This window comes from Patagioenas fasciata, chromosome 7 (assembly GCF_037038585.1).
Source record: "Patagioenas fasciata isolate bPatFas1 chromosome 7, bPatFas1.hap1, whole genome shotgun sequence".
Taxonomy (NCBI): Eukaryota; Metazoa; Chordata; class Aves; order Columbiformes; family Columbidae; genus Patagioenas; species Patagioenas fasciata.
The window spans coordinates 642,002-759,867 of record NC_092526.1 but is presented as its reverse complement, the minus strand read 5'-3'; the positions used below and the strand labels follow the sequence as shown (position 1 = coordinate 759,867).

Genomic DNA, 117,866 nt, shown 5'->3' with positions numbered 1-117,866 from the left:
GACGGGCGGTAGGGGCAGGCGGGTTGGGTCAGCGCAGACGGGCGGCCGGGGCAGGCGGGTCGGGTCAGCGCAGACGGGCGGCCGGGGCAGGCGGGTCGGGTCAGCGCAGACGGGCGGTAGGGGCAGGCGGGTTGGGTCAGCGCAGACGGGCGGCCGGGGCAGGCGGGTCGGGTCAGCGCAGACGGGCGGCCGGGGCAGGCGGGTTGGGTCAGCACGGACGGGTGGTAGGGGCAGGCGGGTCGGGTCAGCACGGACGGGTGGTAGGGGCAGGCGGGTTGGGTCAGCACGGACCGGTGGTAGGGGCAGGCGGGTTGGGTCAGCACGGACCGGTGGTAGGAGCAGGCGGGTTGGGTCAGCAGGGACAGGCAGAGCGCTGGGTGCTGCTCTCGCCCCGAGCACACGGCGCACAGCGCAGGGCTCTGGGCAGGGTGCTGTTGAACTGCAGAGGTAGGAAGGTTCTTGCTCATTCTTGAAGGCGTAGGTGAGTTCATTTTTCTTGAGTAGGACGAGTCTGGGATGAGTTATCCACCTGTCCATCAGCACAAAGGAATCGCACACTATGATCTCCGTTAGGACTAAATACAAAGGACCACCAGCCTATTACAAAAGTCTTATAATCAAGTCACTGCATAGTCACACAGTTCATTTGACTGTGTCCTAGAATTATCCAAATAGTTGAGTGAATCCAGAATCTGCCAGTGCACCAGAATGTCCGGAGAGATACGGGAAACTGAGATCATCACATCACATGAAATGCTGAATTACTGCTGTTGACAACCTCCCCTCTGCCCAGAAATCAATCCTTGTCTATGAGTGCTTAATAAGGGAACAAAATATATATCCCTTCAGTTTGGCTGCAAATTCCCCAGCACTCCTATTGATCCAGAGCCTGTCTAAAGCCATCACTCATCCAGAGAGGTCACTATGCTCATTTGGATGAAGATGTATCTAATTTCAAATACTGCACACAATTATAATCACATACAATGAAACAGGGATAATGTTCTTCATCAGCTGTCCAGAAGGTATTTAGTTTGTATAGCTTGCTAATATTATTAAACATTCAAACACTGGAAACAACAGCAACAACAGAAATGTTAAATCATATAGGTCTGTTACCCCTGCTCGTGCCTGGCACACTAAGGCCTGCAGAGGAAATTGTTATAACCCTGCTCCTTCCACGTGCCCTGTAACATCCATCCTGTTTGTTCACCGGTTATACATGTGACACTGAGGCCTGTAAAAAGACTATGCAAAATGACTCTCGGCTGGGTTTTTTAAATTTTTCCCATATAACACAAACAAACTTCCAAGTCCATTTGTTTGAAGGTTGAAAATGACCCATATTTGAAACTAAACCTGCAACTTGCCAAGTTTGGCCGATGTAGGAGCCGCTGTGCAGGTAGCGCTGTCCTGTGGGCTGCAGGGCCAGGCTGGCTGTGACCTCTAGGGCTGTGGGCACACAGTCCCCGTAGGCTGGAGCTGCTGTCCCGCTCCGGGGACAAACACCCTGCGGCGGGGATTTCCCGCAGGACAGCGGGAAGCGCCCCAGCCCGCACGGGGCTGCGCGGTCTGCAGAGATGTGTGAAGGGACGCGGAGAGCTGGGGGCGCTCACCGCAGCCTTCCAGCTCCGTCCGTCCTGCCGATGCTAAATCCCCTGCTTCGTGCCGCCATCCAGTGGCACTCACCTTACACTTGCCTTTGTAAGAGCATAAAAAGTTCTGTTTCCCTGTCAACGCAGCACAGACAAATCAGCCCCTGCGCTTTCCAGGCAGCACACAAACAAGGTCACGAGGACAATGTTTCCACGGTCTGTCACACGTATTATTAACCCAGCATCATATGTATTACTCCCCCATACATGCTGATCCTGTTCCGCAGCCCGAGGGGCACAGAGAGGACTCCCCGTGTCTGTGTGTCCTGCTCGCTCTCTGGGCAGGGCTCGGCCCCTCGGTGCGGCAGGACTGACCCGTCCAGTGCCACCCCGGGGACACCTGCGGCCTGCGTGTCCTCCGGGTCCTGCAGGTGAGGAAAGGCTGTAATCCGGTTCACAGCATGAGTCTTCCCATAACCATCCTGACAACACAGACAGAAGAAAAATGGGTGTACTGAAACTCATTCTGAACATTCAGCTTCAGCGTCTTTGTATATTTTTTGTGACATTCTGCAAAGACTATCAATTATGACATTTTCCTTTCATTAAACTTTCATTTTCAGTCCTCTGTGTACATACAGCAACTACATTTTAGCTCTGTGCTGCTGCAGTGTCATCCCAGCCCTCTAAATGCCAAGCAGGCAAACACGAGCAGGGCAGCTCCCGGTTCCTGGTCTCGCCGCTCGTTGGTGGGCGTCCCGTGACCGGGGCTGTTTCGGAAAGCTGCTGTTCCAACGGCAGTCACTGGAGAACTTGAATCCATTTCTACCCACCACAAAAAGGCACATTTCTCATTTACAACTGGGTCCAGCAGGAACTTAGGCATGGGAAGGAATTAATTACCATGCAATTACTGCCACATGCCCTCTGGTGGCCACTCACGCTATTACAGACAGTTGCTTTCGTGTATTTGTTCAGAAACATGGGAACGATAACAAGTAATTTGCAGCTGGCTGGTTGCAAGGAGTTCAATATCACACGTTGTGTAAAACCTCCAAGATACTAATAAATATTTTGCTTTCTTCTGCTTCCACCGTGAAGCTCTTCCCTGTGGTGAAGGTCCAAGGCCACCATGAACAGCAACAAATTCTCACGGTCAACCTTTGAGGAAACAAGTGTTGCTGTTATGATATCACAGAAATAGTGAAGCTTCTGCAGGGGCTTCCATACAGCTCAGTGTGCTGCAGTTTAATTCTTTACAATTGATTCACTTATTCCACTACTCAGGAACAGGACACTCGGATGGATAAATGTGGTGACAAAGGTGTATCTTTCTAGGCAGTCTCTCAAGAAAGGTTGGTTCCATGGCCCAGAATGAGCCAGGGAGGTTCACCTTCTCCTTGACGGCACCGCCCTTCCTCCCAGCGCCACCGCGCCGTGCCTGGAGCGTCCGCTCCTCTCGCGGGCTGCGGAGCAGCTGGGATCCAGACCAGAGCTGGGGCCCGAGCTCCGCAGCCTCCCCGGGAGAAGCGGTTCGGCCTCTCCGATGTGAAACCAGACCTCCTACAGCTGTTGTCCGATGCATAACATATGCACTAGTCAACAATTACGTCAATGTAAAAATCACCGAACTTGTGGCTGCCTTCACTAACTGATCTTCTCCATGCTTTAGGTACTTAATAATGTTCTTTGCAACATTATTAACTTTATACTGAACTACTATAAAGAGACAATAAAAACCAAGGACAGATTAACAAAATGAAAAAGCATGTGCTAATAAATAAAAGTCGTGTACCTGCACCAAAAAAAAATCTAAATAAATTGAAGCATTAAATGAATCAGACCTTAGAATTTCCTTCTTTCAATCAGTTTTATAGAGGTTGCAGAAGATTTTACAGGAAGCATGGGTGAGAACTGCTATGGCTTTTGTGTTTGAGTGGGAATACAGTTTTGTTTTTAACTAAAAAGCCAGGAGGGACTGGGTTTGGATACTGAAGCAGGCTCGTAGGCAATGGTACAGGCGGTTACCTCACTGCCAAAGGCAGCCTTCTGAGCAGAACCACGAGGCCAATGTCTCTCATTGTTAGTGTCACGGTGTCAGAGGAATCCCAACAGTTCAACTGCCGAACTCCAGGTTTGAGCCGAGGGCACCGAGGGGACGGCGATGGAGACGAGTTGGGGACAGCGATGGAGAAGAGTTGGGCACTGAGGGGATGGCGATGGAGATGAGTTGGGCACCAAAGGGACAGTGATGGAGAAGAGTTGGGCACCGAGGGGACGGCGATGGAGGCGAGTTGGGGATGGCGATGGAGGCGAGTTGGGGACAGTGATGGAGAAGAGTTGGGCACTGAGGGGATGGCAATGGAGATGAGTTGGGCACCGAGGGGACAGTGATGGAGAAGAGTTGGGCACCGAGGGGATGGCGATGGAGACGAGTTGGGGACAGCGATGGAGAAGAGTTGGGCACCAAGGGGACAGTGATGGAGATGAGTTGGGCACCAAGGGGATGGTGATGGAGATGAGTTGGGCACCGAGGGGACAGTGGTGGAGAAGAGAGCTGGAGGCCGAATGCACGCAGGAGGTGGGAGCTGCAGCAGGGTAACCAGCTCGCACGGCTTTCTGGGTTCTTCTGCTCTCCCTGCTTTATTTATTTTGATTTTCTCACTCTTGCTTTTCTTCACAGCTATTTCTTCCTTATCCTACCAGCAGATTCAGCAGCACCTCCAAGATAACATAAAGTAGGCTGTGTCATTAAAATAGCAGCTGTTTACAAAAAGTATCCACTGGAAAGGGCTATGTCTGCTCTGGGCTCTAAGGGGGCCTTACATCTGAAATCAGAGCAGCATGCATGGGAGCCGCCACCACAACTTGCCGAAGTGCAGCGATCGTTACACACTGGCGTTCACGGCTCCTGGACAGTGTCTGCCCCAGAACTGCTCCGCTGTCGGGAGCAGGGGCCACCAGGTGTCACGGGGTGGCTGTCGCGTGCCGCAGCTGTGGACAACATCCAACGGTGACTTCCGTGCGAGTACAGGAACCCTCTGATACCTGAGCAGTGCAAAGAGACGCTGACTTTGGTTCACTTGTCATTGTTATCGGCAGATGCAGAGAAAGCAAATGCTTTATTAGCTCCCGAATCATTCAGCTCTGATATGAGGAAGGTACCATACACAAGTTCATTTAAATAAACTGAAAAATCAATGTTTCTCTGCTGAGGCAGAGTAGCATTAATACAAAAAATCCTTACTACTGAACAAATACTTCAGAAATAGTTTCTTTTGTTATCTCTCCTTCAGGCTGATTTATCTGCGTTTCTTTCCCCGATCAATATCGTTATCATCCATTTCAAGCAAAATCCTTGTTGGCAGAGACATGTAGTACTACTGACTTTCATATTGGCAAAGTAAGTTGTTTTTCTGGGAAGGAAATTGCAGCATTTCAAAGTTATTTCCTGCCTCATATGCACAGAACTAAAATATCAAATAGACTTGGCTTGGTTTGAATGTCCTTTAACTTCTTCTGCTCTGGAAGTCCAAGCCAACAGTAGCCACCCATCAGGCAGCTGTTGTGCTGTAAGTCCTTACTGGTTTTTATTCCATGTTCTCTTCCACTTTTTCTGCTTTATTTCCCCATTCTGATTGTGCCTAATCACATCTTATTTTCGCATTCTCTCTCTGCTTTTAGTTGTTGAGATGCAAGAACAAGAGAATCTCAAAGAAATCCTGACACTAATGATTTTTCTTCTTCCATGTTTTGCTTTGGGAATCTCTAGAAGCAGGGAAGCTGGAACAAGTGGACAGGAGCGACGGCAACATAGCAAAAGCAACGATAAAAACCAAATACACACACAGCGGCAACGATAAAAACCAAATACACAGCGGCAACGATAAAAACCAAACACGCACACAGCGGCGCCGCCTCGCGTCCGGCTCTGCCAAAAACCGGCTGACAAATGACTGGGCACACAGGAAAGAGCCATAAGTGGACCTTTTCTCTTGGTGCTGGAAAAAAGGTGAAGTGGGAAAGCATTTCAGAGGCCAGGTTTGATTCCCAAGCACTTTAATTTCTGTATTTGTTTATTTATCATACCGTATTTAAATGAGAGGGAGAAAAAAGCCAAAGTTCTGGTTTTTAGGTGTGCGGAAAGTGATAAAAGAGATGACAAAATCAGGAACTGCAGAACGCAAAACATGACGCAGAATTATTGAACCGAAGAGATGCATCAGAGTAACAGATGAGGCATCGTTCAGTCCAAACCGTATGAACACAGAGCTTTGCTAGATGGGAAAAGGTGCCCAAAACAGAGAAACATCACATTCTAGTACAAACCAGATGTGGGACTTGGTGGAGACATGAGCAATTTGGGGATGAAGAGAAGTTCTTTTTGAAATAAGAAATAGAAAACATATATGAAATTTATATAGGGTCACATGTGTAATGTATGCAATATACCACCACCGCTTCTCTCGCTCGGCTTTGGGTTGAACCTTCGGTTCAGCGCTGTACCCAAACGCGCGCGCCGGCCCGCCCCGCGCCGCCCGGGACCGACGCACAGGGGCGCTGCGCGGGGCCGGTGCGCGCCCGCCGCTCCCGCCGCGCCCGCCGCTCCCGCCGCGCCCGCCGCTCCCGCCGCGCCCGCCGCGCCCGCCGCGCCCGCCGCGCCCGCCGCGCCCGCCGCGCCCGCCGCGCCCGCCGCCATGGCGCGGGGAACGCGCCGCTCGCCGCTCCCGCCGCGGGGCCGGCGCCGCCCGGCAGGTAGGGAACGGGGCCGGGGCCGGCCCGGGGTCCTTGCGCGGAGGCGGCCGCACAGGCGCTCTCGCTCCGCGGCGGCGGGCGGCCGCTGCACCCGTGCCCGGGGAGCGCCGTGCGGGCGGCCCCGCGGTGCGTGGCGGGTGTCCGAGGGGCCGCCGCGATCCACCGACGCCGCGGCTGCGGGCAGCGCCTGGCTCCCGCCGGACCTGCCGCACCTGCGGGCTCGGGCGCGCCCGGCCGGGCATGAGGGGGCACGGGGAGCGGCCCGGGCCGGGCCGGCCCGTCTGCAGGGCAGCACCGGCGGGTCCGTGCAGCCCGAGCGCGGAGCGGCCCGGCCCGCTGCTCCCTGCGCCCAGCACCGTCACCGGACTCGGCCCCGCGCTGCCCCCGCCTGTTACACCGGGTCGGAGCCGGGTGACACGGGCCGTGGAGCGGGGCCGGCGGGCTGCGCGCTCTGCCACGGGTCACTACGAGCGGTTATTGCCTGGAGAGCACAAGGCAGAACTTATCTGTCCCATCGTACCATAAAAGTTGGTTTAGTTCGTTAAAGTTTATTTTTTTAAGCGTGCTTTTACATGAATTTGTGATTTAAGTAGTGTTGGCTTCTTTTTCCGCTTTACTTGTCTCTGCCCGTCCCTGGGTTCTTGTGTCTGTGGCAGGGACAGTCGCGTTGGCCCTGGAAGGGCCTTTGAACCACCACAGGTTTTAAACCATCCCATCTGGACACCTTCCTGTGGAACCTCAGCTGGGTGTTCCTGCTCGGGCGGGGGGATTGCACTGGGTGAGCTTCCCAGGGCCCTTCAACCCCTCCCATTCTGGGATTCAGCCGGTGGCCTGGGCTGGGAGCTGGTTTTTCTGGATGTGTGTGGAAGGGGCCGTGGCCGGTGAGGCTGATCTGTGCCCGCGGGGCCACTGGCGCTGGCACAGGGCAGAGGTGGTGGGAATAAAGCGTTTCAGCTCTTCACTTAATGAACAAGGCAGGTTGGAGGTGGACACCCTTGTTCTGACCGTGGTGTCCATAAGTAACCCCAGGATTCAACAGAGCTCAGTGCCATTGTTTTCAGTTTGGATTAGTTGTTTTTTTGGGGACTGTGTTTGTGTGTGTGAGGGGTTTGTTTGTTTGTTTTGGTGGGGAAGAAGAAGGATATTCCTCCTTTCTTTCTTTAAAAATAGGTAATGTTTTCAATATAGAAATCAGTAAATATTTTGGCACTTAGTTCTTTGCTATTAACTGTTAGATTATGTGGCTTCCAAGGTGTTTACAATAATCCAAAAACTGAACTCCGTGTTAAAGCTTTGATAAATCTCGTGGTTGCTTTGGCTGAAGGAACGCACACCGGTTTTCTGTTGCGTTGCGAGAAACGTCCGTGTTCCCCTTGCACTGCCCCAGGTGTGTCTGAGCAGGTTTGACTGCGCCGGGGCAGCTGTTCTCAGCTCAGGGAAGAGACTGGGATGAGTCCTGCACTATTCCTAATTATTATGAACTTTATTCTGTGGGCTTGTTGGTAGTAGACACGATTCCCAGTGGGCCCGTTAGTGTTTAAATATGTCTTCCCATTTGTGTCTCTCTCCTTCCACCCCCAACACCCCAGCTCCTGCTTTTTATAACGCTTTGTAGGTTTAAGATGTCTTTGCCTCGTTCTGGGTCTGGATCTCTGCACCCTGTTAAATTCAAACTGTAAAAAATGCTTCCATTTAGAAGTCGACAACCCTGTGTGTGTGCTTAGTGCAGGTCCCAACCCCAAAGTCATGGATCTATGGTCAGTTAAGGTTTTTTGTCCACTTCCAAAACTTTAGTTGTGTTCCTGTTTGTGGTTTGAGTCATTCCTAAAATACTTGGGGTAACCAGTGTGGAGTTCTGGATGAGCGTGTTCAAAAGAGAACAGAATGTCAGAAGACACCAGCCTAAGGATCTTGGAATACTCCAGGATATTTTGTCTCCGTGGCATATGGTGGGTTTTGTTCTGTTGTGGTTTTGGTTGGATTTTGGTTTTGTTTGGTTTTAACCCTTTGTCGTTCATGTTTAAGGACACCTGCCAGGTTATCTCCCGCTTCCAGAGATAGGGAGCGGAGGGTGTTTAGAATCTTGTTTCTGTCCACTGGCAGATAATTGGAAATGGTTGATGCTCCCATTTCAGGGGAGCAGTGAGACCCACAGAGTTCTGCTCGGCCTGGCTCTCTGGTGCATGCACACACAAGATTGCGGGGGACCCGGTGCTGCCCCTGCCGCGGGGTCGTTGCCCTGTGCATGCACGTGGCGAGCAAAGCCGGTGCAGATGCTGCAGACCTGCGGCGCTCTGAGGCTGCTCCAGACTGACCGAAGAGTTCCCGTTCCTCAAACCAAACCCGCAACCAGGAGTGAAAGGTCAGATTTGATAGCAATGGGTGTTAGGTACAGATGGACACATCTGCTCCCCCTAAAATGCCCAAATACATTTTGCATGCTATTTGGCTGAGTAATTCTTGAAACTTTTCTCCTGTACCCAAGTATCTGAGTTTGAAAACTCCAGTCTTGGTTATTCATCGTAAGAATAGGAACCTCACTGTAAGATGAAGCAATTTCTTCAAAATAATTAGGAATGCATACAAAATGTGTTCTAACTTTCAGAGATTTAAAACTTAAAACCCCCTTTGCAACCGGGAAGGAAGTATTGCTTTCAACAAGATGGTTTGGATAACTTTACATGTTCTGTGTTCAGATTTGAATTTTCTGACGTGCCTTAGAACTTAAATTGTTATTGTTAGGTCACCTGTAGCTTAATTAGTGCTAATTGGTTTTGTGATTGGCAGATATCTTAATAGAATATAATTAAACTCGTTAGAACACAAGTACAAGATAAGTTTGCAGCTGGTTGTTATCTGCATTATTGGGTTTATTCTAGAATACGTGAGCAGCTGATGAAATGTTTATTGCTATCAGTGGCATTGTTCAACAACCTGAAAGTGATTAGAGGTTGGTTGGTTTGCTTTTTAAATTCAGAATGGAAACTATGACACCTGAGGTTTGTGGGGGAAGAATGAGTGTGGACATACGGTGTTAGGGGTGCCTGCAGCCGCCGGGATCACAGCCCCTCTGCCTCGGGTGCGCAGGGGCTCTGAGCCCGCGGGAGCTCGGTGCTGGGGACTTGTGTGCGTGTGCTCAGAGTGACGCATAGACCTACAGATTGAGAGATGATTTCTGGTTAACAATTGTCTGTATTTTTCTTCACTAAGGATACATAATGTAGTATGTAATTCTGTCGGTATTTCTACATAAATTGTGTTTTCTTCTTGCAGTCAGAGCTGGAGGTATGAGAGTGTCTAAAAAGCAAGAAAACGGACCTGTGGAGAAAACCACTAAAGCTCCAGGCAAAGAAAAGGCGAGGTATCGCACCGCAGGGCTTGTTCCCTGCGCGCTGGGAAGTTCACGGGGAGCTGGGTGATGGGATGACAGAGTGTGATGCCTCGTGACACGGTCTGACAATACATTACATTTGCTGGTAGTTTGGTGTGTTCTTGAGTTTTATAGTTTTTTTAATAACTTGGGAGGTTTTGTTTGTGCTGGTGCGTCAGAAGGTGCTGTTCTCGCGGACTGCTGGCTGTCCGGGCGCAGTGTCACTGCTGTCTCTGTGCCCGGTGGCACAGGCAGGTCTGGAATGACTTGTGTTTGCCAGTGTGGCAACCTGGATCCATTGCCAAAGTGAAATTCCAGTAGGAAGTGCGTCTTGCCCGATCCACAGAATCATTAACTCAACTAAAGCAGTGTTTGCTTTTCCAAGAGTCACATTTAAGGTTCCTGATTCTGTATAAGGATCATAATGACTTTTCTTGGCTCCATTTTAAGCTATAGAAGTATCAGCGCAAATAACGGTATCATCAGAAGAATGTGCGTTCCACAGCTCTTCCTCTTGCTGAACTTAATTATTTCACATCCACAGATCATTATTTGTGCAATACTGGTAACATAGCTGTTCTTCATTGGAATATAAAGAAGTTACTGGGATAATATTCTTGCTTGACAAATTGCGACTGTCAAAGGAAATGCTCTCCAAAAGCAAAGGGTGAATTTCTTTCATGGGTCTAGACCAGAATCAAGAAAATTACAAAGCCCGATCTTGCACTTCTGGATATCAGTGCTCAGATTCTGTGACCTGCTCCACAGTGGACAAAAAAATCCCTTTTGAGATATTTAGGGACGTTTTAGATATAGAATTTTTGTATAAAACCATATCTAAATAAAGCAGCCTGCAGCACACATTTTGCACTGTTCTATTCTGAGACAGCGTATCTTCTTAAATGTCATATAGTCTTTAATGTGATTAAAGGATTTAGCTCCAAAACCCAAGTTTCTGTTACAAAATGTTTTGTATTGGGTGTGGAAATGAAGGAGACAAGTGTTTCTGTGAGCCGGAAGTGCTCAACACCTTTCTCGTTTGCTTTGCAGTGCCATTGCCAGTTTTGCAAAAACTCAGCCCGTGGGTGTGTTGCTGTTGGAAGTGCTGAGCAAAGTAAGTACAGCTGGAGGGACAGGATACGTGCCTAGTGGGACATCTGCATACAGCTCAACGAAACCAAAAATATATCAAAACCTGAACTGTCCTTAAACCGCTGTTATCTGACATTTCCGTGTTTGTCATCTACCACTAACTGTTCTTGAGAGTCTCTATTTCTTCAGCAGTTGTGTGGCTAAAACGCTGCCCTGTTTCCCTGAAAATAAGACCTACCCTGAAGATAAGCCCCAGTGTGATTTTTCAGCATTTTTGAGGGTGCTCGAAGTATAAGCCCTACTCCAAAAATAAGCCCTAGTTACAGTTCACAAAAAAGTCAATTTAAATAGTGTCCAGGCAACTATACACGTAAAAAAGTAATACATTGTGAAGCAAAAATTAATATAAGACCCTGTGTTATTTTTGGGGAAACAGGGTAGATGGTTAAAATGTACCTCACCTTCCCTCCCTGTTCTGCCGCGTCTGGTCCCGTTCCTGTTGAACACTAAGTAGCCCAGGGTGGTCGTGTGTCCCTGTTACAGAAAAGTACAGCAGGCTATAAGGTGTGTCCTTTCTTAAAGTGATACGTTGGCTTAGATCTATTGGGAGGTGGGGAGGAATTACCAGTGTCACAGTGTGTATGTGTCAGAGCTGGGATTACAACCCAGAACAACACCCAGTCCCGAGTTCTGTATCCCGCGGTGGCAGTAGCTGTAGCTCATGCATGGGTCTGACGCAGGAAGCGGGAGCTGCAGCGGTGGTGGGCACGGGGCAGCGGCACAGCGCGTTCCGTGGGAGCTGCAGGGGCGGGTGGGCACGGGGCAGGTCAGACTGCGGTGATCCCGAGGCAGCGGCACAGCGCGTTCTGTGGGAGCTGCAGCAGCGATGAGGGCAGGTCAGACTGCGGTGATCCCGAGGCAGCGGCACAGCGCGTTCCGTGGGAGCTGCAGCAGCGATGAGGGCAGGTCAGACTGCGGTGATCCCGAGGCAGCAGCACAGCGCGTTCTGTGGGAGCTGCAGCAGCGATGAGGGCAGGTCAGACTGCGGTGATCCCGAGGCAGCGGCACAGCGCGTTCCGTGGGAGCTGCAGCAGCGGTGGGTGCAGGGCAGGTCAGACTGCGGTGATCCCGAGGCAGCGGCACAGCGCGTTCCGTGGGAGCTGCAGCAGCGATGAGGGCAGGTCAGACTGCGGTGATCCCGAGGCAGCGGCACAGCGCGTTCCGTGGGAGCTGCAGCAGCGGTGGGCGCAGGGCAGGTCAGACTGCGGTGATCCCAAGGCAGCGGCACAGTGCGTTCCGTGGGAGCTGCAGCAGCGGTGGGCGCAGGGCAGGTCAGACTGCGGTGATCCCAAGGCAGCGGCACAGTGCGTTCCGTGGGAGCTGCAGCAGCGATGAGGGCAGGTCAGACTGCGGTGATCCCGAGGCAGCAGCACAGCGCGTTCTGTGGGAGCTGCAGCAGCGATGAGGGCAGGTCAGACTGCGGTGATCCCGAGGCAGCGGCACAGCGCGTTCCGTGGGAGCTGCAGCAGCGATGAGGGCAGGTCAGACTGCGGTGATCCCGAGGCAGCGGCACAGCGCGTTCCGTGGGAGCTGCAGCAGCGGTGGGCGCAGGGCAGGTCAGACTGCGGTGATCCCAAGGCAGCGGCACAGTGCGTTCCGTGGGAGCTGCAGCAGCGGTGGGCGCAGGGCAGGTCAGACTGCGGTGATCCCGAGGCAGCGGCACAGCGCGTTCCGTGGGAGCTGCAGCAGCGGTGGGCACGGGGCAGGTCAGACTGCGGTGATCCCGAGGCAGCGGCACAGCGCGTTCCGTGGGAGCTGCAGCAGCGGTGGGCACGGGGCAGGTCAGACTGCGGTGATCCCAAGGCAGCGGCACAGTGCGTTCTGCAGCTGCTGCACCTCAGGCCTCACGATACAGAGTCAGGCGTCTTCGTGACTTCTCCATTGGAAATCCTATGAGATCATTTACAATTTTATGTTGCGAAGCTGTTGATGGGCCCTTCTGGTCATCATTCTAACAGCTACCGTGCAGTGTCTTGCTAGGCTGTGGATGCAGGCTCATACACCTCTGCTTTGCAAGAGCTGATTGAATGAGCAGCTTTTTAATTTGTGTGCTGATCTGAAGGTCTGACAGTTATTATCTGTTGTTCATACACACGCAGTCTTTAGATTCTGAAGCACACAAGAGTTCCTCATCCATAGAGCTTGGTAAAACGTCAGTTGCATCACTTCAACGTAAACCTTTCATCAGCAGATGGGTTATAGCTTTAGTGTGTAGGCCCTGAAGTTTTGCTTAGACTTGTTTGTCCAGGAGAACAGAGACAGCTCGTCCATTTCTCTTGCCCTTGTCCCATCTCTGCTCTGACCCACCACTCACTTCTGCTTTCCGGGATCTCATACGCGAAGCTTCCACGGTACTTTAGAAAGTGATAATTAGATACTGTAATGATGAAGGTTTGAATCTGGGAAAGTAAGAATTTGAAGCAATTTATTGTTAACTCTGACATACTTTTTATTCTGCTCTCCTTACCTTGACAGCTCATTCTGTGAACTACTAAAAAAAGGGAGGGGAGAAAAATCAGTAGTTCATTGAACGTAGTGAGGCCAATGGCGCTTTGGAAACAGAAGTTACAGTCGCATGTACGAGTCACCATGAGTTTTATGTATTGATCATTTGGACTTTTTGTAGTCAGGTCTTACTGCCATTTTTAAACTGCTTGTGGGTGATGGAGCTGAGGAAGAGGACAGCAGAGAAGCTGTATTCTGTCCCAGCTTCCCCCACCTTTAATGTTACAGGTGAGCCACAGGATTCATGCAGCAGCATTACAAGCAGCTCACCGGAAGCCGCGGCCTGCCCTGGAGAAGTTCATACTGCCTAGAAGAATTCGCATTATTCAACAGCCACGGAAATGTTAAGATACTTATTAAAATACTCATGTTTACTTAAAATTGACTTTATATTCTAACTAGCACTGAGCACACTGGGGTAAAATGATTAAAAGCCGTGCCTTGTATCGTACTATATTTCTGTTACTGACAATAAAATACTTAATAAGAAGAGTTACTAAATGTGCTTGGGATTTATTAAACTATCACGGCTTCTAACCTGGTCATACAAGTGTACAGTAATTACTCAACGCTAAGGAGTCCAACAGCTTCACTTACTGTGTGAATTTTGACTGAAGTACTGGAATCTGTCAGCCCTCTTTATATATTTTTGATATATTTATTTATTTAAATTTAGTGATAGCAGAGCTGAAGCGAACGTGACCCTAAGAGAGCGGGTCACAACCGACAGGCATGGTTTGTGTTTTAATTGAGGCTGTGTTCCTTGCTGTCTGAATGACAGGCTTGCTGCGGAGTGACAAACCTCAGGAAGCCCTGGGAGAGATTTCCCTGCAGTGGAGAACATTTTTTGTCTCGCATTCTGTAAGGAAGTGCAGCGGATCCCTCTGCTGGGCTGCAGAGGGCAGGAAGAGCCGGGCGGGCGCAGCCGGTGTGCGCTGGGGCGGGGAGGGCGAGCGGGGACGCTGCTGCGCGGGAGTGGAACTGCGGGGGGCACCTGGGGAGCCGGGCTGCACAGACGCAGCCACTGGAATACGGGGTTCCGGGCTGCACAGACACAGCGGGTGGAACGCGGGGTTCCGGGCTGCACAGACACAGCGGGTGGAACGCGGGGTTCCGGGCTGCACAGACACAGCGGGTGGAACGCGGGGTTCCGGGCTGCACAGACACAGCGGGTGGAACGCGGGGTTCCGGGCTGCACAGACACAGCGGGTGGAACGCGGGGTTCTGGGATGCACAGACACAGCGGGTGGAACGCGGGGTTCCGGGATGCACAGACACAGCGGGTGGAACGCGGGGTTCCGGGATGCACAGACACAGCGGGTGGAACGCGGGGTTCCGGGCTGCACAGACACAGCGGGTGGAACGCGGGGTTCCGGGCTGCACAGACACAGCGGGTGGAACGCGGGGTTCCGGGCTGCACAGACACAGCGGGTGGAACGCGGGGTTCCGGGCTGCACAGACACAGCGGGTGGAACGCGGGGTTCCGGGCTGCACAGACACAGCGGGTGGAACGCGGGGTTCCGGGCTGCACAGACACAGCGGGTGGAACGCGGGGTTCCGGGCTGCACAGACACAGCGGGTGGAACGCGGGGTTCTGGGATGCACAGACACAGCGGGTGGAACGCGGGGTTCCGGGCTGCACAGACACAGCGGGTGGAACGCGGGGTTCCGGGCTGCACAGACACAGCGGGTGGAACGCGGGGTTCCGGGCTGCACAGACACAGCGGGTGGAACGCGGGGTTCCGGGCTGCACAGACACAGCGGGTGGAACGCGGGGTTCCGGGATGCACAGACACAGCGGGTGGAACGCGGGGTTCCGGGATGCACAGACACAGCGGGTGGAACGCGGGGTTCCGGGATGCACAGACACAGCGGGTGGAACGCGGGGTTCCGGGATGCACAGACACAGCGGGTGGAACGCGGGGTTCCGGGATGCACAGACACAGCGGGTGGAACGCGGGGTTCCGGGATGCACAGACACAGCGGGTGGAACGCGGGGTTCCGGGATGCACAGACACAGCGGGTGGAACGCGGGGTTCCGGGATGCACAGACACAGCGGGTGGAACGCGGGGTTCCGGGCTGCACAGACACAGCGGGTGGAACGCGGGGTTCCGGGCTGCACAGACACAGCGGGTGGAACGCGGGGTTCCGGGCTGCACAGACACAGCGGGTGGAACGCGGGGTTCCGGGCTGCACAGACACAGCGGGTGGAACGCGGGGTTCCGGGCTGCACAGACACAGCGGGTGGAACGCGGGGTTCCGGGCTGCACAGACACAGCGGGTGGAACGCGGGGTTCCGGGATGCACAGACACAGCGGGTGGAACGCGGGGTTCCGGGATGCACAGACACAGCGGGTGGAACGCGGGGTTCCGGGATGCACAGACACAGCGGGTGGAACGCGGGGTTCCGGGATGCACAGACACAGCGGGTGGAACGCGGGGTTCCGGGATGCACAGACACAGCGGGTGGAACGCGGGGTTCCGGGATGCACAGACACAGCGGGTGGAACGCGGGGTTCCGGGATGCACAGACACAGCGGGTGGAACGCGGGGTTCCGGGATGCACAGACACAGCGGGTGGAACGCGGGGTTCCGGGCTGCACAGACACAGTGGGTGGAACACGGGGTTCTGGGATGCACGGACACAGTGGGTGGAACGCGGAGTTCTGGGCTGCGCAGACACGGTTAACACGGGGTTCCGGGCTGCACAGACACAGCCACTGGAACGCGGGGTTGCGGGCTGCACGGACACAGCGGGTGGTGCTTGGCACAGCTGGCTGGAGCGGGGCAGGCACAGCTGGCTGGAGCTTGGCTGGCACAGCTGGCTGGAGCGGGCAGGCACAGCTGGCTGGAGCTCGGCAGGCACAGCTGGCTGGAGCTTGGCTGGCACAGCTGGCTGGAGCGGGCAGGCACAGCTGGCTGGAGCTCGGCAGGCACAGCTGGCTGGAGCTCGGCAGGCACAGCTGGCTGGAGCGGGCAGGCACAGCTGGCTGGAGCTCGGCGGGCACAGCTGGCTGGAGCGGGGCGGGCACAGCTGGCTGGAGCGGGGCGGGCACAGCTGGCTGGAGCGGGGCAGGCACAGCTGGCTGGAGCAGGGCAGGCACAACTGGCTGGAGCTTGGCCGGCACAGCTGGCTGGAGCGGGGCAGGCACTGCTGGCTGGAACGGGTCGGGCACAGCTGGCTGGAGCTGGGCAGGCACAGCTGGCTGGAGTGGGGCGGGCACAGCTGGCTGGAACGGGTCGGGCACAGCTGGCGGGAGCTGGGCAGGTGCAGCTCCGGGCGGCTCCGCAGTGAGGTACCGACTGAGGGCTGAACCCAGCGTGCCATTTCTGACTCGTGTCAAACCGCGGAGGTGAAATGGCAGAGATTACTCGTGGCAAATCTGGAAAGGTACCGTGAGAGAACTGTAACAGAATACGGTGTTGCTTAAAGCTTCTATCCCTTCCAAGCTGTACTCGTTTAGCCTGTTTTTCTCTAAGCAGCGTGCACAGGTTTGCAAGTCATTTCAAGTGCAGTGACCTCTCCCTGGTGTACAAAACCCAGAAACCCTGGTAACAGGTACACACATAACCCAGGTGTTTACTGAGCATATTGCTAGTTTCAGTGGTAGAGGAGTATATTTCTAGAATGTACCAAAACCAATTCCTTGGTTTAATCAGTGTCATTTGTGCTATTCGTATTGTGATGGCTCCTGTTGTAATCCTGCGGCAGGTTCGCACTGAAGCCCCTCCTGGCTTTGGAAGCCTGGCTGTCCCTGAGGCCGTGGTTTCAACGTGCTGCCGTTCCTCCTGGTCCCTCGCGCATCTTCCAGATCATCCTGTCCTGCTTCACACGAGCAGCTGATCAGTGTAGCGGGAGGAATGTGCACTTCGCGCTTTGGACCACTCGTGGGTCGAATCTTTTCCCGGGGTGCGTGTTGGGATTGTTTGCAGCTGCCAGAGCCCCGTTGGTGCTGCTCCCAGCCCGTTCCACGTCCCCCCAGGGCCAGCCCACGGGCGCTGCAGCTGTCCTCAGCCTGGCTCAGCTGCCGCCAGCGCTGAGGGCGCCTCGGCTTCCCTGCAGAAACCAGTCACGGTTTGCCCTTTATTCAGCAAAACCACACAGAGAACAATGATTCAGCATGACAGCATGTTTATTGTTCTTGCCAAACTTGGCCACAGACTCTACTCCTGGCTATTATTCCACTCTTGATTAATTTTAATGACAAATTTTAGATCACTTTAGTAACAGAAATTTCAGTCTGGCACTTCATTTATAGCAGGCTACCACTGTTAGCTCATTCTTCATTGAAGAGGACTTAAGATTTGGAAGTTTGAGTATGGCCAGCTCTCTAACTCTCCAGGTGTTTGCTAACACTGAAGATTTTATCGAGGTTTGTGGCTCGTATCAAGAGCAGCTTAAGAAACGTCAGTGGTTCTTTATTGCCCCGTTTAGCCACAAGAGGCTGCTGTGTGCCCGCAGCCCGCGCAGGCTCTGCCCGCCAGCTCTCGGCGCACACGGCTCTGTGCCCGCAGGGACCTGTATGGTGATCTGCTCAAACAGTTTCAAAGGAGGAATAATAACTCCTTTATGAAAGCATCATTTGGTGTTTTACAGAGGACATGACTCCCTAGAAGTTGTAAAGATACAAAGGGCATAACCCGATGGTAACAAAAAGTGGTTTCTCATTCCTTGTCCTTCCAGCGTCCTCTGCGTTCACAGCTGTAGGCGATGACCCGTGAGAGCAGCACAAGGAATGGGGTGAAATGCATACTGTATTGGTACCAGGTGAGTTTAATGAGCTAATTAAGATCGCCTGGTTTTGTAGATGTTTTCTCATGATGTTTCTGAATGTGGTCACTTCAGAACAAATGCATTGCTTCATGACCAGGGAGCACTGGAAGCTGGATACAGCATTTCCTACCCAACAGTTGGGTGGAAAGGGATGGAATTTCCCCAGCTGCCTTCAGCTATACACACCGCTTTTCCGCTTGGGTTTGCAGATGGTGATTAAGACAGAAGTTGTTTTTATATAAAGGAATGATTAAGACTTTTCCTAAGCTACTATTAAACATGTTTTATATCATAGCCATCATTTTAGTTTCACAATATGCATTTAGTGTATACTGAAATAGAACAGTCACTAAAATGAAGATTGACTTTAAAATTTAAATCCAAACTTCTCCTTTCATTGTTGATAACTCTCTTAAATTCCTTCTAGTTTAAATTTGCTGCATTTGGTGTGCGTTTTCAGAGTTAAAGAGCTGGAGCAAACCGAGCTATCAGTAAGCTACAGAAGCTTGTTTGTTCTCATGTTACTATCAAGAAACATCAAAAAGCAGTGAAATGCAAGATTTCTATTGAAAAAACCCAGCTGAAACTGAAAGCTTTTAACTTGGTTTATTCTGTGGATCTTAGCCTTAAAAAGTCAAAAAGCCCGGTGTAGAATGAGCTGGTTTTGTCGGAGCTGTCACAGATGGGCAGGCGTACAATTGCTGTCCGCAGCGGGTGTGCACCTGAGCTCTCTGGACCAAAGTGCGCTGGGGTTTCCAAGGACGGCACTTTAGAATGGGTCACGGAGAGCCCTCCAGTTACGTTGCAAACTCCAGCTGCCAGTCCTCTGGTGGCAGCGTAGAGCTGGCCTTGATACCTTGAATTGCAATGAATAAAGAGAAAAAGCTGTGTGGGGCGGGAGAGGAGCGGATAGCAGAGTGTGCCAAAGCTCTGCACCTCTGGGCTGTAAGGATTCAGGATGTGGCTGACAAAATTGCATATACTGCATGCATCTGCTGGTTTATATGCATACGCTATTCTAAACTAATAAGCTCACACTTCACAGATTGAAGAACCTTAAGGCTGAAGCTGGTAGGGATGATAGAAGGTTCATATTTTCAAATGTTTCATATCTTTAGTCCTAACTTAGCATCTACATACATTTGTGCACAGGCCAGGAGTGACTGCTCGCTCGTTTTCAGTCACTGCCTTTAGAGCCGCCTCAGTTAAGGGGGCTACGCGAGGAACTCTGAATTAACAAGAATTCTCTCAAGTGACTTCTCACTTGTCCTGTGGTTTCTCGGATTTCAAGCTGGAGGCTACATAAAGTGCACTCAAATTCCCACATTTTCACTAAAATGTGACAGTGCAGCACTGCCATAAATCCACGTTTGCAGAGCGTCTGCTGGGTTCTGCTGCTCGCGCTGCGGGCGCGGCGCTGTGCGTGTTCTGAGCAGGGCCTGCGTGCGCGGACCAGCACACCTGCGGGACGGAATAACCAAGTCTACCACCCAGCTCTTGCTGGTTTTCTGATTCACTGGAGCAACAGAAAAGGCCTAATCTCCCACACAGCCTCCAAAAACCATGCAGAAGCTAAATAAGGAATTAATGCTTATCTGCAGATGAGATAGGAAACTCGTTGGGTAACTTGGATCTACTCTTGCAATGCTTTAGTCTTCTGTGTGTGCTGTCAGGCCAGCCCCGGCAGTGAGGCAGCAGATGTACTACCTACCTTTTCCTTTTTCCTCTAAGCAACATCTGGTTCAGTGTAGTGAAGCTATGTGGATTTCTCTAAAAAGTAATCCTTAACCAGAAAATTTACACCTTCTCGGACATCTGCAAATCCAACAATCACAAAGCTATTGAACATAGGTTGTGTTGATTCTAGTTCTAGAACAAGTTGTTTTCTTAAAATCAGTAAATCAAGGAATTCCTATGAAATTATTATTTTGCGTAAGAATGAATCTGACAGGATAAAAGCAGCTGCATTGAAAAGAAGCTCCTAAAATTTACAAAATTATCTTATTTGCAGAAACACTCCAAAACCAGAATTGAAACGTTAGGGTAAGATGAGAAGTCCAAACTAACATAAACAGCACTGGAGCTGAGCAGAAAAAGTGAGAGGTCTGATTTGTTATTTCCCTAGTCCCCAGCATTACAGCAAACATTGCTGCCATGGTCTAGGATTCCTGATTTCCCCAAAAAGTAAATAAATAAAAAGAAGCTTTAAAACTATGAGAAGCTTGCATGATAAGTGTGAGACTGTGAGAGAAGGAAAAGGAATAGCTGAAGAATTTGAGCGTCTGGGAATGGACAAACCATGTGAACAAATGAGTGGAAGGAGCAGAGGGCAGAACAGTTAAAGTAGAAAAGCAGCTGTGGGCTGAATTCTTCCCCAAAGGAAAGCACTGGTGAGAGCACAGATCTTGGTGTTGCTACTATCAAGAGCCTTGCTCTACTGAGACAAATAGGGAACCATGCCCTAGTTAAAAATACTTTGATTCTGAGCTTTCCTGTGGAACAGCAGGACCCAGATCCAACTGGCTGTAAATAGTGTTTCAGAACTGTGGGTTCATATCCAGAGGGAGGGAGCACTGGGCCTGATGAGGAATAGGTCCCAGAACGCTGAAGTCATAGCTCTGGTTTTTGTCTCGGATTTTGGAGACAAAGACAAAATCATAAAATGCTGCCAAAACTAAGACGTTTCCTCCATGAGAGACAGAATTCCTTTCTCTGCAGACATCCGCCTTGTCACACGGGCAAAGCGGGGGGAAGAGAATGTGATGAAGAGGATTGTCCCCTGGCAGAAAGCAAGCTCTGGCTGAGTCGCACCCAGCGTCCTGCCCTTGTTTCAGGACAAGTCTTCTGCTCCGGAGCCAGAGCCAGGAGCGTGAGGTGAGAACTGCTCCGGGTGCACCGGGAGCCTGGGCTCCTCCAGCGCCGTGCGAGGCGGCGGTGGCGGAGGTTCTGGGGGGCTCTCCGTGTGAGCCTCTCGCTTCTTCCTGAGCACTGAGGCGGATTGTCTGTCCTACCCTCACAGACACGTCGAGAGATGCTCTGGGAAATGCCTGCATAGCATAGAAAATGGGCTGGAATACTCTGGCACTGTAATCATTATTTTGCACTTAAATTCATTTTTAGTTTTCCATGACGAATTATATATGAACACAAATGATAGCTTGCCCAGCAAACTTTATAAATGTATTTTGGATTGTCCCTACATTTTCCTTTTTTGGTGTGAGGAGGATTCATTTTTTTAAAATGAATTACGTGAAACTGTATTGCAGAAGTTACATGTAGGGAAGCTAAGCGCTTGGGCATCTACGCAGGGAGTAACTGGAGTGTTGGACATTGGGGGCAAGCAGTATGAGGCTGGAAAGAGAAAAACACATCAGAGGGGTATTTCTGCTAACATTATCAACTGTTGTGCTCATAATGATGGCGTTCAAACCATCACTGCTAAACTTAGTCTTCATCCTCACCCCCTCACTTTATCACTAAACCCATTAATGTGAGATGGTTATTGACATGTAAAAAGCCAGAGAGATGCTCCGAGTGGCTGCTTTGATACAGCTCACTGGGATTACACAGGTGGTGGTGATCTCAAGCGCACCAAAGCGAAAATATAATTTTCTTTCTCACAAGCCATCTTTCTGAGGAAATAAATGTTTCAAGACAGTTACTGCGAGGCATCATCTTGAGCCTTCAGATCACTTTTGCAGTTCTCTTCTGTACCCTTTGTAATTTTTCAGTATCTTGGAAAATATGAATAGAGAGGCTGCAAATAGTTTTACCAAAGCTGTCCTCAGAGGTAATGCCACCTCTCTGCACCCCCTTGCTAAGCCCTTGTTCAAAGAATGCGCTCGCTTTTTTCTGCAGCAGCATTCACATTGCCTGGCTTTACAGGCCCAAATCCTGCCCAAGGTGCTGCTCTCTGCGCTGCCAGGGGCTGCGTCCCTCTGCACAGAGCCGTGTCCTCCTGCGCGGAGCCGTGTCCTTCTGCGCGGAGCCGTGTCCTCCTGCACAGAGCCGTGTCCTCCTGCACGGAGCCGTGTCCTTCTGCACGGAGCCGTGTTCCTCCTGCACGGAGCCGTGTCCTCCTGCACGGAGCCATGTTCCTTCTGCACGGAGCCGTGTTCCTCCTGCACGGAGCCGTGTCCTCCTGCACGGAGCCATGTTCCTTCTGCACAGAGCCGTTTCCTCCTGCGCAGAGCCGTGTCCTCCTGCACGGAGCCGTGTCCTCCTGCACGGAGCCGTGTCCTTCACAGAGCCATGTTCCTTCTGCACAGAGCCTTGTGCTCCTGCACAGAGCCGTGTCCTTTACAAAGCCGTGTCCTTCTGCACAGAGCCATGTCCTTCACAGGGCCATGATCCTTCTGCACAGAGCCATGTTCCTTCTCCCTGAAGGTGCCATTTCCAACCTGTCTCCTAAGCGCCTTGCATGGCCCAGTTCAGCAAGTGATGTGGCTGCTCCGAGAGACCTGTTGTCATTTTTATTTGTAATTCACCCATCTTTTTGTCCTTTGAAGACCTTGTAAGCCAGGACGTAGCTATTTTCAGGTTACCGATAAGGAAAGCTGCACTGCTTGAAGTGGGATCACGGCACCTGTGCTGCGTGTGCAGCCGCGGGGCCGCCCGTCCCCGGCGGGGCCCACAGACCCCGGCCGGGCTTGGGGCGTTCACAGCCGGGCTGGGGTCACCGCAGCCCCGCACACCGCAGCGCAGGCGAGCAGGAGCCGCGGGGACGAGCAGGAGCCGCGGGGACGAGCAGGAGCCGCGGGGACGAGCAGGAGCCGCGGGGACGAGCAGGAGCCGCGGGGACGAGCAGATGCCCAGGTGTTCTCGGCAGCCTCGTGGCCCGGGCGGGCTGGCGGGCGCGGCCCCCGCGGTGTTTCTGAGGTGGCGGAACATTCTGCTCCGCGAAGGCGGCGTCCGCCGGGCCGGGGCCGCCCGCTCCTCCGCCCGCCGTGCTGCGGGCCGGGAGCCGCGGGGCCGCGCCGAGGGAGCGGCGGGAGCCGCCCCGCCCCACCGAGCCGGGCTGTGCAGCGCGGGGCGGGGACTGCAGCCGCTCCTGAGCTCATCCCTGGGCTGCCCGCGGCGGAGCGGAGCGGAACGCAGCGCCGCCTGGGCCGCCCTGCCTGGGCCGCGCCGCCGGAGCCGCCGTGCGGGGCCGGGCCCCCGGGCCGAGGTGAGTGCTCCTCATTCCCCCTGCTCCTCTCTCCGCCGGGCCGGGCGCGGCCTCTCCGGACGCTCTGCGGGGTCGGCGGCAGCGGAGGCGCGAGTGAAACTTTCCGGCCGAGGAGCGTGTGCGGGCATGTCGGGCTGGGGCCGCGGGGCGGGGGCCGAGGGGCGGCGGGCCGGGGCGCTGCCTGTCCCCGGGCCGGTGCCGGTCCCCGGGCCGGCGGGGCCTGGGACGGGGAACGCGGGGAGGCCGGAGGGCCCGGAGCGGGCGGAGGCTCCCGCAGGCCCGGCCCGGGGCCGCCTGCGCCGCGGGATCGCCGCCCCGGCACATACCGTGCGTGTCTGTGACTGGTGCCGTTTCGTGCCTTTATCAGCAGAGATTGGGGGGAACCCAAACAAACACAAAACTTCCCTTCAGGAAAACTTGATTTGTTTGTGGTTCCTGGTTCTTGATAGGAAAATGCGAGAAGACCCCGCTAGAGCAGGGAGCAGCCGCGGTGGTCTCGTCAGCCGTGCGCAGCTGAGGTTGATGGACGCGGCCGCACGGGCTGCGCTGTGCGGCGGGGCTGACCCGCAGCTGTTCCGGGCCGCAGCGGGGGCGTGGGCCTGTCCGCTGGTCGTGACCTTGTTCTGGTTCACAGGACAGGGGGTCCTGCCCTTGTGCTCATCGCCGTTGCCTGCTATGATCTCAATAATACAACGATAATTTATTTTGTCTTTTAATATGTGAGTTACTAATAATGTATGGTAACTGTGCGTTTTGTAACGTGCTACCTAAAGTTCTCTGATTTTGCCAGAGTGTTATTTTAATGATTTGTTTGTTGTAGCCCCATAATGCATATTTATTGAACAGAGAGTAAACTGAGTCATAAGTGATTGTTTTCAAAACCAGAACGTAACTGAAGACATCTTTCCGTGAGGATGAGCCTTGGGGGGAAGGGGGGTTTGTATGTTATGTGAGATGCACTGGCACAGCGGGGCTGGGCTGGGAGCGAGCGCTGCTCGGTGTGGGAGGTTGGCGCTGGGTGTGAGCAGTCTGCAGGAGCTGTGCTGGGGTACCATATGTTAGATGTTGGGCTCATCCAGGCTGCTGCAGAGTTTTGCAGGATTATTCAGAGCATGTTGGTTGTTTGCGAGTCCTGTGTTAGCTCATGTTTGGTAGCTGTTGCTTAAAAATAACCTGATGCTTATAAAACTAAAAATACCAGGAAATAAGGGAAATGAGTGTGATACCTTGGATCCTGCAGAATTTCCTTCCACTGTAGTTTGATATGCAGCTGCCCAGAATGAACCTTCCCCATTTGTTCTGATCTGACAGTCAAGTGCTGGAAAAATAGCATTATTTCATTAAACAATGCTGGTAAACGAGGTAAGCACAAAGACAATAGCTTTTTGCTGTTGCTGGGGCAGTGTATCTACAGCCGGGTGTACGTGGATGCTGTAAGTGCTGGTTGTCTCTCTTTCTCAGTGTAGCTAACCATTGGAATGTCCAAACGGTGAGGAATTATGTCTGCTTTGGAGCCAAAACATATTTGGTTCATGGCCAAAGTTGCTCAGCTTCCCATAACAGTCTGTAGGAAGAAGACATTTGGTGTGTAACCACAGTCCTGAGGTGGATGCCATAGCAACTGGGTGATGTGAGCGGGCGCTGCTGAACGCAGCTGAGCTCTGTGGGCAGACCTGGGATGTCCTCCTTCGGCTGGACTGCCGTTGTCCGGTTTAAGCCTGTCTTTGAGGAGCAGAGATTAATCAGCAAGCCTTGACTGTCGTGTGTGTGAGAACATCAGCCCGATCTGCTGGTTGTTTGTAATGATACCCATGAAAACATCTGTCAGTTAAAGTTTACATTCATGGTTTTAAAATTGAGATTTTTCTGTAGAGATGCTGTTTTGACTACAAGTTGGTATTTCAGGCTCTGTTGGGAGGTAGATATTTGTGTTTTGCAGGGAAACAAAAGAAGGTCAGCTTTGGGTTTTGTGGGTGGCTCAGGTTTGAGAAAACTGGGTTAGTTTATGTCTTTTGGTTGCTGAAGGCTCCCAAGACTTAACATGGAGATTGGAGAGTTTATTTATCACAAAGCTGTGGCAATGGAAAGAAAAAAGTATATGGCCTAACAAGTGTCTGAGCTCCTATTTTTCTGAAATACGTTTGCGTGTAGGAGGCACTGCTGCTAGAAAAGGGACTTCTGGATAAATAGGACAGTGTAACACCAACCTGAAAAACACACACACCCCAAAGGCAAGCACTGAAACAGTCTGATGCTCACTGCGTTTGGGTTCGTGTTGAACTTCAGTCTCAAAAACTTATTTACATTTTTAAAAAAAGTTTGTTGGAGCCTTGAACTGTCTGATCTTGTCCTGAAGGGCAGTGAATAAAAAGATCAGTTGCTCATTAATGCAAAATATCTATTGTGTGGCCTGATATTAATGCATCTACTTCCTATGCAATCTCTTACAACCTCCTCCTTTTAAAATTCGTTGTTTAGCATGGCTGATTAAATCCTTTAGCATTCATTGTATGTAGGAAATGGTGTAAGGATATTTCAGCACGCTCACCTGATGAGGTTGTTTCCCGAAGTGTAAAATGCGCTCTGCAGACGCCGAGCTGCTCTCCGCTCTGCTCAGCCTCGCCACGCACCCGCAGGGCTCCAGTGCAGCGTGCCTGGCCTGCCTGCTGCGGACAGGGACCATTTTGAGTAGTCTGAACCAGAACCTGGTGTTTCGCCGTCCAGTTCTGTGCCTCAGCAAAGTCGGTGCCTTCGATCTCCTTATCGTAGCTGAAAAATGTCCCGTTGCTTCCCCCCTCTCCTTTCAGCTTCATAAAGAGAGTAATCCCCAAGAGCTTGCTTTGTAGTTATGTCAGGTTTCTGTGCTGTATCGGGGATACACCGCTGTATAGACTTCTTTTTTGTCCACTCCTGTGTCTTGAAGTACACGCGTTGTGGCTCATGTTAATGCCATGACTTGGACTTTTAAAGTGCTGTTTCTCTTGCCATGTTTTGGCAATTCTGCTGGTGTTTCCTCCTCTCACTGAGAGCAGTCCCGTTAAGCTATAGGCTGTAGGCTTGGTCTGTAAAGGCACTTGGTACTGAAATAGTAAACTTTGTAGTATCTTGAGTGTTTGGCTTCCCTGTATAATGTGTGGAGATGCTCCGGTGTGTAAGTAGTTCAAGAGTGTCAGGAAGCAGAAGGCCAGGTAACAGAAAGTGTCTATTAGAGTTATTTCTCTATTTTGTGACCAGCAGCCGTTGCTGGAATATATGCCTTATTTCCAATTTAGTATTTCACTTATTTTGTTTCCTCCTCTTGATCTGGAGCAATAATTTACTGAGGAGGGTTCCCGTTAGAAAGCAGAAGCTCCCCGTGTGTGGGTGCACACCTTGCAGAGCAGCCAGCCCGCTGGGTTTGCCGCGTCCCCCCGTTTGCCGCGTCCCCCCGTTTGCCGCATCCCCCCGTTTGCCGCGTCCCCCATTGGTGCCACGGGATGCCAGGCCCCACGTGTTGGCAGAGAGCACTTCGCTGCACGATGCTTCCAGCACTAGAATTTCGCTGGCTCTCAGACAGGGAACGGTTCCATGGTATCAGTCAATGAGCTCTTGGTGTAGTCATTAACAAATTTTGGATGTCTTTGAGGTCAAATCAAGAGCGGCTTTTAGGATCTCGATGTTGCTGAAGTTGGTGGCAATGCTTAACAAGTTATGGCGCGTTTCCCTTTCTCTGTACGTGCCGTGAGTCGAGGGGCGCGGGGGCTGCGGGTTCTGGTGTTGGCGGAGCGCTGCTCCGTGGAGCGCTGCTCGGGCACCCCTGCCGTCCAGACGACCAAAGCAGTTTTGTAAATAGGGCTGATTTTGAAGTCACCTACTTCTGCCTCATGTGCCTTGGTGAACTCGGCTGTCTCTAGATGCGTATGGAACTGGAAAACTAGATGGAGCATAGAGTTGCAGTGATCTTAAATATCGTAACAAAGCTGCAGATGTGTATTTTGAATCTCTCTGTGCATTTTTCTTATAAGCCACCTTAAATTCGTGGTGTTGCTTTAGAATTAGAACTTGTGAAGTATCAATAAATGCAGATTTTCATGTTGTAGATTTCCAAAATACAGAGTGGTGCTAAAAGAGAAGAAACTCCATAACCTACAGTAGAGTTGTTTGCAGTCTCATTTTAGCCTGCTGTAGAATTTCCCCTCTTCTCAGTGATCCAAGTATTACTAAAATTGAACTTTCGTATTTTTTTTGAAGAAGCGTCACTTTGCAGCATGGTAAGAAAGATCTGATCAAGGAGACGTGTGTGGCCGTGCCTGCAGGCGGGCACCCCAGCGCCGAGCCACCTTGGCTGCTACCCGCCCGTCCCCACACCTGGCGGTGGCAGATCTGCCCTCAAAGTATTCCAGCGTGTTTGTAACGAAGTCTGAAGGCTCTGTAAGGACCGCGCGGCTTAGTCCCTGCTGCTGCGGTCAGTCCTGCTGTTCAGACAGCAAAGCTGGCCCTGCTGGGAGCCCTGGCTGAGTCCTACCCTCCCCAGCAGTGTCACCGCTGTGCACCCATGGCTGAGCTGCCCTCCCCAGCAGTGTCACCGCTGTGCACCCATGGCTGAGCTGCCCTCCCCAGCAGTGTCACCGCTGTGCGCCCATGGCTGAGCTGCCCTCCCCCGCAGTGTCACCGCTGTGCGCCCATGGCTGAGCTGCCCTCCCCAGCAGTGTCACCGCTGTGCACCCATGGCTGAGCTGCCCTCCCCAGCAGTGTCACCGCTGTGCGCCCATGGCTGAGCTGCCCTCCCCAGCAGTGTCACCGCTGTGCGCCCATGGCTGAGCTGCCCTCCCCAGCAGTGTCACCGCTGTGCGCCCATGGCTGAGCTGCCCTCCCCAGCAGTGTCACCGCTGTGCGCCCATGGCTGAGCTGCCCTCCCCAGCAGTGTCACCGTTGTGCACCCATGTCTCGGCTGCCCTCCCCAGCAGTGTCACCGTTGTGCACCCATGTCTCGGCTGCCCTCCCCAGCAGTGTCACCGTTGTGCACCCATGTCTCGGCTGCCGTCCCCAGCAGTGTCACCGTTGTGCACCCATGTCTCGGCTGCCCTCCCCAGCAGTGTCACCGCTGTGCGCGCGGGGCCGAGCCCTGGCTGGTGTGCGCGGGCGCTGGCCGTGCCGTGGCACACGGTGCACACTCGGGAGCGTGCAGGGCTGAGGGGCTGCTGCTTTGCTGTGTATTTCCTATGTGCCTGTGAAGGGTTTGCTGGGCTGCATTCCAGTTCCATATATGGGGGGGTTGCGTTCTTTAGGGGTTGGGTTTGGGGGTTTTTTGGTTTGTTGGTGGGGGGGTTTTTTGGTTTGCTTTTTTTTTGTTTGACGTTTTGTTTTTTGAGACTCAGTCTCAGTCTTGGTTAAATTTAGATCAAGCAGGAGAGAAGCTGGAACTTGTTAGCAGCACAGGAAACGCCCTGCACGGGTGTTTGATGTGTGCTGGTGTGTGAGCGTGAACTCGCAGCTGCGCGCTGGGATTAGGCCGTGCGGAGCTCTGCTCGGGTGGGAAGAGCTTTGCACCTTTAGATGTTGTGTTAGGTTCTGGTGGAACTTTGCTGCTGTGCACTTAATGTAATTGAGTATTAAACATACATGACTTGCCAAAAGCCAGTAGTTTTAAGTCAGATTCAAAGCTATTGTACTTAAAATAGCTGAGGTGTTTATTTGCTGAAAAAGCCAGAGTCCACATTAAACTCCTTTGGTTTATCTGAAAAAATACTAGAATTTGAGTAGTCTAAAGACCGTGCTTTTCTTACTTCAGTCATTTGTGATGATGCTAGTCCATTTCTTTCTTAACAGATGTCCTTTCCTTAGAATCTGTATTTCTGACCATACTTTAGCAAGTTAGTGTTTGAACAATATACGAATAAGAACAAACAGAAGCAAAAGATAACCTTTGCTTTTTGAAACTTAAATGAGATGGAAGTTTCTGGAGAGTTTAATGTGCGGGGTTGGGTTTGGTTCGGCCTCGGTGTTTTGCCGTTTTTGTTGTGGTGGGGTTTTTGTTGTTGTTTTGATTTGTTTTTGAACAAAAATGAGAGAACTCAAAATCCTGTTAATGTGCGTTTTGGGGGGGCACTGCTTTGTGGGTTTCACTAGAAATGCCTTTGAGCTGAGTTGGTTGTTTAGCTAATGGGGTTCCAGGCCTGCTTTACCGGGGCTGAATTCCCACTGGTGTCACAGGGATCTTTGCGCCGCTGAGGACTGAGCTCCCGGACTTCTGTTCAATGTTTGCCACAAGCGGAAGGTTTGAAGACAAGCGTGGGGAGCGTGAGTGCCACGAAGTGTGGACGTGGTTTTGCTGTGACAAAGTGGAATTTTCAACACTGCCCAACCCCTGATCCCGAATCTCCGTGTGCACACAAGAGCTACTCTGAAAAGTTCAAAAGAAAACAATGAAGAGGTATCAGGGCAAACTTTGCTTTATCCTCAGATAAATTATACTTGGCAAAGGCGAATGGAGTGTGGGAGCACTGTGCCTTCCCGTGTGCTGTGCCAGACTAAGGTGCGGTTTGGGAATTCACTGGTGCGTGTAAAGCTCTGGGAATACGGAGCTGGTGCGCACGGGGGTTTGCTGTTCTCTGTCTGAGCGGTTGTTGGTGCCACTGTTGTGTTTTCTGTATTTTCTGTAAGTCAGTCGGTCAGCGAGTGACGGGCGCACTCTGCAAAGAGTTACACCCAGAGGAACTTGGCCTATTTTGAAAGTCTGGGGAAAAAGATCTAATTAATGGTGGCGTTTTTTGGTGGCCAGAAATTCTAAACCTCGTCTTTAAAAGGCAGCATGGAAAGGAGGGCAAAAGTGCCATTCAGTTATTCTGGAGCTCAGACTTCTGCAAAGTCTGCAGCAGAGGGAGGTAGCGGCAGGTTTGCTGGAGAGGACTCCCTCCCGTCGCCGTGCCCCGCCGAGGGCTGCGGTGTGTGCCGCCAGAGCCGTGTCCTGGTGCCGCTGGGGACGGGCTCCTGGGGACCCGGTGCCGCGAGGAAACGCTCCAGGCGTGCGGCGGCTGTCCCGCCGCTGTCCCTCGGCCTGCTGGAGACAAGGCCGCTTTCTTCTGTGTTCATCGTGTCTGCTGACAGGAAAACCAGGTGCTTTTCTCCTTTGAGCCTTGCTTGAACCTCCTTCCTTTCTTGGCTTTCTTCGGGAGAAAATCGGAGTTTTGTTTCTTTGCAGTTCTTCTTCTGCCTGATGGGTTTTGAGCCAAGTGAATTCTTGTTGGAGTGGTGTCTGTTCTCGTCACAAGTTAGTGGACTTGGCTCGTTTGATTTACATGGGACCTGCAAGCATCCCGTTAACAGGTTACGGTGAGGCAGTACGCGCTGTCTTGGCAAACTTGTGGAGATTTACACAGAATTAAGATTTTCATGAATTTTTTTTTTTTGAAGGATACAAGTTTGTGTTCCCCTGCGAGTTAAATTCTGGTTGTGAAGATTTAAATTTTGGGTTTTTTTCACATTTGCCTGTGGATGGAATGTTTTCTGGCATCTCAAGTAGAGGCTTTAGCGGTGCTTGGCTGTTTGGTTACTGAAAGCAATAGACCAACTGTAAAATTGTAATAAATACGGGCTTGCCAGATATTTCATATTTTTGGTAAGAGCATGTGGGATCTTGTCTACACCAGGGAGTTAGTGCAGAAGAGGCAGGGTGTGAATGTGAAGCGCTTCTCCCCTTGCATAGACGAGCCTTTAGTTCTTCTTCAAGAGCAAACCGGGATGTCCTTGTCCCTGGTCCGAGCTCCGCCGGGGATGGCGCTCGCGGGGGTCGTGCCCGCGGTGTGTGTCCAGCTCCTGTGGACACCTCTTTGCCTTCGGGGCTGCTGTGTGCAGAGGCACAGGCTGCTGGGCTGCGGCGCTCGCTGGTGAGCCTGTTGTGCTGGGTGCTGCTGTCATAGGTGTTCGACAGCTCATGGTGACACCGCCAGAGGTCTGTTGGTGCTCCTGCATTGTACATTAAAATGAAAAGTGCTTTAAGGGAAAAGCAATTGGAAGAATAGGGCTGTTAAGAGTGTTTACTTGTAGTTTACGCTATAGAAGAATGCCCAAGTCTTATCCATAAAATAGCATAATCAAGTAATTAAAAAGGGAAGGTTTACATTCACAAGAGACAGCAGAGGTGGCACAGCAGGGTGTGAGATGGTGGTGTTTCTGCCCGGCCACATTCCTCTGGGTGAGGGAGGTTTCGGGAGACAGCTGAGCCAACCTCACGGTGTGGGATCAGCCAAGGGAGCGGTTTCGGTCCCGCGCACCCGCCGGGAGACGCGACTTGTTCTCCTGTGTCACCTCTGCACCTCTGTGTGTGTCACCTGTGCTGGCCAGCACTGCACCTCTGTGTGTGTCACCTGTGCAGCTCTGTGTGTGTCACCTGTGCTGGCCAGCACTGCACCTCTGTGTGTGTCACCTGTGCAGCTCTGTGTGTGTCACCTGTGCTGGCCAGCACTGCACCTCTGTGTGTGTCACCTGTGCAGCTCTGTGTGTGTCACCTGTGCTGGCCAGCACTGCACCTCTGTGTGTGTCACCTGTGCAGCTCTGTGTGTGTCACCTGTGCTGGCCAGCACTGCACCTCTGTGTGTGTCACCTGTGCAGCTCTGTGTGTGTCACCTGTGCTGGCCAGCACTGCACCTCTGTGTGTGTCACCTGTGCTGGCCAGCACTGCACCTCTGTGTGTGTCACCTGTGCAGCTCTGTGTGTGTCACCTGTGCAGCTCTGTGTGTGTCACCTGTGCAGCTCCGTATGTGTCACCTGTGCTGGGCGGCGCTGCAGCTCTGTGTGTGTCACCTGTGCTGGGCGGCGCTGCAGGTCTGTGTGTGTCACCTGTGCAGGTCTGTGTGTGTCACCTGTGCAGCTCCGTGTGTGTCACCTGTGCTGGGCGGCGCTGCAGCTCCGTACACATGTGGTGTGTCTGAGTTTTGCGTTCCTGCTTGTTTGCACGTTTTAGGGTCACTTAGGCGTTGCATCTTGCTCCTCTCTTTTTTGGGGGGGTGGGTAGGGGGATGTGTTTGTCGACAGACCCATGTAGGCAGTTGCATTCTCCAAAGGAGATAACTGTCTGCATTGTGTTTTCAGTACAGGTTTCCAGCACTTTCTGGTATGACCTGCCCTACTGGGGCAGGGCCTGGACCAGGCAGCCTCCCGATGTGCCTCCCGGCCCCGCCGTCCTGTTGCTCTACCCTAACCACGGAAGCCCTAACGAGTGCGGTTACTTTGATTTCAGGCCTGCGAAGCAGGAAGTGTCCAGCGTGTCCTTTGTATGGAGTTTGGATGGAGCTCTGCATTCGATTTCTCGCAAAAGTGAGGGACTGAGATTCGCAACCATTTCAAGATCAGGTGTTTTATGGTTAGGGATTATAGAAAACACAGTGTTGTGGAATTTCTAGGGATAGCTGACATGGGAGGGGAGACACTAAGCGTGTATTTCATACTATGTCCTACCGTATTCTCGCTGAGTTGTATGCATCTGCTAATCAAATACCGCCATGTTTCACAGGTGCTGGCTTTGGCTTGGCATCAAGTGATTTCATTTAGCGTTTGGGGCAGATCTGTTTTCTGAAGGATGGTCAGTCGGTCTGTGGAAGGCTGTGGAGTTCAGAGGGGGGTGTTTCATGTGTGAGGTGGTGCCGCTGTCAGACCAGATGCAGTAGATGCAGGAGGTGGCGTGTTGGACGTACAAAAACGTCCCCTCTTTAAAACGGTGACCGTGGACAGTCAGGCTCTGCGTTGGTCGGTAGTCTGGGGCACAATCGTGTCATTTTGAGGTGCAGCAAAGTTTCTTAAAATCCGCAGCTGCTTAGTGGTTTTTTCCTTTGTTCTTGTTTTGTTTTCTGGTTTGTTATGAGTAGCTTTGTAGACAAAAGAAACAAATATGGACTTCAATGTGTTTGTTGGACCACGTGCTGTCCCAGTACGTCCGGCAGAGACCTGTGGTGTTGGATCACTGTGAAGTCTCTTGGTTTTGATATTGCCTAGAGTTGTGTTTTGAGAGCTGCCTTCGCTTCCCAGTGTGCTCCACTGAGATTCTCCAGACATGACTTGTTTTGGTCAGGTCTGGTTTGGGAAAAGAAAGTTCGTAATTCCTTTATTTATTTATTTATGTTTAAATATTGAGGCTGCTAAGAGCTTGGTTGTTGTTCTTTGGATTGAAAAAGAATGAAAGTCGCTGCTTTGCAAGAACTGAGTTACAAATACACATCTTAAATGTGAAAACAAGACTCAAGGTTCTGCTTCCCCTCTGCTCTGCCCTGGGGAGACCACACCTGGAATATTGTGTGCAGTTGTGGCCCCTCAGCTCCAGAAGGACAGGGAACTGCTGGAGAGAGTCCAGCGCAGCCACCAAGATGCTGAAGGGAGTGGAGCATCTCCCGTGTGAGGAAAGGCTGAGGGAGCTGGGGCTCTGGAGCTGGAGAAGAGGAGACTGAGGGGGGACTCATTCCTGGGGATCAATATGGAAAGGGGGAGTGTCAGGAGGATGGAGCCAGGCTCTGCTGGGTGACAACCAGTGACAGGACAAGGGGCAATGGGTGCAAACTGGAGCACAGGAGGTTCCACTTAAATTTGAGAAGAAACTTGTTCCCGGTGAGGCTGTCAGAGCCTGGCCCAGGCTGCCCAGGGAGGCTGTGGAGTCTCCTTCTCTGCAGCCATTCAAACCCGCCTGGACACCTTCCTGTGGAACCTCAGCTGGGTGTTCCTGCTCCATGGGGGGATTGCACTGGGTGAGCTTTCCAGGGCCCTTCAACCCCTCACATCCTGTGATTCTGTGATTCTATGCAGGCGTATGACTTGATAGGTTTATGTAGGATTTTTTTACATATAGGATTTCTCATCTGCAATATTTGGCGAGTTGAAAGTGAAACTTAATAACTTTATCCTTCTTGCTATTGGTTTAGCCTCATGTTTCCTTCTAATAAAGTCTTTTACGATATTAAATCCCTCTACATGGATAACTTCCTTCCCTTGAAATTTTAAGGTGGTTGAAATAAGTAGTGATTTATTTGTTTCTCTATGTGAGCTGTAGCTGAAAAGCCACAATGAACAGCAGATGGTGGTTCGCCTGTCTCAGCTGCAGTGGTTCGTTTGCTAAGCTTGTGGATTTTAGTGATGTTTAGTAAGTCCAGGAAGGTGAAGTCATTGGCGCTCAGCCTCACTGGGCAGACCTGGGAGTCCTCTCAGCAGTGGCGTGTGAGGGACATGTGGCACTTGGCTCCTCACCCGTCGTGGCACTGGGGAACGTGTTCATCCTCAGAGAGGACTCTGGTAGAAATGGGGTGACTGAAACAAAGCTGAGTTCTGGTTGAGACGATTCTGTCCAGGGTTATGATAGCAGACGGATCTTGTGTATGCTATCTGATGAGGAGGCGCCGATGATCTTCAAAGAATGTTCTGTAATAAAAACTGGTCATAATTCAACTGTCATTATGTCATTTTGCTGCCTGCCAGATGAAATTGGTCTTGTTCTCCTGCGGAGGAGTGTACCGAGATGGCATGTGCAGCTGGAGGAGGCACCCGTGAGCTCTAAGGCGCGATGGATCCCGCCTGCCAGGTGGTGCAGTGGCTCGGCTGGGGTGGCGTGGCCGTGGGCGCAGGAGCTGCCGCTGCGCCCGGGCCGCCGCGTGCTGGAGGCGCCGCTTCCGTGCCATAGCACAAACTCTGCTTTTGAGAAGATCCCTGGTCAGAGGAGGTGGTGTGGCCATTTGAAAATCCTGCCCAAAATATTTACAGATCTGGTGTGTGGCCCATCAGTTTGGTATGTGAAGATTTTAGTCTGTCCTGTAGTAATGTGCTTTTGTAAAGTAGGTATTATTTCTGGTTATTGCTTGTCTTTAACACTAAAAATATTTGTTACAGCTAGGTGGATTTCTTCCACTCCTTTCCCCACTGAACTTTCTAGACCATGGTGGTTCCTTAAGAGTGCCCGCAGTCCAACAGGAGCAGGAGCAGCTTGCATGAACACAGGGAGCGAGGACTGACACGGGCTGCCTGTTGAGCCTTTCCTGGGAGCAGGGAACCGCGGCCCTTGTAAAGGGTGCGCTGGACACCGCGTGGTGCCCCAGTCGCGCAGAGGTCCCATCCCGCCTGGGAAGTGTCGTGGTCACTTAGGACGGTGCTATCCTAACCCAACCGTACAACCGTGTGGTGAAGTACAAGTTGGTTACTATGGATTGGGGTGACATTTTGGTTAGCAGGATTTATCTTCACTTTCTGTACACTAGTAAAGCTGAAATGGCAGATTCTGATATAGTTTTCACCTAGTTTTAGGCTCTGGCTTTTCTGCCAACAGCGTGTGCAGGGCATTGCTTCTGCCAGCTGAGAAGTGCTGAGTTTTCTTGCCCAGTGTTTTGACCCTTTCATAATCCGTTTTAAAATAGGGGCTTTGTCACTTTTTCCATGTTTAACATGGGACGATGGACAGAGATGGGATGAAAACGGCCGTTACAACAAAGGCAAGAAAAAATACATCTACGGTTACATTAAATTTTCCTTTTGTCGCTCCTGCCTCAGTGCAATCACGTCTGTGACAGCGGAGTTTCCTGGGGCTTGCTGGCTGGGGTGTCATCATGGGGTTTCCTCAGGACTTTCTTTTAACCCTCGTGACCTTATTTCTTTCTAGAACGCCTCTCTAAATAGGGACCTTCCACTTAGAGGGCCAGCTTTTTTTAAACCTTTTATCGAGGTGCAGATTGTTGTTGCAGACAATAGCAAGGGGCTTCCTCTCAGCCGCCCGTTGTGTTTCTGCTCCCACCACACCTGCCCACCTCCTGCCCAGGAGCAAAACCTGACTTTGTGGCATAATCCACGTACACTGATCCCTGTCTTGCAGAGCTGGAGGAAAGATAATTCATTCAACTGAGAAATAAGAGGCAGTGGGGTGATAGAGGCTTTGCTGCTTGACACCTAAGGCCAGGGGTTATGTGCACGGGCATACCAGTAAACCAGGGTTTGCTTCTGTGGTACCTCAAGATAAAAACTGAGGGGGAGACACAGCCCTGGTGAGAGGCGAGATGAGACTAGGAAAGCACACGGCAGCTTCTGATGCTTTGAGGAACTGGGAGGTACCTTGTAAATGCCAAGAGCTGCAGGGGTGATGTTTAGAAAGAAGCCTAAATAGAAAGGATACGTTCAGCAGGGATGAAAAGCAGGGTGTTTTTTCTAGGCGGTTGTTGGTTGGTTTTTTGAGGGGTTGTTTGTTTTCAGTTTTTCTAAGTCATGAGTGAAGAAAGGGCAGATTCTGTAGAAAATGGTAGAAGGCTGAGGTCTTGGCATTTACTCTGGACTTAGCAGAGTAGGAAGAGAAGGTGAAAAATAGTCTTGTCCGCACCTCCTCTGTGGTCAGAGGTTTTTCTTACGAGAAGCAGGTGTGAATTTCAAGGTTTGTGGCTCCTCTTTTGACAGCTGCTGCTCTTTCCTCGGCGTGGGCAGGCGAATGACTCAGCCGATGATTCGTCATCCGCATCCCCGCTGCATCGCCAGGTTGGCTCACACGGGTGCTCATGACCTTTGCTGTTAAAACTGTGTGCGGCCAGCGCTCTGTGCAGGGGAGTCGGTGCAGCACTGCAGGGGAGTCGGTGCAGTGCTGCAGGGGTGTGTGCAGTGCGCTGCAGGGGAGTCGGTGCAGCACGGCGCAGGGGAGTCGGTGCAGTGCTGCAGGGGTGTGTGCAGTGCGGTGCAGGGGAGTCAGTGCAGCACGGCGCAGGGGAGTCAGTGCAGCACTGCAGGGGTGTGTGCAGCGCGGGAGGAGTCAGTGCAGCCGGGGGGGTTGTGCAGTGCTGCAGGGGTGTGTGCAGTGCAGGAGAGGTTAGTGCAGCGCTGCAGGGGTGTGTGCGGTGCAGGAGAGGTTAGTGCAGCGCTGCAGGGGTGTGTGCGGTGCGGGAGAGGTTAGTGCGGCGCTGCAGGGCTGTGTGCGGTGCGGGAGAGGTTAGTGCGGCGCTGCAGGGCTGTGTGCGGTGCGGGAGAGGTTAGTGCGGCGCTGCAGGGCTGTGTGCGGTGCGGGAGAGGTTAGTGCGGCGCTGCAGGGCTGTGTGCGGTGCGGGAGAGGTTAGTGCGGCGCGGCAGGGGTGTGTGCGGTGCGGGAGAGGTTAGTGCGGCGCTGCAGGGCTGTGTGCGGTGCGGGAGAGGTTAGTGCGGCGCTGCAGGGGTGTGTGCGGTGCGGGAGAGGTTAGTGCGGCGCTGCAGGGCTGTGTGCGGTGCGGGAGAGGTTAGTGCGGCGCTGCAGGGGTGTGTGCGGTGCGGGAGAGGTTAGTGCGGCGCTGCAGGGGTGTGTGCGGTGCGGGAGAGGTTAGTGCGGCGCGGCAGGGCTGTGTGCGGTGCGGGAGAGGTTAGTGCGGCGCGGCAGGGGTGTGTGCGGTGCGGGAGAGGTTAGTGCGGCGCGGCAGGGGTGTGTGCGGTGCGGGAGAGGTTAGTGCGGCGCGGCAGGGCTGTGTGCGGTGCGGGAGAGGTTAGTGCGGCGCGGCAGGGCTGTGTGCGGTGCGGGAGAGGTTAGTGCGGCGCGGCAGGGCTGTGTGCGGTGCAGGAGAGGTTAGTGCGGCGCTGCAGGGGTGTGTGCGGTGCGGGAGAGGTTAGTGCGGCGCTGCAGGGCTGTGTGCGGTGCGGGAGAGGTTAGTGCGGCGCTGCAGGGCTGTGTGCGGTGCGGGAGAGGTTAGTGCGGCGCGGCAGGGCTGTGTGCGGTGCGGGAGAGGTTAGTGCGGCGCTGCAGGGCTGTGTGCGCTGCGGGAGAGGTTAGTGCGGCGCGGCAGGGGTGTGTGCGGTGCGGGAGAGGTTAGTGCGGCGCTGCAGGGGTGTGTGCGGTGCGGGAGAGGTTAGTGCGGCGCGGCAGGGCTGTGTGCGGTGCGGGAGAGGTTAGTGCGGCGCGGCAGGGCTGTGTGCGGTGCGGGAGAGGTTAGTGCGGCGCGGCAGGGCTGTGTGCGGTGCGGGAGAGGTTAGTGCGGCGCGGCAGGGCTGTGTGCGGTGCGGGAGAGGTTAGTGCGGCGCTGCAGGGGTGTGTGCGGTGCGGGAGAGGTTAGTGCGGCGCGGCAGGGCTGTGTGCGGTGCGGGAGAGGTTAGTGCGGCGCGGCAGGGCTGTGTGCGGTGCGGGAGAGGTTAGTGCGGCGCTGCAGGGCTGTGTGCGGTGCGGGAGAGGTTAGTGCGGCGCTGCAGGGCTGTGTGCGGTGCGGGAGAGGTTAGTGCGGCGCGGCAGGGCTGTGTGCGGTGCGGGAGAGGTTAGTGCGGCGCGGCAGGGCTGTGTGCGGTGCGGGAGAGGTTAGTGCGGCGCGGCAGGGCTGTGTGCGGTGCGGGAGAGGTTAGTGCGGCGCGGCAGGGCTGTGTGCGGTGCGGGAGAGGTTAGTGCGGCGCGGCAGGGCTGTGTGCGGTGCGGGAGAGGTTAGTGCGGCGCGGCAGGGCTGTGTGCGGTGCGGGAGAGGTTAGTGCGGCGCGGCAGGGCTGTGTGCGGTGCGGGAGAGGTTAGTGCGGCGCGGCAGGGGTGTGTGCGGTGCGGGAGAGGTTAGTGCGGCGCTGCAGGGGTGTGTGCGGTGCGGGAGAGGTTAGTGCGGCGCTGCAGGGGTGTGTGCGGTGCGGGAGAGGTTAGTGCGGCGCGGCAGGGCTGTGTGCGGTGCGGGAGAGGTTAGTGCGGCGCTGCAGGGGTGTGTGCGGTGCGGGAGAGGTTAGTGCGGCGCGGCAGGGCTGTGTGCGGTGCGGGAGAGGTTAGTGCGGCGCGGCAGGGGTGTGTGCGGTGCGGGAGAGGTTAGTGCGGCGCTGCAGGGGTGTGTGCGGTGCGGGAGAGGTTAGTGCGGCGCGGCAGGGCTGTGTGCGGTGCGGGAGAGGTTAGTGCGGCGCGGCAGGGGTGTGTGCGGTGCGGGAGAGGTTAGTGCGGCGCTGCAGGGCTGTGTGCGGTGCGGGAGAGGTTAGTGCGGCGCTGCAGGGGTGTGTGCGGTGCGGGAGAGGTTAGTGCGGCGCGGCAGGGCTGTGTGCGGTGCGGGAGAGGTTAGTGCGGCGCTGCAGGGGTGTGTGCGGTGCGGGAGAGGTTAGTGCGGCGCTGCAGGGCTGTGTGCGGTGCGGGAGAGGTTAGTGCGGCGCGGCAGGGCTGTGTGCGGTGCGGGAGAGGTTAGTGCGGCGCGGCAGGGCTGTGTGCGGTGCGGGAGAGGTTAGTGCGGCGCGGCAGGGCTGTGTGCGGTGCGGGAGAGGTTAGTGCGGCGCTGCAGGGCTGTGTGCGGTGCGGGAGAGGTTAGTGCGGCGCTGCAGGGGTGTGTGCGGTGCGGGAGAGGTTAGTGCGGCGCGGCAGGGCTGTGTGCGGTGCGGGAGAGGTTAGTGCGGCGCGGCAGGGCTGTGTGCGGTGCGGGAGAGGTTAGTGCGGCGCGGCAGGGCTGTGTGCGGTGCGGGAGAGGTTAGTGCGGCGCGGCAGGGCTGTGTGCGGTGCGGGAGAGGTTAGTGCGGCGCGGCAGGGCTGTGTGCGGTGCGGGAGAGGTTAGTGCGGCGCTGCAGGGGTGTGTGCGGTGCGGGAGAGGTTAGTGCAGCGCGGCAGGGCTGTGTGCGGTGCGGGAGAGGTTAGTGCGGCGCTGCAGGGGTGTGTGCGGTGCGGGAGAGGTTAGTGCGGCGCTGCAGGGCTGTGTGCGGTGCGGGAGAGGTTAGTGCAGCGCGGCAGGGCTGTGTGCGGTGCGGGAGAGGTTAGTGCGGCGCGGCAGGGCTGTGTGCGGTGCGGGAGAGGTTAGTGCGGCGCTGCAGGGCTGTGTGCGGTGCGGGAGAGGTTAGTGCGGCGCTGCAGGGGTGTGTGCGGTGTGGGAGAGGTTAATGCAGCGCTGCAGAGGGTAGGGCAGCGCTGCAGAGGTTAGTGCAGCACTGCAGGGGTTAGTGCAGCACTGCAGGGGTTAGTGCAGCGCTGCAGGGGTTAGTGCAGCGCTGCAGGGGTTAGTGCAGCACTGCAGGGGTTAGTGGAGCACTGCAGAGGTTAGTGCAGCACTGCAGGGGTTAGTGCAGCACTGCAGGGGTTAGTGCAGCGCTGCAGGGGTGTGTGCAGCGCGGCAGGGCAGTGGGAGCAGCTGGGAGCAGTAACCCTGCAACTGATGAGCCCTCATGTCTGCAGCGTCTGGCGCCTGAGCCAGAATGGTTGGGCAGCAGGGAGATGAGGAGACCTTCCTTGCCCCGCGTTCGCAGACCTTAGAGACACGGGTGAAATGATCAGCAATGGGTAAAGGAGCAGGGTGGAGAACAAGGTGGTTGCAGGATAGACCTGGGGAGTCAGGCTTGGAACCAGACCGGTGGGAAAAAGCTCCTGCAGAAGCACATTCTAATAACTAACACGATAATGAGACGTTTCTCACGCTTCCTCATCTTTCACCTCTTTCATTCTATTTTAATAGTGCTTCAGGGCGTAATTCCGCTGCGTGGAAGCGAGCAGTGCGTTGGAGACTCGGGGCTGGTTCGTAGTCTCCTGCGGAACCGGTGCGTGGCTTTCGGGGTGCCGGATAAGGGGGTGGGAGTATCTCATAGGTGAGATTGATAACCATTAGCTTGTTGACTGAGCAACAAATGAAACATGCAGTATAGCTTGTCAGTTTTGTATCTGTATTGATCTTCCTGCATAAGAAATACCTATAAAGGGTAAAGGCCACAATTGTTTAGGGTGTTGTAGAAAAATATTTCAGTAAAAGCTGTTTAACTTCAGTGAATTTGTTTAGGTTTGGTTAAATCCAGCCCATTGGAAACATACATGCCATTTACCTTTAGTTGTATGCAGTCAGACAGACACAGACCTCTTCAGTGTGTCTGCTCTACCAGTTTTGTTCTTGCGTTCGAATAGCAATAACAAACATATCTCGTAAGAAGTTGAACCTTAAAAAAACAAACACACACCATTCTCTTTGTTTCAAATGTTTTTGTTCATTGTTGAATTAGGAGTCTCTTAGAATTAGGAATATTCCCTCTTTATTGTAAGATGTTAGATATAGATGACTCAGTGGAGTAATTGTAAAGGATTTTCACTTACTGTCTTGCCTTGATTTCTGTTACATCCCCAGCACCTTGCTGCTTGAAGTATTTTTGTTGTTTTCCTCTTGTTTGGAAAATACAGTTAAGGGATTCAAATTTGTCAGAAAAGGGAAACGTTGAAACTTTTCTGTGTGTAAAGTACAAAATTCTTAATGCGTTTAAAGGCAATGAAAGCAGGTGTGACTAAATGAAGTTTTCTGCAAACCTCAGGACGGAATATTGGGGTAATAACAATACACTTTTCAAAATGCTGCTTTTTTGAAGTATGTGCTTAATAAATCCTACACGGAAAGGCAGTAAGTCCTTAAGTACTTGTGTGTGCATGGCAGAATGACTAAGGTGTCCCACCCTTTATTTGTTTTCAAGCAGAGGAGGTGTTGTTCAGGATTCGTCTGTGCGGGGAGGGCACAGCACAGCGCGGGTGGACGTGGAGCTCGCGGGCACGAGCTCCGTGGTCACAGCGCATGGGGCGGGTTTGTCTGAGCTGCTGGGGGGTCTCTGAGTGACCCACCTGCCGGGTACGGGGTGTGGAACAGGGGGTCTCTGAGTGACCCACCTGCCGGGTACGGGGTGCGGAACAGGGAGTCTCTGAGTGACCCACCTGCCGGGTAAGGGGTGTGGAACAGGGAGTCTCTGAGTGACCCACCTGCCGGGTACGGGGTGTGGAACAGGGGGTCTCTGAGTGACCCACCTGCCGGGTACGGGGTGTGGAACGGGGGGTCTCTGAGTGACCCACCTGCCGGGTAAGGGGTGTGGAACAGGGGGTCTCTGAGTGACCCACCTGCCGGGTAAGGGGTGCGGAACAGGCATTCTGCAAACTCTCCAGAACATGGGACAGAAGTTGGGGATGGGAACAAACACCGTGAACCCTCCCGTTGCTGGTGCCCGTGTCTGTCGGCAGTGGCTGTACGTGGAAAGTGTTCTGGTGCCAAGCGGGTGCTGAGTTCTAAGGGAGACTCACGGGCAGAGCGGAGATGTGGGGAGATTTTTGGTTTTGTCTTTTTGCAGGGGATTCCCTACGTGCTGAAGTACTTAGCTTGTAGAAGATGAGGAGTGAAGTAAACTGGTGTGTATGTCTGCGCTCCCAACTGTTTACGTAACCTCGCATTTTTGTTTTATGAACCCGATCTTGTTTTTTGGAGTCGCTCATTTGTAAGAAAGCTGATTGTACACATTCTTAAACCAAGGGACTTTCCGCCCCCTCCCTCCATGCTGTGGGGTGCGCTGTGCGGTGCGGGGTGCGACGAGGCGGTGCGGGGTGCGACGGCGCTGTGCGGTGCGGGGTGCGACACTGCGCTGCGGTGCGGGGTGCAACGAGGCGGTGCGGGGTGCGACGCTGCGGTGCGGTGCGGGGTGCGGCGAGGCGGTGCGGGGTGCGACGAGGCGGTGCGGGGTGCGACGGTGCTGTGTGATGCGGGGTGCGACGAGGCGGTGCGGGGTGCAACACTGCGGTGTGGTGCGGGGCGCGGCGAGGCGGTGCGGGGTGCGGCGAGGCGGTGCGGGGCGCGACGAGGCGGTGCGGGGCGCGGTGCAGCTGGTGCAGCACCGCGGGAACGGCCTTCGGTGTGAGCCGGGATGCGGATCCTGAGCCTCGAGGGCATCAGCAAAGGGTTACCGAGGGACTTTATTGGCCCTTGGACAACAGGTCCACGTCTGGTATCTGTTGTAAAAATGGAAGCAATAGTTAAATGTTTTAGAAGACCTTAAAATCTTAACAAAAAACCCAGTAAACAACATCAAAAATAAAACCACCAAAAACCACCACAAGAAACCCTTACTGGCCATAAACAGGTGGTTTCAGGGCGGAATTTAAAAATTGGAACCAGTAAAATGTAAAACTGAGTTGTTTGTCAGAACAAAACCATTTCAGTGGCTGGAAGTGCTTCTGAAATCTCAGTCAGTGAATCATTATATTTGAGCTTGGTGGTGGGGAGGGAGGAGATGCAATGGGCTCAGGAAAGACAAGGCACCAGCATTACTGGAAATACCCCGTTAATCTAAACGCTCTCAAAACAAAGCAAGGTCCAATATACCTTGTCTGTTTCAAGGGATGAGGAAATATAAATGCACAGTATTGCTGTTCAGTTTGATCAGTCTTCTTGAAGTGGGAAGGATGGGTATGATATCTTCTATCTGAAGCTGGAATGCTTTTGGAGATCTGTCAGCTTTACAGTATGTGTAGGGAACTTTGAGGGTTTTCTAAATAACACATAGTTTATTTGTAATCAGTGTTTCCAAGCAGTAGCATTAGGTTCATTTCCTAAACGGTTCCAATACCCACCTTTGTGGAGTTTGAATGAGGATGGAAAGTAACCGAAGTGCTGGCTTTAGGATGAAGAAAACTGTATTTTCTTGTACCTCTCAGCTTGTGAATGAATAGTGGACTCCACTGTGTGCTTTCCTGCTGGGAGCTTTACTGGTTGGGTCTCTCCTCGAGTGGAATTTGGGTGGCTGAGAGGTGTGTTTCTTTGGAAGCGATCGTCTTTCGTTTTTGGATATCGTCTGTGGGGAGACGAAAGGAGATGGGTTTTGCTTCCAGGTGACAGCAGCTTTTGTGTCCACCCTGGATGTGTGCACAAGCGACCGCCTCGCGTGCCCTCTGTGTCTGTGTTGGGATAGATTGGGGAGGACCGAATGCGCAGTAGGGAGGTTGGGCTCGGTTCCGAAAAGAGAGAACCTGGGGTGGAATGGCCCTTGATTCCCCCTGTTTGATCTTTTGTTGCCCCCTACCTGTATCCTAAAATAGGAATGAAATATACTGTGGAATTTCAGTTCTGTGTCAAGCTTCTCTGTTCTCATTAATTGAAAATTTATGCTTGTCATGTTTGCAAAATAAGAAGAAAGTTAAATATAATATGCAGGTTTTGAGATGTTCTTTTTTATTGCCACTCTTTTCTAGCTATGCATGTAGAGTATCATCCTCAGCTTCTGAAATTCATTAACAGTTCCAGATCTTACCATTGCATAATGCAGACTTTCTAACATCGTATATGCTTCTTGTGTGGAAAAGAAAAACAATATTTTTATTTAAAAAGCAGATCGTAATAATACGTTGGGACTTTTATTTTCTTTGATGTCTTATCTTGGGAGGCGATGTAGGGAGAGGGCGTTTGACTGTATTTAGAAGAAGTGCTTAGACTTGTTTTTCTTTCCTTTTGGAATCTGAGAATTAGAATTCTCAGGTCTTGTAGCACCGGGAGGCGTGTGCCACGTGCAGCGGGGCTGAGCGAGTGGGGATGGGCGTCCTGGTGCCGGGCGCCCGCGGGTGGGGATGGGCGTCCTGGTGCCGCACACCCGCGAGTGGGGATGGGCGTCCTGGTGCCGCGCACCCGCGGGTGGGGATGGGCGTCCTGGTGCCGCACACCCGCGGGTGGGGATGGGCGTCCTGGTGCCGCGCACCCGCGGGTGGGGATGGGCGTCCTGGTGCCGCGCACCCGCGGGTGGGGATGGGCGTCCTGGTGCCGCGCACCCGCGAGTGGGGATGGGCGTCCTGGTGCCGCGCGCCCGCGAGTGGGGATGGGCGTCCTGGTGCCGCGCGCCCGCGGGTGGGGATGGGCGTCCTGGTGCCGCGCGCCCGCGGGTGGGGATGGGCGTCCTGGTGCCGCGCACCCGCGGGTGGGGATGGGCGTCCTGGTGCCGCGCACCCGCAGGTGGGGATGGGCGTCCTGGTGCCGCGCACCCGCAGGTGGGGATGGGCGTCCTGGTGCCGCGCACCCGCGGGTGGGGATGGGCGTCCTGGTGCCGCGCACCCGCGGGTGGGGATGGGCGTCCTGGTGCCGCGCGCCCGCGGGTGGGGATGGGCGTCCTGGTGCCGCGCGCCCGCAGGTGGGGATGGGCGTCCTGGTGCCACACAGCTGCTGCCCCGCCGCGTGCTGATCCGTGGCTGAGGCTCCGCAGGGCAGCAGCTGTCCTGGCTGTAGCCCCTGGCGCTGGGTGTTTGATGCGCTCTGTGGTACTGCACAGCCACTGCCGTCCCGCTGTGTCCCGGTCCCAGCCCGAGGCTCGGCAGGGCAGCAGCTGTCCTGGCTGTAGCCCCTGGCGCTGGGTATCTGCTGTCTGTGCCAAGAGTGTGAGCCCTGCGGAGGTTTGGGGAGAAGGGGAACGTCAACATCTTCATCAGTCGCAGCGTGACTGAGGTTGGAAGGGACACGGGGGTTCCCGTGTGCAGCCTCCCTGCTCAGGAAGGGCTGCTTGCCCAGACCGTGTTCAGACGGCTCTTGGAAACTTCCAAGGAGGGAGATCCACATCCTGCCTGGGCACCTGTGCCGCTGCTTGGGTGTCCTCAGTGCGAAAGCGTTGCTGATTTCAGAGGGACCCGCTGGCGTTCCCGCGCGTCACCGCCTCGCGTCCCCGCGGAGCAGCTGGCTGCCGGTGCGCTGGTGGGCAGGCGTGCGGTGCGTTACCTGCTCTCAAGTCTTCAGGCAGCTGTGGGTGCAGCGCTTGAGGTTTGGCAGTGTACAGGCAATGCCTGTGCTAATGTTAGTGCCATAATGTCTTGCCAAACTCTGCAGGCAAACTGTATTCTATGTAATATTTCAGAAGCCGTGAGTTTGCCCACATTGGATAAGAATTTTTTGTGTGTACACACAAATATACCGAATTCTTTGGCTTTATACTTAATTAATGAAATGTTCAGATATTGTTAAATATTTTTGGTTCTTTTTTCTCTTGTAAGAGGGTCCTCCTGTTGTGTATTCCCATCCGCTGTAGCTGATCTTCAGCGCTGTAACGTTTCAGGTCCCCGCTGCAGACAGCGTGTGGCGGGTGGGCTGCAGCGCTGGGTCACCCGTTAGCTGTGCAGGGAGCCGCTGCTGGCTGGAGAACAGGGACACGGCACCTGCACAGGCTGGGGACCCCGGCCACCGTCGGCAGAGCGAGGAGCCTCTCGTCAGGGGGCTCTGCGCTCCTTTCTCTGGTGAGGAGTTTGGCGCTTTCACGCCATTTGTCCTTTGCATTCTCTTTGCACCCAGTGTTTCTTCTGCTTTCTTTTAAGCTCAGATTTCTTCTGTCTCTGAGGTGCTGTGGGGGATGTCTTGTAGTGCTGCACCTATTCAGGACCCTGTGAATGTTGCGGTTTGTTATTACCATATTGTTCTAAGAAGGATCCAGTTCTGTTGCAACAGTGCCATTGCCTTCCCTTGCAGTAGGCTGCCCCTCATCAGCCCTGTGAAACCAAACTCTTCCGCTGTTACCCTGGTGTACGTTTGGTTCTGATTGCATTACGCCACTAAACTGTGTTGAAGGTGCTGGTCTGTACAGGGCAGAGGTGGATTAGGCACGCTCTGGGAGCCTCGGCAAGGCTGCGCGTGTGCTGTTTCTTCCTTGTTCCTGGGATAAAACCAGCTGAATTTTAATAAAGTCACTGCTGCTCTTCAAGACTTAGGAGGCTTTTAAATGCTGGTAAGTAAAATTTATCATAGAATATACCAACAATATGCAACACTGCATAATTTTAGAGGTAATATTTACGTTCCAAAGCCAGGCAGAAGTTAGGGAATACCAAATTAGGAATGTGTCTGCAGCTCTAATTAGACTTGTAATTCCTGTACATATGCATTATGTTTCAGCCTTAAATTACATGGCTGAACACAGTTTTCTTCACCAAATGCTCTCACTGAACCTGTGAACGCCTGCTGGTAACGTTAAAAGCTACAGTTCCCTTGAGTACATTTACCTCAATAGCAACGTGCTGAAATGAGCTGAGAAATGTTTCATTTTAAGGAACTGTCCAATTACGTATAAAAATGGGTTCCAAAGAGCAGAAGACCTTCGAACTGTAATATTAAGGTGAAATGTGCATATCTAGGGTCTGGAACAAATGACCGGTGTCTGAATATGAAGCACCAAGTCTCTGTGAGTTCCAAGCGCACGTGTGGACCGGTGTCCCAGCGTGGAGTGGCCGGGAGGAGCTGAGATGAGTCACAGCAGTTGTTTTCAGACTTCTGCTTCTCCCCGAGGGTTTCGTAGGGCATCCCAGCAGCGGGTGCAGGGCTGCGCCTCGGCGGCACCGCGCAGCCCGGTCCTGCAGCAGACGGCCCTCGCTGCAGCTCCCGATCACCCGTGTGGCCCCGCAGTGCGCGCCGCACGCGTGGGCGTTTGCTGCAGCTGCAGCCTGCGCGCCGTGCACAGGGAGGAAGCTGCTCTGCGAGAATACTTGATGAACGTGTGAAGTGGATCGCTCAGGCGTTAGGAAAAGCGGGTTCGGGGTGTCGGAGCAGGCAGGTTGAGAGAGGGGTTGCTCCCCGCTGTCCTCGCCCGCACCAGCGCACAGGGCTTGCCGAGGTCATTAAAGGTGCTGCCACCATTTATGCGCTGATTTGGATTGTGCGGTCCAGCCTTTACGTTTCTGATTTCCTAACTTTTTGCTGCTTGTCCTCAACAATTTGGCATCATTGATATTTGTTTAAGCGTTTTTGTTTTATCTGCAAATTTTAATCTTTTGGTGTTATAAGAAGTAATATTTTAAAACACTTTTTTCCGTACTAGTAAAGACAAATATTTTATAGGGATTTTGTAGAGGAAAGTTAGCTGCCTGTAACATTAGGGAATATCTGTAATGACTCAAATAATGCTTTTATACAGAATTTTCAATGTAAAGTTACTCTCACTCGGTGTCCATTTCAAGCTATGGAAGATGTTCTTAGGCTCTTGATTTGTTAATGCTATTGGAAGATGAATTGGGTTTCCAAACATAAAGAGTGGTCACATGACTCTTCCTAAAAAAAAACCCAGACTATTTAATCAAAAAATGGTATTCTTTGTCATGGCCTACGTTTCTGTAGGAGATACCAGTTGTTAAAAAAAGTGGAACCGCGTACATCTTCGGAGTTTGAGCCTTTTTTCCTTAGCATTTTTCTGTTTTCCTGCGTTTCGCAGTGGGCTGTCTGGTGAACGGCGCGGCTGTCGCGGCTGTCGCGGCTGTCGCTGCCTGCTGAGGCCTGGCCCGCAGAGCCCGCTCGGTGCCGCCGCCGGGCCGAGCCCTCCCGGGATCGCGTCGTTACACAAACCGGGACAGAACTGCAAAAAAATCACCTTTGAAGTTTACAAGCTTCTCTCCATTCCTGGAGAAGGAGCTGGTGAGGTTTGCGCTTTGTCTGTGGGTTTTGTGTTGTTCTTGTCCTGTGTTGTACGCACGGATCCTGTTGGCTCCGACACGTCTCGCTCCAGCGCGACCACTGGCGTTCTCCTGCAGGTGGCTGTTCCAGAGAGGAGCGTTCCCCTCCTGTATGGGCCAGCACCTCTCCTGTCGTTCATGTCCATACTGCAGTACTAGGAAGCTTTTTCTCAGTGTCTAAGCTAAGTTTTGGCTGCTGCAAAGCAGGCCCGTGCTCCTTGGTCTGTCGAGAGCTGATATATGGGATAGATTGTTCCCTTCTGTGTAACGGTCTTAAAATACACAGCAGGCTAACGTAGTTAGGCCTCTCCTCAAGTCTGCTGTTAAAAACCAGCCCCGTTTCCAGTCTCCGGGGTTGCAGTGTCTGGACTGCCGGCCGCTGGCCGTGTCTTCTCCGTCCCTCCGCCTGCTCCCGCCTGGATTCTGGTGTCCCCAAAGGCACGTGCGCTCCTCCGGGGGCCTCGTTACTGCCAGATAGATTGGATTGATGGCTTTCTTTGTTTTAAAGGCAACGTTGGGCTTTGTATGACTTAATAACGTAGTTGGTTGTATCAGCATGTGGGCTGTTTCCAGCTGAGCGTGTCCGAGTCTCTCAGAAAAGTTGTTTTTCCTTTTTTGTAGCAGTGTGCCCGAGGACAGGACTTGTCCCTTTTCCTTGTCACTGCTCTTGTGAAAGCTGCTGTCTGCGGGAGAGGTGCCGCTTTCTCCCTTTGCAAAGCCAGGAGGCGTGAACACTGGGAGAGGGGGAGCGTGAGGAACACGCGTGATGGGAATGGAGATCCAGGACTGGTCTCTCTCATCCCCCGGGAATCAGCCCTGGGGAACATGCGGTGTGTGGTATTTCAAAGGAAGGAACCAGGGCTGCCGCTAAATTCTGGCTCAGGTGTTTCCTTCTAAACTTCTTTTTCTACTTGTCAGAGCCGTTTGTGAATCTCAGAGCATTCTTTGCTGGATTGTCTCTATCCAGGTCATCCAGACAGGTGAGGAAGGGGAAGTGTCTCCTCGTGTTGCGTTTAGCTTTTCCTTCTCATGTTCATGTGGTTGAATTTCAGGAGATATTTTCTTAGTTTCAAAAGATAGCGTTGTTCATGGGGTGTTGTTAACAGTGTTCTTTCAGTCCAGCGTTTCATGCATTGCTGGTCAGATGTGCTGAGAACTGGCCCATTCCCTTTGCCTACAGAACACAATGGATGTGGAGCCACTGATTTCACAAGCACGTGGAGTGTACGCTTAAAAACACCACCACTTTCCTCTCCCCAGTTGCCGTTCAGCATTGTATTGCAGTATAGCAATGCTTATTTTCAGAAATGTATTTATGGTGTGTATTCAGTAAATAACCATAATTTGCTTCCTTGTTGTTTATTTGATTTTCCAGTAGGTGGCCCAATTTAGGGGGTGTATTTTGTGGGTTTTTTCAGTCTTTTTTCAATGCTGAGCTGGAAAGGGCTGCTTAATGTCCATTCTGTGTGAAACACCTGAAGATACCACAGAACTTGTACTGCTGCGGTTGGCAGAGGGGCAGGGTTTGCAGAGTGTGTTTTTCCTCTGGTGGCGCTCGGCAGATTCCTCCCCGGGCTGCGGAGCCCGGACAGGGTGCGGTGCTGTGGGCTCACCCTGTGCTACGCGGTGCTCGGGGTGTAACTGTCAGTACAACGTGCTGGAGACGTGCGGGTGCTCGGGGTGTACCCGTCAGTACAGCGTGCTGGAGACGTGTGGGTGCTCGGGGTGTACCCATCAGTACAGCGTGCTGGAGACGTGTGGGGTGCTCAGGGTGTACCCGTCAGTACAGCGTGCTGGAGACGTGTGGGTGCTCAGGGTGTACCCGTCAGTACAGCATGCTGGAGACGTGTGGGTGCTCAGGGTGTACCCGTCAGTACAGCGTGCTGGAGACGTGTGGGTGCTCAGGGTGTACCCGTCAGTACAGCGTGCTGGAGACGTGTGGGTGGTCAGTGTGCACACGTCAGTACAGCGTGCTGGAGACGTGTGGGTGCTCAGGATGTAACCGTCAGTACAGTGTGCTGGAGACGTGTGGGGTGGTCAGGATGTACCCGTCAGTACAGCGTGCTGGAGATGTGCGGGGTGCTCGGGGTGTGACCGTCAGTACAGTGCGCTGGAGACATGTGAGTGCTCAGGGTGTACCCGTCAGTACAGCGTGCTGGAGAAGTGTGGGGTGCTTGGGGAGTAACTGGTCAGTACAATGTGTTGGGGATGCGTTGGGTGCTCAGGGTGTAACTGGTCAGTACAACACATTGGGGATGTGTGGGATGCTCAGGTTGTAACTGGTCAGTACAATGTGTTGGGGAAGTGTGTTGCAGTGTTTCAGGGCATTGTCCATCTCTGTGTGTGGGTATTGCCGTGGTTAAGGACATTGTCTGGCTCTGTGTGTGGGTGTTGCGGTGGTTCAGGACATTGTCTGGCTCTGGGTGCGGGTGTTGCGGGGCATTGTCTGGCTCTGTGTGTGGGTGTTTTGGTGGTTCAGGACATTGTCTGGCTCTGGGTGCGGGTGTTTTGGTGACTCAGGACGTTGGCTCTGTGTGTGGTTGTTTCGGTGGTTCGGGGCATTGTCTGGCTGTGTGTGTGGTTGTTTCGGTGGTTCGGGGCATTGTCTGGCTGTGTGTGGGGGTGTTTCGGTGGTTCAGGACATTGTCTGGCTGTGTGGGGGGGTGTTTCGGTGGTTCAGGACATTGTCTGGCTGTGTGGGGGGGTGTTTCGGTGGTTCGGGACATTGTCTGGCTGTGTGTGGGGGTGTTTCGGTGGTTCGGGACGTTGTCTGGCTGTGTGTGGGGGTGTTTCGGTGATTCGGGACGTTGTCTGGCTGTGTGTGGGGGTGTTTCGGTGGTTCGGGACGTTGTCTGGCTGTGTGTGGGGGTGTTTCGGTGATTCAGGACGTTGTCTGGCTGTGTGTGTGGGTGTTTCGGTGGTTCAGGGCATTCATTGTCCGGCTCCGTGTGGGTCGGCGCGGGTTGTACGCAGGAGCAGCGGCTGTGCTGGCTCCGTGTCCCTTGTCACCGCGCGGCCGATGGACTGCAGGCAGCAGTTAGACCTTTACCGGGTTTGATTTTCACCAGAGTGTCTCAGTGACTTACACGGGTTTAGCCTTATAACCTTAATTATATGTGGAATGTGGAGAACGCTGCATTATTTTTCTGTATAGGAAGACAGTGAGCTCTAATTGCTTAGCTCAAGTATTAAAACATTCCTTGTGCATCAGGACTTTGCTTAACCGAGCTACGTTGTAAAAAATGAATGTCACTACCCAAAGGTTTCTTCTGATTACCTCACTGTTTTATTTGTGTCGATCTGGTCTTTATCTTGTTCAGTTTCGTGTGAATGGATGTTATTAATTCTGCGTTTATTTTTGTTTCTCTGTTACCCTTTAGGAGCGACACTTAAAATGTTAAAGGCAGTTTTGAAAAAGAGCCGAGAGGGTGGAAAAGGGAACAAGAAAGACTCAGGTAAGAGTATTAATGAGATGTTGTATAACGTGGGTGGGTTGTGCGTTATAAATGGGGCAGTTAAGTACGTTCTGTTGCAGCAGTGATAAAAATTATTCAACATAAACGCAGTGAGAAGTTTTAAAGTTGGTTATCAAACTTCTGTCAGAGATTCCTGTGGCGAGGCTTTTGTTGGGACATTTTTCTTTAAAATACTGGATAGAAGTTGGTATGAGCCCAAATGGAAAAGCAGGCGGTTTGGAATGGAGTGTTGACCAGGCTTTGATTAAAATCCGACGCTTGAAAAGCCTTTTCCTATAGGTCAGGAGACATGGTTTTTTATTTTAGGATCTCATCACATCCGCTACTCATTCTTAACTGGTTAAAAATGCTTCGGAGGTAGATTTGTGTTAGTATTTCCTGTTGGGTTTCTATGCTGCCAGCTGCTTTGCAGTGTGTAATTATGTCAGTTTTCTCTAAGTGCCCAAAGCCAATGACTTGCTGCATCCTGGGAGTCTGCCTTTTGGTTTTTACTTACTAAGTGAAAGACCATTCCGTATAAAATACTTGTGTTTCAACTGAAAGAGAAAATGAAGTCCCGTGTATGCAGCTTTGTGGAACACGCTGGCTTGTTGGGATGCAGTTTGGTGGGGCATTCAGTTGTCGGGCTGCACTTTGGCGCTGGAGCGTTCGCTTGTCGGGGTGGCGTTTGGCGCTGGAGCGTTCGCCTGTCGGGATGGAGTTTTGTTGGGGTGCACTTTGGCGCTGGAGCGTTCGCTTGTCGGGATGACGTTTGACGCTGGAGCGTTCGCTTGTCGGGGTGCAGTTTGACACTGGAGCGTTCGCTTGTCAGGGTGCAGTTTGGTGCTGGAGTGTTCGGTTGTTGGGATGGAGTTTTGTTGGAGTGCAGTTTGGCGCTGGAGCGTTCGCTTGTTGGGATGCAGTTTTGTTGGAGTGCAGTTTGGCGCTGGAGCGTTCGCTTGTTGGGATGGAGTTTTGTTGGGGTGCAGTTTGGCGCTGGAGCGTTCGCTTGTTGGGATGGAGTTTTGTTGGGGTGCAGTTTGGCGCTAGAGCATTCGCTTGTTGGGATGGAGTTTTGTTGGGGTGCAGTTTGGCGCTGGAGCGTTCGCTTGTTGGGGTGGCGTTTGGCGCTGGAGCGCACTGGTGCTCCCGAGCCGGCGCCGGCCGGGCTCAGCACTCGCGGCATCGTTGCGCTGCCCCAGCCCCAGCGCCAGCCTCCCCTTTCTCGTGTTGCGTGTCATTAAACATTGCTGTCTGAGGAACGTGCTCATAAGCAAGCTGAGAGCAGCGAGAGCTTCAGGTATCTGTCTGGCAAAGTCAGAGGCTAGCAATCATTAAACAAAGTAATTTTGCCTTTTAAAACTAAATATGCAAATTTAGTTGGCTTTTTCTGGCCAAAATCTCAATGATCTAATGATATAATTTGAAGTGTGAAGGGGCTTTCTAGCTGAACACTGGACTTCTACCGGAGGACTCCAGCATCGACTTTTTGTTGTTACTCTAAAAATATCTCACAACAGCAGCAGCATTGTTTCATGCTTAAAATATGGAGCTGGTTTTGATTATTCTGTGTTGCTTTGCCCAGTTTCTGCGGCTGTTGACAGTTACTTAAGAGTTTAAACTCCTCTTTTTGCTGAGCAGCAAGTATTTAATGTGGTGAGTGTCTTCCCAGGAGCTAATTCCAGTGAGACGTCCCGTGTACACATAAACAGAGAAAGAAAGAAGATCCTGCCCCTGAAACACATAAATAGAAGTTACTTCAGTGCTCCTCATAAACCTCTATTTATCACTGTTTTCTTTTAAAAGTGGTTGTTTTCTTAAGTAAGCACGACAAGAGAACATTAGTATTTTGTGTACTGAAAAAGTATCCAGAGCTCAGAACTGAATGCCAGAAAGTGAGAAAACAATGTCAAGTACAAGTGTAGTTGGCAGAGGTTGTCCGTCTGGACCCTTCATCCCGATTTTCCGTGTGTGTTCCTCACTCGCTGCCTCCATGCTCCCTTGCTCAGGCTCTCTGGAGCTTTCTTCCCGGGCCAGGCGACTTTCTCCCTTTTCCCGGTCTCCGCAGAGCCTCAAGGAGCAGGAGGGTGGAACGCTGGTGTGCCCAATGAGTCATGGCAGAATGCCCGTCCTCCCTGTGCTGCCGCCGGGCCCCGGCCCAGGCTGCGGGGCGGAAGGTTCCCCTGATGGACAGGGTCCTGGTCCCGTCCCGTCCCGCGCGGGGCCGTGTGCAGGTACACGCGCGCTCGGCGTTCCGCTCGGAGCACACGCAGCTTTAGGAGGACAGTCACCGGTTGAAACAACGGACCTTGTGCGCAGTCTCTGGGCTGTGCTGCCGAGTTGTCTGGCGATTCTGTGAAAAAGTAGGACGGGAATGGAATGTAGAAGGAAACTGGGTTTTAAAGTACCCCCGCCCCCCCCGTTTTTGGTAATCCTAAAGAGTTTCTGATTAGATACAGTGATGCCTCCTCCTGGGCGCTGCTGCCCAGCTGCATGGCTTTCCTCATGCCGCACAACTCACTGCCTTTTGCCCATTCATAATTTCCTTCTGAACTCGTTTGTAATATCTCATCCTTTCTCAACGTTTGTTAAGATGAAACACATTCAGCAATAGCATCCTGCAGTGGTAACACCACTTTTTTGGGTTTTGGTTTTTGTTTTTGTTTTTTCCTTAAATCATCTTAGGCAGAAGCACGGAATTTGAGATTTCTTCTGCTGTAGCACAGTTCTACATCAGTTCTATTCTTCAAGTGGTTTGAGGGTCTCGGTGCACGTTGAGAGCCCGGGAACGCTGTTCCATGGTCGTGGTCTGCGTCGGGGCCGTTCCACTGTTCCACGGTCGTGATCTGCGTCGGGGCTGTTCCACGGTCTGCATCGCAGTAGTTCCACTGTTCCACGGTCTGCATCAGGGCCGTTCCACTGTTCCACGGTCGCGGTCTGCGTTGTGGCGGTTCCGCTGTTCCACGGTCGCGGTCTGCGTCGGGGCCATTCCACAGTCTGCGTCGCGGCGGTTCCGCTGTTCCACGGTCGTGGTCTGCGTCGGGGCTGTGTCGTGGTCTGCGTCGGGGCTGTGTCGCGGTCTGCATCAGGGCCGTGTCGCGGTCTGCGTCGCGGTGGTTCCGCGGTCGCCGTCTGCATTGTGGCTGTTCCGCTGTTCCGTGGTCGCGGTCTGCGTCGGGGCCGTGTCGCAGTCTGCGTTGTGGCCGTTCCGCTGTTCTGCGGTCGCGGATGCATTTTGGTAGTTGCTATTCTGGTTTTTAAGCGACTTGTATTGAGTGAAGTGTTAGATGTGGTTTATTATGTTTAATACTGAAATATACACTGTTAAAGGTTTTGATTTTAGTTGTCCTCACTAAACAGAAGGATTAGCTTAATCTTAAAGTTAAAGTTCTTGTTTAGGACATTTGGCTCCACAAAATCATTACTTTAGGCAGGCATCCTTGTATCTTTTTGTATTTAAAGGGAACCAAAAAAGTAGTTTGTTAATGAGATTATGCCTGTCAGTTTCATCCCTACGTGCAACTAAACTGGGATTTGATTTCCGTTCTCAAAGCTTTTTGTGTGTGGTTTTTAAAGCTATTAAGTTGCTTCCATGGTTACTTTGACTGCTGAATAAGAACTCTGGTGCTGATTGATGCTTATGGAACTCTGCTGTCCAGAGGGTACTTGGCGCTGGAAAACGCACAGCTCGGGGTTTTAAAACTAAGAAAGTGATTTCACAGGGCCTTTCCTTGTGTTTTAGTTTGACATTATTAAAAAAGCTTGTGAGACGTCACCTTCCTCCTATTCCAGAACTGATGTTTGACTGGTTTACACTGGGATAGGGACCAAGAAACGTCACGCAAGTTTAAATAATTGTTCTGGTAGCTACAATATTTGAAATTACTAACCTTTAAGTTAGTAGCAGTTTCAGTTTTTTGTGCGCATCAGTGCGTGGCATCCGATGGCACGTGGGCGTCGTGGCCAGTCGCGTTCTGACAGCGGGTACCCAGCCGTTCAGGGATTGCTTCCCTAAGACCAAGTTGTGTGGAAGGCACCATGTATTGCTCTGTGGGTCCCACAAGCTGCTGAGTTTGGGGCTGTCTTGTCATACATGTAGGTCCAAATATCTTACGGGAATTTTGCTGTAGTTAATACAAAATAGAAAATGCAGGATTAGGTTAAATTAAATATACCAGATGGGTTCAGAGACCCAGGAAAGCGTGCTGTGGGCATGTGAAATGGAGCTTGCCGTCCCACACTGTGCCCGTGTCTGGGACAGCGTTGGGAGGGCTGCGGGGTGTGTTCCGGTGGGTCCCCCTGTTCCTGGGGTGTTGCTGAGGTGTCACCTTTGGCTAACAGTCTTCTAGCAAGGCCCTGGAGGAGGAACTGTGCGGTTCTGCTTTCTGGAGTGACCCGTGTCTGTGAGCTGCCCTGCTGTTCCATTGTATCCTAACCATTTTTCCTTTCCAAGGTGCTTTTTCCTGCTCCAGTAGAACACGTGGCTGTTTAACGGGTTCCGACGTCACCGAGGGCCTGGTGTCCTGGTGGGTGATGCCAGCACGGTTGGGCCTGCTCAGGGTGTGATGTGTTTGCTCTGAAGAGCTCGTGTCCGAACACCAGGGGTACGTGGGTAACAATAGGCAAGAGCTTGTTGTAAGATGAGGAAAACAGGCCATGGAAAAAAATCGGAGCACTAGTGTAAGAGAAATTGCTACGATACAGTGCATGTATGTATAGACTCTAAAATACCGTTCAGGTTACTCTCATGATGAAATCATGTGAATTTACTGATTAGAGCCGTGCCCGTGGTGTGTTCAGCCCCGTCCAGCACTGTTCCCTGGTGGAACATTGCACGTGCAAAATATAAGAATAAATTAAAATGAAGTCAGTGTTCAGAAGTCCGCTAAGAAGCCGGTGAATTCGGTGATGATTGCTCGTGTGGCGGTGTCACCTGATGAGGAAACCCCGGCAGCTGTTGCTGCTTCGAATCGTTACTGGGAGCAAAGCGGTTTTTGGTTGTTTTGAAAAGATATTTGTGATTTAGCTGGAAGTGCTTTTCCTTCAGCAGCAGCAGGTGTCTCCATTTTGAGTGCATTTCCCTGGTTTGAGATGCCGCTGAGTATGTTGGGAACCAGTAGCTTGTTTTTCCTCCGGCAAACCCACTGCTGCTGTCAAACGACACGTAACTGATTTACACAGAAAACAGAAGCTCGGACTGTCCATCTGTGGGGGTACTTTTCAGTGACCCCCCTTGTAATTGAGTGGAAGGGGTAACCCAACTAAATTTCTCCTTTAACTAGTTCAGCAAACAATATTTTCTGATGGTTTTGATTTTCAGGACCTCACAGTGATTGTAAAATACCTTTTCAGCTGTAAAAATACTTTAATCTTCATAGGAAACTCTATTTGTAGCTCTAAGGATGGCATCTGAAAAGTACTTTGTTGAAAGTGAGGTTTCTCTTCCCCCTTGCTGTCTCTATTGCAGTGAAGTCCCATCTCGCTTTCTCGTCCGTTTAGGTTTTCCTGCTGGTGTCCGTGTTCTGCCGCGCAGGCTGCGCGGGGCACCAGTCGTGCCGAATGGCTGCTGGCAAACACGTTTTCCTCTGTGGAACACGCGTGTTTCCGCGCAGCTCTGTGACCTTATTTCGTGTCTGACGATGACCGGGTTTTGTTTCCAGCAGGGGAGTGCTGTCCGGAGAGCGCCGCAGGGGTGGCTGCACCGCCGGTCCCCAGCGCGGAGCCCCCGGCGGGGCCGCGGCCGGGCCCCGAGGACGCGCGCAGGGCGGCGCTGGCGCGGGGGGTGTCCATGTCCCTGCCGGCCTCGCCGCTGCTGCCGCGCCAGCCCGGGCTGCTGCACGGCAGGGCCTGCGCCAAGTCGCCAGGTAAGTCCCGCCGGGCAGCGCGCGTCCGCGCGGCTTTGACGGTGAAGGGCTCCCGGCGCGCTTCCTGCGGGGTAACGCGGTTAAACCGGAGAAAGAGCAGTGAATGCTTTTTGCATGTTCCCAGGGAAAGAGGCAATTGGTAAATAGATTAATCCGTATGGCAGATAATTATTGTAAATGGTATCGCAAATACCTAGATTGAAATGTCTGAATACGCTTGAAACTGGTTCTGTATGATTATATATCAGGTAAGTAGAAGGCAGCCGCAGAGACCTCTGTTTGCACATATGTTAGTGACTGTAAGAGTGAATGTTGTTTGTGGCTTTTACACTTCATTTATTTTACTCATATCTACATACACACATGTACTAATAAATAAATTGTTGCTGAAGTTGTGACAGGAAGCTCGTTCATTTTTGACAGTTGTGCCCTTACTAACGACCGCTCACTTACGAGCGAGCCTTGCTAAATAAGGTGCTGTGCCTGGTTCCCTCTTTATCAGCATTCTGGACATATAGATCATTCCAACACGCCAGCATCACTTGGGTTCGTTCAGGTCAGAGCGTGTGTGTCCAGTGAAATTACCCATGTTCCTGGTACTTGTGGAGACACTCAGCGGTTTCGAGGTTCTTTGTTGTAAAGTTTATAAGGTCCAGGAAGAAAGTGTCAAAAGTCGGTTTTGTCAGCACGGAGAAATGTCTTGGTTAATGGCCCATTTTACATAAAGCTCAAGAAAGAACATTGCTCAAAGAATTGCCACAGCACAGTACATAGAATTTGTAAAAAGCATGGTTGGTTTAAGTTGCCCAGCAATATCTACTTTCTCCTTTTGGAATTTAAAAATAATAGTCTCAAGTTCATGTTTAAATAACTTGGGGTTGGTTTTGACAGTTCACGTAAAAAATTTGAGCCGCAGAATGTTATTTGGTTGTTTTATCTCTTGCTGCGAGTGGCTCGTGTGCTGAACAGCTCTAGAAGATAGGAAAGTCCTCGCAATGAAGAGGGAGGTGGGATTTTTGGCAGAGTGAGGGGCGGCCCGTGTCTCTGGCAGAGAGGGCTCGGGGTGACCGGCCGCGGGAAGGGCTCTCAGACAGGAGCTGTTTCCATGGATCGCACTGGTGTTTTTCTGCCCGGGAGGAACACAATTGGTGGGAAAAGAAGACGGTGCAATTAGTATTTCATGCAGCGTTGGGCTGACTTGCAGATAGTGCAGGCACTGAAGAAAGGCCAGGATAGTTCCTGGGAGGAAAACGCATCCGGAGCTGTGGAACAGAAGGTGACCAGTCGGGAAACGAGACCCACCGAGCACAGCTCAGAGCAGGGGGCCCGGCCGAGCGGCTTCCCGAACTGCGACTCTGCTCCGCTCTTTGCTCCTGGTGAAACACTGTTCCAGATGAACCTTTTTTAGACCCAGTTCAGCCGCCTAATGCTTTTGGAACAGAGCTGCCATTGTGCAGATGCAGGTCACGTTTCAGTGGGTCCCTGCTCATCCACGTGTCCTATTCCAGACCAGTGCATGAAAATAAACTTACCGTGACTTTTCCTAGTCACTGCAAGGTCATGTATTGGAGTTGCAAGAACTCTAAGTCACTTTCCCATTATTTTGTGAGGAAGAAAATCAATAGAGGATCTCCTCCAGTGTTAAAAATACATACTGAAGATATTTCCATTTTGATCTGTTTTACAGGACTGCTACGTGTTGTTCTGGTTCTTTTAGAATGGTTGTGTTTTGTCGTTCAGCTTTGGTACATCTAATTGTACTTCTGCTTACAAATGACACATTTGGCTTATTGTCTCCTTAAAGAATGTGACTTTGTTTCAAAGGAAGGTATTTTTAGCTGCTTCCACCAGGGCCAATGCCCCTTGTCCTTGTTCTGGAACAGCACTGAAAGAGCACCCTCTGGTGCCAGTTGGGAGCTTCGAGTTTAGAGGTGCGATGAGCTCGTGGTCTCGGGCAGGGCTGACAAACGTTCGTGTGTGGCGTTCCTCAGCCGGGCAGCGGGGTTGCCGCCGGGTTCCCGTGCTCGGTGGTTCTCTCGCCAGATGCTGGTGTGCAGCTGCCGCTGCCGTGGCAGAGCCGCGGAATTCGAACGCCCGTGAGCCCTGGGTGCTGAGCGCTGTTCCGCCTCCTACCCATTTGGTCAGAGGTGAAAAGCGTGCACTTTTTGGAGTTCCCAAAATGAAATACTCTTGCCATTTTGTGGTTGCACTTTCTTCTTTCCCAGGATGTATAATGTCATCTAGCACCTGAGAGAGCCAATAGAGCGTGTGAGCTGAGTTCCAGCGTTTCAGCTTGTCCCATTTGAACTGGGCAGATTTCAGCCTTGAGGTTGCGTTTGTCTGTTTGAAGAACGGAGTGGCAGTGTAACTGTAAGTTCAGGATTCTGTGGAGCAGCACCAAAAATGCTCTTCATGAAAGGTGCTGAGTTCTGCATGCTCGCTTTTGAGACTCTGATCTTGTTATTATTAATAAAATAATAACAGTAATACCCAAATGTGCAGGATGCAGAAGTGGAATGCTGCCAGTAGCGTGGTTTTCTCTAGTACTTTGTTGCTGTACGTGTTTAAAAGTCATTTGGCTGACATATTTTGAAGTGAGGAACCTTTCTTCCTGCTCTTAGGACAATGAGAGAGGGCAGCCGAGAGTGCAGCTCGGTAACAGGGCAAGAGGTGGTGCTGCAATAGGAAAGGAAGATCACTGTGCATTGTCAAAGCTGGGGAATCCACAGAAATAACTCTGGGTTTGTATTTTGTTAGCCCAGCCATGGACTCCGTTTCTGGGAAGTTCCAGGCAATGTTTAGGTTGTTCTGCATGAAACATTGGAATCACCCACCACACCTCAAGCTCACTAAAACTTTGCAAGTTTCAAGTGGCTTGTTACGCTCATTACAAGGAATTGGGATTGTCCTAATGGAAACTTAGGACAAAAGTTTGTGTTTGTTTTCAGTGCCACTGCTGATGATGTTTCCATTCCCCACGCCATTTAAATATCTTATTTGCGAGCTTCCCTCTTGGTGCTTCTCCCCAGCTCTTTGTGTTGCGAGTGCCTTTGTTTAGTTGGCGTTTTCGGGGCCGCGGATGGTGCCCAGTGCGGCCCCAGCCGCTCCGCACGCAGCAGAGCGGTGTGGGCCGGGCCGCCCGCTGCCCCGGACCAGCCCCGCGCGCTGTGCAGCGCGAGCACGTTTTGCCTTTTCTGGTAAACCTTTTCGGGGTGGCATCGTTCCCCTTCTGTTAGATAAGTCGAGTAGTTAACGTTTCCTCTGGTTGCCACTGAAGTGTGTTTAGCAAAGAGTAGGATCATAAAAAGGCTGAAACCAAAGCATGAATATAAAAGCGAAAGAGTGAATTGGTTGAGTTTTAGAAAAGTGTGCGTGTGCATGTGTGAACATACAGTTCTTAATCCTGAAGTCGATATGTTTGAACGTCGTATGTACGTGGACTGGGAATGCTGCTGTTCAGTGAAGCCAGAAACCATTAGTAGCCGCTAATGCTTCTGTTTGTGGAGCTCATCTTCACCATTCCGTGTGATCGGGGCCGTGTCGCGTTTGGAGAGAGTGCGCTGTAATGTAAGGCGTCACGGGTTTGAATTATTCAGCGTGTTGATGCTGCGGGCTGTCTGCCTGTAGTCTCCTTCTCCTGGCTTCAAAGATCCGATAGCAGCATTGTCTTCCCGTTACAATGGAAGATAAAAGCTCTGAACCAAGGAGGCCCGGGAAGGTTGTCTGGGTTTGAGCACGAACGCGTCACTCGCTGCACGTATCGGGAGCCCTTTCAGGTTTGTCACAGCACGCGGGTGGGGTTGTTCTCCAGCAGGCTCTGCCTTCCGAGGAGCCCAGGGAGAGTATTTGTTTCTCACAAGAGAGAAGTGCAGCAGCTTGCTGGTCTTTACAGTAGCAGCTGTGTGTGTAAGGAATAGTTCCTCTGCTTGCTTTGTGTCGCAGAGGACAGACGCTGTAAATGTGAAACCTGCGGTCCATCTGGAAAGAATTAGATACACTCGGCTCGTTGCCGTTGCAGGTCCGGCCAGGAAGCCCAAGTATGTGGAGAGCCCCCGGGTGCCAGGGGAGGCAGCGCTGCCGCCCAGAAAAGGAGCGGAGCACGGAGAGCCCGGCCAGAGCGGTAAGAACCTGCGCCGGGCCGCGTTGTGTGGTACAGCAGCTGCAGAGGAGCCTGCACAGTAAGGCAGTGACTCTGTGTCTGTGAGCATGTTTGCAGATTGAAGGAGCCTGTGGTGAGGAGACGCTCCCTTCACCCGTGGGCAATCTGTCCGTCCTGGGGCTGCAGCAGAGCGGTGGCCGGTGCTGGCGGTGGCCACGTGTACCGGTGGCCATGGGCACCAGCGGCCTGCTGGAGTTCCTCTGAACTTGTTCTTAGTGTAAACGAGTTCCGAGTTGGAGCTCTGCGCTGGGTACGGTGCTTCATTTCAGAAATAGGAGACTTGCTAAATAAGAAGGCAGTAACTCCTGTGTTGGCGAAGCTGGGAGAAGCTGCTCTTCTGTGGTTAATTGGCATTCTTGGAAAATGCAGCGTTTGTTGAATTTGACCAGTGTGTGACAGTGTGGCTTTGACAGTGAATGTCACGACCAAAGCAAGGTGACCCTTACGTTGCTGCGTGCCTGCGTGCGCTGTGCCATGGATTTCATGTGCCCTGTGTTCTTAGATGAATGTTTCAGTTTGCCTGCCCTCGCTGAAGTGACTGACGTAACTGATGAGGTTCTCGATGAACAACTTTTTGTTTCCTTTTGCTTAAATTTTAAAGGAAAGTACAGTTTTAAAAGCAAATATCTTCTTTTTTAGAAAGTGGGGTTTTTTATGCCTAGTGAAAACAGGTCGTTGTAACGGTGTCCGCGGTCGTGTTCTGCGCGCCCTGCTCAGAGCGTTGCAGTTCCCGGGTCCCGCTCGGTTCTGTCTGCTGAAGGTCAAATTCAAACCGCGGTGTGGAGGGGCGGAGCGGCCGCTGCTGGCTGAACGCCTCCCGGTGGCTTTATCCCTGCAGCCCAGCTCACACGTGTTGAAGATGAACCTTTAAGTATAATCATAATCGGGTTTTGTAACTTTGGTAGAATGAAGATGTTGATTTCACAATCTCTGTAATTTCCAGTATTGTAACTTTAAAGATTGATTTAATCCTCAAAATGATGATTTTACAAAGAAAATACATGTTCTAGTCCAGTATTCTGAACCCTGTCAGCTTGCAAAATGTTCTCAGATGCAGAAGTTCTTACTATCTGCTTTTAAAAAAGACACCGTTTCATAGACTTCCTCCTTTGGGGATTAAGTGAGAATCAGATAATTCAATCTTCCAGCATAAAACCCAAATCTGTACATGAAACTACGAAATATGTGTGTCCGAGTAGATATTGAGCTTGAGTGGCACGAAGGATTGTTGACCAGTGAGTTACTGATGCTTGCAAACCGTTTATGTCACTCATAAAACCGAAACATTGCTGAAGCAGTGCTTACTGCTCCAGATACTCAGTTAAAATTGTTGGCAAATGTTTTCCTTTCAGTCTTGGGGAAAATGTGCTTTTTATTGCAAATTGCAGGGCATGTCAGCTGTGTGTGTGGTTAGAGACCGCGGGCTCTGGGCAGGAGTGGATATAAATACATATAAATGCATATAAATACTGTCCTGAACTCTGGCTTGGCAGAGCCCTGAAGGAAAGACCAGGGCGGTGGCTGCCCCGTCCTGCACAGCGGGCTCTTCCTCAGAGCCCTGGGTGATCTCCTCAGTAAGTGACCGTTACACCTGGGCACGGAGGGCCCGGCGTGCTGTTCCTTTGGGAGTGGACAGAAGAAACAACCCCGTGTGAACGCCGGTGCCGGGGAGAGCGTGGCGGGCCGGCGGGTGGTGCGCAGCTGTTGGCGTCAAAGCAGGAGGAGGGCAGCGGTGCGGGTTTGCGGGGCGGTGTGGGCAGCAGGGGCTGTCCCTGCGCGGTCCCCGGGTTTTGTCCAGGGTTGCCTGCTCTTGGGCCTGGACACAGGAGACATTTGAAAGTGCTGTACTGGTAAAACTAAATGGCTTTGCAACGAGAACAGATGGGACATTTAGAACTGGTGTCACATCCTTTGCACACCAAGCACAACAAAAACGTATGGTATTAGTTGTGGTATTGAATGTGAGATTGCAAAACATCTGTATTATTAACCTCTACTTTCCACGTTTTTAGCGCTGTAGAAAACTTTATAGAGATCACTGGAACAGAATGCCAGTGAACCCTGATGGCGCCGGGTTTGGTGGTGCCGTTGGAGCACAATGCTGTCGATCGCCGGTCCGGCGCTGAACTTGTTCCACCGCCCCATTGCTGGTTTGGCGGGCAGGGTGGGCTTTCTCTCCCCCAGATTTGTGCCGATATGCAGAGAATCCGGGACCCACGAACGATTTAAAGTCTGGGGGACAGAAAGTTTAAATGGCTTTAGCTTCTCTATTTAGATACTGCTGACAGAAGAACTGGCGTTTACATTTCATTGTCCTTTTTTCTACGTCTTGTTGCGGTTTCCAGATATAAGACTCTAACCTTCACCAACTTTTTTCCCTCCTCTCCAAAGCAAAACCTGATAAAGACTCGAGCTGTTCTCCTGCAGCACAAGAACTGATGACAAGATTGGGCTTTTTACTGGGAGAAGGGATCCCGGCTTCTGCTCACATGGAAGAGAAAAGCGAAGTCATGGTAGGATAATGGAAAATAATGTATTTAATGTTCATCCTGTTTCTGAGAGGACTAATGTTATTTCCTCTATTTGCTAGTTGCGGTCACTTGATATTGACCAAAATACAATCCATTTTAATAGACATGGTAATAGAATTGTACATTAATTATAGCAAGCGTGTATTTGTTTTGAAATTGCGAGTTGACCTTGCATTCTTAAGGAAGAACGGACTCCTTGTCATTTCTGGAAGTTTAATCTCCTGTGAATGTGTGTAGCTTCTAGGGTTCTCTGCCTTTTTTGAGCATTTATGAGGAACGTTTTTTCCCTTGTGTTTTCAGTAGTTTCAGAGATGGAAAATGTCAGTGGTTTGTTACAACAAGAGCATGCTTTGGGGCATGTGTGTTCATTTGTTCTGGAGAAGCTGGCTTCCGTTTGACAGCTCTCTGCCGTTCCCGGGCTGGGCAGCAGCGAGCAGCTCCTGTCCGCGTGGAGCTCGTCGGCACCGTAACCGCCGGTCTGGTCTCGCTTTCCTCCCCTTCCCCTCTCCACGTTTAGTCCCAGGCCTCGTAAATCTCAGTGCATCGGCGTGGGTTTCATTGATAGCGAGACTGCAGTTCTAGCGGTTCCAACCCAAAGAATGAGTGCTGGGGGACGGGGAGGGGTGTCCACTGAAACGTTTAATGGAGAAGCAATCTGCCACCAAACTGTGAAACTCCCTTTGTTCTTCGCAGGTCACTTGTTAAGAGCAATCTGAAAACATGTCGCTAAGCTTCTGCTTCTCGAAGGTTTAGCTTGCAGATGGGCTGTTTGCGGTGTTGCTGCTGCGCTGCCGGGTGCGTGTGGCGGCGGCGCGCTGGCGTGCACTAACCGCGCTGTTCTTGCCCCGCAGTGCGCGGTCGCCAGCCGCGGCGTGAGCCCGTGTTCCACGCTGACCAGCAGCACCACGTCCCCCAGCACCGACAGCCCCTGCTCCACGCTGCCCGGCCTGGGCAGGGCCACGGGCGGCCAGGGCAGCCCCTGCGGGACCCTGGGCAGCCCCTGCGGGACCCTCAGCAGCCCCAGCTCCACCCTGGAGAGCCGGGACAGCGGCATCATAGGTGAGTGTCTGCAGAACAGGTTGGCCTTCTCGTGACAGCACAGCTCTGAGTGGCTCTGTTTCACTCCATTTCTTGTTGCCTTCTACCTCTGTCCTTTTCTGTTCTGTATGTCTCTACAATGCATTTCAAAATGGTAAAGATCAGCGTACCTTGAAGCTGGTTTAATTTCCAGCTGAGGAAAAAATAGTTGATGCTACTTCTTCCGAGAATAACTTAAATAAATCTGTTTAAAAACAGTGCAGACTTCTGAGTAATTGGCATGAAAATCAAGCTAAAATGGGGCATCATGGAAGAGGTGAAATTGTGTGATCATCCACCAAATAGATGTCTGAACCGGAGTCAGTTATCCTGAGAGAGGCAGCTACTGTTACATAGCTCCTTTTACCAACTACCTAAATATTTCAGTAAGTCTGATCAGTTCTAAAGAAAAGCTCCGAGTTCTTGGCTGCCTTGTTTGTGCCATCTTCCCTCTCTCTGCTCCCTGCCCTAAGGGGTCTGCTGTGAGTCTCTCCCTGTTTAAATGAGGTCAGAACTGGCCTCGTGTTTGTGTAAAGTAGTATAAATGGCATGGCGCTGCATTGTCCACTGCATAACCTTGTAAATACTGATATTTTTAAACCCACTGATAAAAGTTGCTTCTGGAATCAATGAAAAGGGAGAAGCTTCCAAAATAGGAGAAACATTATTATACAGGGAGGAGAGCAAATGGTGGAGTTGTGAAGTGTAAGAGTGTGAGAGCAAGGGGAAAACCCTGGAGAAGACATGAGGGTGGCTGGGGAACCCCTGTATAGCTCCCTCAGTCAGGTTACGTGGTTTGTGGTCATGGGACCATCAAAACTCACCTGCCGGTTCTGAGCTGTCATTCGTGTCTCAAATTCGGGGAGGACCTGAACGCCCCTTGGCAACCCACGTTGCACCCCTTCCACTACAAGGGCCTGGAACCAAGGAGGGAAATCAGAGGCACCTCTGGAAAACGATCCCTGGTTTTGTTTTTTAAATACAAATGTGTCTGTGCGTTCAAATTTGTTAGTAGTAGCAAATAAGTGTTTCAAGTTATGTTTAGCAAGTACGTGTTTCCTAACGCCTTTGACAGAGTTCATCCAACCATTAAAATACCATAGCTTGCTTTTCCAAGCTGCTTACACAGACTTCCAGTGTGTTCTGCTCCCACTCAGTTTTCTGGGCCACAGACTCTGATGGGAAATCTATCTTTTCTTCTTTTCTGCTTTTTTACTTATGGTTCGGGTTTCTTCTAGTTTTTTAATACTGTACTGCTGTAGTTGAATTCTCCTTTGCTTTTACTGAGTGTGACAGAATAGCAGTAGAGCCAGGTTTTAGTCTTGCACAGTGAGCTGAGTAGGAGAAAAGGCTGGGCTGCCGGCCAAAGTGTGGGCTGTTCTGGATTCCTGCCCCGCTTCAGTACGGAAATCTGGAGCAGCCAGGTTTCCCGGTGCTGCGTTTCACTCCAGAACGAATCATAGTTTAAAATATTTCATACTTCAGGAGGAGCCAGGTTCTTTTGGCACTACCATAAAAATGAAATAATTTGTCATATGGAAGCACGGTCTGAGCTGTGTGCAAAGGCCAGTGGAATGCCAGAAAAGCTTTTTATTCTGTTGCCTCTAAAACTGTGTCATTATTGGTATTTCTCAGAACGCGAGCTCTAGAGGTCAAGCTCTGGCTCTTGAGCTGTGGCGCAGGAGCAGGTGCTCCCGTGCAGCCGCAGCGCCGCGGGGCCGTGAGCGTGGGGCCGGTGCCGCGCCAGCCCGGCGCTGTCTGCGCTCGCGGTGCCGGCACAGAGGCGGGGACGGCTCACCCGGGGGCTTGGGCAGCTGAGTGTGGACTCGCCACACGTGTAGCTTTAACATGTAAAGTGTCAGCCTGCAGAGGACCCACAGTTCACACAGACGTCGTTAGTTAAACTGGCATTGTGTGTTGGTGCCGTTGTGGGTGGTTGGTTGGGTTTTTTTAATCCTGATACCCTCTTGTCCTTCTTTGTATTTTCCTCTGTTGCATTCAAGTGGTCAAAGTGCATTGAGTGTTGACTTAACATTTAATAAAGATTAGTTGTTCAGTGATTTCATGAGAGTTTCATGTAAGTATTGAAAACATTTTAAATGAAACAAAGTAATTTCACTAGTAAACATAGCAAAACCAGCATATATTTGCCAAATGTTCTTATGTGGGCACATTAGCATAGTTTTATCCCACTTTACTAAAGCAGCACTTCAGGAGCACAAGTTCTTCACACCTGCAGGTATTGCAGGAGGCCTCGGTCAGGTGCAGCCCCGTGACCCTGGGACACCCGTGGGCCCCTGCAGCACCTGACAATGCAGTACTGTATCTGTACTGGGCCCGGTACAGCCCGAGGAGCGGCACTGCAGCCCGGTGACCCTGGGACACCCGTGGGCCCCTGCAGCACCTGACAATGCAGTACTGTATCTGTACTGGGCCCGGTACAGTCCGAGGAGCGGCAGCTGCAGCCCGGTGACCCTCAGCCCCTGTGGGCCCCTGCAGCACCTGACAATGCATGTGATGCTGTTTGGCTTTCGGTGGAGCAAATCACTGCAGCCGGGAAAACTGCTGGTCTGTAGGGCAGCATCCAAAACACCTCCGTGGTCTTTAGTTGCCTTTTAGCTGAGGATCTGTCATGTTGCTTATTTTTCAACTTCTGAAATGTTGGCAGTAGGATGTGCTTTTTTGCTATGGAAAAGTTTCACATAGTGTTAAGAAATTATCTGTAAATGTCTCCCAGTTGGTTTTCAATGACAAGCAAAGAGAAAAGCCTATGAGTTTCTGACTGACTCTATACTGCAGTACACTGGAATACTTCAAAACCCTAAATCAGTGTGTTTAGTGTAATCTGCAGCTCCGTTCATGGACTGCGCCGGGTCTGGTCAGACACACCTCTCGCCTTGCACGCTGCTCTGGGGGCGCAGGGCAGCGCTCACTGAAGGGAGAGTGGGACCCAGCTCGGGGCGGGCGCTCTGCGCAGGACGGGGCCCCGGGCGCTCTGCGCAGGACGGGGCCCCGGGCGCTCTGCGCAGGACGGGGCCCCGGGCGCTCTGCGCAGGACGAGGTCCCAGGCGCTCTGCGCAGGATGAGGTCCCGGGCGCCGCGGGTGCCACTGGTCCCTTCCAGTCCCAAACATACTGTGATATTGTGGTGCTGGTGAGCGGCTCTGGGCAGCGCCCGCAGTCACGATGCTGCACGGCACACGGTGCTCGGCACACGAGCCTGTGCAGAGCATCCCAGCTTTGGGAGAACTGTGCAATGTTTTTCAAATAACGGAATTTTGAGTTCTTTTTGTAAAGTATTAGTCTTAAATTATCAAGAAGATGCATTTAGATCTTTTTCTTGCTCTAGACGCTATTTTTACTTCTTGATGAGATGTTGTCTCCATGTTTATGGAATGATTTGAAAATCTGCAGAGCGTGTTATAGAATTCAAATTTTTTAAAAAGTTGAGGTGTTTTGGTGAAGTAGGTGATTCTTCATATGAAGTCATACATGCTCTGGTGGTTTGTCCATTCCACCAGCCCCCAGCACAGATTACATAGATGTAAAGGTAAAACTGGATTCTTCAGAACACTTTCTTGCCTCCTTTCTCAGGTGTTTTTCCCAGTCTGAGAAGCTGTGTTCTTTGGCTCATTTAGATAAATAAAACTCCTGAAGTTCAACAAAAGATCCAGTGAAAAGAGAACTTGAGTATCTGATGGCCCAAAATGCCATTTCAGTACGGAAATTGTGACACACATTAACACAAGTGCACCATTTCCCTCTTGTGTGTACTTCAGTTGTTTTTCTCTTCTCTTTTTCAGCAACTATAACAAGTTCATCAGAAAACGATGACCGTAGCGGATCCAGTTTGGAGTGGAGCAGGGATGGGAGTGCCAGAACTGGCCGGCCCCAGGGCCCGAGCCAGGACCGCAGGACGGCCGGGTGCTCGCCGGTGGCGGAGGAGGACGCGCGCGGCTCCGCGGAGAGCCTGCCCGCCCCCGCGCCCTGCGCGCACGGCTCCGGCTCCCTCGTCATGCCGCGGCCAAACTCCGTTGCAGGTAGAGTCCTGGGGCAGAACAAAGGGTGTTCCCAGGGAGGGGTCCTGTCTGTTCAATATCTCTGCTGAAGATTTGGCTTTAGTATGGAAGTATTTTTATAGGGCGAAGAAAGCATAGGTTTTAAACGGAGTAGATGAGCATTACCTAAGTTATTTTAAATGTCAAAGAGAGTGTTTTATCATGGTTTTTAGTAGGTATTGGCTAGGCCAGGACTTGTGGAACATCAGTCATTCTAGGACTGTATCTGGTGTCAGCTGATCCTTGAGGCCATTGCTTTTGTGTGTGCTCACGATTCCTAGATCTGTAAAGTCAACTGACACCGAGACCAAAATCGTACTTGGAGCTCTGTTGAACAAGTGACGTGTAATTTTTTGAAATCCGTGTGAAATTCTGCCTTATAGCTGAACCATTCTTCCAGAAAACGTGAGTCTGTCAGTTGTGATAGATACAGATGGACTTCAGCATGACGACTTCCCAGCTGTGGGATACAGCAAGTCTCTGAAAAAGCACTTCTGACTTTAAATCTATGCGTAGAGCCCATCAAGTCCTGATAGTCGTGCGAATTGACTTACATACGTAAAACCCTGCAAGAAGGTGTTCTGGCAGCGTTCAGCAGCGGGGGTGCTATATGCGTGGTGGTAGGTTTAGCCAGCTGAACATTCAAAGTTAAAAACCTGGTAAATGTGGAGTGAAGAAAACTTCAGTAATGGGGTGAGGGCCCGGGAGCTGGTGATTCTAGAGGGGAGGATGTTACACTTCCTCCCAGCCAGAAAACACCATCACTAAAAGGGAGTATTTCCAGTATAAAATCACAGAATCGCAGTGTCAGGGGTTGGAAGGGACCTCGAAAGATCCTCCAGTCCCACCCCTGAGGAGCAGGAACAAAGGTTAAAGAAAAATGGATACATGGAGTTGTTTAGTATGGTAAGGTGTGTAGGGGAAGTATTGCTAGGAAACCAACTTTGGAAATCCTCAACAGCGAAGTTTTGGCAAAGGTCGCGCCAGCAGTTCTGATGAGGATCTTTCCAGCTCTGACAATACCATGTTAGATTCTGGAGGGTTGTGGATTGTAACATGAGCACCAGTTCTGTGCTTCTGTTGTGAAGGTACAGACACGTTGGTTCAGCTGGGGGGAAAACAATGATACGTTCTCCATCTTATTTCCAAAGGAACTATATAACATGTTTATTCCAGAAGAGTCCTACGAATTGTCATATATTGGAATTTCAACAAAAAGGGTACTAACATGCAGCTCAGTGTTCTAAAGAACTTGAGACTTGCCACTAATAACCAAAATCCAATGGTTTAGAAAACCCACCAAAACAGTCCTCTGTTTAGAATGCTTCGTGAAGTGTCATGAAAGGTACTGAAACACACACTGCAGTCTCAGTACAGGTAATCTGAGGTTTTAAAATACATGGAAGTTATTAGCACGTTGTTCCAAAATGTGCCTGTTTTGCCGCGACATCCCGTGCTGCGAGCACCCCGGTGCCGGGCTGTCCCGCTCCTCCGCAGACCGGCGGGGCCGGCTCTCGAGCACCCCGGTGCCGGGCTGTCCCGCTCCTCCACAGACCGGCGGGGCCGGCTCTCGAGCACCCCGGTGCCGGGCTGTCCCGCTCCTCCGCAGACCGGCGGGGCCGGCTCTCGAGCACCCCGGTGCCGGGCTGTCCCGCTCCTCCGCAGACCGGCGGGGCCGGCTCTCGAGCACCCCGGTGCCGGGCTGTCCCGCTCCTCCGCAGACCGGCGGGGCCGGCTCTCCAGCACCCCGGTGCCGGGCTGTCCCGCTCCTCCGCAGACCGGCGGGGCCGGCTCTCCAGCACCCCGGTGCCGGGCTGTCCCGCTCCTCCGCAGACCGGCGGTGCCGCGGGGCCGGCTCTCTGCTCGCTCCGTGGAGCCCTCCTGCTCGGGACGGGGGGGCCGTGCAGCCAGCAGCGCAAACCCTTGCGACGAATTCGCTTCTCTTTGGCTGGTTTCTGTAGTTACAAAATCACAAATGTTAGAAACGTTCTGAGTCTGCTCTGAAAATGGCCGGATTTACCTGGCGCCGGACAGGTCCTGCCCTGTGTGAGCTGTCCCATGCGAAGGCCGTGGAGCGTCTGATTTAGATGTTCGGCTGTCTGACCGTGCTGAGATTTTAGCTACAATTTTTTTGTGAGAACTAGCGTGCTTTTAAGCTCTAAACGACTGTTTTCTGGCTTTGGAGTGCCAGTGCTAAATAGCCCTCTTGAAAAACAAGATACCGGTGCTATGCCCACGAGGAGTTAAATAATTAGCCTGCGATCTCCTTGCAGATAAAGTGGCAGAAGAAACTTCTCCTGCAGGAAGGTGGGGTTGGACGCTGTCACACCTGTTCCCAGCACGTCTGACCTCACCGGTGTGGTGGTTCTTGTAGTAAAAAGGAGACTGTGTTAACATGGGGACTGTTCGCCGCTTGGGGAGGGTGAGGCAGACGTGAGGGCCATCTGAAAGGGGAAAAATCTGGCTGAATCTTTAGTAAACTTGATCGGAAAGGATCCTGGAAATGTTACCACATGAATGGCTTTAGCTTCTGTCATTGTCTAGAAAACTTCTCTGTAAGTACTTCGTTTAGGAAAAAACTGTAACAAATAATCTTACTCTTTGTAACTTAGGCTGAGAGAAAAATAAGCTTCTCTCCTTTAATATTGCAGCAACAAGTTCAACCAAACTGGAAGATCTGAGCTATCTGGACGGACAGAGGAACGCTCCTCTGCGCACGTCGATGCGGCTGCCGTGGCACAACACGGCTGGCGGGCGGGCGCAGCCGGACAGCAAAGGTACCGCTCCGCGCGTCTGCCGCGGGCACCGGGGCTCGCCGCGCCCCGTCCGGGACACCGAGTTTGTGACACCCCATCCCCGTCCGGGACACCGAGTTTGTGACACCCCGTCCCTGTCCTGGGACACCGTGTTTGTGACACCCCGTCCGGGACACCGAGTTTGTGACACCCCGTCCCTGTCCTGGGACACCGAGTTTGTGACACCCCGTCCGGGACACCGAGTTTGTGACACCCCGTCCCTGTCCTGGGACACCGAGTTTGTGACACCCCGTCCGGGACACCGAGTTTGTGACACCCCGTCCCCGTCCGGGACACCGAGTTTGTGACACCCCGTCCCTGTCCTGGGACACCGAGTTTGTGACACCCCGTCCGGGACACCGTGTTTGTGACACCCCGTCCCAGTCCGGGACACCGTGTTTGTGACTCCCCGTCCCTGTCCTGGGACACCGAGTTTGTGACACCCCGTCCCAGTCCGGGACACCGTGTTTGTGACACCCCGTCCCACCGCCACACTTCTCGTGCTCCTGATAGACCCCTCACCATGTCTAGAACCAAGACATTGCTGACACTTTTTACTGCATAATGCTGTGGGTTAGCATGTGAATGTGTGGCTTTGAGTAAGGAATCAGTACGTTGTTCATCTCCGAGGGCATGGGCAGCGCAGGTCACGGGAATCCCCGGTGTCCAGGGGCTGCTGAACGTTTTCCTGGCCGCCAGGTTGTGTCCCGTGGCGCTCACAGGAGAGCGTGCGGCACCCGGAGTGCTGCGCCCAGCTTACAGCCTCAAAGAGCCCGTCGTTAGGGTTCTGGTTTAGGGAGAAGACCGATCTAGTACTATCAGACTTATTTATGGCTCTGAACCGAAAAATGTTTGCCACTTCCTCATTTATAGAATTCTTAATGCATTTTCAAGAGAACTTTTGAATTCTGTGAGAAATTAACTCAAATTCAATTATAAAAAGCCCTCCAATTGTATTTGTAGCCTCTCTCCTCTAGAATTCAATTCATTGTAGGAATTATGGGGGAGACCTGAACTGAGCAGATCAGTTTTATTGTTTCCATGATGAAAGCTCTGAGGAGTCTGATGATGAACACTATTAACAGAGTCACTGAATGAAATCCTCTTCTGAAACAATGGTGGTTTATTGCATGTCGAGTTTCTTGTAACAAACTTTTCTCCCTGCCATCTCTTCTCAGCTCATTTTGTCCCCTATAAGCCTCAAGACATTTTGCTGAAGCCGCTGTTGTTTGAAGTTCCGAGCATAACAACGGACTCAGTGTTTGTTGGAAGAGAATGGCTGTTCCAGGCGATTGAAGAGAAATTGCAGAGCACTGATGGAGCGGAGAACAGGGGCGCAGTCATTACCGGGAATGTGGGCTTTGGGAAGACCGCAATCATTTCACGGCTGGTGGCGTTCAGCTGCCATGGGAGTCGCATGAGACAAATAGCTTCAAATAGCCCTAATTCCTCCCCCAAAAGTATGTATATTGTTTGGGTTATTGTACTGATAACAATAGTCGGGATGTTGTTTGCTTTGCTGGTTTAGGTCAGTTGGGCCTCGTCAACTCAGCAAAAGCTCGTTTCCTGCAGCGAGAGGAGGAAACTGTTAAATGGCGTGCTCTGATAAACGCCGTCCACGTAACAGCGCACGGCCCAGCCGGCGAAGCGCGGCGCAGCGGGACCCCGCAGGATCTCGTCTGCCGGGCAGGGTCCCTGCGCTCTGCCGCGGCGCTAGAGCTGCTTCTCCCGCTAGCTGGGAAAGAGAGAAGCGGTGGGGTTCCCCCTGCCCTGTACCACACGTGTTCTGTAGGATTGCAGCAGGGGCAAGAGTGAGGCTGTGGAGAAGCCCCTTCTGTCTTCTGCTGGGTTCCACAGGCTTCTGTCAGCCCAACAGTCCAGTCCCGTCGGTGGCTGGAAGGACGTGTGATGTCCTCACTGCTGCTTCCCCTCCTGACGCTTCAAATAATAGTCATAATAAATAATGAATTGTTTCTGTTCCTCAAGATTTCAGTCATGCAATAACTGTTAGTTGAAATGAGTCCTCACATGTATAATTTTCATACGGAAACTCTTCAGATCAGCATAGCTTTGATTTCAGTAATTGTACAGTTTTGATCTAAAAGTCGGTTGAATTGTGTAAAATTGTAACGTGCCTGTATTTCTCAGACTAGCTGCAGGCTTCCTTTAGTGCAGTTTTAGATTTTACTCTAGCAGCAAAGAGATTCCGTGACATTTTCCTGTAGAAGGATCTTCCGCAGCAAACCCAGTCTCTGGTATCTGTTGTCGTTGCAGCGGGTGGCGACCACAGCCCCGAGGTCATTCCCTTCAGCCAGCTCCCGGCCGGCGTGGGCAGGACCGTGCCCGGCCCGGCCGGCGCCGAGAGCCCGCAGCGCGGGGGGGACGCGGCCAGGCGCCTGGCCTCGAAGGTGAGCGCGGCCGCCAGCAGCACGCGTGGCCGTGGCCATGGGCAGGGACGGCACCGCGCGGCCCGCAGTGGGCCCTGGGGAGCGGCGGTGGGCTCTGGGAGCGGCGGTGGGCTCTGGGGAGCGGCGGTGGGCCCTGGGGAGCGGCGGTGGGCTCTGGGAGCGGCGGTGGGCCCTGGGGAGCGGCGGTGGGCCCTGGGGAGCGGCGGTGGGCCCTGGGGAGCGGCGGTGGGCCCTGGGGAGCGGCGGTGGGCTCTGGGAGCGGCGGTGGGCCCTGGGAGCGGCGGTGGGCCCTGGGGAGCGGCGGTGGGCCCTGGGAGCGGCGGTGGGCCCTGGGAGCGGCGGTGGGCCGTGGGGAGCGGCGGTGGGCCGTGGGGAGCGGCGGTGGGCTCGGGGAGCGGCGGTGGGCTCGGGGAGCGGCGGTGGGCCCTGGGGAGCGGCGGTGGGCCCTGGGGAGCGGCGGTGGGCCCTGGGAGCGGCGGTGGGCCGTGGGGAGCGGCGGTGGGCCCTGGGGAGCGGCGGTGGGCCCTGGGGAGCGGCGGTGGGCCCTGGGGAGCGGCGGTGGGCTCTGCGGAGCGGCGGTGGGCTCTGCGGAGCGGCGGTGGGCCCTGCGGAGCGGCGGTGGGCTCTGGGGAGCGGCGGTGGGCCCTGGGGAGCGGCGGTGGGCCCTGGGGAGCGGCGGTGGGCTCTGCGGAGCGGCGGTGGGCTCTGCGGAGCGGCGGTGGGCTCTGGGGAGCGGCGGTGGGCTCTGGGGAGCGGCGGTGGGCTCTGGGAGCGGCGGTGGGCTCTGGGAGCGGCGGTGGGCTCGAGGAGCGGCGGTGGGCTCTGGGGAACGGCGGTGGGCCCTGGGGAATGGCGGTGGGCCCTGGGAGCGGCGGTGCGCTCTGGGGAGTGGCGGTGCGCTCTGGGGAGCGGCAGCTGCGCGGTGCCGGGGGGGTTGGGGGGGTCGGGATCCTGTCCTGGCAAAAGGGGCTGTGTGCTCTGTGTGCCTTCCAAAAGACAGCGTGCTTGGCCTGTGTATAACCTGTATTCTGTGATACAGGTTGAGTCTGAATGTAGTCCGTTTTCAATACTCTGAGAGTCTGAAATAAGCAATTGGAAGCTATTTTTGCATTAGATTATTATGATAAGTGTTTTATTTATTTCCTAATTAGTAAAAATAATCAACATCTGAATTGCTTCATTCATGGAATAGTTGTGAGCAAAACGTGACGTTATTGTTTCAGTCATTAAAGTGATGCGTGTTACTTGGAAACAACGTTTTGAAACCCACTGAAAAGCAAACTTGTTATGTACTGCGAACCGTGCTTTCCGTGTGGTTTGGTATCAGTTAGAAGTATTACACACCTTCGCAGTAATCAGAATAAGGCCCGTTCTCCTCTTTCTCTGTTTGCTACATGAGGGTGTCTTTAATAGCTGTTGTTTTACTTTTGCCTGATGTTGATCAAATTGGTCCTTGGGTCCTTTCAGTGTGTGACACGATGTTGATAAATTAGAGCTAATAAGTTGCTTATTCAGAGCTTCAAGTTATTTTTCTCGTGCTCTTTAGTTACCTGGCTGTTACCCCCCCTCCAGATGGACTGAAATCACTGTTTTCCTGCCAGAATCTGCCGCTTTTATTTCTTCTCCGTTTTTCATGTCGTCCTTTCAGTGTCTCTGACATGACCGGTTGTGGAGTTAGATAATTGCTGTAACACTGAAAAACGCTCTGTAGGGGAAATACAGATCTCGTAACGCTTCATCATAAGTGCACTAACTAATAACCAACTTAGGCGTTGAAGGAGTAATGCCTTTATTTCGCTTCTTGCCCAGGTCGTTGCCTACCACTACTGCCAGGCTGACAACACGTACACGTGCCTGGTGCCGGAGTTCGTGCACAGCGTGGCGGCCCTGCTGTGCCGCTCGGCCCAGCTGGCGGCCTACAGGGACGCGCTGCTGCGGGAGCCGCAGCTGCAGAGCGTGCTGAGCCTGCGCTCCTGCGTGCAGGACCCGGCCGCGGCGCTCGCGCGGGGCGTGCTGGAGCCGCTCGCCCTCCTCCGGAGAGGTACGTGAGGCGGGAGCTCACCCGACCTGACCTCAGCTGCACAGCGGGTGGAAAGATCTCAGAATGTGTGCTTTGGTGCTCTGAGAGAAATACAAATATCAGAACGGTCCGGGAGAAAGGGATTCCTTAGTTGTGGTACTTGTTTGGAACAGGTTTGGAACAGTTTTTTCATATTTTAATATAAAATTCTATGAAACTTACTAAGGATCATGGAAACTTTACATTTTTTTGTTTTGCTAGAAAACTCAAGGACGATGTTGTATCTTGAAGTTAAGGCTGGCACACCTACATTAAAGGATTTAGGTTTTGGGTGCTTTTGAGTTGTTTCAGTCGTCTTTGTCTTCTGTGCCTAAGCCCCTGCAAGGCGGATGTGCTTTCTGCTGGCTTTTAGAACGGGTGCGGCAGTTCGCCAAGGAGCCGTGTGACACCTGGCAGACCTGGCAAGCTGCCCCTTGCCGACAGCGGCTCCCAGCGCGCGGCGGGAGGGAGGGGCTGTGTGTGGGCGGAGCCGGTGTCACCCCGCCGGAAGGGCTTCGCAGCTCTGGAGTTGCCCTCGTGGTTTTTGCAGTTTGTAAACTTTTTTTGTTCAGTACGTACAATACAGGATAAGTTTTAAGTAAACAGCTAATAATTAAAACCCATGTTAACTAGTGGCTTAAGCAACCTATCTATACATGGCCCTCTTCTCATACCCATGCATCTCTTATCTCTTAATGTTAATGGCCTTGTTTACTCTTTTAACTCTTTTAAAGTCAGTTGAGAAATAGATCCACAAGAGCACAGTAAAAGCCACTGTTTCAAGAGCTTGCTTCCACCACTTAGCATTTTATGGCATTGTTGTCTTGTATCTCCTAATGTTGTTTTTAATCTCCTAAACAATGCTTAACTGCCATAGAAATGTATTGCTGTGCATAAAGATACGTTTGTATTTCTTGATGTTCAAAGTTCAGGGATATGTCACTGAATAGGGGAATTTGTGTTCACCCTTTGCTTTTTTATTTTCATCTTTCAGAGGGGAAGATTCCCGAGGAAGACTACATAATTTTGATAGACGGTTTAAATGATGCTGAATTTCATAAACCCGATTATGGTGACACGCTTTCTTCATTTATCACAAACATAATCTCTAAGTTTCCTCCGTGGCTGAAGCTCATTGTGACTGTAAGAACCAACTTACAGGTAAGAACACCTTGCAACGTTTTCCTTACCTCGAAGACTAAGTGATCTTTTATGTTGGTGCAGCTGCACTATTACGAAAAGCAGTACTTTTAGAGAAATTCCAAGTAAAGTCTCTGGGGTTTTTTCCTCCCTTCCTTGCGTGTTTCTGCACAGTGCACAGGTGTGATATTGGCGGCCTTTTCTGTTCCGAATCACCTTCTTGAGTGTGCTAGAATTCATGATGCAGGTGGTGGAATCAGGGTATGCTTCCTTGTCCTCTAGAGAGAAGTGGGCAAATGGGTGATTGAAAGCTTCAAAAAAATGACAGTAATTAGAAGGCCATAGTGAATTTTCCCTTTGGTGTTTACTTGTTGGAGTATTAAACTCTGGATTTTCACTATTTAAGAAGAGATAAGCCACAGTTTTACTGTCTGTGTTGATGATATTGCTATAGATAGATCTCTCTGCATCTCTTCATCTGTTTGCTGCCCCTGGAAAAAAACAGCCCCAGGACTCGTGGTTAAAGCGTTTTACTGCGATGGAGCAGCTGAGAGAGACTGGCAGAAATTCCCATGCAGAATTCCCGTTTTCTGAACTGGACAGCAGAGTTCTGAACTAGGTTCTGGCTTTCTTTCCAGCACTAGTCAGGCTGTCTTAAGATAGTCGCCTACTAGTTTAAAGCAGGTGTGTCTGCTTTAGTCTTTCACGCTGAGACAGCCCCTCGATGTTCCGGCAGCGCTCGGTGTCCCTGCGCCACAGGAGCGTGCGGGGCTGCGCTCTGCTCCGGGCAGCTGTTCTGAGCACAGCTGGGCACAGCTGGCAGCTGGCTCCAGTGCTGCTGTGCACAAGCGGACAGCTGTTCTGAGCACAGCTGGGCACAGCTGGCAGCTGGCTCCAGTGCTGCTGCACACGGGCTGACAGCTGTACTCACAGCTGGGCACTGCTGGCAGATGGCCCCAGTGCTGCTGCAGATGTGTTGACAGCTGTGAGCACAGCTGTCCACTGCTGGCAGATGGCCCCGGTGCTGCTGCAGATGTGTTGACAGCTGTGATCACAGCTGTCCACTGCTGGCAGATGCCCCCGATGCTGCTGCAGATGTGCTGACAGCTGTGAGCACAGCTGGACACCACTGGCGGCTGGCTCCAGTGCTGTGGCCGATGTGCTGACAGCTGTGCTCACAGCTGGGCAGCGGTGCGAAGCACCAGCAGGGGCAGGGTGCCACTGTCCCGACCGTGCCACTGTGCAGCTCCAGCCCTGGCTCTTGCCGCCCCGACTGGAAGCCTTTGCTGCCCATTGTTACATAGAAGGGATTCCTGCGGCAGCGCTCTCTCCGTCGGCAGGCTGCCGCTGTCGCTGGAACCCGCGCCAGCCTGACTCTTCAGCTTGCTGAGATCCAGAGTGGGATAGAAAGATCTTTTTTGTGTGCTGTGGCATTGTTGGAAGTTTGTTAAACCCTTCTGATGCATGACGCTATCTAAGAGGTTCTTTTGGATCTTTATTCACATAAACATAAATGTGTTCCATGTACCACGAACCGGTGTTCAGGCGAAGCCGGTGAAGTGTCTGTGCCATGGTTGGTACTTACCTGAAACTAAAGGGGCTGTAGATGTGTGGCTGGTGCCTCTCTGGGACATGGTTACTGGAAGATGTAACAATGAGATTATTTTCTCTCCTGTCAATTGTAATATTTCTTAATAAATCATGCCTCCTATAAATCATGACTCCTCCTACCTCCCCTCTTTCCCGGGCCTGTTTTATGGTCCAACTCTGGCAACTCTTTTCTGTTCCCTTAGCTGTGAAGTTTTCATTTCTGCAGCTCGTTCCCTTCGGTTGCCTTGCTGAGCTTGCTCATTAAAATATTTGAGACCTTCCAATGAAAAATGATGAGCTGTAGAAATATCGTTCTATCCGTTATCAGGGGACAATGTTTGTAAAGCTGTTCCGTAGGTACTGGATTTCTTTTTCCCTGTCTGGTGCTCACTGCGGCAGAGAGGTGCAGCAGAGGTGCGTTGTTCTCAGTGCTGGAGCGCTGCAATGCCTGTGTTGTTTCCTTCTGTCTCCTTTTCTCCCCTCACAGGAGGTGGTGAGTTCCCTGCCCTTTATCGCAGTATCTCTGGACAACTTTCCAGACAACAAAGAAATTCACGATGACTTGAATGCTTATATTCAGTACAGAATAAATAACAGCCAGGAAATTGTGAACAACATATCTTTAAATGGAAAAGCTGATGCAGCTGTTATTGGGAAAGTGAGTAACCACTTGATCACGAGGAGCCTGGGATCTTATCTCTATTTGAAACTCACTCTGGATCTTTTCCAAAAAGGTCACTTAGTAATCAAAAGCGCAAGCTACAAGGTTGTGCCGGTGTCTCTGTCAGAGCTGTACTTACTGCAGTGCAACATGAAGTTCATGACAAACTCTGCTTTTGAGCGAGCCCTGCCAATACTAAACGTGGCGCTGGCCTCCCTGCACCCCCTGACAGATGAGCAGATTTTCCAGGCTATTAACGCAGGGCAGATCCGTGGCGAGCAGCAATGGGAGGACTTCAGCCAGAGGATGGAAACCCTCTCGTGTTTCCTGGTCAAAAGACGTGACAAGACACGGATGTTCTGCCACCCTTCCTTCAGGGAGTGGCTCGTTTGGAGAGCAGAGGGTGAAAACACCGACTTCTTGTGTGAGCCAAGGTGGGTGAAACCTGCAGTCAGCCATGTCCGGATAAGTGCAATTACATTCTATGTAACTGGTTGCAACAATTAGTGAGAGGACAGAGTAGTGTTAAAATACAAGCGCACCTAATTTTCCAAAATGAAAACTTCTATATATGTAGAGGTCGACTGGACCAGAAGTATGAGAGGTTACAATGAATAATTAACTTTGTAGAATTTGCAAATTTGCATTCGACTTTGTTGCCTTCACGGGGAAATGAGAGTATTATGTTATTAATATAACAAGATTGTTAAGAATTATGTGCAGCCACACCTCGTCTATTTAGAGTGCAGGGACAGAAGAAACAGATCGTTTGGGGTCTTCTAAACATAAATGTAAAGACATTGTCTTCTGTCGTGATATCCATGTAGCCTTGTTTCAGTTTGATCAGTCTCACCTTCTTTGACTGAGAGACCACGAATTAGTGAAACTGGAAACAATAAGCTGTTATTGTTCATGCACATTCTCACATTCTGCATCTTCCATTTTTTTTCACATTCTTCAGGGTTTTATTTCTGTGTTTTCCCCAAAGCACAAACAATGCTGACGTGTGAAGTGCTCCGGGCAGCGCGCTGCAGCGGGTGCAGCAGCAAGGGGTGCAGCAGCAGCAAGGGGTGCAGCAGCAGGGGGTGCAGCAGCAGCAAGGGGTGCAGCAGCAGGGGGTGCAGCAGTGGCGGGTGCAGCAGTGGCGGGTGCAGCAGGGGGTGCAGCAGCAGGGGGTGCAGCAGCAGGGGGTGCAGCAGCAGGGGGTGCAGCAGCAGGGGGTGCAGCAGCGGCGGGTGCAGCAGCGGCGGGTGCAGCAGCAGGGGGTGCAGCAGCAGGGGGTGCAGCAGCGGCGGGTGCAGCAGCAGGGGGTGCAGCAGCAGGGGTTGCAGCGGCGGGAGCAGCAGCGGCGGGAGCAGCAGCGGCGGGTGCAGCAGCAGGGGTTGCAGCAGCAGGGGGTGCAGCAGCGGCAGGTGCAGCAGTGGTTGCAGCAGCAGGGGTTGCAGCAGCAGGGGTTGCAGCAGCGGCGGTTGCAGCAGCGGCGGATGCAGCAGCGGCGGGTGCAGCAGCAGGGGTTGCAGCAGCAGGGGGTGCAGCAGCAGGGGGTGCAGCAGCAGGGGGTGCAGCAGCGGCGGGTGCAGCAGCAGGGGTTGCGGCAGCGGCGGGTGCAGCAGCAGGGGTTGCAGCAGCGGCGGGTGCAGCAGCAGGGGTTGCAGCAGCGGCGGGTGCAGCAGCAGGGGGTGCAGCAGCGGCGGGTGCAGCAGCAGGGGGTGCAGCAGCAGGGGGTGCAGCAGCGGCGGGTGCATCAGCAGGGGGTGCAGCAGCAGGGGGTGCAGCAGCGGCGGGTGCAGCAGCAGGGGGTGCAGCAGCAGGGGGTGCAGCAGCGGCGGGTGCAGCAGCAGGGGGTGCAGCAGCAGGGGTTGCAGCAGCGGCGGATGCAGCAGCGGCGGGTGCAGCAGCAGGGGGTGCAGCAGCAGGGGTTGCAGCAGCAGGGGGTGCAGCAGCGGCGGGTGCAGCAGCAGGGGGTGCAGCAGCAGGGGTTGCAGCAGCGGCGGGTGCAGCAGCAGGGGTTGCAGCAGCAGGGGGTGCAGCAGCAGGGGTTGCAGCAGCCGGGGGTGCAGCAGCGGCGGGTGCAGCAGCAGGGGATGCAGCAGCGGCGGGTGCAGCAGCAGGGGATGCAGCAGCGGCGGGTGCAGCAGCAGGGGGTGCAGCAGCAGGGGGTGCAGCAGCAGGGGTTGCAGCAGCGGCGGGTGCAGCAGCGGCGGGTGCAGCAGCAGGGGGTGCAGCAGCAGGGGGTGCAGCAGCAGGGGGTGCAGCAGCGGCGGGTGCAGCAGCAGGGGATGCAGCAGCGGCGGGTGCAGCAGCAGGGGGTGCAGCAGCGGCGGGTGCAGCAGCAGGGGTTGCAGCAGCGGGGGGTGCAGCAGCAGGGGTTGCAGCAGCAGGGGGTGCAGCAGCGGCGGGTGCAGCAGCAGGGGGTGCAGCAGCAGGGGGTGCAGCAGCGCCAGGGGCCGGGGCTGCGGGCGCGTTCCGGAGCCCCCGCTCTGACAGAACCCGCGTGTGGCCCCGTCCTGCTTAGCACCGTTGGGTTTGAAAAGCTGGGGCAAGAAGCCCCCCACAGCTTTATCCCCAGAAGAACAGTCTAATTAGCATACCATTAATTGTCCAGTTCCAGTATATAGTCTTATTATTGTATAGGGTGTAGGAACCTTGTCTTCCCGGGGTTATGCCATTTCCACAGTTACCAGAACACCGACCACCGACCAATGTAGATGTAGAGTTACTAAGTACACACTGTATCTCAAATTTCAAAGGATTCAGGTCTTTTGCTTCTGAGAGCATCGGGTTTATGTGAGGAGCCTGCGGTTTGTGGCGGAGCGATGAGCGGGATGCACACGGGTGTCCCGGGTCTGACGGGCAGAAATATCACCAGTGTGCTTCAGCTTTGCGCTCTGCCGTTGCGTTACTTTGTCCCGGAAGGATTTAGTTCAGCTGTAGCGCTGTGCTTCCTAGCCTGACAGGCGCGGTGCTGGGCGTCGGGCGCTCCCTCGAGCACAGTGTTAACAGCAGACCTCTCTTCATCCTTTGCTAGGAGCGGGCATGCTCTCTTGGCTTTCATGTTTTCTCGACAAGAAGGAAAGTTAAACCGCCAACAAACTATGGAACTTGGCCATCATATACTTAAAGCTCACATTTTTAAGGTAAAGCTTACAGCTTAATAGGTTTGATGATCTGTTCGTATTAATGTGTCCTAAAGATTCTCCTCTGCGTTGCTTTGATAATTTGTTGGAAGCTTACGCAAAATACTTGGTAGTGCTAACAAACAAAATCACTACTTCTCTTTATACTGATGAGATATGGATATAAATAGCATTTCTAATCCTACAGAGAGATTTCCTGTTGTGTCATTCCCGTAGGGCCTCAGTAAAAGGACTGGGATTTCTTCCAGCCATCTGCAGGCGCTGTGGGTCGGTTACAGCACCGAGGGGCTGTCTGCCGCCCTGGCCTCTCTGCGGAACATCTACACACCCAACGTGAAGGTAGGGGAGCAGCGGTCGTGTGCAGCCAGCGCTGGTCTGCCGCTCTGCCTGTGGCTGTTGATGAACCATCCAACTCCTGCAACCCTCCGGAAGGAGAAAAGCCACCACTGTCACCTGTGACAAACCCCTTTAGAACAAGCCTTCCTGTGCTTTTTTAAGCTGTTGTTGAAAGTCCAAGGCGGTTTCCCTTGCTCGTTCTGACGGGAAGGTTTCACCCCGGCCCGGTGTAGCCGCTCGGTGGCACAGACAGGTGTGCGGCTGCGTTTTCGGGGCTCAGATGCACCTCCCAACGGCCGGACAGACGTGTTTGTTTTCAGCCGTGTTTTCTGCTGTGGGGAAGTATCAAGGGTACTGTAAAAGGGGAAATACTGTGAGAGCAAAGGGATGTCAGAACTCAGCACTATTACTTGAATCCCAGGGTTGTGGATAAGGAAATGGAAGCCGACGAGTTGCAGTTTTAGCCAACTGCTAAGCCTTTGATTGGAGATCGGTGTGTGCGTGCACACACACGCGGCTCTCGTAGTTACTGACGTTGTTCTTTATGCAATCTGGTTCTTTACTAATGGAGTCGATGCTGCTGCTGCGTGAATCTGCAGAGCAGTAGCAAGTGACGCAGATGGAATTGTGGTGAGAGAGCAGCGAATCTCAATTCCAGGGAAGCAGTGAGTCTCCTGTTAGGTGTTCGTAGGTCAGTAATTCAGTGATCTGTTTGCTAACTGATTATTTTAAACTTCCATATTGCTATATATGTGATAAAGTCAATGTCTGCCAAGAAAATCTGCATCAAAATTAGAGAGTAATCTGTGAGTACCTGAGTCAAGATGTTAAAGTCTCTTCATAAATTCAGAAATATCTGAATTAAATTTTTTTTTTTACATTAAATTTTAGGTGAGTCGGCTGCTGATCTTGGCAGGAGCAAATGTGAACTACAGGACTGAAGTACTAAACAACGCTCCGGTGCTGTGTGTTCAGTCGCACCTGGGACATGAAGAAGTGGTCACTCTCTTGCTAGAATTTGGAGCTGCTATAGATGGAGCTTCGGAGAACGGGATGACGGCCCTGAGTTACGCAGCCGCTGCGGGTCACTTGAGCATCGTGTCGCTGTTGTGCAAGAAAGGTGCAAAGGTGAGCTGGTGCACGGACTGCGGGATGTGCAACCAGAAAATCACGCAAAGGCATAAGAAAACTGTCATTGATTACATCATTATACAGTTAACATACGTAGACTCGGTCCACTGATCACAGCCTCTGGCCCATCCGCTCGGCCCGTTTTGGGTGCACCTCGCTGCACTTGCGTAACCTCGCATAACGTGGAGTGTCGTGGGACGGTGCCGGAGGCCTCGCTGAGCTGGGGCAGACACCGCGGCCCTGCCCGTCGCCACGGCACCGGCTCACCGGAGGCTGCCGGGTCGGTTAAGCGTGGTTCCCCCGTAAACCTGTGCTGACTGCTCCGAGCGCCTTCGTGTCCTGCATGTGTTCGGAGTTAGTCCAGGACTAATGTCTCCACCGCCCTCCCGGGGACGAGGGGCGGCTGCTTGGCCCCAGCCCCTCTCCTTGCCCCCTGCAGGAGCCGGCCCGTGGCTCGCAGGAGCCGCTCTCAGGGCCGTTCCCTGCACCGCTGTTCACTCTGCACGTTTCTCCCCCCGCAGGCTGACTGCGTGGACAAGAAGGGGCAGTGTGCGCTGGTGCACAGCGCGCTGCGAGGGCACCGCGACGTCCTGCAGTTCCTGCTGGCTCTCTGGGGCGCCGCGGCCCCGCGCAGGAGGCAGGTGCTGCAGCAGGCGCTGACGGCGGCCGCCAGCATGGGACACGGCCAGGTGCGCTCGCCCCACCTCTGTGGGATCCGTCCGAATTGTGCAGCAGGGCTTGCAGCTGTTTTTAAAAGAAGTTCTGCTTTTAAAAGCAGAACTGTTGAAACTTTTGACATTTGAAGTAGTTTACACATTTGTAGCTGCTCTTTTAAATGCTGTACTTAATTATCCAATAACATATTTGCTTCAGGATTTGTTTTATGTGTAACTTTCCGTCTGCTTGGAAGTTGTCCCAGGTCTCTGTGGCAACGCTGCTGTTCTGTGTCAGCGATCCACCCCAGGATGTGTCTGCGTTAGGTCGAACTGGTTTTTCATAGTATAACAAACTGTATATTGCACGTGCTGGCACTTTTTAACCTGCTGCACAGGTCAAGGTTCAGACTTAGCTTAAGGTCACAGCAGAAATGTGGGATTGTCTGCATGTTCATGACGAAGTGTTTGCCAGCATTACAAGATGATTCAGTAAAAGGAACACTGGGAGTAAACATATACTCGGAATGCTTTAGAGATGTAGGTAATACAAGGATGTCTTGTGTTCACTGGGAAAATAAATCTTAACCTTGATATGAAGTGATCAGTAAGCAAAGATACTTGAGTAGAGATCACACTGCTCAGGCTGGTGGAGTTTCCTGTGTGTGTTACAAGTGATGTGCCACAACGGGAACTTAAAATCTACTCCATAAAGCCATTTAATAGTTACTGGCTCTAATTCTGTTTTTCAATTGCTATAAGATCAAGAATCTGATCTTTGAAGTTGTTTACATTATTCAAACACAGAAGTGTCTGTGTGCAGTTAACGTATGGTATGATACATAAGCTGTCACTGTCTCACAATGTAAATTTGAGGATTCTGAACTATGATTAACTTGAATTTACAGATAATTCCTTCACTCTCAGAAAAGCCCTTCGGTGGTATCCACTGATTCAATGAAAGCAGTCAGCTCCTGAGTATCAGCAAAATAGGTTAAATTAATCACAAATACTTACCTGAAAATGTCCGTCTTTTTCCATTTTAGGACACTAAGAAGCCTAATTCTTCTTAGTTGGAAAAAAGACCTGTCTGTTTAATGAATTTCAAATAAATTATAGCATTTTAACTTTAGAATCTCCGTACACTGTGTACAACACTTCTCATACAGGCTGAGGGTGCCTCTGGACTTTGTCCTTTCCTGCCTGTGCCTCTGCCCGTGGCACCACGGGTTTCGTTGGCGCAACTCTGCCCTCCCTGCTCCGCAGCCTCGGCCACCCTGTCCCCCACCGGCCACCCTGTGTCCCCTCGGCCACCCTGTGTCCCCCACCGGCCACCCTGTCCCCCACCAGCCACCCTGCATCCCCTCGGCCACCCTGTCCCCCACCGGCCACCCTGTCCCCCACCGGCCACCCTGCATCCCCTCGGCCATCCTGTCCCCCACCGGCCACCCTGTCCCCCACCAGCCACCCTGCATCCCCTCGGCCACCCTGCCCGCTCCAAACAGCCCCCAGGAGATACTGGAATTCTAAGGTCTCTCACTAGCAGGTGGTTACAAAGCAGAGATTTCCTGAATGAAATAGGAGCACAGCACAGCTTCATTTTTAACTTGTCTGAAGTGTAAACGTCAGCAGATAACAATGCATGCTTGAACCATTTGGAAAAAGGCTAAGATATAAACCGTGTAAAAGGAGGAACAGAGGAGCTGCTGTTCTACAAGATGTATGCGAATGGTGTCTCCTTCTCCCGCTGTCGTGGACAATCTGGAGCGTTCTCGCTGAACTGGGCTGCCTCGCTGCTCAGGCTGGGCTTTGTCTGGCTGATTCTGGTGTATGTAGGTCACATAGGAGCTCATTAAATCATCATGAAAACACCCTGAACCAATTAACAGAAGGGCACTGGGCTTGTTTTTAAACTATTAATAGTTGCAATAACATTTTATTAAGTTGTACTAAAATCCTGCTGAACTTGCTTTGATGGACTACGAGCAATATGAATTTTAACTGATTCACATGCATTAGGAGAGAAACAATCTCCCGTGTTGTACAGCTTTTCCTGTCGTGACCACGGGTGGGTTTGTGACCCTGCGTCTCTGTTTTTGACAGGTGGTTTGTTACCTCTTGACAGCGGAGAAGGACCACGGGATAGACATCAACGACACCGATGCCTTGTGGGGAGAAACGGGTATGTATGTTCTCCTATTTGCTAACTGAGTTGCTCATTTAAGAAGTAAGAGTATTACATTTTGATTTTTAACATTTTCTGTCATAATAGTCATGGGAAAATAGCAGTTTTAATGATGAAATGCAGTTTGTAAGTACAGAGGTTTTTAACTTATTACATCTACTCATCTCATATATTGAAGAGTTATTGTGTATTAAAATTACTGTACATTACTGACTTCCTAATTAAATAGAAATTAGTCTGTGGACATACAGTGCTCCAGGCTTCAGTGCAGAGCTTCATAGGGTTGCCTGTTGAGGATTTTGTCAATGTTGGTTTCCAGGAGAAGCCGGGCGGTGGCGTCCTCTGCCTGGCGGGGCAGTGGCTGTGAGGCGGCCTTCGCACGGATGGGAAATGCCGCGTGTTTTTTACAGACAGACTGTAAACGGGGCAGCCTGCAGCTTTTTTACCATCTTGTGTCTTGGTTTCATTGAACAGCTGAGATGGCACAAGCAGGAGCGAAAATGGTCTCTTGTAATGATTGCCAGTAGCCTCTTCACACAGTGGAGAAGCAGAACCGCCTCCGGCTGGTGGGCTTACCCAAAATATTCATAAAGATTCCTGTGAACGTACAAACTGTGCACGATGCAGTCGTTATCTTTGAGACTCATGTTTTTACTAGCCAGAGAATGCCTGTGGCACACTGATCTAACTTGATTCCGACTGAGGTCAGTCCAGGAGCAGTGAGGCGGACCTCACGGAGCAGCGCAGTTGGAACGGCGGGGTTTCGGGGGCGCGGGGCGCTCGGTGACGCTGTGTGTGTTCAGCCCTGACAGCCGCGGCGGGCCGGGGGAAGCTGGACGTGTGTGAGCTGCTGCTGGAGCGCGGCGCGGGCGCGGGCAGGAGCAACCGGCGCGGCGCCCCCCCGCTGTGCTGCGCCGTGCGCCACGGACACCGCCAGGTCAGCACCGCGCTCCCCTCTCGGCCTCTCCAACGCCCTGCGCGGTTTCTTACACGCGTTTGCACCAACCTCTAAGGGTCGTGTTCAGAGGCTCACTTTGTATCACTTTAAATAAGTTAAAAAGGCTTCGAATGTGCATTGGCCACACGACAGCCTTAGTTATAGTGTACCTGAAAAGTAATACATGGGAGTTTAAATATTTTGTTTCCAAGAGCGAGAACAGAGGCAATTTCAGATCCCCTGCACTGCTGCAGTGTTGGTGGAGAACCCCGGGGTCTCCCAGGACAGCCCCGGGCTGCACGCAGTTTAGACCTGAGTTGCACGGGGTTTCTCAGGGATTGCTATAAATAACACCTTAGTCCTCTTCCTTAAAAGATCTTGCTATTATGACTGAAATTCAGATCTGCCAGTTTATTTTTAAATGGCCATTTTCCGTTCCAGATTGCCGAACTCCTAGTGGAGCACGGGTCTGATGTGAATTTGAGCGACAAGCAAGGCCGAACTCCACTTATGGTGGCTTCTTGTGAAGGACATCTGAGCACTGTGGAATTTCTGCTTTCTGAAGGTAGAAAAGAAATAGTGGTTCGAGGCAGCGCAGCTGTGCTAGAGACTGCATGAGCTGGGTAGCTTTGCCTATTGAACAGGACATCTTCATAACAAAAGTTGTTTTAATTTTGCAGGTGCAGCTATTTCATCTGTGGACAAAGAAGGACTGACCGCGTTGAGCTGGGCCTGTCTGAAAGGGCACAGGGACGTGGTTCAGTATTTGGTCGAGAAAGGAGCAACAACTGATCAGACAGACAAAAACGGACGAACGCCCCTGGACCTGGCAGCGTTTTATGGAGAAGCCGATATCGTAAGTAGAACGAACAGCAGAAAAACTAAGCATGTACTGAATACAAAACAAAGCTTAGAAAAAATACTGCCAACCAAAACAGAAAGGAAATTGGAGGGAGTAGCCAGCACTGTGAGCATCGTGAGTGCAGTGCAGCACTTACTCAGAAAAGCATTTTCTAGAACCAAGGTGGTTGTGGTGAAGTCCAGCATTATGCCATGATGTTTTACAGTGTGCTGTTGCACTTCATCGTAAGAGTTTTAAATCTCAATAAAAAGTAGCATTTACAATTCCTGTGTTGGATCAAACTGGAATAAAAACACAGCCTGCGGGACGTGAAAGGCAGATACATGTCTTGTTCAGGCTCTGTAAGGCTGCCCAGGTAACTGACCTGGCAGGGCCCGTGCGCAGTGCAGCACAGACCCTGGGGAGAGGTGGAGCAAGAAGAGCAATGCCAGAGGAGATGAAATGCACAAAGATTTTGCTTCCCCATCCCCGGGCAGCATTACTTGTCTTTAATAGGTATCCTGCATTCTTTGCATTATGGGGAGAGAACTGTCAGAAATCCTGACGCTTTTTGTCCTGCAGAGATGGCACTGAGCGCATCCCGGTGTGACTGTCCGGCCTATTGATGTGCAAATACAAGACCAGAGGTGTAAATTCATTTTTTCTCAGTTTGTTCCACAGGCCATTTCAGAAATGGGGCAACAACTGAAGTTCCTTTTTCAGTCCTGTACCTTTCTTACATACGACCTTCTTCCTCTGTAATAAATGTTACAAGAATTTAAGGCATTTTAGGTGAAATGTTTCTGAATCTGAAATGGACCATGCATGCAACTGACATCAAAAGTGTACAATAAGTTTAAAGCCTGTGATTTAGAATCCTGTGTATCTTTAAAATCACAGATATTTGAAGTGATTGTGTGTTTTTGTTCTCCTGCTCCAAAGCTCTGCTGCTGAGCACAGTTCAGGCGCCTGACCAGACAGGGCTGCGGGTTCCGCCAGGCGCCTGGAAGGACCCGCTCAGGTCTGCAGACAGAGCTCCCCGGCTGCGGGAAGAACGGCAAGCGCGGGCTCTCCAGCGCTTTGTGGAGTTCACATGCGCAGCGCCCTGCTGCAAACAGCAGCTCTTGAATAGAGATGCTGCTCTACAGTACAACTTGCTATAGCACGTCAAGTCCCATTCTCCCTTAGTCAGAATTAACTTGAAGTTGTAAATCAGCCCTTAGATTTGGTGCTGCCTGTAACTGACTTTTGCCAGAAGTTGCATCCCGGGGCTGTTCCTGCGGCCGGGGGCGTTTCTGGGTGACACCGGGTGTCCAAGCAGGAACGTCTGTCCTGCTGGGGACCGAGGGACTCCCGGACACTCGTGTCTGCAGCGGTTTTAAAGTGGCGTTAGCGTACTATGGGCTCGGTGTGCTTCCAGGAAGATGAGGTTGTAGCTTCAGTATTTCACTGTTCTGCCTCTCCTACCAAAACCAGTGTCTCAGGCTGTCCTGTTTCTTCTTGCAGGTGCAGTATTTGGTAGAGAAAGGAGCAACGATCGAGCACGTCGACCACAGCGGGATGCGGCCGCTGGACAGAGCCATCGGCTGTCGCAACACGGCGGTGGTGGTCACGCTGCTGAGGAAAGGAGCCAAACTGGGTGAGTGAAGCCGCGTGTTCTCGGGGAGACCACGGAGTGTGTGCTGCCAGAGCTGCTGCGTGGGCGAAGGAGGTGAAGTGTGCCTGGAAACGCACCAGGTGTTGGCAGGGTGTGTGGTTTGCAGGTGCCATCCAGGGCAATCCAACTCTTTCAAAGGCGGGCACTCAGGACTTGAGTCAGAAAGGAGGAAATGCAAGTAGTTTTATCCTGTTGCTTTCTTTGATTTGTCAATGAGGTCCGGAGGAGTCAGTCCTATGTGGTTACTCTATCATGATATAGTTAAACAAGAAAATGATCATTATGCTGTTAGTCATATTTAATTCTGGCACTATTACCAATTTAGATTAAGAAGATTTACATTTAAATAAAGTATAAAATTGTACATTTCTGCAAAGGGTCCAAGACCTGTACATATGTCCAAATCATGTGTTATCAGTAGGCAAGTAGATGGTGCAGCTGTGTACATGATAATTATTGAAACTGTAGTACCTTTAAATCATCGCTTATTTCTGTTTGGGTGCTACATATGATCAAATATGGGTCCTGTACTTAGGCCTGAACTTTCCCAGGGCAGTGGTGGAGTCACCATCCCTGGAGGGTCGGACAGACGGACATGAGGTTCTCAGGACATGGGACAGCGCTGGGTTATGGGTGGACTCCATGATCCTAAAGGTCTTCTCCAACCACAACAGTTCTGTGATTCTGTTCTAGTCTGTACTGGCTTTAGAGCAGGGGGGAAATGAACTGGACCGTGTAACATCTGGCTGCTGTCTGTGTGGGGCACGAGGGGGCAGGTATGGATATATATATGTACTTTAAATACATGCGCACACACTCATCATAGTTCCATGCAGGTGGAGTATCTACAGCAGTAGGATTGGGCTTTCTAGCACAAATAGATATAAGAAACACGCTTTCTTTCCTTTTGTCAGAGATCCTTAAAATTTAACTTGCAGGAAATGCAGCATGGGCAATGGCCACCTCAAAACCCGACATTCTCCTTATTCTGCTGCAGAAGCTGATGGAAGAAGGAAATATACTGTACAAAGTGGGTAATTTTTATTTTTTCTAATATCAGAACATTATAATTGGACTTTTGTCTGCAAGTAGGTTTAAGTTCTTTATAGCTCCTGTTCAAACAAGATGTGTCCTTGCACATCCTCTCGTGTTGGGGATGAGACCAAGAAATCTTGGGAACTTGAGGAAAGAATCATTGAAAACTTCTGTGTAAAACAAACAAACAAATAACAATTTAAAGCTGGATAAGTACATTTTCTTTCTGTTGAGCAGTCAGTTGCTTCTTTAGAGCAGCTCAGTACACAAGGTGCTCGTGTGGACGTGCCTTGTTGAACTGAGTGACCTTTGGGCGTTTCCTTTGCTTCAGAATCGTGGTTTTGGTGTCCACACGCAGTCCACCAGAGGACACGTTCTACTGGAAACATCTGGGCCTTAGAGCTTGAATCAACTACACCAGCAGATATTTGACTGTTCTGTTTAAAAAGTAAAGACAGATATAAATAATTAATTGTATCAGGCGTGAATTGTACATACGTGAATATTTCTGGTGGAAGTACAGAGTATTAAAGCAAATATTATCCTGGTGAAAGGTCCGAGTTTAGAAACAAACACAGCTCTAGGTAGCACGCAGGTCCTCTCATTTGTGGGTATGGGCGATCCATGCTGTAAGAAGTCTGGCTCCGTCTGTTCTGTTACAGAGCACCTGTTGGTAGATGTCAAATCTAAACGTGCTTTTTCGCGACAGTACTGCGATGCTAAGGGTTTGTGAACGCCTCTCTCTCCCTGCACGTGCAGAAAGGCAAGATGAAGGAGGCGGCGCAGCGCTATCAGTACGCCCTGAGGAAGTTTCCGAGGGAAGGATTTGGAGAAGAAATGAAAGCGTTCAATGAGCTCAGAGTTTCATTATACCTGAATTTATCACGGTGTCGCCGAAAAACAAATGTAAGCTCATGCTGTTGACCTGTTGCCCCTCTGGTCTTTGGTTTAACCAACAAGTCACTAAACTCTTATTCTGTGTTCGTGTTAAATGAAGACCAGGTGCATTACACGTAGTGCAGTTCTTCTCTGGAAGCCTCATACCTTACCAGAGCAAGCTCTGGACTAGTCCAGCCCACTCCCTGATTTTCTTGTTTTTCTCTGGATTCCTGGCGCTTTAACTGCTCTTGCTGGCTGGTAAAGGTGACTTTTGATGCTGCAGAAGCTATCAGCGCCTTTGAAGAAGTGCTGTGACTAAAGAGCTTGCAGCTTGCTTTTACCATCAGTGTGTAATGAGTACGTTTGTTTAAATTATCAGGACTTTGGTATGGCTGAAGAGTTTGCTACCAAGGCACTGGATCTGAAACCCAAGTCTTACGAAGCCTATTACGCCAGAGCGAGAGCCAAGAGGAACAGCAGGTACTGTTTGGTTCTGTGCATCTGCCTGCGCAGATCTTTTATTTAACTTCTAACACGTTGAATAACTGTTTTTCTTTTCCACTAGTTGTATTTGGAATTTGCAACAGAAGTTATTTTCCGTGTGCACTTTCCACTTGCATTAGGTCTCTGCATCAGTTAAAGCCAACCAATCCCAAAAAACAGTACTGAATACTCATTTGGATGATTATTAGGCAGTCCAGAAAGTAACCAACCCATTGCAATGCTGAGAACCAGGTTTGCCCTGGGTTTTTATGAAGTTTGGTTTTTTGTTTTCCTAACCAGAAAGCTCCTTGCTGCTCTTGCTGATCTACGAGAAGCCACACAGCTGTGTCCCAGCAATCAAGAGATAAAACGGCTCCTGGCTCGAGTGGAAGAGGAGTGCAAACAGTTCCAGAGAGCACAGCAACAGAAGCATCAGTCCCCACAGCTACTGCAGCAGAGGAACAGCTCCGATAACGAGGAGGAGAGCGCTGCACAAGGCGTGAATGACAACTGCAGCCTCCAGGACCGGGAGGAAGAACCGCCCCTCCCCGAGGACTCTGCGTCCTCTCCACAACGGCTGCTGCGTTCCGGAGCGGCTGCGTCGTACAGCAGGACCCTGCAGGAGGGCGCTCAGCAGAAAGCTGGAACCGCGTCCCCGCAAAGCAGAGCCGGCAGGAAATACCTGAGAGAGCCAGGGTTGATCGTGCAGCCGACAAAGCAGGCACAGATCGTTAAAACGAACCAGCACCTGAGCTCCGTCCAGCCCGGAGCAAGAACGGGAAGCAGTCAATGTCATACAAAGACACAATCGTCCTTCCAGCATCTTCCCCAAAGTCCCTTGCCGGTCCGACACGCTAAAATTCAGCATGTGGATGGGACAAGCACGTTATCATCTGGAACTGTTCCCACAGGTGCTAGTGCGGAGCTGTACAACGAGTTTATCTCCAGCCAGTGTTCCTGTTCGCAGCGTGATGAGAGTCTCTCCTCTCACTCTTCTAGAACTGCGGACAGGCTAACAGCCCCTACTCAAAAGAATTTCAGTGAAGGGAGGCAGCAGGGTCCTGGAACCAGTGCAGTCTCTGCTGCTTCTCCGTGCAGTAGTGTGATTCTTGCCAGCTCAACCAGCAGCTTGACCTCGGCCGGTAGCTTTTCCGATAGCGTTAAGGGCCCAGATGTTCGACTCAAGGAGAACAGTAACCAAGTTCAGGGTTCCATTGCTGAACACAGACCTCGCAACACCCCGTTCATGGGGATCATGGATAAGACTGCACGGTTTCAGCAGCAGAGCGCTCAGGCCAGCCGCACGTGGCACTCTCAGGCAGCGGATGGACCATCCGCAACTCCTGGGGGCATTCAGTCCTCAAACCTTGAGCAGCTCTCAGTCAGACAGCACCAAACTAAAGCTTCCTCTGCCGGTGCTGCCGCAGGAGATGGCAACCAGAACGGCGTGCAAGCTAAAGACCGCGACGAGCTGAGGTGCCAGAGCTCTGCCCACCCCCCAGACAGCACAGCCCCTAAACCAGCTGCACACGTACACCACGATGCTCTCAGTGGTAAGGAAGCCCATCTAAGCCATGTCACGGCTGCAAAACCAAAGCGATCATTCATTGAATCAAATGTATAAGTGTATTTTTTGTATATTTACAGGATTGTAAAAAACTTAACTTAGCTCACAACATCATGGCCTGTTATTTTACTTCTATACAAATTCCACCTGGCTGGTCACTGGTTTGGGCTGCCTAACGCCAGCCAGTGCGTATGGGGAGCAACCACTTGAAACTGTCCTGCCATCGCGGGCCAGGTCAGTAACTGGAATGGCAGATCCGTGCGGGAGGGTCAGTCGGGATCATCAGGCCACCCACCGGGGACCTCAGGCAGAAAAATCTGTTACCTTTTACCATTAGGTAAGACTTTCCTTTTCCACAGGGCTTTCATCTTGGCTTTAGTCCATCTCACCACTTAGATAATCATCGTGCCTCTATAATGCTTGAGTGTTTACTGCTCAAAACAGTGTTCAGAAAGATCTCTGCTGCATAATACTCAGATCTGTATATGTATGGGCTTTTTTAAAATGAGATAGAGTATTTTTATCACTTTTCTAGTGGGCTCTAATTTGGGTTGCATGATGTACATTTAGGAAGCATAAATAATTTGTGTATGAGTAAATATAAGCAGCCATGTTTTGACATGTAAATATAACTATTTTTCGTAACTAGGAGAAATCAAGTAAAATAAACAGTGACATTTGCATGTGTATTGAAAGGCTTTGACCATATTGGTTATTGCACTGAAGAACACGATATTACAGCATATTAACAATAATCGCACTTTATATAGTTTATCTAATCACCTTTGGGTGCTACCTTAAAGCAAAATGATTTATTGTTTATTTGTGAAAAAGGTACAGCAGTGAGATGTTTAGTAAGTGTTTTCATGAGAAACCCAGGAGACGGATGAAGATGAAAGTTTGAGGAAAAAGTGTATGTGCGGTTGGTGAAAGGATGGGGCGGTGGAGCTGTCGTGGAGGAAATGATGTTTTGTATCAGCAAGAAGGTTCTGAAAAGAGGGGCCGTGACGTTCCTGTCACCTGACAGCTGTCACGGCTGGTTTGTATACAGTGTTTTCTGTACATTGTAAACAGCCGTACCCATTTTTACAAATTCTGAGTTTGCATCATTATGCTTTAGCTTATTTATTGTTTACTGTTTCTTTGATATTTTGTACAAGTCCTATATTAGTCTTGCCCTCTAGTTCTATTTTTGCACAGCTACTGTATTTTTCCCATACAAAATAAAGATTATTAATATACCTGTGGTACGAGATGCAGTCACTGGTGGTTACAAATCTCTCCCAGTTGTGCCAGCTACATGTTCGGTCATGGGGATCGGAGAAAGACACAGTTTTGTTTTTTAAATTAGAAAAATCAATAGAAAGACTAACTTGGCAAAATCAAGACTCAAAACTCATAAATATAGTGAAAATTTTAAGAAGACTTTACTGGAAAAACTATGAAGCTGAATACTTCGTTTCCTAAACAGAAATAGCACAAAGAAAAATCAGCACTAACATTAAAAGCTTTTCAGTAATTTTCTAGGAACTTCCACGGGTGAAGATTTTCTGTCCAACAGACATTTCAGTGACAGCCGCAGATCAGAAACCAGTTGTTTCTGATCGGATTGCTTCCTGTAGCTACACATGATTTCACTTCATTTGATTTTCCCACACACCTTCAGTCCTGCGCGGTGGGTCCGTGCTCCCGCTGCGTCTCCAGCCAGCGCCCGATGGCCATTTTCAGAGTCCTGTTGGGCGTGAGCAGCAGGGAGGGCAGCGGCAGGTTCGTCATGGGGCTGGAGCGCCTGTTGGTGCTGATCCAGCTTTCCATTGCCTCCTTTTCGTAGGAGTAGCCGTCTGCAAAGAAACCACAGCAAAAGCTCTGAGCTCCGGCACTGCTCCGCTGTACAGCGTTTAGCTATTTCAATTGCAAATGTGGGGGAATCAGTATTTCCAAAGAGGAAAACAGAGATATAGGAACATCGGCCAGCCCTGTCCCCCCGGGGATGGTCACTGCCGGGTCAGCGATCAACCCTGTGACCAAGGTCCACAAGTGCTCAACAGCACCAAATTACCCCAGTTCTTCCTGGGTCCTTATTTGTCCTTAAGGAGTTCTACACAGTAACGCTCATTATGAGGCTGTAAAAAGGGATCATCATGGTGAAGACATGTACAACAAATTATTCTGAAGACACAGTAATAGCCATTGTCAAGCATCACCAAACATTGGCAAGTAATATACCCCCTTCCCTGCCTCACAAAATATATCACAATGTCTAGATCTGCTCGTTAAGGACAATGGGAGAGGAAAGATACAGAGTACTGAACCCTTGCTGGACATAAAACACAGTTGGTAATAAAATACCAGTTGTTAGTTTAAAAAAAAACAAATGAACCCCTGTGCTTTACCAAAAATGCATAAAGGGTATATTCGTGTTAGAGTTCCGGCACACCACACGTTAATAAAATGATTGATTAGCATTTCATGACAATTTCAACACACACTTCCATTTAGGTGGATCTAAAGTTGTTGAGCAACATCTTAAAAAAATTCACTTCAGGAACCCTTTACAGTGAAAAAAAAGGGACACCGAAAGCTGGCAGTGAACATGGAACAGTTCAGGCTGTTGCCCATTTCTGTCTGACTGCAAAGCACCAACACCCTCTACACACACAGAGCGAAAGTGAGAGATCGTTCTTACTCGGCTGACAGAAATCAGCACTTTGGCATTCTACATTCCTTTTTCTTAGATTCTACATAGCACAGCGCCATAGACGTTTTACTTAACTCTGATTTAGCTTACTGATCTAATCAAAATATCCAACTCACACCAGTTAGTTCCCCTCTAATCTCAGAAATACCTACACTGCCCCAGTTCCACTTTGCAGACTGGCCCTCATGCTGTGCTGCAGGGATCGTCCTGCGGGCTCGCAGCGACCGGGGAGCAGGGACAGTTCCAAACACAACCGTGTTCACCTGTCTCGCCACAAACCCACCGTCCTCCTGCTGCAGGCACTGCCCTTTCTGTGCTCAGTCACCAACGGCCATAAAAATCAAATCAAATAACACACAAACAGCTCGCCCGTGTTCCAGCCCGGCGGTGTAACACACGAACACGAACAGCTCGCCCATGTTCCAGCCCGGCGGTGTAACACACGAACACGAACAGCTCGCCCGTGTTCCAGCCCGGCGGTGTAACACACGAACACGAACAGCTCGCCCGTGTTCCAGCCCGGCGGTGTAACACACGAACACGAACAGCTCGCCCGTGTTCCAGGCCAGCGGTGTAACACACGAACACAAACAGCTCGCCCGTGTTCCAGCCCGGCGGTGTAACACACGAACACGGAACGGCTCGTGGGCAGCACTTAATACTACAGCTTGTCACACACACTGTGAACATTTTATTTTAAAAGGTTAAGTAAGTAAGCTTCTCTTAAAAAGGCCTATTTGATCTTGTAATCTGCATGTGAATAGCGACCGGCAGTCATTTTCAGATTTTTTTCAACAAAATTAATCTGCTCTAGAACTATATATCCTTATTGCAAAATTATAAAAAGAAAAAAATTATGCAAAACTGTCCTGCTATTGTTTAGAAGCTCAAGCCCTGTTAAGAAGTGCAGTGCTTACCGCTCTGGCAGCCATCAAATGTTTTCGTGTTTTGAATGGCTTTTAATTCTCAGCAGTCTGGCCTGGTATGAAGTTGTTAGTCACTGTTTGCATACACCGGTCCTGTGATGATCACACACGCTCGCTCCCTGCCCCCGAGATTAGAACTATAAAACACTAGCTCTGCATAACCTTTCACTACACAGCATCTTCTGCTCCTTGCATATCTCAGTTCCGAGGTCTTGTTGAATTTAAATGCATTTAAATGCATTCTGTACCAACCTTTAAGTGCCACACACATGGTGTGCTAAGAGCAGCAATGGGCTTGGTTTTTTGTTCCCATCCCCCTGGGTGCACAATTCCATTCTGCACATGCCAAGACAAGTCTGTAATTACACTTGTAATTATATGTGCAAAGGTACATAATCGAAGGAACATTTAAAATAAACAACAACAAACACAAAAAAACCCACAAAACACTATACAGCCTCAGCAGCAGAGCTGACACTGAGAAAATCGCTTGATAGGGTATTTTTCTCCATATCAGAGATGTAATTTGACAAATTAAACATTTACCACAGTTCTATTTTGTTTCAACAGCTAATTAGAACAATTTATCTTTCAACAGCTAGTAAGATACGCCCATTTTTGTGTTCCTCCACCTATCGTTAAATTATGTTGACTAAAATGAATGACTTACTTGGTAAAGACGTACCTGCTGCAATGACAGGATCCTTCATAAGCTCCCTTGTTATGGGACATAAGAACTCCTCAGGGACAGCAGCGGAAGCAGAGGCCATCTTCATCCTCAGGTCTTCAATCTTCTGGAGGACTTTACTGCGCAGGCCCAGAGATTCTGAGAGGTTATTTGTACATGGAGAACACAGACACATGAGGCACAGAGATGAGGTCTTGCATTCATCAGCAGTTGTGTTCCAGGAGCCATAGCTCCGTCTCACCAACCCACCTCATACAGAACAATCTGCAGACACCCGGCCACCGCTACCAACAGCTCGGTACAGCAGCTCAGGAACAACGGAAACAGACAGCAAGCAGAACACCACCTACCCCAAAGCGCCAAGCGAGGACTCTCAGAATCACAGCGTGTCCTGAGCTGGAGGGGACTAACAAGGATCATCAAGTCCAACTCCTGCTGCCGTGCAGGACAACCCCAAAATTCACGCATCACCCTTGGACCACGTTTGCCCTGCAATCTGGCACAGGGTCCAATTTATGCCACCATTATGGCCATGAAGTGCTACACTTGTCACACATCAGCAGGGAGGCATTCAGATGCTGCTTCATCTCCCAAAAAGTCTAATTCCTATCAGGCTGAGCACACTGAGCACAAGGACCCTGCTGTCGGTGCAGCGTCACACAGCACACATGAGGTGTGAGATGTGGCCCTTGAGCCCTCAGGAACAGCACCACAGCACCACGGCCTCACAGCACCGCGGCACCACGGCCTCGCGGCACCACGGCACCACAGCACCACGGCCTCGCGGCACCACGGCCTCGCGGCACCACGGCCGCCCTCCTTACAGCCACACTTGCAGTAGAACATGACACCAAGCAGGACAGGAAGGTGGTCCTTCATGAAAGACCACAGGTTTATTGAATATCCCCAGACTGATCAGAGCACTTACTATTACTTGTTTATTGAGAATAGACAATAGCTGCGAATCTCAAAAAAGAGGTAACTGTGCTTGAGACAGCAGCCATTCTTCCCAACTTAATTGTGAGCAGAAGAGGAAAAAAGAAATCTGCTAATGGGAAAAGTAATTCTACAGTTCTATAAACTGTCACACTACAGTTTTAACCTGTCAAGATTGGAAATGCATCCCAGATATCAGTAATCATCTTGCAGCAGCACAAAGCATTCCTCCTTTCAAAACCTGCTCTGTGTCAAAGAAACTGCAGTGCAATGTGTCACAATTCCTTCTTCCAGCCTAGCAGTGGTACATACTACTGTGGTCAACCTTCCGTGTTCAGTACTACAGTAAAAAGCTGGTACAACAGCCTTCGCAGCACTGGCTGTGCTGCCGACAGCCGAGCAGCCCGGCCGAACACCAGCGCCCCCAGCGCCGCACCGCTCACCGGCTGCCCCGCAACAGCCACTGCGGTGCACAGACCAGCGAAGGCAAACGTGTCAGAAAAATACATGCAAAAACATTAACCAGTTATAAAGAACACTTAAAATAAGATTTGGCTGATATAGGCAAAGCACGTGCCATTTTCTGTCAATCCATACTGAGCAATCCCCCAAAGCTTACTTCTACCTCAGTATACCTGTAAGGCATGGTGAATCACAAGTGATTCAAATTCTGCCCCAAAACGTGGGTTTGAAGCTCATTCTCAGACCCAAAGTTTCTTGATAAGGATGTGAAAGAGGAAAGAACTTACTCACGCTTTACGTACGTACCTAGAGCAAAACCTGAGAAGCAAGAGGAAGACAAAAAACCCCACACCTGTGGCAGCACATAACTGATGAAGACAGCTCAGCCCGATCGGAGACTGCAAAGCTCAGTGTATTCATCCTTGGTTTACGTTACGTTCCAAGGACACCCTGCAGTGACGAAAGGCCTGAATCTGCCCTCCTTACATACCCAACCTAAGTCCGGAGCCACACGGAAAGACGCCTCCCAAAGTGCTGCAGAAGGGAAGTGTTTGGACGCCTCCAACCTCTTCACAACTCGTGATCTCACGGTACAAACCACTTTGTTGATGAGCATTAACCCCTAAACCGAAGGGGTGGTTTTCCAAGAACTAGACCTAGCCTTTCCTCCTGCAAACAAACTGCGCCCAAGACGGACCTTGCACTGACACATCCCGCCCGGCCCGAACAGCGAGGGTGCGGGCACAGGACCACGTACCCCTCTGCTACCACCAATGGAACAGGGTCTGCGTTGCTCTTTTTTCTGACTCAACTGCATTGCAGAATCGAGTGAATGTGAGAAACCCTCAGCTTTGCTGAACGCACATAAGCTTTTCAGCCAGAATGTACATAATGGTCACTTCACGTTTGCTCAACATCTCACAGAGTTTAATACAGTGTTATTTATATTGTATGACAATTGGGCTGGAAAGAGGCGAGTTGCATTTGCATGGTAATGAAGCATTCTTTCAAAAAGCTGTCAAAAACAATCAAAGAAGCTAATGAAATGTTATGTGAACCACTTCTTGTCACTTTCCCTTGGATTAAATGCCTTCAAAGGCAAGAAGATACCCTTTTTATTAAATGCAAATCGGAGCTGAACCAAAGACTAACAGGACAAGAAATAAACAGCTAATAAAAAATAACATAAGAAAAAGCTCCTATCCTATCAATCATCAAGTAAAATAGTCTAAAAAAAACCCTCCCTTTGCAAAGATTGTAGAAAATCTAAAGAGTTTTTTGGAAAGATCTTATGGAACGGTGAAATATTGGATTTTTAGAGCAAAGAAAACAGATTACCAAGGAGAGAAAGGACATGCTCATTCCAGTATTTTTATAGTGATAGATTCCTAAAATTTAGTTAAACTGGAATTTGAATAACACCAAAAAGCGCTCAAGATTTAGGCACACAGTATTTTCCTATTTTGTAAATGTTCGAGCCATGGCAGATAGAGAGAAATTCCTCAAGTCAAACAGATCAGGCTGTGATTTCTATCCTGTACCAATTATAGTTGTAGAGTGATACGTAGAAGCAGAATCACAGCATTTACCACTTCAGAGCTGACCGATTTGAATGATTTTATTCGGCAACTTTGAGTAGCATATTTCATGATTTTCTTTTTAAAACGTCTTTCATATGACCAGTAAAGTGGAACTCACTGCTTCACATCGTATATATGCTGGCTCATATTTGTGGAGCAGCTTATGTTCATTAAGTCAGTGATTTGAGCTAGAGCTTTTTACAAAGCTTCTTACAGCTGCCCGACACCAGTGAAAATCTGTCTCCTCATCCCACGATCTTATGAGGGATGTTACAGTACCCACTGAAGAAAAAGCCTGGCAAAAGACCAAAGTCTGGAGCACACAGACTGAGCAATGAGCGCTTTATCTGATAATGGGAAGAACAAACTGAAGGTACTGCAGCTCATCCATCCTCACCGCATGCCGTCACAGTTCACCGAGGCGGGAAGCAGCAGGTCCCCGTCATCAGCCTGTGTTCTACACGTGCTCTGTCTAGGGCCACATCCACTCTTTGCACCTCACAGCCTGCCCTACAATGCACAACTCCGATTTACTTTATATTTGACTTTGAAATGGCCCTTGATGGCGTCATTACAGATCTATCAGGCAACACGTGCTTTTGTTGATTTTCCTCTCAAAGAGAATGCTACAGTCAGCAGGTCAGTTCTCACCACTGCATTAAACTCTCACACCGCTTTCTAGCCAGCACTATTTGATTAGCCCCAGCTGGTGATTGCTGCAACAGGGTTTCAGGCTACTCCAGTGAGAAAGAAAAGGTGTGCAGAAACAGATGAGGCCGAACGTCCTTCACGGATGACAGTTCCTGACAGATTCAACAAAGCCAGCTGTAACACCGAGATACTATGAGCTGATACAGACCAACACCACACACACACAACAACAGAGGAAGGGATCGGTCGTCCTAAAATGTGTGATACTAAATTCTCAAAATAAACCTGTGCTTTTTAAAAAGTTTCTTAACTCATTCAGCCTTTTACTATACTTGATCTCACTTTGGCAAACACACCAGCACCTGATTTACACCTAAGCTTTGCCATCAACATGACTAGAGAACTTATACGCAGAAAGTTCCAGTGTAGTTCACCATCCTTAAATTTCTTATTTGAGAATTACCACTGTGGAATCATTACTAATAAGGCTTTTCCTTGTGATTCCTTCTAAAACATAACCTCAATTTTGCAATAAAGCGACAGGACAATGTATTCACTGGGACTCCTGATGAATTACAAAGCCTCTGAGCCAGGCGAGCTTTGCTGGATCCTCACTAAATGGCAACATCAGATCCTTCGCCTCCAAGTAGGTAAAAACTAAAACCTTGTGGTTTTCTATTACAGTAACAGTACACAGAAGAATTTCACTGCTAAATTCAAGAGAGTTGACCGCAGGTATTATAAACATGGCACTTTTGCAGACTGACAGGAAAAACTACAGAGTACCCTATTTACCAAAGCCAGGATCATTAAGTATACACAAAATAGGAAATTCCTTTTCCACAACTTAATGAAAAAAATATCTAAAAAGGAAAACAGAAACAAAAGCAGGTAAGACCATTTAATATGGCATTGTTAGTGGAAGTGTATTTTATGTCCTTAGGTGTAAGCAAACACAAAAGAGTGTTGTGGATAATGTGGCATTAGGGTATCAGCCCTGGTAATAAAATAAAAACGCATTTCAGAGAAAGAAAATCCATGTACGGAACTTCTAACTCACCATCATTCCAACATTTCACATGCACTCTAAAGAAGAAAAACGATTTGGATTTCTATACTCTTACCGATTTTCAATTCATTAGTCAGACTTTCTTTAGTAAGATTGAGTAGTTCCTTGCCATCAATGTTGTTCGTTTTGAAAAGCCCAACGCAGCCCGGCAGGTCCTGTGCACAAAGCCAGGCTGAAACATCGTCCTCTGACCAGGCCTCGACAGCCGCTTTGGGCTCATCTTCTACTGCAGCTCCTTTGCAAAGAGAAAAGACAGTTAAAAACAGACAAACAAAACCACACACCCCCCAAACAACAGTGACAAAAACCCAGCTGTAAGAGCAATGGCAGGAACAAACGCTGGTTTTCAAGTGTTCCAAGTACTAAGTATTCCCCAACATCTGATAAAAAAAATGCTTATTAAACATTACTTCAGTGGGGGGTAATTTGGGTTTGTCTTTTACCTATGGATTTTCAACGTTTAGAGGAATTTAGTCTCTCAGATGCCTGCCCTTCTATGGAGTTTGAACTGAACTACAAGACCACAAAGCATCAGCAGACAATGGAACCAGACAATGGAAGTCTCAGACTTCCTTCGAAAAGCCGACCAAAGTCCAGACTTGTGCTAGGAACAAATGATCTATGTACTTCTGTTACACCACTTCAGGTGCTGATATACTTTGTAACACCGATTATCCTGGTTTTCTCCACCTCTAACAACTGGTAAGCTCTCTTTCTTGTTGACAGTTATGTTTGCAATTAGCACGTTCTCTGTGCAACTCTTCACCAACGATACTTGTCCAAAAAGTCTTCTAGCACTCTGAGAATAACATTAATCTCTTAAAAGCTGTCCAGAGAGTAAGAAACGGTGAATATCGGAAAAGAGGATATAGCAGTAAAAAAGCAAAAACATTTCTAATGTATCTTTTCTTTTCTTAAAAAAAAAGTACCTCTGTAGGACATCAGTAAGATCACTTCAGAGAAAACATAAATAACACGCACATAATCCTGAGGTTACAAACTAACTGCATGAAATAAAAAGTGGGATTTTTGCCTCTTAAGAAGGTGTTCAACAATATTGCGCTTTAAATTGAAGGAACGGATCACAAATACTTGACGCACTAACCTGCACAGGGTTGCTTAAGGTCAAACTGCCATATGTTCACAGTTTTATCCATTGAACCCGTGGCAAGTAAGGGACTATATGGTGCAAAAGCACAAGTTGTAACATATCTACAAATAAAAATAAATGTGTGAGTATTCACAAGAAAATAATTTAGTTTCTTTTATTTATTAACAGTAAAACAGAATACCCGTACTGAATTCTTACCTGGTATGCTGAGTCAAAGTCTGAAGGGTATTGCCAGTACTCTGTAAAAGAATTTTTGTCATTTCAAATCTTAAAGAATAATGCATTTGTTTCTACACTTTCTTTCAAAATAAGGAATAATATTGTTTTTCGGAAGATGGCAGAAGTCACCACCAGAGCCATTACACAGCCCTGCCAGGCCCAGCCGGCAGAGCCAGCAGCGCCTCCTGCGCTCCCTGCTGCCGGCCCGCCCCGGGTGCCCCGAGCACTGCGCCCGCACTGCCAGCACCACACACCAGCTGAGCTACCCACACCTGCGCAGGATGCGTGCCCGTGTGCGTTAACCACCCCACTGCAAACCTGGGGTTAGAAACCACCGAAGGCCAGGAGGTAACTGAAATCCAAATAGGACCTCACGCTACAGTCCTTCAATTGGCCCAATAAGTAATCACACCTGTGCTTCCATGTGGCCACTGGATGCTACTAAAAAACCAAATCCCTGAAGTTCTGCTAAGTTTTAACTTATGATGTTTTAACTTATGAAGTCTTCCTTCTACTGAAAGGTATTGTTCCTTTGACAGGGACAGACAGACTGGAAAGACAAAGAGGACTGATGGTGGGTCAGCACTCCAGTCGTTAGAGCTGTCCTCATGAGGAAAGTGCCCCATTTTAGCCTGAAATCCTTCTGCCTCCCATGAAGGTTCATTGTTCCCACTTCTTATTTGGTGAAAACCTCAGGCCGTAACAGCTTACAAATACCATGAAGAAATACTTATGCTGTGGTTGTCTGCATCTTTCAGTTTTCTGGGGTTCCAAAAATCTCGGGGACTTCTTACGTACCTAAGCAACAAACTACTAAAATAATTGGACCAAAAACTGAGAAAGTACCAATTAGTGATTTTGGTGAAAAATTTTAACCCTAATTGAAAAATTCTATCAGTATAGCATGTGCAGTGCAAGGTGGAGAAGCTTAAAATTTGTTCAGCCCTCATTTTCAACAAAATTATTATAATTTTTAATACTATAAAGTACTAAAATTAAACACCACATAAAGGTGAACCATGAAGAATGCAATAACAGTATTACAGAAAGTATCCAAACAATATATTTAAATAAAAGACAATATATTTAACATAAAAGTTTCTTTAATGTTATTATTATGCTTCTATTTTATGGGCACTTTATATGTAATTAACTGGAGAGTTTTACATCAAAAGCTACAGTCCTTCCTGCTTTGGAAGCTAAGATAAATTAAGGGTAACAAAAAATCCTTCTACTTCAATGTGAAGATAACATGTAAGTGTGGAATTCATTGGATAATACTTCACTGTAGAGAAATCAAATAACAAACCATTCGAAGAAACATAACTGAAGTGAGAAAGACCAGTGAGTTCTCCAGAGATATGTATCTTCAAACTCCTTCCCCACCCCAAATGCACAGTCAATATTGTGGGCTTACACAGTTCCTGTTCTTTGGTATTTCTTTACACTGGTAAGACACTGCAGAGAGAGTGCTCACATTTAAAGTCAACAATCCAATCAATCATCTTGCACTGTGCTCTACTTACCGTTTCATATATTATGACACTCTTGTCCACAGACCTTTTAAGAAAACAAACACACACATTGACATTAAAAGAATGCAGAGAGGAAAAACTAAACTATTTTTAATTAAGAGGAAGAAAACAACCTTTTCCACAAATGAAAGAAAGGCAAACAGATTTCTTAACATTACTTTATGAAAAGCTTAGACACCTAAATCCCCTCCCTCCATGCTCCCCCCGAAACAGCACCACTGCTGGGCTGTACCCCCAGCGTGAACAAGCGCAGCGGTTACACGGGAGAGCTGCAGCTCCAGGAGGGTCCGCAGCGCCACGCACCCCGGCCCCAGCCCTGCACCGCCTGCCCGGCCCGCCAGCGCACCCGGGAGGCACCGGCACTCGCACCTCTGGCCACCCAGGACCGACTCCCAGCACCTCTGCTGCTTTGGGAAACCTCGCCGTTCTTGAAGCAAGCTCGAGGAAGCAGTGCGATGCAACATGCAACGGCCAGCGGTGCAACGCAATCAACACACAACATATTCCACGAAGTACAACTGCACAGTTATTTACCATGACAGCACTGTTTCTCGAAAGACTTAATGGAATAGACATTTCACTTATGACAGTGCAAGCGAAAACAATCCATGTCTAATGGAAACCAAACTAGCTCTAGATCACAAACACTAATAATGACCTTCAACTACTGAAAAAGACTCCCTTAAAAGTAACAAAAATCAAAATGCCAAAGCAAGCTACTGTCTCCTGATGTTTGTACAGTTTTCAGTTTTTGCCAGCTACTGTCTTTTCTTTTTCCTTTGCAAGACAGCCGTTTTTCCTGTTTCAGATTAGAAAATCTTCATAAAAAAGACAATTAAAATGTAGAGTTGAGTCCCACAGTTACCTCAATCGTGCACTTTTTATGGAAAAAAAGGCTTATGTTGCCATATTCTGGGTGTGGATCAGTGAGGAAATTTTCATAACAACTTCAACCAAATCTATCAAAGACAAAAATCTCAAGATATTTACCTTTCTAAAAAGTTCCTGAAAGTACAAAAGTGAGAAGGAATCCTAAATGATGTCCCGAAGAGACTGTAAGATCACAGTGGAGATTTGTATTTTCAGTAGATCCCAGGATCATTTTGGTTGGAAAAGACCTTTAAGATCGAGTCCAACCGTCACCCAACATTGTCAGCCCACCTCTCCGCCCTGTCCCCGCACCATGGCTCCATGTGTTCAACCCTCCAGGGCCGGTGACTCCACCACTGCCCCGGGCAGCCTCACGCTGACGTATCCACAGGAAAGGCCACAGAAATGCTCCAAAACCAGGAATCAATCTCCAGAGAACTGAGCTTGCAACATCCTACATTTCAAACTCAATCACCCGCAAGGCGCAGACCAACTGGAGAGGGACTTCAATAGTTCTGTAGGTCACACAATTACTCCTTAAATATTGGAAATATATTTTGAAGTCTCCAACTCTTCTGAACTTCCTGCTTTACAGCACTGGAGCCTGGACCCGGGCAGCCGTCGGCGTGGCATTTAAACAAGCAAAAGATACTGCTTACCCTGAAACCAACAGCTGCCCATCATAAGAAAATGCACAAGCCAGAACTGGGGCAGAATGTCCACCCAATGTGCATTTATGTTTTAATTCAACACCTAAAAGAAAAAAACTAAATTACTACACATGGACATATTTGACAAAGCGTAAAACAAGCTGCTTTTAGATGAATGAAGCTGCACCAAAGACCCAACTCTGTGACACACTGTCTACAAAAAAGGGGATAAAAGATCAGAGACAATTTAACATCTCTGACTTCCTCACTTTGTAGCCTTAGCTGGTCTAACAATTTTTTAGATCATTAAATATGTGTCTGTAAACAAACTGTTCATCCGAACAGACTTTTATATAAAAGAGATTACAAAACATCCCAGCTGCAGGTGTCTCTGGCCATCTGCCTGGGCTCCACCCCGCGGTCACACATCTGCACTGCGGTTTTAGCAGCAGTCAACGCTCCTTTCAGTTCTCCAGCTCCTGTACTGAAAGGTGAAAGGAAACCCCTCCCTGGAGTGGTGGATTAAGAGGTTTCAACCTATCAACCTGCCCAAAGGCCACAGTAGAAATGCTACTAGTTAACAAAAACTAAAAATGCTCATTAAAACGACATGTTTATCATGACACTAAGTTTGAGAGAACTGGGCGAAATTTTAAAAAAAATCTTTACTTTTCCAATTGTTGATGAACAGATCACCGACTAAAATCACCAGGGCCCAGCGTCACAAAGCGCTGTGTGCCTTCGCTGCTCCCCCGACAGCAGTTACAAGAAAACCTTCCACTTGTGCTTAGTTTGGCTGTGAATCCACGAGGGCAGCACAAATCTGATCTTAGATGTAAATTGTCACTTAAAGACCTAAGACACTGGAACATGAAAAAAACATCGCTATACACACCTGAGAAATCTGCAACCAAAAGAAGCCAGAGCTTGATCTGATTATCTTGACCACAAGAAGCCATCTGGAAGTATCTGAACCCATGTTCACCATCTGATAAAGTTCAAATACATTAATGGGGCTTGGAAGTTCTGAACATAACAGCACATCAGCGAACTACATCAGCATTCTGACACTGGAAAATGGTACATTTCCTTAATCTCAGAACTAATTTTAAAGAGTGTTAATTAAAATAATTGCAGAAGTTCTAACACCATTTAGAAGTAAGAAGTACGTACCACTGCCACGCTGTTCCCTGAACAAGCAGATACAAACCAGAACTGGGCTCTTATTTTAAGTTTTCTTGATGGTAAATGTTTGATTCTTCTGTCTACTGAGGGCAACAATATACTCCTTTAACCTAAACTATATGGTTATATCCATTGCTTCTACAGTTCAGTTGTTCTCAAACTTAACCACTTAAGCATTTATAAAATTTGAGAGTATCTGGCAGGCTGTTTTCATAATTTTAAATGCTCAAGTTTTCATTTTTATAAACTAAGTGATGTTTCACGACTGCAGCCCAGCCAACCACTCAATGCAGAAATACTGCATTAAAGATTAAATACAACAGTAACAGTTCTATAGCTTTCCCCTCTCTGTTCAGCGGATATGAACATTTCTGAATTATCACGTTCTATTCTGAACGAGTTGTTTCAGCTTTTTTTAAAATTATTATTATCAAGTCCTGTGCCGAACGACTCCTGCTGTTGTGCTGCACCGAGCTGGCACGCCAGCCTGGCACGGGCTACCAAACCACCCCGCCTGCACCGAGCCTTACCGTCCCACAAGAGCCACCAGGGTTAAAGCTGGAAATCAGAAAATCGCAACAGACATTTTACGGACTCCTTTTTCCAGCTCTGTAGTTACCAGAAACATCAAAATATTTACTGTCAAGTGTCTTACAAAATAACCCCACAGACTTTATCTCCATTTTTCCAACACAGACAGTATATTTTAATTTCACAGGGTTATCACAATAAAATCCTAGCATACATAGACCTGTTTGTTCACAGGAACAATCAGAGCTACGACGACTGTGGCAAATTTTAGGACTTGCCTCAAATCTGTTAAACACTGAAGCATCAAAGTGCATCATTTTTGCACAGTACCGCATGTTTTACCACAGTACCAGATTCTGGGCTTACTGCTCGCCCAAATTCCTTCAACTGAGAAAGTCAGGTGCAGGAAAACAGTCTATTGGTTCACGTCCCGCAGCTCAAGCATTTGGCTTCTGAGGCTTACAGTTCTCTGCACTGCTGTAATCCAGCCCTGCTCCCCGGGGAACCAGCGCACGGAAGAGCAAAGCGGGAATGGTAAGTGAGCCCCGCACCGTGTCAGGCCCGCCGGCCACGGCACACAGCCTTCGCTTACAGGCACGGCCCAGACCGCTTCCACACCCGACAGCTACCGTAAGCATGCTCATCAGCTTGGCTGTGGACCCAGCACATTCCTTGTCATCGACCTGACCACAACTTTTGCTTAAGAATATTCAGAATATTGCAAAACATCAGCTCTTCCCAATGTCATTTGTATCTCAAGCATTGATTACAAAAAGAATGTGAAAACAAGAGCTTAAGAGAAAGAAAATAATTCTTCTTTCCATGCTCCTCCCCTGACAAGTCAAGTAACTAACCAGAAATTGGCTGTGAAGAAATATCGCAGCAGGTAACACCAAGATCGTGTGCTTTTTCATTATGTAGGCATCTCATTTTGTCATCCCAGATGGTTAAATCACCACATGATGATCCAGTGACAAAGAAATTTCCATTAGGAGAAAATGCACAGGCCACCAAAGATCCATCTTTAACATTCCCAGATCTGAAAAGCAAAAGTATGTGGGATATGAATTTAGAAAAAGTAATGTTCTGAAGAAGCGATCTCTGAAATGCAATCTGATACAATTAGCCAAACTGTCCTAAGTTTTGCACTTTGGAATCTGGTAACAGAAGGCAGAGAAACTCCCACTAACTGTGGCAAGAGATGCAAAATAAGCATGGCTGCAGGAACCGGGACCGGCTCTTCGACTGCAGGAACCGGGATCGGCTCTTGGACTGCAGGAACCGGGATCTGCTCTTTGACTGCAGGAACCGGGATCTGCTCTTTGACTGCAGGAACCGGGACCGGCTCCTCGACTGCAGGAACCGGGATCTACTCTTTGACTGCAGGAACCGGGATCTGCTCTTTGACTGCAGGAACCGGGACCGGCTCCTCGACTGCAGGAACCGGGACCGGCTCCTCGACTGCAGGAACCGGGACCGGCTCCTCGACTGCAGGAACCGGGACCGGCTCCTCGACTGCAGGAACCGGGACCGGCTCCTCGACTGCAGGCACCGGGACCGGCTCTTGGACTGCAGGCACCGGGACCGGCTCTTGGACTGCAGGGACCGGGATCTGCTCTTGGACTGCAGGGACCGGCTCTTCGACTGCAGGAACCGGGACCAGCTGTTGGACTGCAGGAACCGGGACCGGCTCCTCGACTGCAGGAACCGGGCGGGACCTGCTCTTTGACTGCAGGAACCGGGACCGGCTCTTGGACTGCAGGAACCGGGACCGGCTCTTGGACTGCAGGGACCGGGACCGGCTCTTGGACTGCAGGAACCGGGATCTGCTCTTTGACTGCAGGGACCTGCTCTTGGACTGCAGGGACCGGGACCGGCTCTTGGACTGCAGGAACCGGGACCGGCTCTTGGACTGCAGGAGGTAAAATGTGAGATGGTGCGCAAAGGCAAGGTTTAACGGAGACAGAAAATAACTTCCAAACTAATGACAATCTGCATGGGCTCACCGTTTGAAAAGCACAATGCACTGTTGAAATTCTATGGCAGGATATATTGTAAAAGTCAAAGATAAATATACAGCTACCTTAACACAAACAGGGGAAAATAAAACACCCACAATTTCTCTGCTCTGTTTTGAAAGACAAAACAGAACACCTGCTAACTCATATGATAAGCTGTAGCTGAGTAGAGTACCTTGTAATTTATGATACAGGATTAATTCTGGACTACTCAGACACAAAAGAATGCAATGTAAAAAAAGAAATTATCTATTTTAACTAAGTCAGCCAAAGCACTTCGTAAAACTGATCTCAGAAGAAAATTCCTTGCAGATATGGAAGTGTGGTCAATCCTCAGGAAGGAAGGGAGCTCCACCTAACACTCCAGGTTACCCGGCAGTAACCCAAAGTCAGTTGGAAGTGTCCCACTCCTTTTAATGGACACTAAATCCTCCCTCATCCTGAGCAGAACATCTCATCCGTTCTCTCAAATTCTTAACTTCTTTCCTAACTTTAGACAGATGCTATACAATTGCTGCTCTAAAACACACATGATGTCTTGCCTAAATACAGATTACAACAACCAGACTGAAGACTTTACTGAAAGACTTTGAAGATCAACCCGTGGTTTATGCCTTTAACTGGGCAACATCGCTAAAAATGCTCATCTGCTTTGTTTCAAATGCTTATTGGACACCCACATGAAATGCTGACTCCCATACTTAACCCACTCAGCTCCAATACTCCTCTCTGTCACCATTATATCTTAAACTATACGGTTTCAGGATATGTCAGCAGCTCCCAAACTCTTTGATTGCTAAATTACTATTAAGCTTCTAAGACCTCCCTGGACTCCGAATAGCCTTCTAACTAAGTATTTAATTAAAACCTACTACGTATAGTCCAATATAAGGCACACAGCACTGTCAGGGTACACTAACAAACTGCATATTACACATCATAGTTTGTTGACCCACTGCACGCAATGCATAAAGCATCCCGATTTCACATTAAATCAACAAACACATTTCCATGAACTTAAAAAAGACGCAGGATTTAGATGAAAGATTACTTAGTAAAAATCAAAGCCTGATTTGCTTTGTTTGACTTTCGAAAAAGCAGACTCATCACTTCTCCCTCTCCTATTGAAAATCTTTTGGTCTTCTAAACCCTATTCCTGTTTCCCCAGGGTATCAGTTCAGTGGTGTAGCTCTGCAAGCCTCGCACGCAGTACAACAAACTACTCGCGTGATATCGCTGTCACTGTAAACAAGGCTGTTAAAAACTGTCTGGCACTCACCTGTGCAGTTTCAATGACCGGGTGTTCCAGAGAACCACGGACCCGTCCGCTGCCCCCGACACCAGGTACGTGTCCCCGGGGGAAAAGCGGCAGACGCGGACGGGACTGGCGCCAGGCTGCTCCAGCACCGCCAGCCGCCGGCCATCGCCCGCGTCCCAAACCACCGTCGTGCCGTCCGTGGAACACGAAGCCAAAACGCGGCCTGACGGAGAGAAGCAGCAGCAGTGGACGGCATAGGTGTGACCTTTTAAAGGCGAGTACGGAAGCTCAGTAAAGTTGTTTAAAGAGTAAACGCGAACTGTCTTGTCCAAGGAACAAGTAGCCAAGCACGATGATGAGAAGGCACAGTAGTTGATGTCATCACTATGATCTGCTAAAGTGTGAATTAAGGTGGCCATTTTATCTACTTTCAATAAAAATATCTGAAAAAAAGGTTAACGGTTAGACTTACCTCTTTTATTCCATAAATGAAACATACTACCTTAACGAGACAACTTATCCAGGAAAAACATAATAATATTTGCAGAGGCAGATTTTTCATCTAAGCATTGTTTTATATTCAACTTAAATCAGCAATTAATCATAGCAACAACATGGGGGGTTTATGACTTGATGAGAATTAACGTATCTAAACATTTAATGTCAACTTGCAATTCTGCAGCATAACAAGCAAGATGACATTGTAATGACTTGCTCTTAGACCAGCAGCAAACCAAGTTATTCTAGTTACTTAATTTATGCTAAAAAGCTCACTGTTCAAATTTGTTATGATTTGCATCCACACTAGACACAACGGAGCAAATGGCCACGACAGAAGACAGTCAAAGCATTAATTACTGTGACACTAGGAATACAGAATCCTAGCATGGTTTGGGTTTACAGAGCACCCAGGCCACCCCCTGCCATGGCCAGGGACACCTTCCCTGCCCCGGCTGCCCAGCGCCCCGGCCCTGAGCCCTGGGGGACGGGGACCCGCAGCTGCGCTGCTGCAGTGTCTCACCGCCCTCGTGGTAAAGAATTTCTTACACCCATTTTAAACCTACTGTCTTTCAGTTTCAAACCATCTCGTCTTGCCCTGTCACTGCAGGCTCTGGTAACAAGTTCCTCTACATCTTTCTTATGGTCCCCCTTTATACACTGAAAGGCCACAATCAGCCAAGCTCTGTCATTTTCACTTTCTGTATTCTTGAACTACTACAGAGGATGCAAGCAGGAGGAGGCCTGGTCGGTTTGAACATAATACAGAAAACAGGTAAGCCTTGTACTAGCAAACTTACAAAGTTACCTAAAAAGAAGCAGCAGAGATAACAAAAATAGAACAACTGAGCACAGAATCAAGGGATGCCTGTTCAGAATGTTTTATAGTAAAATGTAAATATTAGGAGAGTCCGACAGAAGTAAACAAAGATACTGTTCGCTCTTTAACTGCCTTAATTCATTATTATGAGACCTGTCTTCAACTCTCCTTTAACAGAAAACAATCTGTGGTTCTGTGAATAGGGAAGCATAAAGCAAAGGGAATTGCCTACAGCTCTTACAAGTTGCTTGTGCTGAATGACAGCAGCAGTGCTACTTATATTGAGTTAACACATCCAAGACAGTCAGCTATTATTATAGTGCCCCATTACAAACCATAATTTCAGAGCTAAGAGGCGATCACAAAAAGGTCTGGTTTTGCATATATACATATACACATTCGTCTTTACATGTAAATATATACACACATATGTTTATATACATGTGGACATATAAATGTGTACGCATAAACGTATGCACACATGCACAAATATGTATGTATACATACAGACACAAAGGTATATTAAGGGGAAAACAGCTGTTCCTTTCAGGCAGTATATGGCATACCAATTTAGTTAAAGATCAGATCTTTGGATACTGTTTTAGCGTCAAGATTCTCATAGTTTTACTGCTATTGCCTTTAAAACCATTAAACCGATTAAGAAGAATCAACATCTTTTTATGTATAGAAAGAAAAATCAACGTACTTCTCTCGACTACGAGAAATGAAGAGTTGGACAAAGCTGGACACCTGGCCAGACGAGGTTGAAAAGGGTGATGTGATCTCGTTGTTACGAGATTTCCAGGAGCTCACTGCAGAAAAGCAAACTTCAGAAGGAGAGGTTTCGGGTACCACCAGTCTGAACTAGCCGAAGGGTAACCTGGAGCCCCCGTCCCCAGAGGCGTCTGGCACGATGCCGTTCCCTTTTCCCGCAATGACAGTTTTCTCCTGACCCCTGCGCCACCACCAGCAGCCGCTCCAGGAAGAGCCGCAGCCGCCCCGGGCGCTGCGGACCCCGTCCTGCCAGCACTAACGCCCCCGCCCCGGAGGCGCGGTCAGGGAGGCTCAGGATGCGGCCGTACCTCACCGGTCCAGCGGCGGCTGTCGGGGACGTTCGGGAGGACCGGCCCGGCTGCCCGGCGCGGCCGGAACCGCAGCCGTTCCGCACCGGCGGCGCCAGGCCGCACCGCCCGGCGCCCAGGGCACCCGGGGCGGCCGCAGGGACACCTGCTCGCCGCCTCTCGAGCCGCCGCTACCGGCAGCGCCGCGGACACGCCCGGAACAGGACCGAACCGCCGCCCGGCCCCGCGGGGTCCTCAGTGCCCCGAGCCCCTCAGAACCCTCAGAGCCCCGAGCCCCTCAGAACCCTCAGAGCGCCGAGCCCGGCGGCGGGAACAGCAGCAGCGCGCGCCGCCCGTCCCGCCCCGCCCCGCCGCGGACCCACCGCGTCGCGCGATCCAAACACAGCGGCCAGCGCCGCTGCGCACGCGCAATGCCCCCGGCTCCCCCCGCCTCCCCGCGTGGTGCCGTCCGAGCTGGCGGCTGCGCCCTGGGCTGCACCACGGCGCGAGGGGCAGGGCTGTTGCTGTGCTAACCGCTCAGCGCCCGGCAGCCGCGGCAGCCGCGCCGCCTTTACCGCGCCCGAGCGCCGTGCGCGTTGCAGGCAGGGCGGTCCGGGCCCGCGTGGCACCCGCCCTGGCCGTACCGGCTGCGGTGCGCTCCGCTGCGGGCCGGGGCGGCTGAGGGGAACGGGAGCTCGTGCAGAGCCCGTCGGAGCTGCAGGCCCTGCGCCCCGATCAGGGCCGTCGCTGCACGGCTGGGAAACACAGACCGTTCCCGCTGCCACCAGCAAGCGGTGGTGAGAGGGCGAGGGGAGGGGTACAGTTACCTGCTATTAACAGCGTAACTAAAGTAGTTTCAAACAATAACTTCCCCAACCCCATCATCTATCAGGTACTTCGTATCATTTTTCACATCCAGATACATGCTTGGCAAGTCAAGCGACACAAAGGGTTTATCATGGCACCGAGCTTTTTGAGGAAAACAAAGTCACTTTCCAGAGTCACCCTTTGCCCAGGAAACATTGCGTTCTGCCTCCCCCGCGTGAATCAGGATGATCCTGCACTGCTTCACTGTACCTTATCCCATCGCACACCAGCAGCTGATGCCTGCTATTAATTATTGTGAAGCCCAGGTGATGGAAGCACTCTGTCCCTTTCACAGGTGCGGCACTGATTAACAATCCAGCAGAGCAGACATTACAAAATAAAGAACATCTGCCTTACATGAACGTTGTATCAGTTTTTAGAGTTCCTTACTGAAGAGGGCAGACAGCTGATTGCGAATACCAGACATCAAATTCTGTGGATTATGAATACCACACCAATACACTCAAAAACTCAAAATTACCTGCTAAGTGAGTCATCATGAATCAGTAACATGCCCAGAAATTTAGCCACTGTCAGTTCTGGTGATGATGGTTTGGACAAGCAACGCGAGTTTGTGTGAACAAAGATAACACATTCATTTCTCTAAATAAACACACCAGCTACAAAAATTTCTGGTTAACTCTGAAGTTCTAACCTCAAGGTAGTTCAAAAATAGTTACATAATCAAATAGCATGACTGTGGTGTTCCTGATTTCAGCCTTTAGCCCTCCGCGGGCATATTTTTATAAATCCAAGACATCTAAGAATGATACAAGTTCAATAAACCAAGCCCCGTAGGCCACCCATCAGCATATTATATAAAATTATTGTCCCTCAGATGTCTGTGCCCATCCTCAGGTAACAGAGCACCTCTACCCTTCTAATTGTCATTAGGGAACTACAGGAACCATATACAAACATTAAAGGAAAAGCTTTACGCATCTTTCTACAGACAGATCTTTCGTCCAAGACAGCTACAGCCTTCTGTTCAACAAAACCTTTGTTGAGAAACAGGCACTGACAGCTCTCGCTCAGCAGAGACAAGACGTATAACGGCGAGTATATAAAACAAGGCTCTGAGACTAAAACATGGCAGGCCTAGCTTAAAAACAAAAACCAACACCCCACCCCACCCCCCAAAGAAACCCCAAACATTATCTGGTGAGGGAGCTCTGGGTATCGGGGTTCCACAGATTAATTTGTAGTTTCCT

General features: G+C 50.7%; 3 protein-coding genes across 14 annotated transcripts; 2 read left to right on the top strand and 1 right to left on the bottom strand.

Annotated features, from left to right (window-relative positions):
- Window positions 1-6,249: 6,249 nt before the first annotated feature.
- Window positions 6,250-13,878, top strand: DAPL1 (death associated protein like 1). Of its 2 annotated transcripts, none has more exons than XM_065841363.2 (4): window positions 6,250-6,350; window positions 9,624-9,711; window positions 10,771-10,834; window positions 13,606-13,878. In XM_065841363.2, exons 1-4 carry the CDS (start codon window positions 6,293-6,295, stop codon window positions 13,723-13,725), a joined length of 330 nt encoding a protein of 109 aa, XP_065697435.1. In that variant the 5' UTR covers window positions 6,250-6,292; the 3' UTR covers window positions 13,726-13,878. The 2 variants fall into 2 exon arrangements, with proteins under 2 accessions (XP_065697435.1, XP_071666740.1); XM_071810639.1 differs by lacking the exon at window positions 6,250-6,350 and adding an exon at window positions 8,739-9,300.
- A 9,300-nt stretch (window positions 13,879-23,178) lies between these two features.
- Window positions 23,179-96,272, top strand: TANC1 (tetratricopeptide repeat, ankyrin repeat and coiled-coil containing 1). 5 transcript variants are annotated; one of them, XM_071810634.1, is made up of 27 exons: window positions 23,203-23,319; window positions 51,766-51,840; window positions 57,501-57,704; window positions 61,723-61,824; window positions 64,255-64,376; window positions 65,246-65,453; window positions 69,274-69,510; window positions 72,180-72,305; window positions 73,502-73,783; window positions 74,598-74,731; window positions 76,541-76,772; window positions 77,785-77,951; window positions 80,008-80,615; window positions 83,210-83,318; window positions 83,535-83,657; window positions 84,546-84,782; window positions 85,307-85,474; window positions 87,542-87,620; window positions 88,427-88,560; window positions 89,002-89,125; window positions 89,241-89,416; window positions 90,908-91,040; window positions 91,997-92,088; window positions 92,853-92,999; window positions 93,352-93,452; window positions 93,756-95,008; window positions 95,103-96,272. In XM_071810634.1, exons 2-27 carry the CDS (start codon window positions 51,780-51,782, stop codon window positions 95,108-95,110), a joined length of 5,367 nt encoding a protein of 1,788 aa, XP_071666735.1. In that variant the 5' UTR covers window positions 23,203-23,319; window positions 51,766-51,779; the 3' UTR covers window positions 95,111-96,272. The 5 variants fall into 5 exon arrangements, with proteins under 5 accessions (XP_065697323.1, XP_071666735.1, XP_065697322.1 ...); XM_065841251.2 differs by having other exon boundaries at window positions 23,179-23,319; window positions 93,756-96,272; XM_065841250.2 differs by having other exon boundaries at window positions 57,504-57,704; window positions 93,756-96,272.
- Window positions 87,711-116,098, bottom strand: WDSUB1 (WD repeat, sterile alpha motif and U-box domain containing 1). Of its 7 annotated transcripts, none has more exons than XR_010651582.2 (12): window positions 113,431-113,868; window positions 110,988-111,172; window positions 109,313-109,405; window positions 108,427-108,520; window positions 106,889-106,922; window positions 105,342-105,382; window positions 105,138-105,244; window positions 104,088-104,267; window positions 99,332-99,472; window positions 96,683-96,863; window positions 96,265-96,318; window positions 87,711-91,305 (listed from the first exon to the last, which is right to left on the bottom strand). XR_010651582.2 is itself a non-coding variant. In XM_071810637.1 (12 exons), exons 3-12 carry the CDS (start codon window positions 113,826-113,828, stop codon window positions 96,685-96,687), a joined length of 1,452 nt encoding a protein of 483 aa, XP_071666738.1. In that variant the 5' UTR covers window positions 113,829-113,852; window positions 115,434-115,539; window positions 115,810-116,098; the 3' UTR covers window positions 96,426-96,684. The 7 variants fall into 7 exon arrangements, 5 of the variants coding, with proteins under 5 accessions (XP_065697327.1, XP_065697328.1, XP_071666738.1 ...); XR_010651583.2 differs by lacking the exon at window positions 87,711-91,305 and adding an exon at window positions 92,292-92,530; XM_071810637.1 differs by lacking the exons at window positions 87,711-91,305; window positions 96,265-96,318 and adding exons at window positions 115,434-115,539; window positions 115,810-116,098 and having other exon boundaries at window positions 96,426-96,863; window positions 113,431-113,852.
- Window positions 116,099-117,866: the final 1,768 nt, after the last annotated feature.

What these genes read in the sequence shown, in the direction of transcription:
- TANC1 (XM_065841251.2), top strand. Translation starts at nt 51,780, where the DNA reads ATGTTAAAGGCAGTTTTGAAAAAGAGCCGAGAGGGTGGAAAAGGGAAC. An exon ending in AAGAGAAAAGCGAAGTCATG is followed by an intron (nt 64,377 to 65,245) that starts GTAGGATAATGG and finishes CTTGCCCCGCAG; the next exon opens with TGCGCGGTCGCCAGCCGCGG. An exon ending in TGCCTTGTGGGGAGAAACGG is followed by an intron (nt 87,621 to 88,426) that starts GTATGTATGTTC and finishes GTGTGTGTTCAG; the next exon opens with CCCTGACAGCCGCGGCGGGC.
- WDSUB1 (XM_071810637.1), bottom strand. Translation starts at nt 113,828, where the DNA reads ATGGCCACCTTAATTCACACTTTAGCAGATCATAGTGATGACATCAAC. An exon ending in ACTTTGACTCAGCATACCAG is followed by an intron (nt 105,245 to 105,341) that starts GTAAGAATTCAG and finishes TTTTATTTGTAG; the next exon opens with ATATGTTACAACTTGTGCTT. An exon ending in GGATCCTGTCATTGCAGCAG is followed by an intron (nt 96,864 to 99,331) that starts GTACGTCTTTAC and finishes GTTTCTTTGCAG; the next exon opens with ACGGCTACTCCTACGAAAAG.
- DAPL1 (XM_065841363.2), top strand. Translation starts at nt 6,293, where the DNA reads ATGGCGCGGGGAACGCGCCGCTCGCCGCTCCCGCCGCGGGGCCGGCGC. An exon ending in GGGCCGGCGCCGCCCGGCAG is followed by an intron (nt 6,351 to 9,623) that starts GTAGGGAACGGG and finishes TTCTTCTTGCAG; the next exon opens with TCAGAGCTGGAGGTATGAGA. An exon ending in CCAGGCAAAGAAAAGGCGAG is followed by an intron (nt 9,712 to 10,770) that starts GTATCGCACCGC and finishes TTTGCTTTGCAG; the next exon opens with TGCCATTGCCAGTTTTGCAA.